General features: G+C 36.2%; 7 protein-coding genes across 11 annotated transcripts; 3 read left to right on the top strand and 4 right to left on the bottom strand.

Annotated features, from left to right (window-relative positions):
- Window positions 1-13,330: 13,330 nt before the first annotated feature.
- PDCD4 (Programmed cell death protein 4) lies at window positions 13,331-20,112 on the bottom strand. Its single transcript, XM_012941182.3, has 9 exons — window positions 19,984-20,112; window positions 19,611-19,952; window positions 19,074-19,511; window positions 18,953-19,038; window positions 18,803-18,916; window positions 17,877-18,101; window positions 16,380-16,922; window positions 15,081-15,331; window positions 13,331-14,466 (listed from the first exon to the last, which is right to left on the bottom strand). The coding sequence occupies exons 3-9, from the start codon at window positions 19,390-19,392 to the stop codon at window positions 14,400-14,402; spliced, it is 1,605 nt and encodes a 534-aa protein (XP_012796636.1). The 5' UTR covers window positions 19,393-19,511; window positions 19,611-19,952; window positions 19,984-20,112; the 3' UTR covers window positions 13,331-14,399.
- Window positions 20,113-29,794: 9,682 nt separating this feature from the next.
- MS3_00006237 (uncharacterized protein) lies at window positions 29,795-47,088 on the top strand. The gene is made up of 9 exons (XM_051214361.1): window positions 29,795-30,658; window positions 32,813-33,056; window positions 33,094-33,238; window positions 33,276-33,298; window positions 36,387-36,785; window positions 38,724-38,859; window positions 41,221-41,390; window positions 43,787-43,861; window positions 46,789-47,088. The coding sequence occupies exons 2-9, from the start codon at window positions 32,883-32,885 to the stop codon at window positions 46,975-46,977; spliced, it is 1,311 nt and encodes a 436-aa protein (XP_051067526.1). The 5' UTR covers window positions 29,795-30,658; window positions 32,813-32,882; the 3' UTR covers window positions 46,978-47,088.
- Window positions 47,089-47,178: 90 nt separating this feature from the next.
- On the bottom strand, window positions 47,179-57,891 carry MRPL18_1 (39S ribosomal protein L18, mitochondrial; the record flags this gene model as incomplete). 3 transcript variants are annotated; one of them, XM_051214360.1, is made up of 8 exons in its annotated part: window positions 53,222-53,541; window positions 53,824-54,060; window positions 54,098-54,215; window positions 54,247-54,360; window positions 54,400-54,477; window positions 54,511-54,620; window positions 54,662-54,741; window positions 57,613-57,891. In XM_051214360.1, 6 exons carry the CDS (start codon window positions 54,609-54,611, stop codon window positions 53,350-53,352), a joined length of 840 nt encoding a protein of 279 aa, XP_051067524.1. In that variant the 3' UTR covers window positions 53,222-53,349. The 3 variants fall into 3 exon arrangements, with proteins under 3 accessions (XP_051067525.1, XP_051067524.1, XP_012796634.2); XM_012941180.3 differs by lacking the exons at window positions 54,662-54,741; window positions 57,613-57,891 and having other exon boundaries at window positions 54,400-54,659; XM_051214359.1 differs by adding an exon at window positions 47,179-47,478 and having other exon boundaries at window positions 53,222-54,215; window positions 54,400-57,891.
- An 8,010-nt stretch (window positions 57,892-65,901) lies between these two features.
- On the top strand, window positions 65,902-109,000 carry BUB3_3 (mitotic spindle checkpoint protein Bub3). The gene is made up of 7 exons (XM_051214358.1): window positions 65,902-65,991; window positions 82,187-82,962; window positions 88,920-88,953; window positions 92,166-93,465; window positions 100,013-100,214; window positions 105,730-106,968; window positions 107,847-109,000. Exons 2-7 carry the CDS (start codon window positions 82,432-82,434, stop codon window positions 108,432-108,434), a joined length of 3,894 nt encoding a protein of 1,297 aa, XP_051067523.1. The 5' UTR covers window positions 65,902-65,991; window positions 82,187-82,431; the 3' UTR covers window positions 108,435-109,000.
- A 4,531-nt stretch (window positions 109,001-113,531) lies between these two features.
- On the bottom strand, window positions 113,532-116,429 carry SCAF11_2 (SR- CTD-associated factor 11). The gene is made up of 2 exons (XM_051214357.1): window positions 115,528-116,429; window positions 113,532-115,489 (listed from the first exon to the last, which is right to left on the bottom strand). Exons 1-2 carry the CDS (start codon window positions 116,400-116,402, stop codon window positions 115,447-115,449), a joined length of 918 nt encoding a protein of 305 aa, XP_051067522.1. The 5' UTR covers window positions 116,403-116,429; the 3' UTR covers window positions 113,532-115,446.
- A 1,274-nt stretch (window positions 116,430-117,703) lies between these two features.
- On the top strand, window positions 117,704-121,138 carry EXOSC7 (Exosome complex component RRP42). Its single transcript, XM_051214356.1, has 10 exons — window positions 117,704-117,867; window positions 118,349-118,445; window positions 118,479-118,580; window positions 118,621-118,715; window positions 118,929-119,091; window positions 119,126-119,196; window positions 119,238-119,349; window positions 120,787-120,845; window positions 120,886-120,982; window positions 121,019-121,138. The coding sequence occupies exons 2-10, from the start codon at window positions 118,389-118,391 to the stop codon at window positions 121,094-121,096; spliced, it is 834 nt and encodes a 277-aa protein (XP_051067521.1). The 5' UTR covers window positions 117,704-117,867; window positions 118,349-118,388; the 3' UTR covers window positions 121,097-121,138.
- A 1,689-nt stretch (window positions 121,139-122,827) lies between these two features.
- On the bottom strand, window positions 122,828-127,156 carry MRPL47_1 (39S ribosomal protein L47, mitochondrial). Of its 3 annotated transcripts, none has more exons than XM_035732717.2 (4): window positions 126,946-127,156; window positions 125,776-125,819; window positions 125,466-125,739; window positions 122,828-123,233 (listed from the first exon to the last, which is right to left on the bottom strand). In XM_035732717.2, the coding sequence occupies exons 2-4, from the start codon at window positions 125,799-125,801 to the stop codon at window positions 122,892-122,894; spliced, it is 642 nt and encodes a 213-aa protein (XP_035585882.1). In that variant the 5' UTR covers window positions 125,802-125,819; window positions 126,946-127,156; the 3' UTR covers window positions 122,828-122,891. The 3 variants fall into 3 exon arrangements, with proteins under 3 accessions (XP_035585882.1, XP_051067520.1, XP_051067519.1); XM_051214355.1 differs by having other exon boundaries at window positions 125,466-125,750; window positions 125,784-125,819; window positions 126,946-126,994; XM_051214354.1 differs by having other exon boundaries at window positions 125,466-125,819.
- Window positions 127,157-144,179: the final 17,023 nt, after the last annotated feature.

The raw sequence follows: 144,179 nt of genomic DNA, 5'->3' as shown, positions 1-144,179 counted from the left end.
TCACATCATCTTGATGATATATCAGAGTAGTAAACGTGGTGACACCATCAGTAGTAACAGAAACCATTGGGCAACAATAGTGTGATTGAAGAAAGGAGGATGAATTTAGGGAACAAAACACGTAAGATAACTTTAAAACCTAAGATCTACGGAACAACATCGTGTAAGTCTATCTGCACCACTGCAGTTGATTCTGAGCCATGTCATATAGTGTTCCTAACAGAACGGACTCCGACTGGGTAGTCTTCATTTATCAACATGGTTTAGTTCAACAGACTTTTACTTCATGAATTAATCCCACGTCTATTATAACATTTTCACTGCTGGCAAATTTAAATTGCCTTTTCTGATCTGATAGCCAACCTAGCACATCTTCACCATTTATAGATTGGCTGATAACTTAGATCTATTTTAAGGTATACCGATCAATGACTGGTTTCCTAAAATTTGCTGGTTTTCTTTAAACTGCCTCTAACCAACATTATGACAACTTCCAAGTCAAATACGTGCTCGTGGTTGTCCATATACACTGATATAAGCTACGTCGGGGTAGACCTCACATCGCCAAGCCATTTGGCTCAGTATTAAAATGAAAACCGTCATGTCAATACTAAATAATACTAATATTAGTATATGTATCGTTTTTATTTTTCACAGATATACATATAATCTTCAGAAAACAGGGCAGTATAAACTAATGTACACAGTCACTAAAGTCCCAATTCCTGTGACTATCAGATCTAAAAACACTGATAAGTTTATTTAGGTTGAAATAAAGCATATGGACGACCTTGAACTATATTTTAACCAGTGAGAAAATAGTGTTTGGTCATAAAATGCTTTAAAATGAAAAATTAATTCATTTATAATAGATAAGGAGTTTTGATATAAAGAACCTTTATAATTGACTTATAAGAGTTTTCATGATAAATTGATATCAGGGGTAAGAAAAACCACCATTTATCTGCGTCCGTTAAACATTAAATATCTAACATTTTTCAGTTCATTTGATGTGTCAGTGATGCACGTAGGTATAATTTTCATTGAAGGCTTCAAATCATTTAAAGCTATATACATAGTTCTTCTGTGAACACAATACTGTAGCGTATGTTTTGAGCAAGTTTCCTTTCACTTTACTGATCTAACATTACACTTAACCTATTCTGTACAACTAACACCCAGTTTTGTGTAACTCATAATTTAAATCTTGACGAATGTTCAGAAAAACGATCGAGCATATTATCTTCTAAGAAAGTATTCTTCATAAAAACTATTAAGTAACCAACATTGCTGGCTGGTTTCATCAATTCAAACAGGCTGGTGTAAATACGTTGGAGCAATTGAAAACTTGCTTTGAAACTCAAATCTACTTTTATAACTCCTAACTGAGAAGAATGTACCTATCATAATAATTAGTCACCAGCCGCCTGACGTCTTTCACACAATAAACGTATTATGATTACTAGATATAACAATCTCTGTTATTTGGAGATAATTTATCCAAAGAGTTAAACTGATATTTTATAATAAAATATACTCATCAATGAGATATACAAATAACTTTGAAGAAATCCATCTATCTCCATTTAGTCAAGACTAATTCCCTTCACTAGTGTAGCTGAGGGCTACCGATTAGCTAATTTTACTCAACTAAAATTGAGGTTCATTTTTAACCAAACTTCCTTCCTTACATACGTACACTCAACAATACATTTAAAAGCTAAATTACTGAATAAAGATGAAGAAAATATACGTAGGTTCTATAGAATAGACAGATTGTGGTTAACAATGGGATCTAAAACTTTCGAGCTGTATGCGTCTGTATCACAGAGCTGACGTACACATGAAAACCAGAACCCATTACCTTTCACTAAAAACACCTAACACGTTATCCACTGAGTTACTAAGTCCAGCGAACGAGCTCTAGATAGGATGAAACACTTATCCTGCATTCCACTGCTAGCTATAACCCAACGATCTCATATAATCTTGTAACCACATGGCTATATCGGTGCATTCAACACAATATGGATTTATGTCGACAAGGAATGATCCAAATTAATTCGAGAATTATAACAACAAAATAATTTAAATTCTCCAATAACGATAGAAATACTTAGCTTTAATGACAAGAAAATAAATCGTTCGAGAGATGTGTAAGCTTTTGTATGAAATCAATAACTACTACTACTATTACTACTAGTGTAGTGGACGAGAGCACCGGTTAAACGATCAAATCAGTTAGACACACAATTACAGAATCAATCAGCATATTCTGAGAACCATGCGGTAAATTCTTCATTTGCAAAATGTCTATCAATTGTCTAAAACTTCATTGTTCCTTCATTTCCATATCAATTACTCTCTGTTATCGTTCCCTTCAATCTTCTCAACCTTTTGCTTCTAGGTATTGCACTTCTGACTGGTGATACATACTAATTATATCTGTCGACATCAGTAGCACACACCACAGTACTACTACTTGTATTACTAGAACCTCATCTAAAATTCTTTAAGTACAATGTTTTACATTTCCAAAAATTGAAGTAATGTTAGAATGAATAAAAATAGCATAAAACATCAAAAAAACTAAAGTACCATTTGAAGATCTAATTACGATGCCATTTAAGCATAATTTATAATTTATAGAAGGAACTATTATTCATCAGGTAAAATAAATACAAACTGATTTAATAATAGTAGCATTAGTAGTAATGGTTATTATTATTGTAATGGTGACAGTGTCAATAGTTGCACAGATACGAAGATATTTGATATAATTAGTCATATTCCTACAGTTATATACATTATTTGATTCCAATTTTTCAGAAAATTTAGAAAATATGGCAGAAAGTAAATCTGGTTAACTGGCAAGTTATTATTAACTAAGAAAAAAAAACTCGAAATAATACACATTTAGGTGAAAGAATTCAAAGAGAAGGTCTTAATAAAAGTTTCATAATGATTGATACTTATCAGAAAGACAAATGACCAATTCTAAAGTAACTGGTTATCGTCTAAGGACTCAAACTATAACCATTCTGTGTACAGAGTAGAGCTGTTATTATTAGGCTATTTTAACCATGAATAACAATCGATTGATATGTTTAAACTAATCGCTCACTGAGTAATAGCTTATATGATATTGATAAATCGTTAGCATCAATTAAATTCTAACGAACAAAGTGCATTACAATATTGATTCATGTAACCCATAAGTGTAAAAAATAAAGTTAACAAAACTTATTTGATTTGATAAAATAATATTATTGTTTTAGGATTTACTGTTTTACAACGGAACGAGCTACCAATTCTAGAAATAAATCAATAGATAGATAAACAGGTAAATAGAATGACAAACAGACAAAATGAAATAAATATTCCTAACAAAAAACTACACTGAAGTGTCTTATCAATGTAGATAGTAACAAAATAAAAATAAACAGGTAAGAAATAAACAAAAAAATGGTTAAAGAAATGAATTTTACTTTTAAAATGCATGATCTTTACCAATATCATTCAATGTTGTTATCAAATAGTCAACCATTGATTTTATAATGATTATTTCTACACAATAATTAAATTGTTATAATAATAAGAGGTTTGTGGAGATTTGTTCAATTTTCAATGTAGCTACTTGTCATACACAGATATCATCAGGAGAATCTATTGAAAACCAGAAATCATTGACACAACTATTGAATCCTACTAAAACTGAATAAAATTATTAAGCACTTACAATTCATCTTTTGCATAATAAACAGTTTATCTTTGATTATATATTTTATGTCTTCTTATAGACATTTATTGGTCAGTTAATAAATCACTAGTTGTTTCATCGTAACTGATATAATAATTTGATTGAAAAAACACTGTAGTCACAATTAGACTGTTACCATTGATTAGTAAATTAGATTTTGAATGCCGGATCAGTGGTTTAGAGGTTAAGCGTTCGTTTGCGAGACTGATAGGCCATGGGTTTGAATCCCGCGGAGCGGGTTGATGGATGCGCACTGCTGAGGAGTCCCATACTAGGACGAAATGGCTGTCCAGTGCTTCCAGGTTTTACATGGTAGTTTAGCTTTAGCTGGCTCATGAATTCAACCATTCAAGAAAATAGTGTATATCTTCATTTATAATGTGTGATTTTAAAAAAAAGATTGGTACTCACGTATTTGACAAATTTTAAAATAGTTTTTGTGACTTTGTATTTTCGAGTTCTCTGTTCTACATTGTCCGATTGTAGAGATTTTATTATCGTACTGGTCAGTAATTTCAGCGTTTACTTCATGAAGAAGTGAACTACTTAGTTATTCCACAAGCCTAATTTGTGATTGAATGTTGTCAAAGGTCTTGTTGTCGCTGAATTTCTTTGTACTGAGTTTAACTGTCTTTTTTCGTTAAACTGTGATCACGTTATTGATTAACTTCTTTTCAAATAACTTGATAGATAGTGTCGATTTTAATGTGATCACTGATCAGAATTTTATGCTTCCAGAAATTCCCTAGCATTCTTTGAATTTCCTCGATCCGGAATTTTTATGTTTGCTCAATCGAATCTATGTTCATAGTTGTCTACATGCATTAATATGAGTTATGACACATAATCTTGTTCCACTGTTAGTTTATGTTCATGTACCTTTCATGGCTACCTGATATCAATTGATGCATCATTGGAAATCAATAATCGCTCGATAGTTCCTTCATCTGGGCATTGAGAATTCTTCTTGACTATTCATTCACGAACATTCAAAGTAGATCAGAGATAATACTTGTAAGGTCTTGTGGTGAACAGAATATCTTCAAACCACTTGGTAAGGATTCTAAGATTCATATTTCTTAATTCATTCAATTTATCGTATAGCATGAAGAATGAAAATAAAGCATCATACTCGCTTCATCCAAACCTTCACAAAGAATTTATCTCAATGGTTGTGTACTTACTAGCGGTAACTGACTTCAAGACAAATTTTGTAATGAGAAATTTTCACCGCTAAATGTTAAATGTGTTCAAAGTGAATGATAGTTGATCAGTGTAGTGCTGATGGATTTCAAAGACGAATGAAATATTTCTCATGTGATCTCTTTTCAGTTTTCAGTGGTTCTTCTATTATTAACAGTTTGAGATGAAACTCAATACACACTCCTATGTGGAGTAACCAATAACCAGTAGCTCATATTTCGAATTTCATTTACTAGTGAATAAATATTCCTTTCGTAAAGGAGCATAGACATCCCACGAGCATTCTGAATCTAACTCTGTCCTGGGCAATCGTTTTGGGTTCTTTCCAGTTACTATTCATCTTTTTTGTGTCTGCTCCGAATTCTCGGAGCAGTGTGTTCTTCAGTCTCCCACTTTTCCGTTTCCCTTCAGGATTCCAAGTAAGTGAATGCCTCGTGATGCAGTTTAGTGATTTCCGAAATGTATACCCAATCCAATGGAAGTGGTTCCATTGTCTTTTTCTAATTACATCCTCAGATGGAACCTAGTTTGTTCTCTCCAATAGTAGGCTGTTGCTGATGGTTTCCGGCAAACGGATATTTAGTATATTGTGTAGACAATTGTTTAAAATACTTGCAATTGTCGATGATAGTTGTAGTAGTTCTCTACGTTTAACCTCCGTACAGTAGGACTGTCCTGACGTTCGTATTGATGATTCTTAGTTTGATATTGGTTGACTGACAGTTGTTTTGAGTTACATATATGCTTCAACTGTAGGACTGCTGTCCTTGATTTCCCAATCCTCGTCTTTACGTCTGCATCAGATACTCCATGTTCATCAACGATGCTTCCCAGGTATATTTCACACCTTCCAGAGCTTTTACGTGCATGTTTATGCCTACTGAGGCGGATGCAGCTGCTACGCTGGCTGTCTCTACATGCATTCTTTGGTGTGTATGGGATAGGAGAGCTAGATCATCTACGAAGTCCAAATCTTCTAATCGATTCCGAGATTTTCATTGTATTACATGTTTCGTCTCAGGTGTCGAGGTCTTCATAGTCCAGTCGACCACTAGAAGAAAGAGAAATGGTGGGAGTAAGCAGCCTTGTCTGACTCCAGTCCTCACTTGGAATACAACTGTCGGTTGTCCTCCATGCACGATTATGCAGTGTAATCCGTCGTATGAATTGCGGATGATGCTAACGATTTTCTCAGGTACACCAGTGTCGAAAGACGTTTTATAAAATCTTTCTATCCACACTGTCGAATGCTTTTTCATAACCAAGGGAGTTGGTATAGGAAGACGATTTCCATTCAATTGGTTGTCCAACGATGATTCGCAGTGTCGCGATTCGGCCAACGCACGATCGACCTTTACGAAATCCAACCTGTTGATCTCGAGGTTGGAGTCAACTGAATCTTCTTCTGGTTGAGCAACACTCTGATGAAAAATTTTCCTGGTACCGATAGTAGTGCTATACCTTTGTACCTCTCACATCTGCTCAGATCTTTATTCTATCGTGTCTTTATGAGGTGTCCTTCTTCCCAGCATGTCTGTGGCAGTTGTTCTTCCTCCCAAACCTTTCTGAATAAAATCTGAAGCATCCTTGCACTCACTCATTTGTATTTCTGACTTCATTGCTACAACTGGTATATTGTCAGGGGCGTCTGCTTTCCCAATCTTGATTTGTCTGTCCTCCAGTTCTTCAGTCTCAGTGATCGGCTTGCCTTCTTATATTTGAATGGTCACACCGCTTTACAATATATCCCCTCTAGTTTCTCTGTTGCATCATATGATTGTCTCATAATTCCATATTTTCCAGCATTTTCGGCTATCATTGCTAGTCCTCACACGTATTTCAGATTTTCGGTTCTGTGTATTCGGTCTATGCTTTGACTTTGTCTATTCTCGTTCGGTTATTGTTAATTGCTGTCTTCTTGTTCTTCCTTTCTTGAAAATTGTCCACGGTTTCAATAGAGATTCATTTCTTGTGATGATGCTTCTTGGGGCATAAAGCCTCCTGATATGTCGAAGTTGGTGTTTCTTTGATCCATTTCCAAATGTCATCCATAATAGTCTCTTCTTCTTTCATTCGGTCATGCAAGGCTCGGAACCTGTTGTTGAGAGCTATCCTGAATTCGTTGACTTTGCCAGTATCTAGAAGGAAGGCTGTATTGAACCTTTGTAATGCTGTCTCTCCAATGGTCCAGTGTTTCTTTAGCTTCAGTTTCATCTTGGCAACCACCAAATGGTGGTTGCCCTTCTGAAATTTTTATTGTTACAAATATGATCTATTTGGTTCTCTTTGGTGTGGTTCGGTGAGACCCATGTAGCTTTGGGTATGTGTTTTTACGAATATAGTTCCACCTATAACCGATTTGTTGAATGCACATAGATTTGAGAATCTCTCTCGATTTTTGTTTCTCCCAGTCAATCCTTGTTGTCACATGATATATTCACACCCGGTGTTGTCCATCCCGACTTTGGCGTTTAGGTCTCCCATCAGGATGATGCGATCCTTTATTGGGGATTCCGCTATGATTGATTGCAACCACTCATAGAACTGATCTTTATCGTTGGCGTTGCTGTCATTGGTGGGTGCATAACCTTGGATAAGATTCATTGTGATTCCCTCCGTCTTTGTTTGGAAGGATGCTTTGATGATTCTGGATCCATGAGATTCCCATTTTATAGGTACTCTTCGTGCTTCTTTAGACAATATCAGTGCAAATCGTTGTATGTGTGGAGCATTTTTTCCTTCATGATCAGAGTAAAATAGATTCTGTCGTGAACCTGATCTTTTCTGTATACCTTAGGTCCAATGGTTTTAACTTATTCCGAGAAACACCAGGTTGTATCTCCTCATTTCCGTAGTTATTTTGTTAGTCTTTCCTGTCTCTTACATTGTCCAGCCATTCCATGTGCCTATATTAACTATTACTATGTTTGTCAGAATTAGCGTCGGCATCATGGCTTCCGAAGAATTTCGGCGTTCACCATCAAAATTCATAATTCTTTTGAATGGAGATACTTCAACTGTCACGGTATAGTTTGAGTGATTTAAATAGTTTTTTGTGGTCAGTTTTTTTTTAGCATGGTTGTTTTCTATGGGATGGGGTTCCTAACACCCAGGGCCTTCGGTCTCGAATCCCGCTTGAGGGATCGTGGATGCGCACTGCTGAGGAGTCCCACAATAGGACGAAACGGCCGTCCAGTGCTTCCAGGTTTTCAATTGTGATGGTCTAACATCAATCGGTTTATGATCTCAATCAGATACTGTTATGTTTTGAATAAAAAAATTCCAAAGGTATCTTTTTTGTATTCTGTTTTTTTTTAATTATCTAGGAATGCTAACTAAATTTATGCTTTTTTTTTAGTGCATACCAACTTAAACTATTCACAAAAAAAATTACATTTTAAAACTTCCCTAGATTTTTTGTTATGTCTTCAGTTATGAACAGAAGTTTTTGTTTGATTGTTTATCTTTCTTAAATAAGTTATAACGTGAATCCTGTTCCTTTTCTATCAGATTCAATAATAAAAACTTAAAAGGCGTTGAAAAAAATCTTGCTATATATAATTAGTAGAACTTGTATTTATGAACAGTATAGGCTAAATAAGGTCAAAAACATGGCGCGTTAAGGTTTACTGGCTAACATTCAAACTCCTTTGTTTTTACATCGCTAACTTTTGCTATTTACAAAATTTATACTTTTCTTGTAATCAACACTAATGTATACAAGTCTTTATGTATAATTCACTCAAATTCAGTCAATAGATCAAATTCATAAAACTTGGTTGATAGGCTGAATAACTTAAGTTATTGATATGATGGGATATTTATTGATTCAAAGATGGTTTTCATCATGAACTGACATCAGTTGTTGAATAAATCAAAACTGAGAGGCTGTAGATGATTTCATTATCTTAAAATAGAAATTCTACAAGTTTAACTACTAATACTTTGAGGAATAAATTTTTATGAACTATTTCCTTTTTTAAAAGTGGACTGTAATCTTATGAACTCAGTTACTTCATGATATAGAGAGGCAATTTATCAGTTTTGTCGGTCTATATTTGTCTGAAAATTAAATGCTCTTGCACTTACAAGTTGTGTTTCCACACTAAAGTTTATCTCTATCAATAGAGTCACTAAATTTACGAAGTTTGCGATCGTTATATTACTAACCAATTTCGAAGCTGAAGCCACTAAACATGTAAGCTTTATAGTCAGATTTTGTTCACGAATCCTGTACATGAAAGAAATAAACGTCATTGATTACCATTTTCTAGTAATATTTGAAACTGACTAATAAGATATCATGAGCCTAGTCTTCCATCGGGAGAAAGCCTCTTTCCACCTTGTGTATGGGGATGATAAGGTTAGAGACCAAGTTCTGCAGTTATGAAAGAAAAATTATATTAACATGCAAAGCACATCTGCTAGGATGGCAGAGGCCGTCTATTTCACTCGGATTTTTAGCAAGCTGTTGAAACAGTTACAAGATTCATATATTTGGATATCTATAAGTTTCTCTGGCTCGGTGAGATCAACCTAGGTATATTGAAATCTGGAACAGGCCAATCTGGGTAACCATAAACGCCGCCATGACAATATTCAGGGTTCAAAATGTTGGATGTATTCAGCATCAGTGAGAGCAGTTGTCCTTTAGGCTCGTACAACCTGGCCTCTCTAAGGTGAGGATACCATAAGTCCCTCAATTCCATCAATCTTTGTCCCGAAAGATAAGTTGTGTTCAGGGACAAAACTGTTGAAGTAATTTCGAAGTCAGGAAAAGTTTGCAGTCATATATGCGGACCATTGGAATGTTTCGGTCAAGAGGTCTGATGTTGTGATTTGAAGCGAGTTCGAATTCATTACAGCATATCATTTCTAAATTGTACATCATGTTGAAAATATTCTTATAACTATACTTTGAACACAAAATAGTTGAAGAGTTTGCTTAAAAAACTTATGCGCCACATTGAGACTCATGTTAGAAGCTTCATAATTCATTGACTGATCTATGACATTCTTTTTCACAGATATTTAATCTACTGAAATCATAATGAACCCTTAAAGGGATTCACCTTCATTCGTAACGGCAAGAATCATAGTTTTCTCTTAGCACTAATTTTGAGGGAATTCGGGAATATTTTACATTAAAAACTAGAATTTTGAGGTGTCTACAAATGATGTATAAAATACCTTTAATTTGGAATGAGATTTAGGAATCCCATTGGCATGTCAAAATTACCTTAGTTTCATTCTATTAAGCAGAAATAAAGTCTTTTAAATTTACGATATAATTTGATCAAATATTCGTTCTATGTTACTTATCTCTTGTCCAACTGGATTGCCGGGTATATCAAAACTCCCCAAAATCATTAAAATAGATAAGATTTCACTTTCCAGGTAATCGATATTCAACAATGCATGATTTCATCTTAATAAAAATTGTCTACGATGTAAAGCCATACATAATAAATTAGGTTAAAAAGAATTGATGTATGAATTAATTAACCTTGACTATCACTGTTTATTTGACCTGGTGAAAAAACTCATGTATAATTTGAAAATATCAACATTTAAATATCTCTAGTCATTCACAAATATCAATAATAATAAAACTGGAAGTAAATAAACTTTACAAGAATTAACCAATGAGATTGTAGTAAGAAACATCACATGACCTATATTGTAATAGCTGTTATTTATTTATTCTGTGACCTTGAAGCTTGCTATTCATAACAAGAGTTCAACTGATATACGTAAAGGTTTCATTTATTCACGTGATGTGTTGTTACATGACAAAAATAAGTACAAATATCGTTTTTTAAATGGTAAAAAAAATATTCCACCAACAAATTTTACAAAAAAAGAGGCTGAAATAATTTCTTAATTAAACAAAATAGGTCGATGTTTCCCTGAACCATAAAGTAAGGACGAAAATTATTTTCAGAGGAGAAAACGACTTTATAAAATATTAAATTTATGTTTCTTTTTTCCCTATTTGTTCACATTACAAAGGAAATAATAAAAAAATAATATCTCGAATGAACATTTCAAGAAGGTGAAAATACAAAATTAATGCTTAGTACATTTCTAACACATTTTAGCCAACTCTTTGTTGACATATTAGAAGTTTGGAATATTTTGTAAGGAGTAAATAGAATGGAGAGGAAGGGTAATATGACCTAAATAAGCTACATGGAATACACATAATCCACTTTAGTAAAAAGGTATTAGGTTACAGAAACTAACTTAAATGGGAACTCACTTATTTGAAGGGATAACACTGAATTATTACGAAAAAATTTTTTGCCACTGTGTACTAACTTGAGAAATTGTAACAGGTGGAATTCAACCTCGTCACCAGTGGAACAGTCATCAACGACGAAGGTGATGAACAGCAGTGTTATGTTGAAGGTTGACTGGAGTTGGAAACATGAAGCACTGTACTGCAACTCAGTGATCCAAAAGTAACGTGTTCACAACAACTAAGACATTGTTATGCTTGCCACTTTTGAAAATTCTTCAACTGGAGCCAAAACAGATATTCAGTGCTCCCTGAGTCTGTAGCTGATATCAGATTATGATGAGGATTTTCTTGCTATTAGCAACTACATGAGTAAACTTATAGTGACTTGAGATTGAATGTTTGCGTGTTCAGGAAACACAAGCTATTTCCCATTTAAACCTCTAAATTAAAGACACTTTGTAAACTAACTTTGTATCGTGGTGAAATTCTGAAGTATAAAGTCACTGTCCACTGATTGTAGCACCAAACATGAGATGATGGGGATTTGTAACTGAGTAGGATTCTGGAGGTACACTATTTATTGAGCTTGATGGTTTAATCATTAAGTCCCGAATGTCTCTATACAAAACCATCGCATACTTCAAAAGGAAGTAGGTTGTGAGAGTCCCTTCACAATCGACCAATAGCTTGTTCGGTTGGTAAGACATCTGAATGGTTGCTGCCTCCAACGCAACGATGGACAGCAATCAATCAATTAACTGTGGGAAAATTGTAGTACTTCACTTCTTTTCGAAGTATTTATAAATGACTAACCTTTTACTATATAAATGTCACCAATGATTTCTGTCTCAATGCCAAGCCTATGAAATTTGTTATGAAATGTCAATGACTGCCTTCTCACGGGAATGTTGTTTACAAAATCCAGAAGACGAAAATCAATTGTTTGGCATGCTAACTGGGTTGATGGACATACAGAATCCGCCTAGGAAAGTTGGGAAACCCTTAGATTGAGAGGACGAAAAGCGAATGTCCGGCGCTTTAACCGGGTTGATGGACATGGAGAGTCCACCTAAGGGAGTTGGGAAACCCTGATTCCAAACTACTGGTGCATATGGGCTCCAGTATCCTGAAGGGACAAATGGCGTTTGAACCAATCGTTGGTCACCGGCTACCATGGGACTGCATCTCCTCACGATACTTCACTGTCTTGCGGATCAGACCTTCAGTTCGAAGGCTCCTAACGTCGCTCCACTGCCCTGTGGACCATACCTTTAGACCAAAGGCTCGTGGAGTGGGCTCCTAAGAAGACTATGTGCTTGGTTTGGACACACTAGCAGTACCCAAACTTACTGATTTATATGGCCCATATATACTTTCGTGCCCCCTAAGTACGTTTTATGTAATTAAATAAAATAACATGATGATACCTCCTAACCCATAGTGAGGTTAAGGCAAGAAGGATCTAAAACGTTTCCCTTAATTCCATTTTACCAGAATACAGATATACTTTATAAGTAACGATTAGGGTCAGAATCCCATCTATACGACTAAGGGTACATGAATAATAACATAGCTGGTTGAAGCTAGTAAGTAGTTTTCTGAATGACCTGTAAAGATAGAAAGAATCAGTGGCTAGAAAGGTTTACCGATATGGTCGTCAACTAATAACTATAAATATGTACTCATTCTACCAAAAGATGAGTATTAGGTTTTTTTAAATAGATTTAACGGCTACTTGCGGCACTGTTTACAACTGAATTTACCAGTTATTTTACAACATTTAATAGGTAGGAAACTACCTTAAATCATTGTACGTTTTCAGGTGCTACATATTGATAAAAAGAGTAAGAATATTTCGATACACTTTGATTAGTAAACGGAATACACCCACGATCATTCCGATTACATTTCATCTCTGTTTCAACATTTTATTTTATCATGCTGAGCCATCCTTTCCCAATGATAATTTCCCTATCTATCTTTTGATGAATACTTAAGCCAATAACAATCAAACGATTATTAAACTTTCCTTGTTTAAAATTTTTTTTATTTTTTAATACCTTTGTTTATTTAACCTCACTGTCACCATGTATAACAAATTTATTATCATCCTGTAAAAATAAGTATATATATTTGCGATTGTACAGCTTTGAAAATGAGTTCGCCGAACTAATCTGTCTTATTTAATTTGATTAGTAACTAGTGAAAGTGAAAAATCTTGGTAATCCTATTATACAGGCACAACTACAATCAGATGGTATTAGTCAGTTAATCATAATCAACGTAAAACCTGGAACATATATGTTGGATGAACTCCCCATACCGTATCGGCACGAAAAGATGAAGTCAGCAAAATGAATAACGAAGTATTTAAAAACCACCTAGTAGCAGCAAACATGATAAAGACTAAGCGTTGGTAATACGGTTCGAAAAGATAGAAAGAGATATATGTGGAGGAATAATGGAATTCAACTTATAAGCCGATAAATATCGTCTGCTGAGGTAGATATTGGTTAAGTATATGTAATACATGTCTTAATCACTTTCATTGATGAGGATATACAATTAGATCAGTTAATTTGTCACCTATGGTGAAAACTCTAAGCCTGACCTTATCATTGCTAAATCAGTGTGTTCCAATTTCATACTAAATAACAAAACGCTTAAAACAACATATATAAGCGAACAATTTTCCTTTTGACTAGATTCTCATCACGCATTACTTTAGTATACAGTAAAATTTATATGCATGTGTGAAATTATTAAACCAAATTTTTTTCAATTATTTTATATTTAGGCACAGAGAGGAAATGTTGACATGATTTGAATGTGAAACATCATTAGGAAAAATGACATGAAAGAATAGAATGAAACAAATAGAACGTAAGCGACACGTTATGCAGAAAAAAATATGTAAGACCGGTTGCCATCACACCAGAAATGAGCCAAAAATAGATTTATTCAGTGTTTACATAAACTAAAATGCATATTCAACAAAAACCTGATAGGAAAAACAAACCACCACTGACAGATATCTTAACACATACTAACATTGATGAAAAATAGACAGAACGAAATGTTTGAAATAATACTAATGAAAAATTCGGCTGCAGACAGTGAAGCTAAATTTAGGATTTAGCAATATGAGCGATCACCGGGCCCCGTTTATTCATGGCCTCTTGAATTAGTCCTTCACCAGGGTTTCGAACTATTAGTTCTATAGATTGAATCAGTCTCTGAGATGAAACGTTTACGAGGTCTGAAAGAAAATGATACATCAGAGTAAAAGATATTTGAAAGACTGATGGGTTGCGACGTATACACAAAATTTATAATGAATACACCCCGATGGTGTTGTACACCATGAATTTCCTCTTGAAAGACGAACACTAAATGGTACCGTGTTTAAGTGACATTTTCTAAGCCATTGAGTGATAGTATGAAGCAACATTTGTGTGGTGATTGAAATCTCCAACTGGCTGATTTGTCAATTTCTAATCATAATTATTTTGGGCTAAATATACATATATGCTTTGGGCTAGTAAATACATCTCAAATATTACCAAATATACCAGACATGGCTTAAAATTATAATACTTCGAGCCTCCAGTAGCTAGGTCTTGATAAGCCATGTTGAGTGAACAATTAGTGGTCAATCTATCTATATACTGATATTTATTGGAGACGGACTGGCCAACAGTTCCCATAAGTCTTGCACTTTCATGGAAAAATAAGTCGTTTAAACAATATATATGGCGATCTAATGTAAGAACCTTAATTTTAAATCCGATAACTGGTTATAATATGTGTCGATTTATAGCACAGGAGAAACGTAATGATTTGAAATGCAGACAAATTAGTGTATGAACTTACTTGGTAGTAAATTCGTTAGCTAACTTTCTTGGTATGAAACCAGCTTTAATGGCTCCGTTCATAAATAATTCCATTAACGTGTAGGCAGCAGGTACATCTATTTGTAGGTCTGGTAATTCAGCATAAACACGTTTGACACCCAGAGTTAACTGGTCTATTGTCAAAACAACTGAAGCACATAATTCCTTCAGTAAACGAATAACACGTTCACGTGCATCCTCTGTGCTTATTTCTATAGCCATTATAATTGACTAAAAAAGATTTAGAAAGGGATTTTGATAATAAGAAGTGATTAAATAAGCTTCAAATATTACAGTGAGACATTACTACATTCACACGTTTTAGTTCCATAAAAGCTAGTACCTGCCCGAAACAACTACAAACTGCTTCTCTTAAGAATAGTTAGGTGAACTAGACTTCATAATTACACGCATTAGACTACTAGCCCTAGTGTTTGTTACACTTGGTTATCAAACACTGATGAGATGAGGGTTAAGGTCGCACCCTTAAGGGTTGAAAGATAGTTTCAAATCAGTAAAAAATTCAAGATGAGCACTGGCAAATAATATAAGGATAGTGCAGAACTGGTCATATTAATCATTTGTTTGAACTGTTAAATTTCAACTATCTAAAACCCAAATCCACTCAAAAATTTGTAAACCAGTGTAAACGTCTGTGGAATGGAATAGCCGCCCAACTTACAGACCAAGTAAAAATCTGAAGAAAATCAGTTAACAATCGTTTAGGTATCGAATTTAACGGGTCATTATTTACCATTGCATACACCTAATATCAAATTGCAGAGGTGATATAAAGTCACAGAAAAAGGTAATATGACCTCCAAGTTGTTTTTGTTAACTAAACGACACCATCACTTTAATTAACAATCAAGCGTGAAATTGTATGATGTAACTTGGATATGTATACTCTGTGTTTGTAACCTTTGCAGTCAAAACCATAACACATATGATATTGAAAAACCTTTTGAATTCTGACTTTTTTTCACGATAGTTGATGTGACTCATTTGCCATCGGATGACAAGTTATTTGTATACTATAAAACGTTACCTCATATGGAGATACGAATGTTCAGTCGGACATATCAATCAGTATTCCACCAATCTTAAAATGCACACTAACTATTTTCAAAGTTATACTTTGTATGGTAAATGGAAAATTAAAAACTCTCCGTAAAAATATAAGATATAATCATGAAATTTACATAAATATATTGATCAGGACTAGCAAAATTTCGTTACAAGAACTGTCAAAGAATTAAGTATATTCTGCTAAACTCACCTGGAAAACAAGCTCATGTCGAAAATGAGGGGCATCTAGTTCTAACAGTGCTGCAGTAGCTTCGTCAATATCATTTGATTCAATGAATGACTTGACTAATCTTTTGATTTTTTTCACTAGCATTTTTGTAGCTTTTGGGCCAGCGGGTACACCCCAAATGTTATCCAATCTAGCATAGGCATGTCTTAGAGTTAGAATACTTTCAGCTCTGTTCAGAGCCTCAAGAGCTAGGTCTGGACGGGACATATTGACGGTTATCAAGCTTGATGCAGAGCCAATACCACTGCTAGCAGAGGTGTCCACAGATACTGAGCCACCAGAACTGCTGTCACTAAAGTTGCGAGTACCAACTCGAATTGTATTTTGTGAGTTGGAATGATTTGATTTAGTAGAGACCGTGATAGCGTTTTCCGATTCGCCTGTCTCAGTTTGGAGAGGGCTGCTACTAGGTGAAACCTGAGATAGAATATTTCTCTGCAGCTCAATAAATTTGGGAGGGAGGATATCATCTGTAACTGCTCTTGCTATAAAACGCCCAATATACTAAGACAGAGAAGATGAAAACATGTCATATTTTAAATGTTTGGCTGAAAATGAAAATATGAACCAAGTTTAAGCAAAACGCTTAACAGTTATGTTTTACTTCACAGTAATGGTAATAAACTGTTGCCTTTTCCAGTCTGTTTAAACAATTGCAATCTATACTCTTAGCTTCCAGATCTATCGAAAAATGCGAGACAATCGTGTATTGGTTTCAAATGATACATCTTTAATTTTATAATGGCGAAAAATAAAGACACAAATAGGATATACGGGTACATACACGAGCTTATTGTTTGACTAAGCGTCGAACGACTGTGTTTTCGAGGTTAGTGTACGTTACATATCACTGAATGTCATATAAAAAAGAAAGGTGGCAGCTAACACATTCCAAATACTCCTCTATGTTCTGAACGCTTGCCATATACCTTGTTCGTTTATTTGGACACAAACAGTGGTATAAGGGGGCACCAAATACATGTGTCACACAATAAGAATGAGGCCATTAGCAGTAACCATTGATTTGCGTAAGGACTGAGATACTGCCCGGGCACCAAAACCTTGAGTAAATAAATGAGGTGTTTGTCAATTAGTTACATAATCTAATTGTTCTGTAAGGTTTTCCTATAATGAAGATGCAGTAATTGCTTTACTCCAAAATTTATATTGGTGACAATGATACCTGGTAGTTCAGGATAAAGTTGAAAAAGATATTTTAGACTCGTTTTGTATGAGAGGCAAAGTAGGACCTTGGAAATATTCAGTAATACTTCTAATCATCACATAACTATGATGAAGAGAATTTAAAAACAATGTGCACTTTAAGGGGAACTTTTAAAAAGTATTTGTGTGAAAAGAGCTTATGTTAAAGTTTAGTATAAATTTTGCTGTGGGGTAAAATATATGGTCTGTTAATAACAGAAACTTTACCATTAAGAAATATGTTCACAAACATACCTCAGGCACTTTGGGGACATCAATGATGAGATCACCAATTTCACTGAAAACAAGTTGGAATCCTTGTTGAATGTGAGCATGATTGAGGACTTTGCCACACATGTCTGACAGCAGTTCTGATGTTAGCTCGCATTGTGTTTGTCGATGTTGAATGGCAAGAGTAATTGCCAAATATGGAAGTCGACGACGTTGATGTCCCGCAAGACTCATATCCGAAAGAACATCCTGAAAGGACACCGAATAAGTTCAATGTAAAGGCTATCTTATCCAAATTTACTGGAAGACAAACAAATCAAAGAAAATATTTTTCCACACTAAGGTCACGAAAATAGTAATTGGTTACGGCTTTCGGACTTATTACGACGGAAACCAGTGGAAATCCTTCCATGACCGTTCATTATACTTTTTATAAGTGGGATGGGTTTTGTTAACTGAAAGTTATTTTGTGACTACCTTCCACTGAGTTATATCTTAGTAAACACTGCTTCTTTCAATTATACTACTCTTCCCTCTTTTACTTCTCTGGAATATTACCTCTTTTTTTCTGTCGCATTCCTGAAGCTCTGTTTTGTCCCAATTCCTGATAATCCAAAAGGATGAAAAACGACTTATTAACTGTAGAACTCTGGTTTCTTTTCGAATGGTACGGATCTACACATTGTAACACCAAAAAATATCAAGCGGACGAATGGGCTGTTTACAAAGGCTTAACATATAAATATTAGGTCGCACATACGATACAACCGCTCTTAAGGTTGAACCAACAAATTTCAAACTAACAATGGTGATGCTGCTTCCCTAACTTACTGAGTAAAACCTAAGTTAGGTGAAAACACTTAGAAATAAACAAAAAAGGTTGAGTAAGTATAATCAGAAGGTAGATTTACTGTAAACAATAACTATAGAACAACAATGGGATGACTTACAATAACCTCCTGAGTTTTGCCGTGTATGAAAAACTCGTTCATCAATGAAATGAAAGTCTTTTCAAATATATCATCAGCCAGAGTTGGCTGAAACTCATCAAACGTAACAGGTGCCTAAACCAATATATGCTGTAAGGATAGGATACTTACATCCACATCAGAATCAAAGTCAGGATCCTCAGGATCCAACTCGATCTCATCCAAAACGTCAGTAGGATCGTCATGCTTTCCACCACCTACAGCAACTGCAAAACTTTTCATACAAACTTACGTTTGCTAGGTAATTTGCGTCCATCTCGTGACTTTTTGCTATTCTTGCCATAAGGCAAACGACTACCAGAGAGCTGGACTTTGTGAAGTGCAGCCGTTAATTTATGCAAGTCAGAAGGAATTCCATCGATTGTAAGACCGTTTGTACCAGAGTGGCTGAACGAGGCTGAGTGGTAGCGTTTCTTCTTTCCATGTGGCACTAATGGACCTTTCTGGGATTTATCAAAAGACGGTGGCGGCCAGATCATTTCCCCTGCTGACTCCTCGCCGCTCGCAGCGCCTCCATCACCAGAGAAAACAGTTTGCCCTCTCTTGGACATTTATGGGGTATTTGCCTCTGCTCCAGATGGTGGGAATGAGTTTGGTGAAATTCACCTAGTTGTTTTTGTCCAGTATTTGATCAGTAATTGTAATAATCCCTGAGACGGCAATCGACGATCTACAATATAGAAGATTGGAGTTTGTAAACTTTAGCGGTCGCCAAGAGAATACACCTGACCAAGGCTGAAAATGTCTCGAGATGAAACTGTATACTTACGTTTGCAATCAAAGTTTATATCGTCTATGGTTTCTGATTATAATTAGCGTCTATGGAGGATGCTTATGTGTAAAAACAGCAATATACAGTATAGGAATTTATACATTTTTAGATAAGACACACCAGTTGTCTTTTAAAACAAGTGTTGGTGAAACATCCCCAGTAACCCTTTAAATTATGCTAAAGTAACATTGCTCGAGCAGTCTTATTGTATCACAAATTTAATTTCGCCTACTTCTAAAGAAAATGCTTAATGATTTCACTTGACCCTATCTACCCCAATCTAATAACAGGTCAGTACATGTGTTAGGTAATTCTTCGGAACGAGGAATATCAGTTAGGCTGTAAAAATAAAGAACGACTACCAACAAACCTTTAATACTACCACTACGTACCCAGACAATTGGAATGGCGCTTGAATATGTATTTTGTATTGCTTAATTTCAACAAATCATTAAGACAAAAACCAAAAGGCAGGACGAATACGTTTCCTTCACCTTCATCATATCCTAATTGATCATCAGTGCGGTTTAATGATAAATAATATGTCTAGATAAAACACTTGGTTTTTGAGCTTATTTTTGTACCAGATAACTAAAATTGTGGAAAAATAAGGAATATATCCCTAGTCTATTAAGTCACAATTATTATGATGGCCTTAGAGATGATCGCTGCTAGAGGTAATGAATAAGTGAGACAAGCAATCTTTAATAAATCCCCGATATGAGTAGCTATGTAAACGTCCCTCATTTATATTATTGATGTTAGTTTCATTCAACATGCCACTAACCAAAGGCGATCGGCCAAACATCCGTACAAGATGACGGCTCTGTACGCCGTATAAAAAACTACTTATGATAAACTGGAAGCTCGGATATAATATGCTACCATACCTCTGGAAAGAATTCTTAGTATCTATAGTGAAACAGCGACCACCAGTATAAAAGTAGAAATTTTGATGGAGGCTCATGAATGCAGAGAAAAATATCACGGCTGATACACTTAACTACTACATGAAGTGAATAGAGTTTCACTCAAAAGACCTTAGTGAACATAATATCAAGAACCTTCAAAGTTCACTGCTTCACATCTACAACCAAGAACCAGCTTAGATTGATCACTTCCCGATATATCGGTAGCATATTTAATATCGAGGACTTCAAAAGCTATTGATTTTGGTGAGTCATCCACCGCTACAATTATGAATGCAGGAGAAACGATATTTGGGGGGGAAACTAACTTTAACGATAACCAGAAATGAATTGAAGCGGACCCAGGAACATGAAGGGTTATAGAGGCATGGTTTGTTCTCGTAGTCATAAACCGTTCAACAGCTCAGTTATTAGGGGTGTAATAGCAAATAAATCTTCAAAATAGATGGTCCTGTAAGTCTTTGACATTGCTGCTGACTTCATTAATTCTACAGGACGCAACCTAGTTGAAGAACCCGGTCACTCATCCACACCAGCTCACGAGTGGGTATACCATGTTACGTACTCCTTAAAAACTCTATCTGGCTTAGATCAAAAGACTCTCAACTTTTCGACAACCCTCCAGATATATTCCCAAACATCCCAAATATCACATGCTTCTGATTTGACTGAGTTAATAACCTTCGATTATAAAGATTACACAGGCACAGGCACTTTCAGACCTTGAATATCTGTGGAACTTTTATAGGATAGATTCACTACAGCCTTCCTTCTAGATACATGCAAACTCAACGAATTCAGGTTAGCTCTCAACAACAGGTTCCAAGAAAGGAAGAACAAGAAGACAGCAGTTAACGATAACCGAACGAGAACAGATTAGGTCAAAGCACAGACCGAATACACAGAAGCGAAAATATGAGAGAAGAGGAGCTTTAGAACAGAAAATCTGAAATACGTGTGAGGACTAGCAATGATAGCCGAAAATGCTGCAAGGGATGAAATTATGAGACAATTACATGATGCAAAAGGGAAAGTAGAATGTATATATTGTGAGACGGTGTGATCATTCAAATATGAAGAAGGCAAGCGGATCACTGATATTGAAGGACTGGAGAACAAACAAATCGAAAGTGGGAAGGCAGACGACGAAATTCTTTGGAAGCCATAATGCCGACGCTAATTCTGACAATCATAGTAATAGTTAATATAGGCACATGGAATGGCTGGACAATGTAAGAGACAGGAAAGACTAACAAAATAACTACGGAAATGAGGAGATACAACCTGGTGTTTCTCGGAATAAGTTAAAACCATTGGACCTAAGGTATACAGAAAAGATCAGGTTCACGACAGAATCTATTTTACTCTGATCATGAAGGAAAAAATGCTCCACACATACAACGATTTGCACTGATATTGTCTAAAGAAGCACGAAGAGTACCTATAAAATGGGAATCTCATGGATCCAGAATCATCAAAGCATCCTTCCAAACAAAGACGGAGGGAATCACAATGAATCTTATCCAAGGTTATGCACCCACCAATGACAGCAACGCCAACGATAAAGATCAGTTCTATGAGTGGTTGCAATCAATCATAGCGGAATCCCCAATAAAGGATCGCATCATCCTGATGGGAGACCTAAACGCCAAAGTCGGGATGGACAACACCGGGTGTGAATATATCATGTGACAACAAGGATTGACTGGGAGAAACAAAAATCGAGAGAGATTCTCAAATCTATGTGCATTCAACAAATCGGTTATAGGTGGAACTATATTCGTAAAAACACATACCCAAAGCTACATGGGTCTCACCGAACCACACCAAAGAGAACCAAATAGATCATATTTGTAACAATAAAAATTTCAGAAGGGCAACCACCATTTGGTGGTTGCCAAGATGAAACTGAAGCTAAAGAAACACTGGACCATTGGAGAGACAGCATTACAAAGGTTCAATACAGCCTTCCTTCTAGATACTGGCAAAGTCAACGAATTCAGGATAGCTCTCAACAACAGGTTCCGAGCCTTGCATGACCGAATGAAAGAAGAAGAGACTATTATGGATGACATTTGGAAATGGATCAAAGAAACACCAACTTCGACATATCAGGAGGCTTTATGCCCCAAGAAGCATCATCACAAGAAATGAATCTCTATTGAAACCGTGGACAATTTTCAAGAAAGGAAGAACAAGAAGACAGCAATTAACAATAACCGAACGAGAATAGACAAAGTCAAAGCATAGACCGAATACACAGAACCGAAAATCTGAAATACGTGTGAGGACTAGCAATGATAGCCGAAAATGCTGGAAAATATGGAATTATGAGACAATCATATGATGCAACAGAGAAACTAGAGGGGATATATTGTAAAGCGGTGTGACCATTCAAATATAAGAAGGCAAGCCGATCACTGAGACTGAAGAACTGGAGGACAGACAAATCAAGATTGGGAAAGCAGACGCCCCTGACAATATACCAGTTGTAGCAATGAAGTCAGAAATACAAATGAGTGAGTGCAAGGATGCTTCAGATTTTATTCAGAAAGGTTTGGGAGGAAGAACAACTGCCACAGACATGCTGGGAAGAAGGACACCTCATAAAGACACGATAGAATAAAGATCTGAGCAGATGTGAGAGGTACAAAGGTATAGCACTACTATCGGTACCAGGAAAATTTTTCATCAGAGTGTTGCTCAACCAGAAGAAGATTCAGTTGACTCCAACCTCGAGATCAACAGGTTGGATTTCGTAAAGGTCGATCGTGCGTTGGCCGAATCGCGACACTGCGAATCATCGTTGGACAACCAATTGAATGGAAATCGTCTTCCTATACCAACTCCCTTGGTTATGAAAAAGCATTCGACAGTGTGGATAGAAAGATTTTATAAAACGTCTTTCGACACTGGTGTACCTGAGAAAATCGTTAGCATCATCCGCAATTCATACGACGGATTACACTGCATAATCGTGCATGGAGGACAACCGACAGTTGTATTCCAAGTGAGGACTGGAGTCAGACAAGGCTGCTTACTCCCACCATTTCTCTTTCTTCTGGTGGTCGACTGGACTACGAAGACCTCAACACCTGAGAGGAACCATATAATACAATGAAAATCTCGGAATCGATTAGAACGTTTGGACTTTGCAGTTGATCTAGCTCTCCTATCCCATACAGGGTACAACCCAGAATCGACTGTTAACCTTTTGACTGTCTGCTTGAGAGAATTCCCGGAATCCCTGTGGATAGATATCTGATCCCGTCTTTTCGGGAATATTCTTATTGATTCTTAGGTATCAAACCCTTTAGTATTAACTGTTTCCTTCATAGTTTAGTGCGCTACTTTGCGTTAGAGAAACTTCTGACTGTATAGCACAGGCTGTACAGTTTGAGGTATCTTGTGCTTTTGATATAATTTGTACTGTTTTCTTAATTAGAACCGTTTATATTGAGCACAGAGTTTTTGTTTTGATATAATATAATACGAGTATCTCAAAAACGCGTTTTGAGCTATACAGAGGAACGTGGTCTGGTCTAATCTAATAAATCTTGGGTTCGTCATTCCGGCGTTCCAACCGAATATTGGTTGTTCGGTCGCTACGCTTTCATTGAAGTAGTACTAATACTGAAGTTGACCACAATTCTATAAATCGTACTAGGATATAACATTACCGAGCCCCCATTGTAGGTTAGCGTTTTCTCGAATGAGGTTTTTGATCGTACAACACACTCCCAAAAGACACTCATGGCTTATATATGTGGTCTTCTTTATGTAATGGACTTCACCTTCCTTGGGAGACGTGAAACACTATCTCATGTATAACTCCGTTAACTTCTTCAACGACTAATTGATATTATCATACTTACAGATTCTTGAGTGCTTGGAACAGAACTTCACCTCTCCCCAAGTCGATAACCGTCGACAAAACTTTCTCGCAAGTTATTTCCCATAATCAAGATTAGAAAAACATTGGGCTAAGGAATCGAAAAGAAGAGCGTTTATACAGATGCTTTGTGACTTAAATATATTTGGACGGAGTGTTTTTCTCGAGTTAGCATTTTTCTATGCATTGCGTTCTCTCTGTTAAGGGTCAGTGTGTAACACTTTGAATAGTTTCTTTTTAAGTCTAACTACTTTTAATTATGAAAAGAGCAAGAACAAAGATTCTAGCAGAATAACATGAATTCATTTTATTTCGTAGGTTCTCGTCAGCTGCTTACAACCTATAGTATTTACAAAGATAATAATTACATAATGGGTTTGAATTGCTTACATGAGAGGGTTTATATTTAAGAAATATTCGTAAAGTATGACATGGGTGTAAATGAAATTAATAGGCTGAATATTGTAAATATATACCTAATGTGAAAGAATATTCTAGAGCATTAATTGTGACAACAGTTCAAAGGGGTAGAAACAATTGATTACATAATGAATAAACATTGATAGGAATATAGTGAGTAGAGTTCAGTTGAAAGACTATTAATTTTTTAAAGATAGTTGAAAAAATAAAATGGATGACGTAATAAATATAAAAGATAAAATTAAAAATAAAAAATTTTTTAAGCTGCAGCGGAAGAATATTTGTCACCAAGGCAGGGAAAGATTAACAATCATCTCCTTCTGAACACATAAATCAGGTTTTTGGCGCCTGATAGCAACTGCTTCAGCAAACTTCAGAAGACTGGAGTTTGGCTGCTTACTAATAACGAATGATTGTAGGGTGTCACATCCTTGTTCACCAACATACCACTTTTTGAAACTATTGACATAATTTGTCAGAATTATGATCTCCTACCTTTACCAGCCCCAGAATTCAAAAAACTACTATTAATGTGCACAACAGACGTCCAATTCCAGTTTAATAACACCATATATCGTCAAATCGATGGCGTAGCAATGGGAAGCCCACTAGGTCCAATTCTGGCAGATATTTTTATGGGGTATCTTGAAAACATGGTGCTTAATCAGGCGGTTAGCGAAACGACGGAATATTCCAGATATGTTGATGACACGTTCATTGTCTGCAACAATAAACAGCATGCAATCCGCCTGCTAGAACGCTTCAATAATGCACATCCTAACATCCAATTTACTATGGAACACGAACAGAATGACATGTTCCACTTTATTGATGTTGCTATAAAACGTAGGAGAGACGGGACAGTCCAACGTTCGCTTTATCGAAAAAGTACTTGGAATGGCCTTTACCTGAATTTCAATAGTTTTTGTCCACTCAGCTACAAGAAGGCACTAGTTAAAACACTATTTTATAGGGCAGAAAAGATTTGTACCACTGATAAGCTGGAAGAAGAATTGATGAACGTACAAAAATGCCTACGAGACAACTATTACCCACAAAAGTTTATTGAAAAATATAAAAAGCGTAAAGAAAATAATACTGAAGTAATTACTGTCAATAAAAAACCAATAACTATAAGTCTAAACTTCAAAGATGACGAGGTTGAAAACACAATCAACAGGAGACTGAATACTGCGCTAGCCAGAACCTATCCGGCGGCCAAACTTCAAATTCTTTATAAAACAACATGTTCATTAACTCAATCAAAGGTTGATAAGCATCCTTTTCATGTTACCGCCAACTGTATTTATAAATTTACATGTACCTGCCAAAGCAGCTACATTGGCCGAACAGAAAGGAGGGCATATCTCAGATTTTTTGAACATGTTCCAAAAAACCTCAGAACAAGAGAAAGACTCTAAGTAGCGCAATCACTAAACATCTGCTTGACACAGGCCACCAGGTTGACACCCTACAATCATTCGTTATTAGTAAGCAGCCAAACTCCAGTCTTCTGAAGTTTGCTGAAGCAGTTGCTATCAGGCGCCAAAAACCTGATTTATGTGTTCAGAAGGAGATGATTGTTAATCTTTCCCTGCCTTGGTGACAAATATTCTTCCGCTGCAGCTTAAAAAATTTTTTATTTTTAATTTTATCTTTTATATTTATTACGTCATCCATTTTATTTTTTCAACTATCTTTAAAAAATTAATAGTCTTTCAACTGAACTCTACTCACTATATTCCTATCAATGTTTATTCATTATGTAATCAATTGTTTCTACCCCTTTGAACTGTTGTCACAATTAATGCTCTAGAATATTCTTTCACATTAGGTATATATTTACAATATTCAGCCTATTAATTTCATTTACACCCATGTCATACTTTACGAATATTTCTTAAATATAAACCCTCTCATGTAAGCAATTCAAACCCATTATGTAATTATTATCTTTGTAAATACTATAGGTTGTAAGCAGCTGACGAGAACCTACGAAATAAAATGAATTCATGTTATTCTGCTAGAATCTTTGTTCTTGCTCTTTTCAAAATGATAAAGGGAACTATGTGTATGAAATTTCTCAAAAATACTTTTAATTACTTATGAACAGTTCTATTTGTTCTCAATAACGCAATAAGTTAACTGCATTGTATCTTCTTTCCTGGTAGCAATAGTTTTGAACGAATTGGTTAGTAAATTATACTACAAAGAGGTGTTTTTGGTGTGTCATGGAAGTGTTTGCAGTTGTTCCAATGTTCTTTAAATGCAGTTTATATTCTTAATGGATTCTAGACATCTGTGGTTACAACCACCCTCTTGAATACTATTAGATTTTGTCGTGACTTCTGTACGCTAGTAGAGACTAATCCTAACCATCCCTGTAGTCTTCACACAAAGGGAACACTGAGACAGCCGTGTATTGTAACAAGAGATATCAAACAAACATCACTGATACATTTACGCGCTTACTTATTATCTACAACATACTATCACCAGAATAAAACCAGGTAAGTCAATAATCAGCTGATAGTCACTCCAAAAGTATAGTAGCTTGCATATAGGTGACCCATAACGTTGACTTATAAGCGAGACTATAATTCATGGACGAATCAGTCAGGTATAAGATAACAGGTCTCGGATTTTGGCGCGAAATTCACCCATCCACTCGGATAAATAGAGTTTTGGAATTATAGTTGATGTCAGTTCGTGATGAAAACCATAAATGTAATCCCTGACCCCAACCAATCATAATCCTAATTCCTCACACTGGTTTATAACACTCATTTGATCCTACTTAATAGATGAAGACTCTGAAGATCACTATAGCGTCGGTCTCTTGACATGATGTCAGTCCCGAATTTTTGTGTTTCAAATCTCACACAAAAGGACTTATTAGAATAGGGTAAGACCAACCAGATAACTCATTATGAACTTAAAACGCGCTTCTACTGTTAACTCACAATTGTTTACTGAGCAACTCAGTAGCAAGCAGTTCGATTTCAACTTTCACTTAACCATCTCTAATGACTCATGCTTGACTACTCCAACTCAGAGTGATCAATTTAAACTCATCATTCCGAAAAAAATTAAAAGAGGAGGTTCACTAAAGGCCGGGTTTCTACCGGATGACGCTTCAGATATTGTGGCTCGTACCGTATATGTCTTACTCAAAAATTGTTCTTCTCCCTTTCATTCTCTATACAGAAACATGGGAGGTAAGATCCCAGGGATCAACTGGCCAGTGAGTGAAAACATCTAAGTATAAGGGCTTCGCATGAACCTGGGCTTATCAATGATGTCAGAGATATGAGAATCTTATCTCAATGACTTTCAGTTATTTTGCTATTACTGTGGGTGGTCGGTAGTTCTTTGAAAGTCCACATCCATTAGGTCCTGAGAAATCTCATCTTTTAGAATACTTCACAAAAATTGCAAGTTGTAACAGTTCCGTCCACTGTGTTACATGCTTTTATGTAATCAATGAAGATGATTACGGTGACGAATTTCGTTAAATTGGTTACTCCACAATTATTCCGATTGTTGGGATTTGTTCTCGCCACATCACCGACCTCCACAAAATCTGGTTTGTTGGATGTCCACTGAATCTCTCATTCAGTTCTCACATAGTGTTGAAATTTTTGCTTTCTGCACAGAAAACTGTGGTTTCCCTGTATTCCCACATTTTCCAAGTCATTGTTTTTTCTATATGTTGATAAAGTATTTGGCGTTTTTGAGCAAAAAATAGATTTTTACATTATTCCGTGCCTGTTATGAACTTTAGGTACAGAAGGTTCAGTTGTGCTCATTGAGTTTTCTCCGATGTGGATCATACATTTGTAGGTGTTGCTAGTTTGCATTTTAATTCGAATATTTCTGAATATCATTGTATCTACTTTTCTTGTCTGTTGGCACGTGTTATTCCTCTTAATTATTTTCCAAGGTAACATGAAAAATCCTTGCGGTTAATTCTATATCTAAATACAGTGCATCAGATGGTATTTTGTCTGGTTTCACTACCTCACAATTCTTGGTTTGTATGGTGGACATTTATGTGCTGTTTCGACATTCAGTAGTTCCAGTAAAGCTGGTCTATTCGAGAGCTCTTCTCTGTATCCCACTCGCCATTTGCACACTTTTCATTCTCAGTGATTGATTCGTATTCATTATTGACGACTGATCGCTCCATTTTACTATATTTCCCAGTTAGCTACTTGATTGTTCCATATATTTCTCTCATATTTCCTTTTGCAGGTTCCTCTGTAGCAGTTTGGAGGGATTTTACATACTTCCATCTATCGGCTTGAATCCTATTCTTCTTTCGCTTTCATGACTTTGCACATCCTCTGTGCCATAATTTTCCATGATCTTCCAATTTTGGTAACTAGTGTCGTACTGTCTTTCTTTCTTGAATCTTCCTTAGGCCGCCTTAAGCGATTCAGTTAAAGACGCCACAAGTATTCGGAGTTTGACAACGCCTTAACCAGTAATACCTTTATATTCAAGGTGTGCCATCACAGTCAAATCAGGAGACAGAAATGGAGGAGTTCGAAGATATATTGAGAAGGCTCTCAGTATGTCGAGGAATATTTTGTTTAGGCTGGCTAACAGTTGAAAGTGATGCGTAATACTGTGTACCCTCTCTGGATCCGGTGCGGAAGCATGACGTTGAGTCGTCAGCAAAGATAATCCAATAAAATAAATGCGGTCAGTTTCAGATGTTGAAGACTTACAGAAGTATTGAGGATTTGTTTACCGCTACACGTTATTTATACTAGTGCTTCTTGTAGCCAAACACCTTGGATTATTTTTACAAATTACTCTCCGCACGTTATATTGTTCTATAAAATTATTTGGAACTATGATGGATTTTCTGAGGCTTCTTTAGCCTGGAAGCCATCAGAATGAAGTTTAAAGTGGTATTTGTTTTAATGCTCTGAGACATGACTACCGAGAGACCTTAAATGCCGAGCTAAACTGAATTCCGTAGTGTGTAACAATTTGGTAAAGTAAGAACGATCTTTGACCTAAAGTTAATGATTTATTGAATGTCTGAATCAATACCACTAAATTTACCGCCTGAGTTATTCGGAAGCTAATTGAGCTAAGGATTTATACACAACTGATCATGGGATCCCAATCGGAGACTTTCGAAGTTTGGGGTAAATTTGAATGATTTTGAGGAAACCGCTGTGACGAACTTCGAGGAAATTTAAGAAAATCGGCACCAAAACTCTAAAATCTCCTCAGAATCTTATTACACTTTGAGGAAATCGGATAACATTTATTAATGGAACCCCAATTTGTTTCACAATTTAGGTGAAATTTCGCGTTTTTCACCAAAATTCCCTCAAACGTGAAAGCTTAGGACATTTGCATATAAAAACAAAAGTCGTTGTCGAGGAAAAAATAAATTCCACCCCTTACTTGAAACATAAGTGGTGTGAAAACGAGTGCATCGCATTCCATTATGTTTGCTAATTAAACGTGTGTGTATACACAAATGTGGGGATGAGTTATCTTTATCTGCAAATTAGAGTCTTGACATGTATCTAAATGGTTGCAAAAACAAATAAAATCAAATGACTGATAAGATTAGCTAATAATCTACCATCATTTTTTTATCGTTCAACATATAGTTGAAAAATGTTTTGAGATTCATTTTAGCACAGCACTGTACAAAGTGTTAAAGAGGTTTATCGAAGCCTCAATCATACAAAAATTCAAATCCTCTTTGTTTACTCAAAAACATTTTGTTCTCACCTCATACCTACTTCGGTAGTATTAGTTTATTCTCCAGAGTGGTAAGTTACACATTGTTTTTCTTATTATTTTCCTCATTGTCTCTGTTTCCTTTTGCCATCCATTTGTTTAGTTGATTTTTATCCCTATGTACGAATGTTTTTAACAAGTATATGTGTGACCAGATTGTTCGAAGTATATCGCGCCATTATATCGCGTGGTTCTTATAATTATCGTCTTCGTAGCGCACTATCCAAATATATCAAAGGAACTAATAGCTTTGAATTGCGTAGGTTTTGAGGGTCTATGAAGCTTCCACTATCAGATTCTAGATTTCATAACAACATAGCCTTAAACACACTATATTGGTAATGTTAGTCGTTCGTATCTGGTTTCAGTATTGGATATAAGTGCACTTTATGTGTTAACCGAGCCGTCGACCTACCTTCATTCTAATTCTGTTCTCCACCGGATTATCTCACATGCGGCTCCTTACTTTCTGCAGGCGCAAAACTTATCGTTAGGCTAGACTCATCTAAAAACTGAAATATATGATGTGTCACAGATTTCTGTCATTAATATGCGTATGTTTCTCAAGCAAACAAGAAAGTAGGCACAAAGATAAACTAGGAGGAAATAAAGTGTAAAACAGTCACGCGCTAATTAAGGATTTAAGGATAAACAGAAAGGCATTTTCGACCTCAAAATAATACGCCAATATAGGTAGTTTTTAGGTATAAACATATTAACTATCAGTAAAGCATGTGATTCTATCATATATTAACATCAACTTTTGAAACGACATGTGCATTCTCAAGTCTAATATAACAACTTGTGAAATAGGCTCAGTTCTACTTCTGCAAAGTAACCTATGTATGAACCGATAATATTTAGCTTGAAACCCTAGTTTGTGTTAGGCCAAAACAGATTCAGATCTACGTACTGAGGACAGAAAGTCGACGACCTATGTTAATACTTTTCTACCGAGATTCACAGTCTGCTCAATGGGGCACCACGGGAATCGACTGATTCCATTGTGGTTTATTCTGTATCTAAACAAGTTGCGCTGGATCTTCAACATTATTTTATTCTGAAGGACACTCTAAATCGGAGGGAAGTAGCATGGGATAGTGGCCCTGACGTCCTTCAAAGCTGACATGAGGCAAGATTAATGTCTATCAATGCAGCTGTGCGTAACACTATGGTTGTTGGATATTCAGTTGTCACTAGCTACAGAATTGGTAGGATATTCTTGGGTCCAATCTTAACTGACAATGACCTATGAGTCATATTAAATGATGACTTAAAGATAATGATCTATTTTCTCTCATTTGTACCTGAAGTATCTGTAACACTAAGTGTTAATACCAGGCATTATGAAATTTGACAAAAATACAATCACATTCATTTGTATAGCTCTACCAATGCTCAAACTATAAAATGTTTTAAGACAGCAACCATCTGTTTGAAAGATAACATCATTATTTAAAATCATTCATTCGCTGTTAGAACAAGAAATACTCTCAATAAAAGCTATCTGTATCCAGTAATAGCTGAAGGAGCATTAGAAGAATAAAGTCTTTTCGGTTAGGATAAATCGATCGCTATCGCTTTGTAAGATTTTGAAAAGGATGATAAAGCGCGCGAAAAATATGTGGCCTTCAACCAAGTTTCACTGATTCAAATTTAATGTCAGAAAAACTTCGAAACGTGCCAGCGACTTGGCTTCAAACTTTAGACGCTTGAAAAGCCTACTGTTAGGTGAATGATTTTAGTTGTAATTATCAAAAATTTCATTCTCAAGACTTAATTTTAATTTTAATGAGTAAGAATGAACCTAGAGTTCATCATTTAAGAGTATATCTATAGCCAAACAACATAAGAGAAATTAATAATAATGAATTTGGAGACAAATAACACGAGATTTTCAGAGCTAGTACTAATAGAGGTTCGAGAACATTTCATGCCTTCTAGTTTTTATGTATTCATCAGATAGAATCTTGTCTTTGTGGAAAAAAAATCAAGCAGTCTTGAATACCAGTATATCCTAATATGCTGAAGTTACTCTGTTTTCAAAAGCACTTACAACCTTAGTTAGTGTTACGTCCCGTTATTTTTGTAACAAGTCGAAGATAAATCTTCTTCTTTGTCATATACATAAGACTCAAGTAGTCTTTGTCTCTTTATCAACTCAAATTTTTTATTTGATAAACTAGTTGACTTCCTAGTTTATTAGCCTGCAGACCAATTGAGTTGCTGAAAAATCTTTGGTGAACTATTACGAACATGGATTTAGAACGTAGAATACCATGTCAAAGAATGAATTTCATCAAAGGATTGATGCCATTAAGCAGACACATTGAATCTCCAATCTCCAAAAAGGTGCTTGCTGTTTTTGATGCGGCTTTACAAAAAGTATTAACTGTTTTATGTTTACAGAACATAAAGGAAAGTGTTGAGGTATGTCATTTCAATATTAGTTTATAAGAGTCCACAGGTTCAAAATGAAGAAAGCCTACTAGACCGTGTGAGTCTTTACATAAATCAAGCAAAAGAATACGACTTAATAAAAGCTAGTAACCTCGACAGTCCCTATTCGCATAAAATTTTGTCTGAGAACTGTAAGATGCTGAAAAATATCAGTAAGTTACATGCTTGTTCACAACAAAACTTTGTTAGAATCAGAAATAAACGATTCTTTGGTGAGTTCAGAAAATGGTTTTCAAAACATGTAAAATAAATTATCGATGGAAATTTAAAAAAGTAAAAGTATGAAACCTCGTATATCTGTTGATCAATTCTAAATAGTAAAATGTATTATAGAGTTTTAAAATACCTATCAATATGAATGCAGATTGAATTGGTTTGAGATAGATATTTATATATTTGATTATGATAATTACTACTTTGGAAGGCTTTACAAAGTTTGTTGTATTTAGTTGTTATCAAACCTTTCAAGATTCTACTTTTGAAACTTCATTGTCTGGTTAAAAATTCCTCATTGCATTACAAATCACATGTGTAATCTCAGATTCTAACAAAGCTAATCTACTCAGTTTTTGTGAGATTTTGATTGCTTTGAAGCCATGGAAATTCACCTACATAACTCTTGATAGCCAAAGTATGTTTTGCGGCTTAGAACTCTAATAGTAACATGGTAATCCATCTTAACAATGAGTTAGCTCTGTGCTCTGGCTCTTTGCTTAAATATAACAAACACAAGTTTACCTTTGGTTCGAAAAGTGGAGTTCTCACCATGTAGCATATTAAGAAATTACTGAATTGCAGATACCCATATGTTTCTTATATGTTACTATAATTCTCTCCTAATAGACTTCTGTGTAATATAAAACACGATTTTCTAAACAAAAAAAGCATTAATGTGGTAGTTTTCTACATTAGAACTAATTATCACTTATTGCTTTAGATCCTAACGTGATAAAAAAGAATATGAAGTGTCTCCAATGTAGAGGGTGACTGTTTTGATTAATTTTGCCGGTACCATTGATCAGTTTTGATTATTAAGGGATTTCTTAAAATAAAAGGGCGTTTTATGTTAGCTAATTATCTGAAGTAATTTAACATTCGGACAAAATTTTGAAGTATTTTTGCATCAGTTATTACTGAAATATAGACCTTTAAAAAAAGTCTTACTTGGAATCGGCTGATATAAATACAGATCAAATGCTTGAATCACATACTGTATGTTTAACTAGCAAAATACGTGCGTTTTATCTTTATTCATTAGTCATATTAGTAGCAACAAGTAAAAACGTTTTGTAAATGTAAACAATGCTCCATGTAGTCCCCTATTACGATCACAGTGTTATTCTAACGTATTGGCCAAAAACGTGCATCACTAAGTGTATTGGCTATTAGTCATTCAAAAATTGTTGCAAAGTTCTTATTACCAAGTTCCAAAGATTTTACAGCTTCAACAAGAGAGTATTTAACAGTTTGTTTACAGTATGAGAATTATTATTTGAATCAAAGTGAAAGCTTTTCATTCATACTGACTTTGTTTGAGTACCTGGTAGTTTTAATGATCTTTCTCCTCTACACACACTTGAAGGGTAAGAAGTAACCGAAGATGGAAATTTTACAACTATCTTGAGCTATAAGTTCAACAAATCCTAGACTGCTGATGTATTAAATCTTATAAGCTATAAAACTTAAAAAATTTGTTGATATTAGAAACAATTTTGCACATCTTACCAACCAGTAGGTACAAAATTTTTGTAATCAAACTTAACCCTTAAAGCCTCTACAAACGTTAAATCATTATAACACCAGACAGATATCATTGATGGTTACTTGAAGGATTTTGGCTAACAATTCTTTAACCGAAAAAATAAGATGTTTTTAAAATCTACCTCTAAATGGATTTTAATTTACAAAGTCTTTGTTTTTCATCTTATCTGCTTCCTCAGTGATAAATAAATTGTAATTCATTTATATCAATAATTAAATGAGACTGAATGATTTATAAATCTTTTTCAAATAAGTAGTTATTCACGACTTCAAAAAAAAAATAATTCTACCACTAACTCAGATGCTTTTAAACTTTATGTAAATAATAAGCTAGAATGAAATCTTCGTAGAAATATTACTAGAACCTGTCAATAAATAGTCTATGTCTAAGTGGAAAGAATAATAATCTATAGGATGAATGAGATTTCGTTAACAACAAAAATTATTAACTTCTTGACATTTTCCTCGTTCCACTCACCAAAATGTCGATAGATAGAATTTTTTCGGAATTAAAATCATCAATGACTTAAGTTTACAGTTCTTTAATAACGAGACTATAATTTATGGACGAACCAATCAAATTTAAGATAGCAGATCTTAGATTTTGGCTCGAGATTCATCTACTCATTTGGCTAAATACAATTTCGGCATTATAGCTGATATCAGTTCATGATAAAAACATTAAATATAATTTATAAACCTAACGTTCAACTGTAAATCCTAATTCTAGTTCGTCGTACTAATTTATAACCCTCATTTAATCTTAGTAAGTAGATGTACATTTTCAAGGTCATATTAAAGTTGCCCAAAGGTCATCCGTAAATTATAGTCTCACTTATATTTTCTGTTTCTATGCTGCAAATGTATTATTTTAATCAACAGATTGGAGATAGTTTAATTATGGGAGAATATTTTAATATTCTTATAGAATACATGCTAAACTATTTTAAAAAAAGATTGTTTTTCAACGAAATAATTATTTTTTACCTTTAAATCTTATGAGTTCCTGTCAAAAAAGATAAGTATATGGAGCTGCTTAGAATCAATCAATATGAGGTTGACACTAACCATTGCATAATTAGTAGTCAATTGATTAATTATATCATAAATTTCCTCAAAACGTTTATTGAAAAGTTACTTATTAGCTAAACATTTTGACAATACCAAAATCAGAAAACCATACTTCAATAACACATAGACGCCAACAAATATGGAAATAGATTAGAAATTCGTATCTTACATTTACAATTTTATTAGTTTGGCATTTCATTGTAATAAATAGTTTGAATGTTAACCTCTCATTATCATATCAAACAGCGTCCTTGAAGTATGTTTCTAAAAGGCATTACTTTTATACACAAGTAGTCATAGTAATACAGTAGATCTTAAGATTGATTAGTCGTTTACCAAGTTGATGTAATTGATTAGTTTCCTCCGTCAATTCAATTGTTTGACAAATGACAAAAATGTTCCCAACTCATTCTATATCTAATTATCAATACTGTACACTAAAACTTATTGTCTTTCACAATATTTCAGGAACATAATATAAATGAAGAGTTCGAGAATAATGTCCGAAATTTTTTACATTTTATGTCATCACAACCTTTAATTAATCAAGTCCTATCTGGATTTCTATTAGATAATAATGAACAATTATCTGATAAATGGAAATTACCAGAAACAATTACCAATCATATAACTAATGTTAAATGGATTCAGATACCACAATTTTCTCAAAATAATAAAACAAAATTAGTAGAATATTTAATACATTTAAGAATATTATTATTAATAAAATTATTAACTACACCAGAAGATAAAAAACGTAAAAAATTATACATAAAAGAACTTGAAACTAGAGATCAAGAATGTCAAACAAAATTAACTGAACTTATTAAAGAATTGGATATACAAATTTGCCAGAATAATACAGAAGTAAGTATAAATGATGATATAAATATAGTTGAATATTTAAGAGTAATAATAGAATATAGTTTTTGTTAAGATACTAAATGATCTTAGTTTTTGATACATACCACATCTCTAAAATAAGATATACTTTATATATATACATATCGTAATTCAATAAAGAGATATATAATCAGGTCTAAACTTGGCAATGTGAGGACAGTCCATGAGTTCTAAGAAACTTGGAAAGAGCCGAAGATTTTCCATCCAATCATCTTTCGGAAGAATATTACAAAATCTTTATGTGTTACTTCCCTATTGAATAAATGCTAAAACCCCCTGTATATGGATAGGATGACTATAATGATGGTTTCGTTTTTACTACAAAACTTTAATTACCTGATAGTTTTGTACCATATTTGACACTGTTTGGAATATCATTTCTTTGACTTGTATTCTGTCTTCTCATTTGCGACTTGGAGAGTTCGAGTGCTAAAGTTGTACATGGTATAATAAGAATCTAAGCTATAGATATAACAGGCAAAAGTGTACATCACTTGAGGTTTTCACTTTTAAAACTAGCGATATGAGATCAGTAATAGTAACAGTACCATTGACAATTGAAGAATAAATATAAAGAAACACATATACATATATATAGAGGTGAAGGAAAAGAGAATGAAATTATTTGCACAATTCCAATTGATTTTAATTCGGGAATTGAGAAAAGAACGTTTATGGTTAAAATCTGTTTTACAATTTTGAAGAATAATGCACTTGATAGAAAGATAATGATAATGTAAATAAAACAATTTAAATTAAATTGATTATAATTAAGTCTGAGAAATGATCAATGGGATAACTTAAGCTACATTGAAACTGTTAAACCTTGATTTAAACGGCTATGTATCGGAGTTCCCAGTTGGTAAATCCTATTTACTAACAATGGAGGATTCATACAATACAAGAACCTTAAATAAAAAATAGGATAAGCTGAGTGTTTGACACACAATTACTCTTGAACTCGAATGATACACAAGTAAATATAATATTGAGAAGTCAGGACTTTCAAGGTAGCTCTTTATTCCTAACAGACGTCTAAAATTGAAACGAAACAACTCTGTCTATTTAGTAACATCCAACTACCTTAAAGAATATAAACTAAACGAACCAGAGGCGATAACAATCAATCAGATAATAGCAAGGTTCGCACTAAAAATATGAATTTAAAAAACGCCATCGAGTTTATATTTTCAAGAATAAACTGAAATGTAGTAACAAAAACTAAATAACCTGAGCTCTCCTTGGCAATAAACTAATTAAATTGAAGCTAGAAAACTTTTATTACAATCACTTATGGTCTAAGGTGGTACTTATTGAAATCACTCACTATCTGTCACATAGAATCTACTAAGCATGCAAAATAGCCCACCTAACCTTAAATTCAAATTATGAGATAAGAAGTTCAATACTGGTAACTCGTAACTATTAGATAATATTAAAGGTCTAAGAAGTACATAGAAAATGTTCCCGTTCAAATTTCTTTATTATCAAGTGGTAGTCAAATAGAAGAAAACAATGTTAGAGAAATTATAAAAGTTGTTTTAGATTTTAACCATAAAATCATACTCATATAATGCAATAGTTATAGCGTATTCATTGTTCTCTAACAATAACTAAGCATTGGTCATCAGTAACTGTTTATAAATGAATCAAAAATCAATAGTCTTTTGTCCTTGCTTATAGATTTGAATAATGCATGACACCAGTTATTTTCTACTTAGAATTTTGCATTAGGTCTGATAATATCTATCAAAATAATCTATCTTGTACCAGAAAAGTATTAATATAATGTAACTACATCACTTACAAAATTGTTCATTTCATATGTTTTCTTATCAAAAAGTGTTTTGTTGCAAAAATCTTAGTATAAACAAAAAACAATTTACATTGTTTCCATTTCAGACTAGGAAAATTGGTTATACTGTTTCAAAACTTAAAAATGAAATTGATAATCTTGAAAAATATTTAACTGAACGAATAAAGCAAATTAACACTGAAGAAACGAAAAAGATAACAGAAATCACAAAACAAAACGATGGTAAGTTAAGTGAACAGTTATTACTTAGGGATCGTTTTCTTAAAATATAATACTTCATTATTATTGAGGATAATGTATGATTGAGACTTGGTTTGAGGTGTTATATCCGAGCGAAGATTAAATGACGAGTAACTTCCGAGACATATTAATTAACTAATATTATCTATGACTTTCAGTAATAGTCATACAACCGTAACAATTACTTCATATTCTTGGAGTAGGAATAGGTTAGAAAACTAGGGACATCCAAACTATGTCATAGATGGCATCAATACATAAAGTAATTGATTATAAGAATGAGCTATGAAGGAAGGTGCAAACTAACTGGTTGAGGTCTATGCAATTATCGTAACCTATGGTTGCAGGCTTTGATTGACATGTCTCAAAACCGTTCGTAATGGCACAGGTGAATTCACTCTTTGTTTACCCTTAGATCTTAAGTTTTTAAATTGCCTTACAGATTCTGTTATTCCATTGATGTGAACTTCCTTATTGAACCATATATTCAATTTTTTTCTCTTTTCTATTACCACTAATGACGTGACTACTTTTAATACTCTGATTTATTTCAAATATTTCATCTTGCTATACTAGTGGGGTGTGGCACATATCACAGGTTCTACCATGGTTTATAACTGACCGGTCACAATCGTTGACTTTGTTAATCTCAACGTGTAGTATGATAACTAGAGATTACGGGCATTTGTGCCAGGTTCTATACTCGTTATGTCCAACTGAATATCGATTTTTATAAATATTATTTGATAGTGTTTTAGATTTTCATTTTATTTCTGACGAATAATAATTTGATCGTCAAAGTCTATGGAGGTTACAAAGATAAATCATTTTTATTCCAATGATATATTGTGTTTAAAAATTTGTAAATTGACTGCACAGTTAAACAAACCAACTCGAAACTACGACTAATATTCATTTAGTTGATATTCTATGATATGTTATGTATGAAAGTACTGCGTAACCATATAGTCGGTTGGTACTTATCACAGTACGATTTTGAATGAGTGAAATAGTTACTTGATATAAATTTGAGATCGTTAACATGAGGTAGAGCAACTTACTAATTAGACTAGTGTATTCTTTCATACATTAGTATATACTTCTTTAAGCTATCAACTTTTAATGAAGTCTAATAGGTAATTAATTGTTAGGTAGATTTCACTGAAATCATGAATCGATATAAATCAGGTCACCAGTCAAAACCTGGAGGCATTGGAAAACTGTTTTGTCCTGGCGTGGGACTTCTCAGCAGTGCGCATCCACGATCTGGCGCGCATGATAATTTCTAAACCGCTGTGCCGACATCTAATTGTGTTAATGTCTAACTTCAATCAACCTACAACATTGTGCGACTATCTTCCATTGTCTCCGGTGAGTACCTCTCTAGTTCCACTAGTCATGGCTTCGTGGTACAACTTCGGGAATTTCCTCTCAAAGCTGGTCACTAGTGAACACAGAGTTTGTGTGAGATGAAGACAGTAGATGGTTAATTTATCCACCTTTCAGCTAATTATGTCACAGTTCCATCAGAAACTTTGTAAAATAAGAAAACCATACATTAAATACGTCATTTGCATATATCCCTTCATTTTTCCTTCACACACTTTATCATTCTTTCGATCCTGTCGTTATTTTTATTGCTCTTCGTTTTCCTTCCTCCTCACTTTGTTTCACTTCTGCTGATTGGTATTTTACCTCCAATTCCTGCTACATACTACTCAATCCTGTCCCCGTAAGTAATGTACACTAAAGTATAACTAATTATCAAAAAACAATTCATAAATTTGTACTTGGTAAATGAATTGACTACGTTAAAGAAATGCTGTAAGTTATCGCTCGTCAATTGCGAAAATGGTTGTTCTTTTGTGATTCGAAATTCGTTCCATACCTGTTACCCATATATTTGGGTTTATTGAATCCTATTAATAAAGGTATTTAAGACTTGATTCTTACTGTAATTTCTCTCAAACGTTTTATTGATGAGCTCACAATCATATTTCACTCCTAATTACGATAGTATTTTAGAAGCAAGAGACTACTTTCAGATGTATCATTTAAACGAATGAATGGAAAAACTCCTACTCGGTTGAGATGAAAACTGTGCCATAAACAATCAAATGACAGTATTTTCCAAAATACATATTTTGGATAGTGATCGTCGCCTTTAAAACTCATCAACTGGATTAAGTTGAGTAATAGGGAGTTGATGTTCACAGTCTGTGTATACAAACAATTTGGTTCACATTGTGAATTTGTTTTAAATAATATGTTCTCATATATTTAAATTCTTATTAGCTACAATACGATAAATATTTCTTACAATTTAATACTTTCTCTACATAGAAAATGAAAACAATTTAAGTAAAGAAATGAAAAGTCAAGAAATACTACTTGAAAAGTTGATTGAGACTAATCGTTCTGAAGAGGAAACAATTCGATCAACCATTTATAAAATGGAAAGTGATATCGAGTCGAAGATTTCTAAATATGATCAAGAAATGACAGTCTTACAGGTATTAATGTTAAACTATGAGTTGTTTTTTGTTGTTGAATGTAATACCATTTTATCGAGCTAGACCTACAACCAAAAAATACATCTGAAGACTCTAATTCTAGGTAAGTTAAAATGTCAGCGATCGAAATTTAAATAATTCTAACGTTTCGTCCAGCAAACTTATCTGGACATCTTCAGGTTAATAATCGAAGTCATGATAGCATTTATCTGACTCACGTTATCCTATTTACTAAAGTCATCATCTAACTATGATTGGATTAGCACAGTATAGATTCGATTTGATTGATAAACGCTATATATTTCTTTGATGATCATGACTTTGATTATTAACCTGAAGATGTCCAGACAAGTTTGCTGGACGAAACGTCAGAATTATTTAAATTTCAATCGCTGAGAATATTTCAAATATAGTTTTTACATTCAATGACTTCTCTATACTCATTTGGTATAGTTAATAGGTGAACATTCTAAGGGTCATCTCTGCGTCGCTCAAAGGTCATACATAAATTATAGTCTCACCGAAATTTCGTCACAGCAACCTTGTGATCAGTAACAATCCAAAGGATAAACTCTAATGACCGATTTCATATGAATTTATGAATTTAAATGTTCATAAGGAACTAGGTATACAAGTCGTTCGATGCGTATTTTATCTAAAGGGACTCAAGAACATTACCAGGTTTATCTGAAAAGAGGCGGAAAAACATCAATAAGAAACTGTATTAACGAACACCTTGTGAACACAGATCATTTAATCAAAACGGATTCAGGGTTCAAAGTCATCTACAAGTTAAGTAGAAAGCTTCCAATGACAGTGAGCTGCTGTCTTAGCATTTGCTATACATTTTGAAAAACCAGAATTATGTGTACAAAAGAAACTGATACAACCTCTTCTTCCATCATGATCTTAATCTCTTGTTTTTTTTCCTATTCTTCTTTCACAGATATCATTTTATCTTACTATTTTGAGCATTTCCTTTACAGTCATAATTCTTTATTTATTTTGAAAATGAATATTCAAGCCCTCAACAACAAAATTGTTAACAGTTTCCTTAAAAAATATAACGTTTTTATGCCTTCATTTATTTTAACGCACCGTTACCATGTTTCGTAAAAATTTTATTATCACCATGATTGCCATTATTATCGTTTGGAAAAATAAGTTTATATTTGAGATTGTACAGCTTTGAAAATGAACTCACCGAAAAGAGAACTCTCCTGTGAACCAATATCTTCCTTATTTTTTTTCATCTCAATAGCAATATTCTGTTTACTTAGGAATATGAATGAATCATAAATAGCTGACTGAAAGTTAATCATAGTTTTCCTAACGGATGATATTTTAATCTCTGATTGTTTAATAATTATAGGCAAAAGTCTGTTTTTACGCATAAACACTATTTTACCACTGATTAGACACTTATTTTGTCTGCATTTATGTTGATTTTGCACTTTCTCGTGTTAAAAGTCTATCAGGAAGAACCTCTGAGTATTTGTTAATTCAGTAAAAGATACCGGGATCAACTGGCTTTTCGTAAAATTATAGTTTAAGTTCCGAACAGATATCACTACTGCCTTTAAGGTACATTCAGACTCAGGTCAAATTACCTCGGAATGAGCATATTCTTTTAGCTTTTCTACATATCTTGTTAATCCTCCCTTAAGTATATTCTCGAGCCATCTATCATTAAAACATGTTACAAGACACTTTGCCGTTTTAATTTTCTGCATTCGGTTAACAACAGACAAACATCTCTTACTGAAGTATGATGAGAGTTTGTATTATGTACCTCAGAACGACTTGATAGTGCTCGTTATAATTTGAATTTCAAACCTTTGACTTCATAAAATAGGAATTTATGGTATCTTTTAACTCCTAATGAAATGTTATAAATACGACAAAGCTTAATTGTTTCATAAAACTAAACAACGTTGAAAGTAACGAAAGTTTCTTCTAGGCTAAATTTGCACTATTAGTCACTTATCGCTAAATTTTACCCATACTTGTTAAATTGGTCAATGTTTTCTAGTATGAGTAAACATAACCTCATAGAAGAGGCCAAATCCTCTTTAGCGTTTGATAATCACTGTCTGACTGTGACAATTTCGTCGGTAATACAGAACTTATAAATATTGATTAATTACGCTCATTTATTAATTCCAAATTTATATTCACAGTTTAGAGTTTAACTTTAGATATGCGAGTAAATAGATACTACTTAAATGCCTGAATCAAACTAAATCCGTGAACTGGGATTCAATTGTGAGACTTAATAGTTTAATATTTAGAACTTTATTCACTAAATCACAGCTCCACCTGTAATACATCACTTTAGGAAAATAGAACTTTTACATCTGTATATTTTGAATGGAAATCAATTTATTGTATTGCAGGATGAATATGATGCCCTGGAAGCGGAGTATACAGAGGAGAAAAGCGCTTACGATGAATTGAATGAACGTTTTCAGGTAAGACAAAATTGTCTACTAGATATGGAATTTAATGTTTTTAAATGATATACATTATAAACAGCACTTTAAAGGACACACAACGAAGTGTGTTAATAAGATTTTGTATTGTTCTATAATATCAGGATTTATAGGCATGTTAGAGATTGAGAAAAGTGTATCTACAAATGAAATACGTTCGCATAGTACTACTTTAACTTAACAATTTAATACGAAGGTAATCTAACAAAAGTGAGAGGAATTTCATTTAATAACCCGATAAAACAAATATTTAATGAGTAACTAATTGTTCCTATATACCTGTACACATAAGAGGCACTGAAATCATATTAATTAGACTAATTTGCCTACATTTGTTATGTGAAGACTTTCAAATTTTTCCATAGATTAGGATGGTTATCAATTTATATCTGAAATCTGCTACTCATGGAAGATTTGAAATCTTCGGTAACCTAACTATCATCGGTAATCGTATACTTTGAATTATAATGAAAACTATATATCAGACAAGTCTTTTTATTGCCTTTCCTGCTTTTAACCAAAGTGGAGAGAATAATATATACTAGCAAGCTGCAGATGAATAGTAGGGAAGCTGCTTCATTAAAAATCAAGTCTGAAAATCAACATCTACGTTAATACTATTCAGATCTCTGGAACTATCTGTACACAAAGATTTGCTAAGCAATATTCATTGAAATACAGAGCTTCCTATGTAGTTCATATTTGGATTAGCTAGTCATTAAGATGTTCGTTTGTAGCTGACTTAAAGTACAAATCAAACCAAACTACTGTACAATTTTGAACAATATGTCCAAATAAGAAATCTCTTACCCATCTCTTAAAATGATAGTTATACTAACAAATATTTACTTCAACGTAGTCTTAGTGAAAAAAGTTTATACACTAACTAATAACTAATAGTTATCGGTGCATTTTTGACCTTGCCCGTTCCACATCATTCTTGAATGTTTACTGATTTTTTTAGTAAATTTGTATTCCGGCAACTTCTACTCTCCATTGAATTCTGACGCAGGTAATATGTTAATTATTTAAGAAGATTCTAAAGTGTTCTAGGTATATATGGAGTTCAGCTATTAAGTTTCTGTAACATTTTTTGTGCAACTAACTGGAAAAAAACGATACATTTTTGATAAGTCTTGTTAATTTGAACGCTTTATTCGGTTCCTAAGCTATTCTGGTCACCCGCAAGATAGAACTACGCAGGGAATTGAACTCGAGAGAAAAAGCGCAACACTTCACTCCAAAAGTTTCTTTTTGTACAGGAAAACACGGGTATTTATAGATGTTAACATTTGTTAAATCAGCATCATATTTTGGCCAATCCGTTAAAAGACATATTGTGCTACTGACCAATAGCAGCACGCCAAGTTGATATTCGAGAAAGCTCCATCATGCTCTGATTGGCTGGGACTCTGGCTTCTTTAGGGCCTCTGGAGGCTCCATTGCAGTTCTCGGAAAGCCGACTCAACACTTTTTTAATAGGACTTTTATGATCATTATTTAATAACTGCCGAAGCTATTCATCCTCGTGAAAGCAGCTGATGCTAATTTTCCCAGGTCCAATAATCAAAGTCCTCGAAGTACTGCTTAGTGGTTGAAAGAGCTCATAATTATATACGATTTAAAACAGAAAGCTTTTTACAGAGAATTTTCTTCATCAAAATCTGATGCCAACACTATATGAATTAATAGCTGGATAGACGTTTATAGCATCCGACGAAATTCTCAGACTATGTTTAGGGTTAAGAACAGCCAAATTAAGTGGCTGACCTGGTAAAAATCGATGACTCGTCTTCGGCATCAGATTTCGTCAGTGTAAACTTGTAGGCAGTCTCGGGATTCCCAGTGAGAAGCCATGGCCAGTGAAGTTTAACGGTGTCGTATGAGACAGTTACTAACCGCAGGCAATGAAAGATGGTCACGCAATCTCGTGAATTGACCGAAGTTAAACATGTAGAACATTAGATGCCTGTTCTAAATAGTCTTAAACGTTAAGCGTTCGCACGCGAGACCAAAGGTCCTGGCTTCGATCCCCAGTAGTAGACTGGTGAATGCTGACTGCTAAGGAGTCCAACGCTAAGAAGAAATAGTTTTCTAGTGTTTTTTAGTCTTCAATAGCTGTCTATCTATGATCAGTTTGTGAGTTAATTATAAAAATCCCACAATATCTACAAACGACATACAAAAATCAATTTCTGTAGTTGGAATATTCGGCTTTCCTGACAACATACCATTTTTTGCATAATCTATGCTATGAACAGTGTTCTTCCATTATTGTTAATGAACTTAAACTGAGAAATGATTACTCAGAATTTGATACAGTTTATTAGTTTGATTATCAGCTTCAACATGAGCGCAGTTTTCTGTGAAACTGATAGATTTTATGTAATGTTAATTAGGAGATTAAAAGTTAGGATTGATAGAATATTTATCTGGAGCAATTTTCCACTTAATGATCTAAAATATTTATAACCTATCACCATAGATCTGCGTTTTAAGTCGGCCTCATCGACGGAGAATTATTGATAATTTACTATTTTGTAATTCATGGATAGTTTACTAATCTTCAGACATTTATCTCATAACTTTGTACAATTCATTCATCTCGCATTTATAAAAGTTTAAGAATTTGACTTGATGAACATTTCCTGAAGTAAAATTCTCCACTTTCAGAATTTAATTGATCTAACAAAATTTAACCACAATAAAATGTAGACTGCAATACACTAATACGAAAAAATCATAGTCCATTAACCATATATAGGCAAGTAACTAGCTATTGTTTATAGTGTGATATCATACATTTCGCCACAAAATGCTTACTACTTGGAAAAATGTCAAGTATCAAAAGATATTTTAAATCATTAATAATAACCATCTAATTAATTAAGGTTCTTTGGATTTAGATTATAAATGAAGAGTATCAAAAGATAATGGAAGAACGTAGGCTAGAGGATGAAAGACGGCAAAGAGAGGAAGAACAAAGACGCCAAATGGAACAAGCCGTTATAACAATACAAGCATTTTGGAGGTCATATAAAACAAGAAAACTGGCACGTGGAAGAAAAGGAGGTAGTAGAAAAGCGAAGAAGTAATTCATAAAACAGAGTCAAAACACTATTCAACTGGGATTAAAAAGGTAAACATGAAAACTTATTTAGAACCTGACTATTTAACACTAAATACATCCATTAAATCACGAGCCCATGAATGAAAAGACTTGTATGTTCTCAATTACATGTTAGTCACGTGATTCGTAAAAATTAAAATGTGTAAAACATCAAATCTTTGATGAACGTATATGGTATTTACCCATATTTAATTAATTAATTACCTTTCATGTTATTCATTAATGTTTATTTTATATAACAGTAATAAACAACATATTGTTGAACATTTGAATACATTTCTTTATTTAAATTTTGTGTAATCGACCCTGAGTCACATCATGTGTATCCATGCTACCGATACTATTGGACAGCCTAGGTCAAAATAGATGTAACTGTTTCGATAATGTCGTTTAAATTCAAATTCGGTAATTTTATGGGTTACTGTAAATCAACATGCAGCTAATATGATATTAAAAATGATAATACCTGTAAAAAGAAACAAAATTATACACGTTCATATTGTAAAGAAATAAAGAAAGGAATGTGAGTAAAATAAAAAAAAGAACAAAAATGGATAGAAATTAGTATATGACAGTGAAAATAATGATAATAATATTGTTCGCAACGGGGACAGTCGAGTTTGAGATGATAGACTGATATTTTTCAAATTAACTATTTACTATATGGTTCTCAGATTTTATTGAGATGCTCTGTAATTTAGTGTCAAATATATACGATTGTCCCCAGTGGTGTTTTGTTCACTAAACTATCAGAAAGGATCGTTCCAGTCAAAGAAGTTCCTCTCACCATTATGAAGCAAAAAAAGTTACAATAGGATTTCCACTGCCGTTATTTTGAGTCGTCTGATAATGTCTCAAGACATTGAGTTGCACTATTTCTAGGACCCCTACCAAGGAAACGTGAAGGACCAACAGATGCCAGTCCTGTACAGCTTTCTTTCATGCCACGACACAATGTCATGCACTGACCACCTCTCCGCTTCTTCCACCCAGTCCCAGAGTCGGCAAATAATGCACGACGTGGAATTCTCTGGAACGACATTCGTAGAACATGTCCGAGCCACCGAAGTCGGTGTTCCAATACAGTGATACGGATTGGATTATCGTCACTGTGCCCGAACACACGATGCCGAACCTCTGCATTACTAACATGGTGTTGCCACTGGATCTCAGCAATCCTTCGGAAACAACGATGATCGAACACAGAGAGTCGTCTAACATCCTCAACTCGGAGAGACCAGGTTTCACAAGCATAGAGTAAAATTGCTCTCACCGACGCGTTGTAGATCCGAACTTTTACAGCCAGACTAACATCATGAAGGCGCCAAAGGTGGCCCAGATTGGCATAAGCCTCTCTGGCTTTCACTATACGTGCATTGATCTCATCACTCACGCCAACACCAGCATTTATGTAGCTACACAGATACACGAACTTCTCGACTACTTCTATCTACTCACTACCCAGGGTGAGTACAGGGTTAGAACCCCTCCAGTCTTGTAGAAGTACTTTGCACTTCGAAGGTGCAAAGCACATGCCATACCTACGGACATTGATTGCCAACCGATTAAGTGCTGATTGTGTGGCTTGGGTATTATTGCACAGTAAGACAATATCATCCGCACACTCAACGTCGAAAAGTCTTTCTCCAGGTAACAGATCCACACCGCTATTACTTACATCCATCAGAGCTGTTCCCAGAATGTCATCGATAGCAAAGTTGAAGAGAAACGGTGAAGTGGAGCAGCCCTGTCGTCTAACCCCACTGCTTCAATGGAACAGTGGAGAGAGGTGGTTATATGTCCTCACTCTGCCTGAGATGTTTGTATATCGGGTTGTTAAGATGTTAGTCAACTTCTCAGGCACACGCTTCCTCAGTAGATAATCCCAGAAAACAGTGCGGCCCAATGAATTAGACGAGACCCTAATGTCAAGAAGCATTACGATTGTTGGCCTGTGATAAGTATGACGGTGTTCTGACATTTGGTGGAGGAAGGAGATATGCTCAATGCATCCTCGACCGGAATGGGAACCACCCTGATCTTTGTGAGTCAATCTTTCCTAGGTTTTGAACAATCTATGAGGTTTGACGAAAGCCAATAGTTTGGACGCAATCATAAGTAGACTTATTCTCCGATAGTTGTTACAGGGACGACGTGAACCCTTTTTAAAGATAGGGACAACTATCGACTCACTCCATGATGTTGGAACACTCTCCAATTGTCATACCTGTGTAAATGAATCAGTTAGTTCCTTAACCAGAGTGAGGGCATATAACCACCTCTCTCCATTGTTCCATTCGGACAGTGGGCCTAGGCAGGGTTGCCCAATCTCACCATTCCTCTTCAACTTTGCCATCGATGACATTCTGGGAACAGCTCTGATGGATGTAAGTAATAGCGGTGTGGATCTGTTACCTGGAGAAAGACTTTTCGACGTTGAGTGTGCGGATGATATTGTCTTACTGTGCAATAATACCCAAGCCACACAATCAGCACTTAATCGGTTGGCAATCAATGTCCGTAGGTATGGCATGTGCTTTGCACCTTCGAAGTGCAAAGTACTTCTACAAGACTGGAGGGGTTCTAACCCTGTACTCACCCTGGGTAGTGAGTAGATAGAAGTAGTCGAGAAGTTCGTGTATCTGTGTAGCTACATAAATGCTGGTGTTGGCGTGAGTGATGAGATCAATGCACGTATAGTGAAAGCCAGAGAGGCTTATGCCAATCTGGGCCACCTTTGGCGCCTTCATGATGTTAGTCTGGCTGTAAAAGTTCGGATCTACAACGCGTCGGTGAGAGCAATTTTACTCTATGCTTGTGAAACCTGGTCTCTCCGAGTTGAGGATGTTAGACGACTCTCTGTGTTCGATCATCGTTGTTTCCGAAGGATTGCTGAGATCCAGTGGCAACACCATGTTAGTAATGCAGAGGTTCGGCATCGTGTGTTCGGGCACAGTGACGATAATCCAATCCGTATCACTGTATTGGAACACCGACTTCGGTGGCTCGGACATGTTCTACGAATGTCGTTCCAGAGAATTCCACGTCGTGCATTATTTGCCGACTCTGGGACTGGGTGGAAGAAGCGGAGAGGTGGTCAGTGCATGACATTGTGTCGTGGCATGAAAGAAAGCCGTAAAGGACTGGCTTCTGTTGGTCCTTCACTACACCCTGGTTGGGGTCCGAGAGATGGTGCAACACAGTGGCTAGAGACGTTTTCAGATATGGCCCAGAATAGAAGCCAGTGGCGATCCTGCTGTAACCTTCTTTTACTTTCTTCATAAAAAGTGGTTGTGTCTCCCTTACCTGAAAGATTTCTTCCCATTGTACCTTTGCGTTCCCTCATTACTTCCACACTACCTTACACCAAACTCTTCGTTATTGTTCTATTTTTTTTCTAGTTCTCTTCGAATTCTCATTGTTTTGTGTGGCGCATATATATTGGCGCTCTCTTGTATCAATATTCATGTGTTCAAATAAATAAATAAATAAATAAACAGCTGGAGCTACTTGCGGACTTCCGCCTCATTTGGTGGATCAGTCGTCACCCGCCATGGTGGGCACGGCAGTCTGATCTATGTAGCCGGGACGGCAGACCAGTTGAACTGCTGCTCGGAAATTTTCCCATCGTCCAAGACGTCGGCAGGTGTTATTGATTGGCATCCCGTTAGCCTCACAGATTGTTTCACGCCAGATATCATACAGCCAGTGACTCTGGTGAATTGAAAGAGCTCTCACTACCAAGGTTTTTGGTCCTTACTCAAGCTTTGCACAATTACATTACGTAACAATTTTCGTTTGTGATCAGACTAGTGGTCAGTTGAACTACACCGACACGCTTCAATAAGCTACAATGAGCCTGTAAAAACCCAATGCTTGTAAGCGAGATTTTTCGCGAAACCGCGAGACTTAACTCGCAAATTTCTTGTCTTCATGCGACTGCAGTCAATGCTCATCTATACCTTTCAGTGGGATGGTAGTTAACCTTGAACCTAGCTCGGTTTGATATTTAGTTGCAACAGAAGCTGCAACCAATTTGATGACGTCGATCCATATAGGACGATAAATTGCTGGCCACTGAAACGTAAAGTAAAATGAGCTCAAACAAGGGCATGATCAGAGTCCAAATAGGTACTCCAAAAGGAGCAGCAGTCTTGTACACATCCACGCCAGCGGTAACTGACCGTGATGTAATCAGTCCAGGCTTGAAATGTAGAGGGAGGACGCCAGATAGCACATCGGCGATTACTGTACCGGTAGTTAGTGCTAGCCAGAAACATGTTGTAATATGCGCAAAGTTGCAGTAAACGGTCACAGTTATCTGACCTGCGAACAACAAGTCCCCATCGGCCGTCTGAACGATTCTTTTCTGTGAGTGCTGCCTCAGCTCTAGCGCTTAGTGAGACACCAACAAAACCAGACGAATTTGCCAGTGTCTTCGGATAAACGCACGTGAAACAAGCCTTCGAAGTGACCGATGGAGAGCGAATTTGTAGTATTTCACTAGTCTTGAATACGGGTATCGGAGAGACATCGATACTAAGGCTTTCGGTTGTCCTCACCTGTGTTCTCCTTCACTACAATACTACCTGGGTGCCCAAACCGAAGCAGGTGGTTTTCTTAGGGGACCATAACCAAAACCTTTGACCTAGAGGTCTAATTCACAAAACGGTGAAGGGACGATAGAAGATGCAGTCCTATGGTAGCCGGTGATCAACAATGGGTTCGTAAGCCATTTGTTCCCTCAGAATGATGGAGTCCATGTCCACCATTGGTTTTAAACCAAGATTTTTCAACTCCCCTAGGTGGATCTTCCGTACCCATTAAGAACAGTTAAAAACAGAGTTTCAAACGTCCAGCGAAAAGTTTAATTTCGAAATATACCGCAATTTCATTACCAATTCGCAATGTTTACTACCCCAGTGGTGTTATCTCACATGTCTATTTTTAACAGCGAAGTTTTTTAGAGAGATGTTTGTGGATGTTGGATTCCCAACAGAATAAGAGATTATTTGACAATTAATAGATTAGGTAAGTGAAACGTTCTCTCATTACATTATCCATGATAGCCATAACAAAAAGAACTTTTACGTGAAATACATGTGTAGTATGAAAATCCATCCATAGTGACCGACAAAATACTCATCGGCACGAGAAAGGTTTCACAAAATATACTGCATTTAATGGTTCAAAAAACCATTAGCTGTGGATCTTTCGTTCATGCTTAGATGATAGATGGATTTTATCCAGCCAAAAGGTGGCCGACGGATCATAATCATGAGCGGCCGGACGTTATTTTTGTGTTATGTAAAATATTATTAACGGTCCAGTCACACATTTTGCAATCTAGACGGAAAAGTCTACATACTTACTTTTGCACTAAATGTATATCATTTATAACATACTAAAGATCCAGTTGACTCATTCAATTATTAGTACGAGATTCCACAATAGTGACATTTAGAATATGCATCTTCTCAGTTATTATGATAAATTTTCGTAGACAAATCAACTCATTAAAAAAAAATGGAAAATTGATATATTTTTATAAAATCACCATACTTGTTGAAAGTAGACTCTTCGTGGCGGGGTTAAAACTGCGTTTCTGATTATTCATAGAACGAAAGAAGTGATGAGTAGGTAGTAACATTAAATCGAACAAACTTCACGCCCTTAGAAATTCCATTCATCTGTATTAATATGCTCAATTACTGAAGTAAATAATTTTCCATATGTAATGATGGCCTACTATGCATGTGATTCTATCACTCGTCACTTTGTGAATTATATATAAACCCATTAAAAGATTCACGCTTCGAGTAGGCTGATAACTATCATCCCAAATTCGTTAATTTGATTTATATTTACGGTTTGTCTGCTCATATACCAATACCTGAAATAAATTCTCACAATAGATCTCATATTTGACATTTCGCTACCACCATTGCACAATGGGGTTAACTCAAGTATGATATACGTAACTAAATGGGGAATTATATTTCAATATCGTCTTCATCAAGGAGCTACATAGGAAAACTGAAACCGTCAAATGGAGAAACGTAAGTTAAGATTCCAAGATATTACCAATGAAGAAAGATGAAAGTTATTAACCCGCTTCACAAACTTCAGTACTGAATGAATAACTGAATATCCAGACTGCAAAGTGTCAGGAGGACACCACAACTAAAAAGTAAAGATAAATAACTTACGATAATGTAGAATGAGACATGTTAAATCCCCGTCTGTGTAGAGAAAACAATGAAAACCTTGTATCAGTAAAATCATTTTATGTACATTATAGTATGTATACAACTTAAGTTGTATTAGTTGAACTGTTTTACATTAACTGCCACTTAGATGGAACAATTGTTTTAACTGGTTCTTCACTCTCGTTTAAGTCTCCCAAAGACTCAAGTTTCTTCTTTTGCAACTCTTCATAGTCGTGCTGCCAATAAGCTTTGTTTTGTGGATGCACCATTCTCAAGTAATATGGATCCCATACCATACCTTGACGGATTTTTGAAAGAATCTGTAACAAAGGAATGAAAATCATCAGTAAGACATGTCATTAAATATAGTACTAATATCGAAGTCGAAAAGATTATAAAACCTACTTAATGCATGTGATAACGGCAAACAAATGTGAATTTGGATCCTGTTATGTTAACAATCGTACAAATAAACTGCTCACGCACATATTTTTAGGCGAGTTTCGCCAATTTTACACAAAACAAAACATAAGCATTACAACGATTTAAAAAAATAAATGAGGAAAAAATATACAGTGTTAGTAAAATAAAATTAAACTTACTTGATAACGACTTTTTAGTTTATATGAACCTGCTCTAGGTCTAAGTGAATACGGATAAGGGATGCTATCCCAGTCGGGTGTAGTACGAAGTGTTTCAATAAGGCTCGGATACATAGCACGTTTTTCTTCATCTGACATACTGTCATAATCTATCCCAATGGCATCCAACTCTTCAATAGGTGGTGTCTCCTTCAGTTGTATACCACCATTCAACAAGGACTCGTAGAAAGCTCTAGTCTATTTTTATCTAAAATATGAACGACAGAGAACATACGCTTTCGTTTTCTTTATATATCTCGCTCGTTTCTGAAAATAACTCCGTGAAACCACATTGGTGACATCTTAAGGCCAACACTCTTCCAACATTTTCTGCAGCTGAAACATCAATACAACTAAAAGATGTAGCATTTTCAAAAATAATACCTATATAAATGTTTTCTGATGCTAACTTCTTTAGTTGAAGCAGAGATCAGCACTTTTGAAGAAGCATGAACAACAAGACCTGTTGTATTATGAGGTTCTCTATTTAAGACTACTCTGGATTAATATAAAGTAAAATATATCAATAAAAATTACTTATTCCAGAAGTCTTTTCGTGGAGCTTGAAATTCCCAACCTTTCATTTTCGGTGCTAGACCAAGAAGTTCAAGATTTCTATAACTATGCCTTCCGTAAAAGTTTTCTAACCTTGGGTTTTTGTTACGATACACCAAAGTAGACATCGTTTTTAAGGAAAATCTTTTTGGGACATTTGAAAAAGCACAGGAATTTAACAGATCATTTAGCATAATTTGTCCCTTCCAAATAATGAAGACTTTTAAAAATCTGAGGAACATACCACTAATCTCAACACAGCAGGACTATAAGGAAAACTTCACGTTATTGCAATTGACTATAAAAATTTTTAAACATATAGACCTAAAATGGAATTAACATGGCATTCAATTAGTTAATCATGGGTAGTTCATCATAGCCTACAAGTATTAATTGACACCCAACCTAACAATCATGAAACATTATTACGTTATTTCAGGGACCCGTAACCAAATAAATAAAGCGAGTACTCAATGTCGGACATCTGAGTGATGATTTCAGAAAAAGATTACAGACAAACCCCCCATATACTTACCATCAATAACCGAAAAATTTTCTGTCTGTGGCTTGAAACTGTTTCAATTCAAAGAGGAAACACTGATAGCCTGTTTTTAGTCCGAGTTTATGCACTTAAGTCTAGGAGGTAAAGAAGAGGTATTAACCAATGAGATCACCGACTTTCAGTTTGAGCTGTCAGCAAGTTCGAAAATCCTACCTAGAACCTGTAAGATAACTGCAATCTTGGGATGCGCTATGTAGCCTAAAATCAGTGGACGTGGTGCTGTCGCTTTATTCTCTATCTTGCCTTAGATTTTAAATATCCCATTGTTCCTAAACTGCCATTTTTTATCTGGATTTGTTACTTTCGAACTGCTTTTTACGCTACATACTTCCCTTTCTACCTTAAACTCGCCAATCTATCATCCTTCTATTATGAACGATATTTTGCTCAAAATCTTCACACCTCTGCTGCAAAAAAGTAGTAAGTTGACATATATCATCTATCTTATCGACAGTTAAATCACAATCGTTAATCTGTACAATAAAACGGACATCAAGAATAGAATTTATTCCCAAAATGTATCTTTACAAAAGTTTCGAGTTGTTTTTTTAATTAATTGGAACAACTATGTGTGGTTTACAAGTGGGACAAGATAATCAAAGTGCTATCGTGAAAATATGGTGAGTCGAAAACTGAGAGAATAAAAAAATGAAGCTTCACGCAGGAATGTATTGAGTTCATAGTTTACAACAGCGCAGAAGGGAAAACGAGCCGAAATAAAGTATTTGAACTGATAAGAATACATATCGGAAGCAACAAACCAATAAGTAGTAAAATGATTATGGTTTGGAACGTATGGTGCTAAATATCAAGTCAATCACAATACCTAGCAGCTATTTTAAAGAATTATAATGACAAAAAAAGTTAACAATTTGTGGGACCAAATGAGTAGAGAAGAAGCTAAGATTGAATTACTCATTTCACACAATGTTCAACAAGAAATAAATCATGACTGTGTACGAACGGTACAATTTTCGATTGAGTTAAAAACAAGTCGTGTTCATTTCTTCCTATACATCATTTGCACTTGTAGTAATAAGATTAACAGGGTTAGAAGTCTCACTACTACTTCGCTTCTTCAATAGGTTGGAATGTACAAGTAAGCTCTCTATTTTTTCTTTTCGCTCTTCAATGATGTCATAAGTACTCTCTGTTATCTGTCGATTAACCCAGTAGTGTCCAGTTGACTTATTTCTTTGCCCAACTCCTCGTTGATTAATAACATTTGGCTGCTTAAACCAAGCTTTCTTATCTCCATAGGAGTGCCCAAACTCTTCCGGTCACAATGTGTCTTCTGCTTGTGTTGGGTTTTTCCTAGGTTCTCTCAGACCCAGCCATGATTGTATATAATATCACTTCTTAACGGAACCACCATTTCGAACACAATAAGATTATCCCACTGACTTGCCACGGCTGTATCACTGAGAAGACATATGTCTTTTCCCAGCCACAGTGTAGTGAATATCCTGCTGACTCCTGTTTGCTACTTTAGTATACTCACAAACGAGGGTGTAGTAGGGTATCCCATGCCACCACCTCCGCCTCGATAAAGGTTTGGGTAGTGTTTTTGAAGCATAATCCTCACATCAATATACTTTTAAAATTAGATCACTGATCAAAATGCAGTTGCCCGGGTGCTCCCCATACGGTAATCTAGCTGTCAAACAATGATTTTGCTACCGTACGAGCATTGATTCTACCAAGTGGGATGGCTTCGCACCATTTCGTGAAATGATCTGCCATAATCAATATGTATATGCTTTCTTGTTATATCTCCCAGTAGTCCGACTGTATCAACTCCCAGGGACCAAACCTCCATATCAATTAACAGCACTCGCTGTCTTCCAGCCGCGTTTATCACGTTCCAGCAAACCTGAAAACCATTCAGAAAACCCTAAATGTCCCGCGGCCACCAGTATCTTATTTCAATTCCCTGATCCATCTTGTCATTTCCAGAGTGCCAATTATTGGCATGAACTTTATCCAACACTGCTGTAGCGATAGGTTGTGGCACTATTAGTAGTACCGATTGAACACAGGATAACTTACGCCAATACTAACTGGTCCCACAACACCCACAAACACTTTGTCTTCCGACTTTTCCCTTTAATTTCCGTGTTAGGTGGCCTTTGTCAATTGCCGCGGACAGCTCGATACAGTAGTAGTGCCTCACCATCTATTTCTTGTATATGTGCCCACTGTATTATCAAGTCTTGCTTAAGAGACGGGATGAATGTTGATTATACTAAAATAGGGACAGTCTCAGTGTGACACAACAGGCTGTTGTGATAAGAAATCTGAAACTTTATGTTGGCGTCCCAGTCGATGGATACGCTCGAAACCAAAGTTTTGCAGTCTTGCCAATACGTCGTTTTCTCTCCCAAAATTCTGTGGCCATTGGGGAGCTTCATAGTAAGTACTCAGTATGAAATTTATGCCAAGAAGGTACGGTCTGTACTTCCGTACGAATTTCACGACAGCTAGTATTTCTTTTCGTGTAACAATAACTTTTTCAGACCGATTTAACGCTTGATTTCCAAACCTAATAAAAAGCTCTTTGTAACTGTGTCCGATTTGGTAAAACGCCGATTTAATTCCTACTTCACTTGTGTCTGTACCTAAGCTGTACATACCTGGACTATTTGTATTCTGAAGCGGAAACGATTTAGTGTATCGTCTAATTTTGAAGGTTACTGAGATCCTGTAGGTCAAAGTTTCGTAAAACGATTAATGCTTCATCTCGATAATTAATAGGGTTCCACAGGAGCGGTCAAATCGAGACAGTCTTCAACGTGGTTGAATTCAACCACAGTGTCTCATAATGTCCATTCTTCAAGTAACGAAACTGATTCCGTCGTAATGACGCATGATGCAGGACAAGTATTTGATGATAAGTTATCGCGACGACTCACCTTTCGGGGCGATTTTGAGACCTACTCGAATGAAGTACATAAGGTAATATTACTTCTACGATTGATAATTTTTTGTAAAGTATGAGTACACTAAATATGTCATGTCAGTCTGTAAAAAGAACAAAGATAACCCTACTCTAAGGTATTTTTTTCGTCAGATGTGTTTGTACTTGTGAACAGAAACAGTGCATCGGAATCAGATGCTTGTCTTCAGAATTTAGATGATGATGGTGATAAACATTCCTCCGAGGAGCATGCATCCTCTAGCTCATCACGACAACTCAGACAAAGATGACATCAGTCATCTACATATGATTCATTCCAAACGACCTTATCCTTCAGCTTTAAATAATGACGCTGCTTATCTGGATTTTGGATCCGTGCAGTGATGTGTAAGTTGAAGGTCACCTTCACTAACATTCTGCACAACCATCCCTGTACAGGATATATTTCTGTAGATCCTTTGAGACCCGAAATAACTGCAGAACTCAACTGCTTCTAAGACAAGGGCATAATATATGTTGTTGATGCTTCACGTGCAAGACGTGCTTATGGACGTCCCAGTGAATACATGTTGCCGTGTGCACACGCCAAAGATCTAATTCGTGTATGTTTTTGTCTCTATAAGCACAGAAGTCGGTGAACAAGTAACTACATGACCGACTTGATTCTGATTTATTTTCCAGTCTATCGATACCTGGAACTCCTCCTGGAGCCCCTCTGGGGCCAATGCCGATCCCAATACTGGATGAAGGAGTAGGGTTGGGCAGAGGGTTTAGAGACCCCATCCAGTGGAAATCTAACTCGCTAAAAACACGCTAACCAGGAAAACAATTCGATACCTCAACCTAATTACTTACGCCTGCTACTCCTCGTCGTAGAGTATATGCCGCCCATCAAAATTCTATATCCAACTCTGCCCTGAGCAATCTTTTCCGGTTGCTTCCAGTTGCTATTCATTCTTTTCATGTCTGCCTCCTATTCCCTACGCAGTGTATTTATTATTAATATCATTATTCACGAACATCTTATGGGTACATGGTCATCCGCTTTTCCGTTTCCTTCCGGGATTCCAGGTTGACGCTCGCTTCGTTATGCAATTTAATGATTTCCGAAATGTACCTTTCACGTACCGCTTCCAACATCTTTTCTTATTTCCTCACCAGATGGAACCTGGTTTGTCATCGCCCACACTGTCAAAATCGATTTTTCTCAATGACCATGGCTATGTTTCTTGATAACCAGACGTCTGTTATTGTAACTTTTTTTACTTTTACATAAGTTCACTTATACGGCCATCAACTTATTCTTACAGTGTCACGGCAGGGAGCGTGTACCCTAAAGTCTTATATAATAGTCTGACTACGGAATACAAGGACGTCGGTTCGCGTTGGTATGTAGCGATTTTCAAGTTAGTGCCTGCGTGATTGGTGGTCCGGACCGTTTACCAAATACTTCAACCCTGAACTTAGTAAATTAAACAACTAAGTTAAATTCGGTACTACTGTACTACTAAGAAATCACATAACAGTTGCTTTTTGCCTCGGTATACATCGGTAAAACTGAGTGACTGACATCAATTTGCTTTATTATTAGATAAAGCATCGACTCATGGTTTTAACCAGTGCTCTTTCGTCAATGATCAGAGTCTCTATCATGAAAGTATCTCATCTGTTCCTCGTTCTAGGTGGTTTTTCATTCGCAACCTAGCAGCCCTTTCTTCACTTCTGCAGGTATGTTCATGTAATGAGTTCGGAATGATTTTTCTTCTCTTGAAAACTTAATAGGACTCAGACACTTGTCACCTATACCTATAGTCATTACCGCAGATATTTACGAGCTATTTGATTCTAACGCATTTATTCATCGAACGATAAATAGGGGTGAGTGGTCAAAGTTGTTCATGAGATATTCATGTTACAGCATGTATGTAGTACAGGTATGTTCGTATTCGGAACCAGTTACGTCACTGACTATCCCGTCACTTAGTTACTCAAAAAATACTGAAACACATGTAAGATCTAATTCATTGTATTGAAAATCATTTAAAACAATATGATTTTAAACTTTCTAATGGGCATGCATGGCAGGTGAAATGTCTCCGAGACTTAGCCGAATACTCCAGTTTTTGGGTCGCTGAATGTCGAACAATTTATCGATCCCCAACAAGGTCAAGGAAAACCAGCACACGCCATGAATTGGCTGATGCAGTGGCGGTCATACCTTTGCTTGTACTTACTTTAACTAATATATTTCCGTAACAACGTTCTTTGTGCTGTTCAGTCTTCAAAGCATCCGTAGTACCTTGATACGATGAAGGAGTAATTCACGTTAGGTCCTGACTGCGAGGCGTAACTTCGACGTTAGCTGTTGGTCACACCATCCTTGTCTAACTCCAGTAGGCCCTTAATTATTCAACATAGATTATCTTCTTTGATGATCTACAAATGTGCAGACGCTGGATATCTATTCACGTTTTATGAGGACATTACAATTATTTTTGCTCCATTAATAAAGGGAAATTCTCCAAACTGGCAAATGTCTGTTAAAAAAATAAATAAATGGTTATTAAACTGGTACAATGAACATATTCATAAAACTGGACGAATGTATGTTAAGGTACGGAATTCTTGTTGCTGTGACTGATTTATACTTTGTGACTCCTTGTATTATAGAGAAGTCGGTGTTCGAAAGTCAAATTTATGATTGTAAAATCTCGCGGATTCCAAAGATTAGGCAGCTACCTTGATTTGATATGGATTATTTCAAACAACTGCCACCTGCCTTCGATGTTCATGAGACTGAAGTCTCATCCCATACTTCCTCTTCATTTCTCACAAGTGTCACTCAAGCAACCAATTAAGGCTAAATAAAGCGGACGACAAAGTAAATAATAGGAAAAGTCGATTTTTGCCCCCTTACATCGTGTATTTGCGGGAAATTTGCAGACAAATATATGTAAAGTACCTCGTTTGAATATGCAGCCTCCTGTACTAACTTACCCATAAACATTTACAAACCAGTGAATTGTGTTATAACAAACGAGAACAACCATCAATAATGCATGTCTAAATATACAGACACAATGAATTTCGTGAGATCTATGGACCCAAAGTTTGTTGTTTTTGTTTAACCAGGCTGTTTGCATATACTTGGTGACAATCATACATAGCTTACGACGTGCATGTAAATAGCTTGCTCTCTGTGTTTGTGTTCATTGTCACTAATTACCTCGTTCGTCCTATAAGAAGTATTCAGTAAACGTCCGTGAGAGTGTTCATAGTCGTGAGGGCAACAATGGGCCTATCAATTTCACCCGCTTGTCATAGGTCGACATATAACCGTAGGTGGAATAAAGTGCGAAGGATGCTCCAGAAAAAACACGACTTCCTTTCGTGTAGTTAACTTGCAAATGAAAGCATGATCAACGGTAATTGGATTTACCAGTGATTTATGTTGCCGTTTATGCAGTCACCACTGAATTTCATTGTGATGAGAATCTATCAACAGTGATAGCATCTGGTAGCCACAATAACGAAAGGTGACTGGATGATAACGGCACGAAAAGGAATTGGATCCGTTTATCCGTTTCCTGTAGGATGTAATGAAGTTTGCTCGTGTTCACAAGCGTACCTAAACCAGAAAGAACAGATTAACATGGCACTTATGAGTTTGATGACAAACGGCTGTCAAACCGTCAAAGATGCTGATCGCACTCTGAACGCTTTTCGAAATCTTGTCCCCGACTTACCAAGCAGCATCAATTTCCAACCCACGTTCGTCAGCAGTGAAGTTTACTAACATCTCGGATTAAGAACCAACCTGCCAAGATATGTCCAACTTTGATTGTGTACTTGTGATATTAATATGATTGATTTGCATATTAGTGTAAATGAACTTTCTAGTTCGAGGAGCTCTAGTCATCAGTTATGATCTATATCAGGACGCATCGTTGCCCCTAGGTTTAATGTCATGTTCATGATAGGTATCTACGGAATTCAATGGAATATCTGCGGATACCATTTCGGAACTAAAAGAACTGAGGGACGTTTGTCTGCTTGGTGTTATGTCCACCAAACTGGTAGCTGTAGTACGTGACTCACCTGCTCGTTTAGATGTTAGGTGCACTGTTGATTACAATGGGAATGCAGATTGTAATAAGTGTGTTGCGGTGGGTTGGTGCATTGGCGGAAAGATGACCATTCGAAAGGGTGAATATACATTGGGAATTGGTGATAGTTTTCGTCAACAGATTCAATCCTTTTGCCATCAAGGCCATTCAAACTTCGAAACGCTTAGCATTGATATGATTCTAACTTTCACTTTAGGTCAAGTGCACATGATATGCTTAAGTTTGATAAAGAAACTAATCAGACCATGGATAAAGTTGTCCAACAAAAGACTATGTAACGTGGACAAATATGTGGTTTGAGATATAACTAAATTAATATCAAGTTGTATACCAAGTACTCCTTCTAACTTTCAGCGTAAATGTTGAATATTAGACTTTATTTCAGTATGGAAAGCGACAGAGTGTCTACTGTTCCTTCTATATTTAGGTTCCGTGATTCTTCAAAAATGTTTACCACAAACCTTTTACGATACTTTTAAGAGTTTAGTATTAGCGATGTATTCGTTAGCGCATCCAAGATTACATAAAAGCGCAACGGAATCAGTCATAACTTATTTACTCAATTTTCTCAAGGGATATGGTCAGGAGAACTTATTTTATAATGTGCATTTATTAAAGCACCTACCTGACGACGTTAGTTCACAATGAGCTTTGGATTACTGTTCCGACATCCCACTAGAGTCTCATATGAGGCAGATTAAGAAGCAGTGATATTTCAGTGTCCATGCACTTGATGATTTTAGTCGAAAAATCATACATTTCAGCGAGTTTTCTAAATCGCCTTAAAATAGTACTCAGCTCTTCTACTAGCTATCTTCTCAGCCTAAACACATGTTATCCGTACAAGAAGCAGTAACGCTGAGATTTTGGTTTGGTCCCTGGTGAAAGCTACATATAACTGTACATTTTGCCCATGAGACTTATTTATTTCCTGAAATATAATGGTTTTGTGGCTTATACATCTAACCAGAGAAGGTAATGTTAACAGCTAAGCGGGGCGTTTTATCGCCCAAAGCGGATGCATAACAATGGAAACCCTAAAGAAAGCTAATATTACCAATATTTTTCTACTAATTGCATGGAAGTAGATTCTCATAATCTAATGTATGTGATATTTATGTCTTCTGTCCGCTGATGCCATTACGAAGTTTTTATGCATTCCACGTGCTTGCTCAACTATTAGCAATGGATCACCGCAGTCTGGGATTGGGAACCTAGGGATGTGTGGAAATAGAAATGAAAATACTGGTAAGTTATGGTGAGATACTATCTTGAGTCCATAAGAGTATGCCACGTTTTCCCCTAAAGGGCTTCTTAGTAGTTGCTTGGAGCACATCAACCAGCAGTGAATTCCAGAACCTGACTACTCATAAGGTGTAAAATTTGTGCCTACGGTCGATCCCGCCATGTTGTATCCTCAAATTTTGCGTGTCACTCCTAAGGTTTCTGCTGCAATTGAGTTTAAGTAGGTATTTGATGGGCTGTCCAGAAGTGATGCCATAAGACACTGAAAGGTCACCTCTGAGATACCTGTACTATAACGGGAAAAGACTCGATTATTTGAGCCGCTATTCACAAGGTTTGAATTTGGGTCCTCGAAATGATTTCGTGGCTCGCCGTTGGATAGGTCAAAGTGTATTCTTGTACTTTTGAAATGAGGTGAAGAACACTGTACTCCCATTTTCTGAATAGGGTCGAATGAAACTGCTCATTGTCATACTGGCGAAAAATTCTTCAACGTTATCGATGGAAGGTTCGCTCGAAAGACGTTCTTGCCGCAGTTGACTTGGGACTTTTATTCATAGAGTACCAGAACTCCTTGATCATTCTCTACTTGAGATACTTCCAGAGCAGAATAACAAAAGTCGTATGTGTACTCTGCAACATGTCTCAGGTGAATAACTTTACACTCTAAAGTATTGGAATAAAGTCAGTCTTAATCCGCCTATTTTTTAAGTCGAGTTAAATCCTCCTCACTTGCCAGCTCATCTTCTTGGTTAAAAACGTCTCCCCAAACTTTCAAATCCTCAGAAAAAATAATAAATCGGATGACGCTCTCTGAGATAGGTTATTCATATGGCTACAAGGAGCAGAGTTCCTAGTACTGAACACTAAGTGATCCCAAAAGAAACAGATAGATATTGTCGCAGGTTTCAATTATGCTGGCCAGATATTCAATGTCTGCTGCCGTGTCAGATCCGTGAAACCATCAAGTTGTGGATGATCTGAATGGCGCAAGTTCACCCTGGTATTTGTGACAGACGTAGAGGCGAAGCAGACGAGAAAAGGCAATACATAACATCTCGTCATATTACCTGCAAAATCCATTTTGGGTGTTTAGTATATGAAAATCTCTCCACGTACATACTAGTTTATTCTTCTTGATTTCTTCAGACGTATATATTGGTTGTCTTTTTGATTGGATATGAGGTAGTGCTACTTGTATTTTATTGTTGCTCTTGTTTTCCTAACTGTTTTACTGAAATTCCATGTTTTCCTGAACAGAACGTACGTTGTTTTAGTTCACGCTTGGATATGGCGGCAGCTATATTGATTAACTTCCTTTTTTAGACTGCATTGCTTAAATTGGCTGGAAATGTGGATTGAAGGACTCTTCCAGAATCTGTAGCAGTCTGTGTTCTACCGAAATTAAATATTATCTTTTGTGCAGACTGTGCGTGAACTTTTCAGGAAGAATTGAATAACAATTAACTATTGTTCTGTTTAATTCTCTTACAACCTTTACCAACTTACACAAGGACGTAAAAATAAGATGTATATGTGTTCCGAAGTTCAAGAATTCCTATAAGAAGAAAAGAGTTATTATGAAGGCAAAAACGACCCAGTAGTCAAATGATATTCGAGTTATTTAGGTTCGTTTCAAAGATAGGATGAATCATGTGTGTATAATTCCTAGGTATTGATGACCTTTTATAAAAACCTAATCTCAATTTCAGCACAAGCCTCGGTAAAGACTAAGGGAGTCTAGTTGAATTTCGAGGGGTACTTAAGGAAAAACCTGGAGTGTTTTTAAAGATTCGTTATGATATCTTATTATAGTTTATTATTTAGCTTGTTCAAAGTAGCTAGGTCTCTGCCTGGACGTACTAGTGTCTTACCCTTTCTGTTCTATAAGTTTTCGACATTGGATGCTGACCTCATTAGTCTTAATGGACTCCACGCAGTTGGAGCCGCTCGGCCATGCATCCGCACCAGATCACGAGTGCGAACACCGTGCTCAACATCCCCTGCAATCGCTATCCAGAATAGGTCAGACGACCCTCGATATATTGAAAGCCTATCAAATATATCTTCGAACCTCTTCGCTTCTGTCTTTTGATTTCAATTGGTGGGTACGATTCAGATTAGGAGTTACTGGTTAGAGCGTTGTCAAGCTCCGAATACCTGTGGCATTTTCAAGCGCATCCATTAACTTGACCTTTATCCATTAAAGTATTGGCGTCTTAGAGGTGACATTCTGATGGCTCACAGCATCCTTAACACTTCTGGACATCCTTTTAAACACCTACTTAAGCTTAGTCCCAATACCAACCTAAGGGGCAACACCCAGAAATTGAAGACACACACATAGCAGAAAGGACTGTAGACACAACTCCTACTCATTAAGAGTTGTCGAATGCTGGACTTCTCTGCCGTCCAAGCTAATCCAAGCGAATTCTCAGAAGTCCTTCAAGAGGCAACTTGATCTATTCTTAAGGTCTAAGGATAGTATCATACTATGATTTACTAATTTCTTTTTTCTATTCTGTCGTTAACATATCTAGGTTCCTGCCTATAGTTATTCGTGATCCCCTGCTACTAGACACGGAAGTCTGTTAAACGTAAGCTTCTTCTATTCCGTCTACAACCATTTGAACCATTTACATTGACAATGTTTTAAATGCACTGACTTCAGGTTGTCTGTCGACCTTGGTGCTGGTAGACAATTTTAATGACTTTCCTTGAGTGTGAGTTACTTATATCCGTCTTTTTAAGAAAGCTTCTTGATAGATCTTATTCTTCATCGTATTTTGACAATTTTTATGTGAATTTTTTACGGCAATTAGTTCGCTTGAAATGTCCGAGTACTGTTGACTCATAAGTTAATTATTTGTTTCATTATGCTTCAGAAAACTCTGGAATTTCGAGTGATCTCCAAGACATTTCCAGGTCATAGAACAATTGTAATAAGGTCCTCAAGTGTTTGCTACCAAATCTTTTAACGTTCGGCAAATAAACTCAAACTGCACAATCAGGGTTATCTGTGAGGTTAAATATTTATCTTCGAATTTCTGTTGTCCACAGCACATTGTCCCCAAGTTCCGTTAATTGTATGATGATTTAAGAATGTCCTAGTTTCCCAGCTGTCTTCATAACGACTCCAACGATTGATACATTTCCTTCTAAATGCTTTGTTCGAGACAGTTTTTAATTCTCGAACAATGCTTTATCCATTCATCTCAGAAAACCTATTTACAGCGTGTTTAAATAACGAGAAATTAAGAAGTTTCACCCTGATGTATTTCTGCCGAAACTTTCATTCTCGTCATAAGTTTAACTTTTATGGCAATTTATGACCTATATTGGCGAATAAGTAGTTAGTTCTATACGAAAAATCGTAATGTTTTTATAATAAACCTTCACTTTGTTTGCGAATCATTCATGATTCTTTCAGTGTAAAAGAATTGTTTGGTCAAATGTAGTGACGTTCGTTATTAGGAAAGCCTTTGCTAAGCTGATAAAACGTACCAACCTGTATGAATTACTCGAAAAGGTACGTGATGCTCCTGAAATTAGTTGATTTGTTTATGTCTTTCCAAATACCTTATTCCAAACACTTAAGTCTAGAGAATGCTCACGGACGGAATTTATAAGCGTGGTGTTTAAATCCGAAATTAATCGCCTAATAAATACAAAGATGGTCGCACAAAGCAGTTGTATGGTATTAAGTCTCTTATACAATCAGTACACATAAACAAAACGTTAATGCTTTGTCATAGTCAAACTGTGATGCGGTAAGTTTCCAATGAAGATTACGCTATGTAGCGTAATCTTAACTTGTTTAACGGGAGAAGTAATGCATAAATTTCATTCGTCACTCATCCACAATATGAAAACTATACTTTTAGCATAAATCCTGGTATGTCATAGAAAATTATGGAATACTAATATAATGATCTCACAGGCCAACTCTAAAGGAGGACTTCCCGTTTTATTTTGGTTTTTCAAACATTCCGTCTGAAACTGATGTCCATAGTAAAAAAAAACTTTTAGAATCAACCTACTTCGCCGCTTTGGTCCATAGTGATAATCGCCAAAAATACAACTTCAATCCTATGTCATTTTCTTAGTGTCATTTCACTATCTGTATTTAAAGCTCGAGGTATCCACAAATCGACTCCTTATCTCCACATGTTTACAATGTCTTCGAATAAATGTACTAACCTCGTTAATTTGAGCTGATGGAATTAAATTCTTGTTTCTCATCAAAAGCACTATGAAATCCTTAGCTCTTTAGTATAGAATGAAGCTTGGCAGTAGAAAAATGCACAGTCGCTCATAAAAGTACCCCAACATAACAGCATAAAAGCATTTAATTAAAAAGTAAAATAAAGTATAATAGGTATGGGTTGCACGGAGGAAAAAGACAAACAGTATTTAGATGCTCAGTACTCAAAAGAACCTGAGCTTTGAACGTAACTACATGACGACTTATTAATTAAAACATTAAGCTTCCAGCTGACATTTTACAAGTTCGAACTCCCTCAACTTCTTACGGTCCGGGTACCTGATCAATTTCGCTAACTTTCACATATACTAGTCAATCAGTAACAACGTAAAACTTCGTACGTACGTACATCAGTTCAAGCTGCCATACCACATTAGCACAGAGATGCAGTTGTCGATTCAAAGCCCGTAGTGGTAGAGGTAGTACGATTATAAGCAGTAATCGGAAAGATTAGGGTTTGTAGATGTTATTTAAAGAACACAATCCACTGAAATAAATTTGGGAAGAGAAAAAAGAGACGGAGGAATCAGGTTTCTTCTGGTTCCTTACAACTCATTGAAGCCCGTCGGTCTACTCCGGGTGATCGTGAGTTTGACAACAAACGAAGGTTGTTACGTCATGAAATTGGGCAAAGCTTGCGTAAGGATCGAAAAACCTTGTGGTCGGAGAGTGCTAATGAGCTGGAAGCAGCAGCTGCATCTGGTAATTACCGGAAGCTATTCCAACTCATCCGAACCACTGGCAGCAAGAAGTCTGGTGTGAATGAAACAATCTGCGAGGATGACGGAACGTCAATCACTAACATCCATCGACGTGTTGGACGATGGGCAGAATTTTTCGAAGGACAGTTCAACTGGCCTGCTGCTCCGTCAACATCGGTCAGACTGTCCTGCCGTCCATGGCGGGTGACGACTGATCCACCAAATGAGGCGGAAGTCCGCAAGTAGCTCCAACTGTTGAAGCTCTACAAATCACCAGACCCTGATGACTCAACTCCGTCCAATATAGAGATGGCGGCGACTTTCTGGTTAAGGAACTAACTGATTCATTTACACAGGTATGACAATTGGAGAGTGTTCCAACATCATGGAGTGAGTCGATAGTTGTCCCTATCTTTAAAAAGGGTTCACGTCGTCCCTGTAACAACTATCGGAGAATAAGTCTACTTATGATTGCGTCCAAACTATTGGCTTTCGTCAAACCTCATAGATTGTTCAAAACCTAGGAAAGATTGACTCACAAAGATCAGGGTGGTTCCCATTCCGGTCGAGGATGCATTGAGCATATCTCCTTCCTCCACCAAATGTCAGAACACCGTCATACTTATCACAGGCCAACAATCGTAATGCTTCTTGACATTAGGGTCTCGTCTAATTCATTGGGCCGCACTGTTTTCTGGGATTATCTACTGAGGAAGCGTGTGCCTGAGAAGTTGACTAACATCTTAACAACCCGATATACAAACATCTCAGGCAGAGTGAGGACATATAACCACCTCTCTCCACTGTTCCATTGAAGCAGTGGGGTTAGACGACAGGGCTGCTCCACTTCACCGTTTCTCTTCAACTTTGCTATCGATGACATTCTGGGAACAGCTCTGATGGATGTAAGTAATAGCGGTGTGGATCTGTTACCTGGAGAAAGACTTTTCGACGTTGAGTGTGCGGATGATATTGTCTTACTGTGCAATAATACCCAAGCCACACAATCAGCACTTAATCGGTTGGCAATCAATGTCCGTAGGTATGGCATGTGCTTTGCACCTTCGAAGTGCAAAGTACTTCTACAAGACTGGAGGGGTTCTAACCCTGTACTCACCCTGGGTAGTGAGTAGATAGAAGTAGTCGAGAAGTTCGTGTATCTGTGTAGCTACATAAATGCTGGTGTTGGCGTGAGTGATGAGATCAATGCACGTATAGTGAAAGCCAGAGAGGCTTATGCCAATCTGGGCCACCTTTGGCGCCTTCATGATGTTAGTCTGGCTGTAAAAGTTCGGATCTACAACGCGTCGGTGAGAGCAATTTTACTCTATGCTTGTGAAACCTGGTCTCTCCGAGTTGAGGATGTTAGACGACTCTCTGTGTTCGATCATCGTTGTTTCCGAAGGATTGCTGAGATCCAGTGGCAACACCATGTTAGTAATGCAGAGGTTCGGCATCGTGTGTTCGGGCACAGTGACGATAATCCAATCCGTATCACTGTATTGGAACACCGACTTCGGTGGCTCGGACATGTTCTACGAATGTCGTTCCAGAGAATTCCACGTCGTGCATTATTTGCCGACTCTGGGACTGGGTGGAAGAAGCGGAGAGGTGGTCAGTGCATGACATTGTGTCGTGGCATGAAAGAAAGCTGTAAAGGACTGGCTTCTGTTGGTCCTTCACTACTCCCTGGTTGGGGTCCGAGAGATGGTGCAACACAGTGGCTAGAGACGTTTTCAGATATGGCCCAGAATAGAAGCCAGTGGCGATCCTGCTGTAACCTTCTTTTACTTCATAAAAAAATGGTTGCATCTTCCTTAACTGAAAGATTTCTTCTGGTTGTAACTTTCCGTTACCCCATTATTACCACTATTATCATTACACTACCTTACACCAATCTCTTCCTCATTGTTCTTTTTTTTACCGTTCTTACCTTTTTCCTCTTTCCTTCTCTTTAAATTCTCATTGTTTTGTGTGGTGCATATATATTTGGCGCACTGTTGTACCAATATGTATGTGTTCAAATAAATAAATAAATAAAAATAAAAGATAGCTTTTCATGATATCCTTAGTTAACACGCAGATGTTAAAATATTTCACATTCAATATGTGAATTTATACATGAAAAACCGTAAAATTGAGTGTCTTCACAAGTTTCTAGATAACGGTCTATTATTATTTCGTTTTATACTGAATTCAAATTAAATATATCATTATTAATTTCATTCACGGAGTCAAAATATTTTGTGGTTAAAATACTAACAGCTGGCAACACAAACAAATTCATGTTTGTATTCACATGCCTTAGGATAGTCTTAGTCGTGAATGCTCAATCACGTGACAATTGACCTTGTATGGAGTGATTATTGCCAAATGGATTTTTTGTCTGGCACCAAGCCAAATGCACATGTGACATACTATGTTTTATTCAGAGAACTGTTTATAGTAGCTTATTTATAGGTCATCAAATTTTTTACATGTGTAAGTGTATTGGAATTGTTCCACTCTGTTGAATAATTCTACTTGTTATTTTCATATTGGTTTTCATGATTCTGCATTACATACATGGAGATCCTTGTATGCAGTGAACATACTTCATCTTTTCAGACTACCGACTAACTCTATAACCAGGGATCAATAGATAAGGTCATGTTGACAAATTAGACCAATAAGAGGTTGTCAAATATTACGTGATTAGCAGAAAAATGGCTTTCATTTGCAAGGGATAAAACAAACTAAAGGTGAGCTTAATTTCTTAAGGGACAGATATACATGTAAATGAGTGCAAACTAAATGACCGGTCTAATCAAATAAACTTCCTCCTTCACTCTGTATTTTCCTCGAATAGCAGAGTTCGTGCATAAAAAGTGTGTATTGGTACCAGCTTCCTGACAATACACATCACTACACCGTACAGGTGTTTCATACAAATTTGATTACTTGTGAAATACCAAACAAAAAACTCGTTATCTGTATTGCGGTGTATGCTACTTATGTCGACAGATATAAGTAGTATTTAGCCACAATTGGAAGTGGAATACCTGGCAACAGAAGATTGAAACGAAGAGAATAGGAAAGAATGGAGACGTAGTGCTGTGGAGTCCCGTACCAGGACGAAACGGCCGTCCAGTGCTTTCAGGTTTAGCTTTAATTGACTCATGAATTCAACTATGGAGTTGGTTTTCTTCACCTGAGTTCTCGTTCATGACAGTATTTAAACATAAAGTGTTACTGCATAAATTTTAAAGTAATCTAAACAAATTATCATTGATAAAATGTTTTAAAAAACATACTGTGGATCCGCAGCAAACATTTTATTGAATGGTTCATGTAATCTGATATAAAATCAGAAAATCCCTAATTAGGTTCATGAGGAAATTAAATATTTATTCAAATAAATTCATTATATAATGATGTCTTTTAAGCTCACAACTTACATAACTTTAGAAATTATTAATTCGAATATTTTTGTTTGGATTAATGACTGGAAACAGTTCAACATACCATAACTGTAGATTTTGGGTTCTAATTTGTTCTGTATTTATTCATGTCACCAACATTTAGTTGATGTCCTTCTAATGGATCTTCCTATGTTCTACTAGTAAATAATCATATAATCTTAATTTTGATTTGTTTAAAAAGTCCCAAACCCAATAAATCAGTATTCATTTCAATTATAAAATGACTTAATTTAAGTGATGTACATATACCCCTTCTCATCATAATTCCTTGTGCTAAGCTTATCTTATTCTAGTATTATTATTAGTAGTATTAGTGACAGTATTATTATTACGATTATTATTATTATTGTTGTTTACATGTCTTTGTCGTATCATTATAATTAATCTGGCAGAAATATGAAGAATTTGATTAGTGTTCATATAATTTTACGATTTACTGAATTTATATCACTTCATAGTTTTTAATTGATTTCACAAGTTGAAATCATGAGCCAGTTGAAGCTAGACCACCATGGGAAACCTGAAAGCACTGGACGGCCGTTTCGTCCTAGCATGGGACTCCTCAGCAGTGCGCATCCACGAACCCGCCCCCGCGGGATTCGAACCCAGGACCTACTGGCTTCGCGCGCGAGCACTTAACCACTAGACCACTGAGCCGGCATCCAACGGTGTTAATGTCTAACTTCAACCAACCCACGAAATTGAGCGACACATCTACCATTGTCTTCAGTGAGTTACTATCTCACAACAGACCTGGTTGAACTCCACTGGTAACGGCTTCTCACTAGAACTCCAGGAAATGCCTCTTGAAGTCAGTCACTAGTGAGCAGATTATTATTATCAGAAGGGGTTTTATGGAGCGGAGCGGGATCGTGGATGCGCACTGCTGAAGAGTCCCATACTAGGACGAAACGGCCGCCCAGTGCTTCCAGCTAATTTCATGGTGGTCTAGCTTCAATTGACTCATGATTTCAACTATTGAAATAAAATCAGTCTACTGATAGTTCTATATTTGCATTCTGACATTTTTAATGATATATTCCCTCTTAACATGGTTATTCTTCTAGATGACTTAAGAACCTGATAAGAATTTATTGAAAAATAAACTCCTAGTTTCCTATTCAAAATTCAAACTAAGTATTTCTCTAAATTTCTACATATATATTATAAAATATTCAATTTCTTGTAGTTGAGTATCGTTTCCAAAATATGATTTTTGCATAGTTTTTTTGTTCATATCAATTTCCTTCAGTATTTGTCTAAACGATCGTCTAGCCGAGCGCATATACGTAAACCATCATACCTATTCTAAATTTTCACTTTTTCTTACTCTAATTATTAAAAAAAATCACTTTTGAAACTGAAGAAATGGGAATATTTCTGTAAACATGACATTAAAACAACTTATTACAAAATTAGAATCATGGTAGAGATAGCCACCTGGCACGCTGCTTTTGTGCTCGTAGCTTTGGTTTTTAAAATGAGAAAAGCTAAAGTGCCTACAATGTAATTATGTTTAGGCGTAAACTTATCTAAATGATTGACTAGGTCTTCCAAATCATATCCAAGGTTGAATCTGCTACATATTGCGGAATAGGAAAGATAATTTATCTGTACTATCCCTTGCTAAGCCATATTATGCAATGTTCTCGAAAGACCTATGTACGTGGTCTTCCAGAAATAAATAGGCTGGCATATTCAAGCCATCCTTAATGTGACTGTACACGAGTGGGTGTCTATGATACGTTACATAAAAATTTACTTGATTAAACTTCATGTGAGTTGATCTTCAGAGAATTTCGAACGATATCAGTAATTTGTTCTGGATTTTTACTACTTTAGTAAACCGAAACACAACATCCATGAACTAATTTCATGATATTGTGGACTGTATAATAAGTAGTATCAGTGAAATTAACACTTAATGATTTATTTCTAAATACTTCATACTGTACAAGATTCAATCTTTGTGAATATTTTCGATATAGTCACACTGTATTTTTAAACTGACTTCTTTTGACAACTAGCGCAGAATTTTTCAACTGGTATATTTTAATATGAATAATAAGATCTCTTCATTCATGATAACTCAAAAGTAAACTATTTTTACATGTACATTTAACAGATCATATACCAGTTAATTTTTTAATTTTACTCCTGAGTATTTAAAGATAGATGTATAGTAATTGATTTTTGAGTGGTTGAAATACTTAATTTCAAACTATTTGAATTGCTTTATCGACTCCACATTTCACATGTACTTCAGTTTGATCAGTCGGATAGTATAACTCTCTATCAAACAAGTGTAGTATATAAACTTGTACTTTACTTCTGAATCTCATCAGTTAAATTTATATTCACTAATAGACTTTTCGATGAAGTCAAAAAAAGATGTAATATAGGTTAATCATTTTATTAATTTTCGTTGCTAGGGTTTATCAATAGTCTTTATTTATTTATTTGAACACATAAATACTGGCACAAAGGGGGTACCAGATACATATGCGCCACACAAATCTCATTCGGTTTGTGTGGGGGCTGGGATACTGCCCGGGTGCCCAAACCGAAGCAGGGGGTTTTCTTAGGAGGTGTCACACCCGGAGCCTTCGACCTCAAGGTCTAATCCACAAGGCAGTGAAGCAACGTTAGATGATGCAGTCTCATGGTAGCCGGTGACTAACAATAGGTTAGTAAGCCGTTTGTTCCATCAGAATCATAGAGCCCACGCCAACCATTCGTTTGTAATCAGGGTTTCCCAACTCCCCTAGGTGGATCCTTCCTATCCACCAAACCAGTTAAAGCGCGAGACATTTGCTTTTTGTCCTCGCAATTTCGTAAATGATACTCCTGCCTCGAGAAGGCAGTGAATAAGACTTCCATGGAAGTGTCTATATTCGTGTAGCCATGTGAGAGCATTTCGAGAGAGAGCTGGTGGCTATCAATAGTTTAGATGGTTTCTAATCGACTTATAGATCAGAATAATTTTTTAGATAATCAAAATTATTTATTCAACCTAATCGTGACTGGTCATTTCCTGTATATATATATATATATAGGATGATACATATTTCATAGTTCTTAATACAAGCAACCAATGATTATATTGTTAATCCAATCAATCTTAAGCGATTTAGAACATGGCTTATGAATGCATCAGTTCAAGTTGCCACACCACATCAACACAGTGGTGTGAAATTATCAGGGCAGATCTGACTAGTTGATCTAGTAACAGTGAGCAAACACAATATAATTCGAGGGGAATGAAATCAAGATCTAATGAAAAACAAAGAGTAAGTGTATCTATGGTACTTCGACCTGTTCTGAGCCACGTCATCCAAAGCTTCCAACAATTGGTTATGACAATCGCGACGACTCTTTCCTAGTAATCCGCACCTACCAACATTGCTTAATCCAGCCGTCATCAACTTCATGAACTGATGTAACCCTTTGGTTTAGCCACACCCAGCTTTATAAAAAGCCTCACATACTACAGCTCATCTACTTTGTTAGAATATTCTTATTCCCTCTTTCATTGCAAACATACTAATAGTTTGTGACAACTGTCTTGAAATTGTTCTCTTTCCATGTAATTTCCTAGTGTTATTGTCATGCGCGTTGTGTGTGAGTATAATTAATAATATTTGGCGCCAAACAGACAAAATAATTTTAAAACTTTCAAGAATCAAGTCCAAAATAAAACAAACAAAAATAGTCTATCTCTCAACTTCCCATCATATCTAACCTTAATCTCTCTCCCAATTTCATACTTATTTCTATCATATGACTTTCCTTTATATATACTGTTTTCTAAAGTCATTTTCTTCCTCATTTGAATGCACACTTTTCATGTACATGTGAAGATACATTCCTTTTTTTCTGATATGCCATATATATATGTCTCCCATACTTTTAGTGAAATTGGCAAATTGCCAAAAGTACATTGATTTTAATGTTACGGATTTTTATCTGTCAGGTTCATCGATTAACATTGATTTAAAAAACAAGTCAGTCCTTAGCTTAATTTTGGCGAAAGATAAATAAATGTTCAGTTTAATACGGGGATAAGTCGAAATTAGATAATATATTATCAATGTCGTAACCGAGCAAATGTTAGTATAATTTAGTTTAATAAAAAGAATTTGACTCTCTTCAAATGGCTTTTGAATGAATATAAAATTGGCGGATGGGGATTTTTTGTATAATGTATAATTACTACCATAATGAAAATGTCACTGAATTGTTAACGTGTTGCAGAGTGCTGATGACAGCTACTAAAGTGTCTGTCGTGAACTTATTGAAGTTACTATGAAAATGGTTGTGGACAGACAATTAAAATCTTACGAACTCCTGGTAAGTGTTATCATATACTAACCACTCAATTCACAACTTTCTCTTTGGATCTTACGGCAGAGCGATATACTTATGTATTAGTATCCGTGATTCCAAGCTCTACAATTCCTTATCTGGCAAGTATATTGTGCGACGAACAGGTTGTAAGTGTTGACTTAGTTAAAAACATGTACTCTTAAACGTGCTGTTGATTAAAGGTCGTATATATTATTATCTTAAACAGATTTTATTTAATCCCAAGTAGTTTATTTACTTTTTTTCATGTATATATCTATGCGGTTATCAACTTTTTTTGTTTCTGTATGGAAAACTTGTTGGGATATTGTGTGCTGAGAATTCTATATTGCACTTAACATAAAATATTAAATAGAGCTATTATTAATAATTATAAGAATAGAGGTTTTCCGTCTCTTATTCATAAAAAGAAATTAGATAAAGCGTAATATTTCCTAGAACAGGTGGATTGTGGTTGACAGTGGAATCCAGAATGCTTGTTTCGTCCTATTCGTGACTCGTCAGTTGGATGTATCTGCATGTTGGAGTTGGTATTCACCATGATATTGGAACCCACTGTCGTTCGCACCAAACATCATCGCGTTATCTACTTAGCTATCTGTCATAATGGCTATATCGAAGCAATCCCCATATGATGCACATATGCCAATCAAGGTTGATCATATTTCAGTCAAAAATATCAACAACGGGATAATGCAGACTATTTTAAATTGCACATTATTTTAAGTCGTTGAAACATTTGTAAAGCTTAGTCGGCTTTTCTATTTCAATGACTTTGAGCTGTTAGGTCACTTACTCGTAGTAGTGTTATTTTGAAGATTATTGATTCAGTCATTCAGTTAAACCCTCGGAGCACTTCGTTATAACACTAATACCTTAATGATCCAAACTCTAAGCTTTCAACCATTAGATCAATGATTTGATCTCTGTTCCACCGACTTTAGCTTGAACATCCGGTTAATAATTGCAGAACTTAAACAGTGATGCCGAAGATTGAGTGCTTTAACATGTCTTAAATGTTTACTAATCCTTCCATCAGGTACTTGGCTATGAGCCAATCTATGAATGTAAGGGCTAATGATACTATGTGGTTGCACAAACTGAAATAGGTGGAGCGGAGTTCCAACCTAAGGCTCGGTGGCAGAAAGTCGAACGCCTGAGCTACTAGGCCATCTCTCCACTTACCTGTACTCTATAAACGTTATATAACTCTCATCGTTAATTTTTTCACCTGAACTATTAGTTGGTTACTTTATACAACTCAATTGCTTGACTACAACTTCATATACCCAACTTCAGTCTGCACTTTTCTGGTGCAAAATTTAATGACATTTAATATATTAATGACCAAACCAAAGTAGGTTGTATTGGGTTTGAACATACAATGTACTTATTAACTGGATAAAACACTCGTACTTTAATACATTTTCTTTCTATACACAAACTAGTATTTTAGAAATATAAACCCATCTTGGTATAAATACACATAATAGTGTACTGTCAAGTTGACTTCAGTAATTTTGAAATTGGCCTATAAAGTCTAACTACTATCGCTTCCAGAAAATTGGTTACTCTTCAATGACTAACTATGTTCCCGTTCAGTTCTACTCTGAATCAGTCTATTCATAGAAAATCAGTGACAATTTATCTTCACTGTAGTGTTAATTGATGCAGATTTGACTTGTGTTAGCCATTTGTGTACATATGTCCCATTTTATAAGCCCTCTCATTTCCTATCCTCACTTTCCAACTTGTAATTTATGTATATCTCTTTCACCATAGAGTTCTCAACATTACCCTAAACATTTACCTTACATTGTTATTGATTTGCCTTATGATTTGGTTGTTTTCTACTCCTCACAAATGAAATGGACGCTACTAAATTTAGTCTTTTACGTTCTGACTGTATGCATAGAGTTCTTGTTCTTTAGTTGCTTATTTCGCCCCTTTTTGTTTGCTTTGACCATTCATTAGCTATTATTCCAGCCTCTGAATAATCTTCGATCACTCAGGTTCAACAAATTTCCCTAGTAAAAGGCGCTATCAGTGAAAGCTTTTAATTTATCATCCTAGTTCTACTTGTTTCTATAGAACAACACTTGATATTTTGGTAACGCCGGTAGTATTGAGGTATTTTTATCTGGATTCATTTGATGAATAAATATCGAGTTTGTTAGAAGTGTTGTATTCTCTGAGTTGGATTGTTATGATGTGTGGCTTTCTTTGTCTCTCTGGACAACGTCATTAGGACATACTTAGAAGAGAAACCCCTTTTAAAGTACACGGATATTTGTAGTTTAACTGACTGTGAGAATGGCCAGTGATTAACTTTTTTGATTGATTAATCAATAACTAAATATATGGTTAAACTCCACTAGCCATGGCTTTTCACTAGAACTCCAAGATCTACCTCTCGAACCTAGTCAATTTGCTAAGTAAAGGCTACTGGCTCTTTGTCTTTTGTAATTAAGTATCTTATTTTTTCAGTCATTGAAAAAGTTTTCAAACGTTAACCTAACAAAACACATTACTACTCAAATGCGAGTAGTATGAGATAATATATTAAATGGATTTACAATTTTCAGTTTATACATTAAAAAAACCAATATTTTATACCAAATCTATAGATGCTACGATTATTTCATTTTGTCTTTAAATTGTGACATGTTTTTATTGTTGCCTTCAAGATGAGGATTGGTTATCTTCGTAAACACACGAACTCCATGTCTGAAGAATACTATGGTATTTTTGTGAATTTTAATTGAACCAACATTACAACTTTGTAACCGATTTTATTACTCAATTCTAAAGATTGCACATTATTATTAAGTGGTTTCAGCGCAATAACCATGTGATATTGCATTGAACAGGGTTATATTTGACGAGCTGAGAATCTTCTTAATAACAGTGACTTAGTGGCTGTTGTTCGAGTTTCAGCCCTGGGTTCGAACCCCGCCCCACCTACGTCAAGTTAGACTCACATTTAGAATGTGGCTCACATCCAAATATATAGACAATGAGTTAATTTATTATCATTAATTTTGAGAAAACTATTAATAAGTAAACCTTTCTTAAGTTCATTTTCGTTGTTCCCTATTAAATGGAAATGGTTTCACCGTACCAATGTAACCACATATACAGATCTATATACTTAATACTAGTATTACCAGGGTATACATATATTACGTACTCCGCTAAACTGAAATTACGGGTCATAGTATCTTTTACGCAAATTGTGTGATCATATGAATTCTTCGTTATAAATGACAAAAGCAGAAATTTGAAGAGATGTCTCATCAATAAACCATTTAGTCGGAATGTAATTGTTTGCATTTCCAACTTCAATTTAATATGACGGGAAGAAAAGTCATATCACAATCATTTCACGATATAGCATGACCATCATTAAACATCACCGATACGTGGTGTCTCACTCTCGACACAGCTGAACTTCACTGATTACAATTTGTCGTTTAAACCTCGGTTGTCTTTTTCTAAATTAGTCACCAGTAAAAACTCAAGTATTACTTAGTTGAATGGATTGTAGAGAATAGTTGAAATTAGGAATATTTTTCATTGCTCATTCATCTGAAGTTTGTCCGTGATGGAATCATTCATCACGTTAAACTAATACCGACGGTAACAGTATACTACACTAATGAACTGATCACATGATGATCTCTGGATTTTTAAGCGATACTCAAAATTCAATGACAGATCCTCTGTATCTTATTGGCAGCTAAATAAGAATTAAGTAGGAATAATCAATATTTATCTACTAAAGTGTTTAAAGTTAATAAACATAGTAAAATCAAAGAGTAGAGATAAACTTGGACAACTCTTGAGATGAAGCTTAGATGGTTATCAGTTTGTCATGGAAAATATTGAAAAATAAATCAAATCTATATATATATATATATATATATATATATATATATATATATATATATATATATATAGCATTTAAAATCAAAGAATCATCTCCACAGCCTTTCGTCATCGGAAGACTACAAAACATTCTCTTATTTTTCACGACAATGCTCAAACTTATCTAGGTTTTTATATAATAACTCATTTGTTTATAACACTTGAATCTCAGTTGCCCTTACCTCACCAAGATCATTTCAGAAATCGCTGAAGGTCGTTACTGTAAAATAGAATGTGCCATCTTTTAACAATTTTGTTTTTTCTATATATACATACTACACTATGTAGTATTTCATTAACGAAAAAACATCAATTAATCTCTATCGTCTTAATGAGTTCATTTGAGATATGCGAAAGGCAAGCATTGCTGTTTACACAAAATCATGTGTTCTTTTCTTAAAAAGTTTTTTCTTCATCAACTTGTAAATAATAATCTACGTAATATGAAACGAATGGTTAGATTTAACATTTTTAATTTGTATTAGAAAATAGTCAAATAAATCTTTGGCACTGAGCCAAAAATATGTCATATATATATATATATATATATATATATATATATATATATATATATATATATATATATATATATATATATATATATATATATATATATATATATATATATATATATGCAGTCTTTTCTCTCTACACCAAATAAATACACGCCAACATATGTCAACTTATTTGTTTCATGACCTGATGCTTCAGTTGAACAATATTCTGTCTTTATGTTTTGCGTTTAATTGTACACATATTTCAATGGTAGTAAATGAATAGCATGTTAGTTTGGCTCACTCCACATACGTATACCAAGTTTTTATTGGTCAGTTAAAAGTGTATGCGATGTTGTGAGGACTTTAAAAAAAATAGAAACCAATTAATTTTAAATGACAGTGTTTATTAGTAGTGAACAATTAATTATAAGAAATCTAATCCAAATAGATAATAAAACCTATAATGTTGAAAAAGATTAAATAATCAATATATTCGTACCATTATCACATTTTGATTCTTATTACTTAACGTCTGTAACCATGACTTACAACTGTATCATTGATACTAACCAAGCATTTTTCACTTATCGATACCATTCAATCCAACTATCAGTAATTTAATGAATATATATCATGTCTCTGTTTGGCCGTTCCTAACATTTTTCCAACCCATCCCTACCCCGATCCGTATTGAACACAAAGGTAGGTGTTAGCTGAACATCCATATTGCATCTTAGTTGATAAATTCCCATAGCCCCACCAACCTATCGAGCGTATGCAACTGAAACCTCAAGCCTAACGTTACCAATACTCACTTGATGGTTTAACTTTACTACAGCACCTACTTTAATGATTTGTGATTGGATACTGGTAACATACATATGTCCTCTATCTTTATCTATCATTTGTTTACAGTCGTTAAGTAATACAAAGAAAGATTTCGAAGTATACTCATCCGTTAATTGAAAAACAGAAATTTCATCTGCCCGACAGATGACGTGTGGTGTTTAAAACAAGTCTTGGTTATTGTATCAGTTTCGAAATTACATCAACTATTAAGGCATGAGGCCCGATGAAACTCCAACACATAAATGCTGTAGTCAACCTGTTTAACTCAATCCCTGTGATTAGACTATTCACTTATAAAGAGTTTCTTTTTGTTTTTTTGAAAAAAAATTATTTTAATTGTATCTTATTATGTAAACTGAATAAGTTGGCAAATGAATTTCTTTTTCCTATAAAATAGACTAAATTATAGTCGCATAAAATACCAAACACCTTTTCTTTTGACCTTGAATGTGATTATTTATTTTCAGTACTCATGTGATAGCCTTATATCATAACTACATATTTCTCAAGTATGTACACATGCACATATATATATATATATATATATATATATATATTATGTTTGACTTTTACGTAAATGTGCTGGAACTTACATTCAGTTATAACTATAATTACATCGTATGCTTTTTTGAAGTTATCAGCTAATAAAATTATAATCTAACCATTATTAAAACCGTTAGTATTTTAGAACTTGTTCTGTTTCTTATCATGTGATAAAAACTATGCTGGCATATATATATAAAGGTAAATAATGACGTGAAATATTATAACTGACTTCTCTCTCACCTTCATTATTTGAAATTATGCCAATATTTCTAAATTTATTCCGGATGTTTTGTTAAATTGTATTTCAGTCTATTTAGTACTGTATGATTTTGCGTATGGTGAATTCAAATTCAAACGTTATCATTTAAAATATACATTGGATTCAAGTCTAAATAATTGGAAAATCTAAACTTCCTTTTCCATCTGAAATTTGTTCAGATTGGTTAAATTAAAAAGTCTTGGAATTAATTTTTATTACAAGATGGTGAAAATTATTTGGTTAACTTAAACTTTCTTTGATAAAAAAAAGATAAAACTTAACTGAATATTTACTATGACAAGTAGTGAATGTAAAAGTAGAATTAACAGTACAGTTGAATGTCCTGTAACATTTGGGAATAATAATAATCAAAAACAAATAAGTATTGGCCGTCCACCAAGTTCAATAAGTCTAATAACTGATCAATTAAAATTATCCAGTTTAAATGAACGTGATCCATGTATGACAATGCGAATGATGAAAATGACAGTTGGAGTAATGCCAACAATAACAACAACTAGTAAATCAATGAATACAGGACAACATAATATCAATTGTGAATATTATGGTTTGAAGACAATAAATGAAACAAGAAATGCTTCTTCAATGCCTATACACTCTGTTATTGGTTTACAAATGAAACGTAATATCACTAGTAATGATAATGATAGTACAATTATTAACAATACAGATTGGAGAAGTGGATCAAAAGATTATCATCATTCGCGTACTGTACACTTTCATGATGTATTTACGCCAAGCTCTAGTGTTTGTTCTTCTCTCAAGTCTACTATATCAGAATTTGAAGATGGAAGTGAAATAATTGTAAGTGTATTTCTTTTTCCATGAAGTTTAATAGTTGTTTGACATAACAGTTTAATATATTCATATTTTTCTCGTAGAAATATCGTTCTAAAGCTATATATATGACGCGAGAGGGAAGTCTAGTGATAACTATATGGCGCAGAAGATAGTTTTCAATCCGTAACCTAATTGAGTAATATTAATTTACCTATTGGCCAAAGTTAGTAATGTAAATTATTGCATGTTAACTCAATAGTCTGAGCTCTTTCGGCTTAGCGCTTTTCACATGCCCTGAAGAACCTGCGTTCTATTCCAAGTGAATTCATGGATGCTCATCACTGACAAGTTCCATAGTGGAACGGAACGTCTACCCAATGCTCTCTGGTTTTTGTTCGTTGTTTAAAGTGAGTATCGAAAACAGTGGTTAAGGATTTTGGGCCACATTGTTTTAAATCGTTCGCGATGGTGCAGCTTCATTCACTCTTCACTTTCTCTAGGATCCTAAGTATCTAAATTACCTTGTAGGTTTTTTTAGTTTACCAAATTATATTTTGTAGAACCGTATCTTCTATGACTAATCTTCTTTATTACCACGAATACTGTAATTACATCTACTGTTCTGGGATTTGACCTGACAATTTCATCTTACTGTACTAATGGATTATGACAACTGGAACTGATGTACGTATGAGCCAGGTTCTACTTTTCATATGACTAACTGACTGGAAGTGATCGAAGGCTACAACAGCCTCGTACAGTATGTGGTAGTTATCTGCGCTTGGTGGGGCAATTAGGTTATAAAGTGTCTTTCCGAGAATCGACGTTCACTGGGTATGTAACGTAACGTCAGCTGATTCAAATTTACTCGCTTTAGATTGGTTCGGTCAGCTACAGCTAGCTGACGTCCCGCTAATTACCATATGCAATCTGGAAGACAACCCCCTGAACCGGAAGCATATACAACGAAGTTAATTACACAGTTCTTAATCATCTTCCAGCTTGTTTTGGATTGGTGCTCTTCTATGAAAACAACCGTTCGGTTGAAGCCACGGGCTAAACCTGTTTTCCGCCCGAATAGACCAGTGCCATATGCGGCATTATCAAAAGTTAATGAAGAACTCGGTCGTCTACAACTACAAGAGGTTATCACACCTGTTTCTGATTCTTCTTGGACAGCACCAACTGTGGCTATCAAGAAGACATATGGCACAACACGTATATGCGCCGATTTCTCTACAGGCCATAACGCAGTCCTTGAACAACATCATTACCCGCTGCCAACTCCCTCAGATTTACTCATTATGCTAAACGGTGAGAAGTTCTTCGTAAAGTTGGACCTCAATTATACTTATTTACAAATGGAAGTGGATGAAGAATCGCGAGAACTACTGGCCACTAATGCCCATCGTGGTTTGTTCCAGTATAACCGTCTACCATTTAGAGTTAATACTGCCCCATCTTGATACTCATGGGACGAAGGCTGAGGACGATCCAAAACCTGATGCTATCGAGAACCACAACACTACCATCACAAACTATGTCTTAGGAGTTACCAAAGTACGAGGTTGGATGTTCGGTGTTCTCTCGGGACTACAGACCAAACATGATCCCTGGACTGAAGTGTGTGTGGTCGGAAGGTTAGATCAAGTCATGCATGAAGTAGAGGTGAGAAGAGACAGATGGAGATGACACCGGAGCCAGCTACGGAAACAGTTAGCCCCAGATCGCCTATCAAGAAACAGATATATCTCACTCGAAGTTCGGTTAGATAGCTTCAACTTACCCTCAGTCCCGACGGAAAAAGTCCAGAAGGTGACTACTTCGACAACGGCGGCAAACAGTCAATAATCAGGTGAACCCCAAGAACAAACGCTGTTAAAAAACAGAGGTATTGAGGATGCCAGATCCCCAGAAATCACTTGGTAAACGTCTCATTTTTGTAATTTTATTATTGGAATCCGAATTTCTCATTTTCGCACCAAAAGTGGCCATTTCACCTTCAGTTTGTATATCTCACTTGGAAAGACCTCAAATGTCATTGTTTCGTTTCCCCTTTTAATACTCTGTTTGTGGTGTTTTCCGAGGACATTTTTTGTTTTGTATATATACACATGAGTTGTGTTCTTGTTCGTTCGTGCTCCTGCGCTGCTTGTGGAAGATGCATTTTTCTGTCTGAATCTGGTCTTCTCTCTCTAGTTAGCAGGGCTGGGTTGCAGTGGAATAGCTGAGAGTATCCTGTTGTTGTTTTGCTGACTTTCGTTCCGTTCACCGGTTCTAGGTGATATCGTTAGCTCTTCAAGCGTAGCAGTTTCTTGTCGTACAACACGAATAAGCATAATTATGTGGATTGGATCAATCCCAGAATCACCTCTGAATAAGGCATAAGATCAATAAATCAAGTTATTGACGGGTTTAAATGATCCATGGTAAACAGAAATTAAATTGTTGGCTTATGATCTGTAAGACAATCGTAATTAATGGCTGAAGACTTAAAGTAACATATTTACAAATTTACCGCAGCTTTTTGATTACATTCTCGATTTTCTTCCATCTTTTTTTCCTTATTTTACGTACTTTTCATTCCCTTTAACCTCATTTGCTCATTTGTTTTGAAAATATCTTTTACTTGTACACTTTTTCACTATCACTGATCGACACTATTTGTTTCTATTAGTTTGGTGTCATAATCTTGTTAGTTTTCTTCTAATTGTACTGCTGTAAAATTTGATACTTGCTATATTCTTGTGCTAATTTGTGATTGATTAACTGTAGTTTTGTGAAATACATATACAACTACAAACAATCTACAAGTACTGTGAACAATCGAATTACAAATAAAAAATTAACATTTTATTTACCATTGTTTAATCAAGAACTTCTCTTAGACCTCTATTGGAAGCCTCAAGGTATTGAACATGTTTCGTTTTAGTATAAGACCATTTAGAAATGCTTATTCATTTCTCTGCATCCGGAAGTCGAACCCAGGACCTTCGGTCTCGCGCGCAAACGTGCAAATGTCAAGCCAATGTTTTCAGGTTTTCATTACTGGTTTAACTATGGTCAGCTCTTGACTTAAGCACTATAAAAATCACACTATCTCCATAAATCCTTCTGAAATAACGTTTCACTTAGTCGATAGAATAGTAATGAAATCTTCAAAAAATGTGACATGCCAGCACAAATTTAAAAGCTAGTCTAGCAACTTCTAATTGAACGTTATCAATATTAAATTTTTAATTTTAAAATTTATTGTAAATTTCGATCGTTTTCAGACGATGAGAAGCCTTGATTTGTAGTGTGACTTCATTTGTATTTTTGCAAGTCTTATTGCCCGTTATTTATAATTCACTATTGCTTTCAAATCTTTACCAGCCTGTTGTTTAAGCTTGAAACATTCTTCAATTTCAATGTGGAACAAGAACAATAAATTCTGATTCATTTCTAGTGGTTGTTTGAATCTTCCCATTGATGTTTAGGGTTGCGATTGAACAGTCTTATGGACATATGAACTCGCCAGTTGAATGTATCCGCATTCTAGTGTTGATGCTCATACCAGAACTCGAACCTAGTACATTTCCATTAAAAAAACCGGTGCGTTATCTACTTGGATACTGAGTCCAGTGAGCCGCTGGCTCGTGGGACTGATTAAATTTCAATTTATTTTAAATCTAATTCGCCTCGTTGACGTTATAGACTGTTCTCGGTGTTTGAAGTGAAATGTGCTGTGTTCGAGTTCAGATGTTAACATCAACACTGGGTTGTAGAAACATCCGACTGACGAGTCCCAGATAAGACGAAACGTACGTCTTATATTTCATCACTAGCCACTATCGAAATAAGTTTCAATGCTGTTAGCTTACAGCAAGCGATGAAACTTCATTGTAGTAGGATAGATAAATGGACTATTTCAGAGGAAATAACCATCCATAACTTCATAGTCAGCCTTCCGTCATTTTATAATTGTATTCAATATTCAATAGACATTATTTTCGGACATGCAATCATACCATCCCCATTTCATTTTCCCCCTGTTTATCTACTTAAAACTTAAATTCTTAATCTAAACAAATAATATTTATAGATGAAAATAGATCCTAACAATTATCTTATTTTATAATTACCCTATTATTGATATATGCTGTATAAGCCCCTTCTTATTCCGAATGATATACACAACTGTAATACATCGTTAATTAAATAATGTAATTTAAAAAATCCTTTCTTTTTTTAAAGAAAAAGGAATATTTTACAGAAGAAATAAAAAGTTACTTTTTTCTTTCAGAATAGAAAACAAACAAACAGAGAATTGAGTAACGTTTTCATATTAGCTGATATTGTTTTCAAGCAGTTTTAAGTTGAATAAAAAGTAATTTCATTCGATTCATAACACATACACACACACACACTGGGTAGTATGAATATTATCGAGATTATTTTGTCAGTGGTTGTAGTACACAATACACTTTTAATGGATTAATAAAGCTAGCAGCCGATTTTGAATCATGTACTCTTTACTGTATACATGTATATGTGTGTTGATTATGTTTTAAAAAATAATTCTATTTGATAATATTTCTATGGTTATAAGTAATATTTTCTAGAATCCCTTTGATTTACAAAATATAGATTCATGTACTCTTATTCAAATCATGCTGTTTAATGACTAATTATACTTACTACCTGGTTATCAAAGTGAACTAGTAAGTTTTTATAACTGGAAAATGACTCCGTCAACACTGTTTGAACTGTTTGGTTGACTGAGTTATATTCGTTTTGCCATTGTTGTATCCAGATAGTCAACTTTTATATCTTAGCGGTTATGACGTTTCGGCTCTGTTGAGCCCCACAGTCTTACTTCTTTTCACTTAACCCATTAGGAACCAATGTAATTCCTTTATTCTACTGCTTCTACCAGGAGAAGGAAACCTCTACAATTCACACGATGCGAAGTAAGAACATGAAAGAATGGTGCAACGAAGTTTTATTTACACCTCAAAAACACGTTTCCAAACAAATCCCAAAATCATATCGTCGTTGATCAAAATACAATCATTTGTATTCTAATTTTTACATATAAAAATCATCACATAGGGAAGGAGAATACATAAAGTTACTATCGAAACGCACACTCAATATAGTTCACCTGAATCGATACAGGGAATATAGTTGCAATGAAATAATTTCACTCGTTACACTATCTCATCTTTTTCTCCAGACAAATATAATAATTTCTATTTTTAATGATATAATGAATAGCTCGTAGAAATGGTTCCCTTCATTAACTTAAAGAGACTAAGAATAAACATTTGATCAGGTTAATATGAATTCATTTTATTTTGTTAAACTTATCAGTTATACCTACAAGTTACAATATATTAAAATTAAACTTATGCGCATAAGTCAACTGAAATTGATTCGAAATAAACGTATATATGTCATCATGGTAGAGCAATTTTTTGACAGAAGTTAATAAAATAGAAAAAACAAAAAAATTTTTCATTTGCTCGTCTGATTACCATGATCAATTAACTAATACATTGAATGAGACCAATGATTAGCTTATGTAAATGACTCAGATTTATTCAACATTGGAATTGATTGGATTATACTACTTAATAAATTATTCATCATTGGGATGAAAATTATAAAATCTTAATATCTCACTCTAGTCAATCACAATAGAGATTCAGTGCACTTCACATCAGTGTTTCTGTTAGCTAGTAATAGATTTGACTCTGAACAAGATGTCAATGAATTGCACGGTTAGTTGACTAATGAAAAATTACTTATGCGACTTTTATATCTAATTCCGACATTTTAAGCACCTTCATTTATTTAAATTAGTATTATGAGTGATGTTTATTGTCTTATGCTCGTCTGAAACTATTAAACCATATATTCGTATGTACTTATTACATAATCTACCATGCTTTTACTGACAGACTTTATTATTCGTCTTTTTTTATATCTATTAATAGAATCTTGAGCCGAATTCGTCTTCTCTCCATCTCTGTAAGTTGGATTTCCGTTTTTCTCTCTGTTTTAGAATTGATTTATGTATGCATTAGTGATAAAAATTATGATCTTATGCACTGTTAATTATCACGTGATAAGATAGCCAATAAGAATGCCGACTCGCATGACCTTGGCACTGTGCCAGACCAATGACGCGTTAGCCAGTACGAGCAACCTAGAGTCAGTTCTAAGTCCTTATTGGTTCTTCTCGCCTAGCTCTGTTCGTTTGTATCCAGAACACAATCTCAACTTCCACTATAGGAATCATATATTTCAGATATACTTGACCTATATACAAGCGAATCAGACCACATCATACTATAAAGTAGAAAATAACAATTTTACAAGATCACGCCAAAAAGTGGTTGTGAGTGTGAGAGACTGTAACTAATAGATTGTGGATAAATTAATAATATTAAATCGTATAATAGTGGTCAATAGGTCAAATGGAAGCTTATAATAAAAGGAATATAAATATACATATAATATATTCACTTAGTAGTTATCCAATAGGAATATATGTAATAACAATCCGCAAATAATTCCTAGCAGTTACCATTCATTTATTCTTCGTTAGGATGTAACAACAATGATTATGGTAATCAATATTTTCACGTGTTATGCAAATTGCCAATCTATCTGTGGTTAATTCGTGGTGTAAACAAACCTCCTACTCCGGAAATGATAATGTGCTCACTAATAGTTAATTTCGAGAGGTGATACCCGAGATTCTAATGACATGTGACCAGTGGAGTGCGACCATGACTGGTCTAAGGAAGCTACCCACCAGTTGCATTAAAAGATGTTTTCATAATATCGCGAACCAATCACAATTATATACATAAACTATTTTGATGCCAACTCAGTGATATGAACGTTAAGCGTTCATATCATGACCTAAAGGCCCTAAATTCAGTTCGCAATAGGGTCTTGAATGCTCATTGTTGAGGATTCTCATACTGGGAGTAAACAATTGTCCAATGTTTCCTGGTTTTCAGTGGTTATTGTACTTAGGTCATTTTGTAATATAAACTGTGAAGCCCAAAAATTTCCAAAAACCATTGACAGTATAATAACTTATTGATGAATTCCGTATTTCACACTCCTTGAAATAATAAAATAAAATGTATTGAGGCCCTAATTCTACATATGATTAAAATTGTAAATCTTCCGCAGTATTCTAAATTGGCTGTTAATAGAAAACTACCGCTACTTACGCATATTTTACGAATAATTCTAAGAACATAATAGGAAACTTTTAATCAGAGATGGCAATATCGAGACGATTCTCACAGGATACATATGTGCCAATATGAGACCGATCAATTGCAGTAACTCATTATAAAATTGAGTTGGGTCATTCGCTTTTTCCTCTGCGCGTCCATTCGTTTCGTTCCGCCTCGCTTCCTTTATTCCTTCTCTCTGATTGTCTGTTCAAACCAACGATTGTATGAAATATACATATTCAAACTTCATTTTCGTATTTATTTAATTTACACGTTAAATAAGGATGACAACATTCTCTATTATGCAACTAAAATTATTACTTTTAACCATTCATTTTTGTTAACTTATGTAATTGAATAAAAAATAATAGTAAAATATTCTTTCATCAAGAGAAATAACAAACAATATTCATACGTGTTATATTGTAGACCTTAAAACTCTGCAATAACACCAATCAATCATCAGTTATGATTGTTATTTGTAACAATAATGAATAATGTTAAACACCATTAAAAAAAATAACTAATTATTAGAAAGAAGAAAAAAAGTATGTTTAAAATTCCACACTAACTACATTCAGTTGTAACATTGTTTTAATCGACATTGGATTATCTTATCTCTAATCTTTCAACTTTCTACTACCCTATCTGTTAATGTTTCACTATTTTGAACACACCATTTATGTTACGTAATGATGATGGTGATTTTTTGTTTGGAGATTGTTAAATACTTCAGATGTGATTTTTCCTTATGGGATAACATCATTCGAAATCGTGAAATATCATCCATTTGTTTCATCCTCATTTAGGATGTCTCAGAATTGTGCCATACATCTACGCAACCTTAATAAGTATCCAATCAAAGAATTGTAGCTCTTGTGACGAACACAATTTCTTTGGACTGCTAAAATCAGGGATTCAGTGATCATCAGTTTAATATAAAGAGTTCAATATCATCAATCAATTATTACTCTCTGATATTGCTGCCTAGTACCTGAATGCTAATCTCTAACTCCTAAACGCTTACTAGTTCCCAAGAGATTTCCTACACTTGAATCCTAAACACAAGACAAAGAACGAAAATTATGGACAGAGAGTTCTAAGCTTTTTCTGCATATAAAAATAACCATATTTCTAAGTTTGTTTGTGACCATGATATTCTAGAAGCTTACAGAAACCCACTAAAATTATTAGTTACCCAGTTAAAGTATGATACATAAATTATCGTATTTATAAGGTCGACCTAATGACTTATGATCGCATTTTATCCCCTTAATGGAAATGAGTCATGGATAGTTCATATAAGCCACTAAAACTCATATATTTGTGTTGGTAACAAATTTATTGATCGTTTGTTTGAATAGTTTGACACAATTTTAATCAGAATTATGAATTAATCATGGTAGTGATAAACTGACAATGTTGCCGAGACTATAATTTACGAACTAACCAATCAGATTTAGGATAACAGGTCTTGGATTTTGGAACCAAATTCATTCATTCATTTGGTTAAATAGAGTTTTGGCTGGTTAAAGGTAAATACAGTGGGTTTAAAATGTCATGAGATATAGGTCAGAAAACATGGTGTAAAGTGTACCAGTGAAATGAACGAAATCTTTCTGAGATTTTGTTTTTTTTTAATGCCAAATCTTTATATTTTATATTTCTTATTTTCAACATTACTATTTGAATTCTCTACCTGATTCTTTTTTTCTTTTTACATTATACCTTCATAATATTCTCCTTTTCTTTTTCATAATGTATCTTTCAGTGCCTTTCCTTAGGACTAGATATACTATTCAGTTGTTATACATTAGTAAATTGTTGGTTGAATTTCCCTATTCTATTTGACTTTAGGCAGGTTAGACAAACGGGTAATATCAGTTTATATTTAATTGTTAAGTTACATTATGTCTACTATTTTATCAAAATTATATTTATAAAAGTATATTTATCCTTTCTTCTTTCGTTATTTTTGTTTAGTATCTGCAAGTGCTCCAGCTACAAATTATTCATTAAACTCTATGTCAAATGTATCAAAATTCAACGAAATACAATCTTGTCATCAACATTATCACCATATAGATCATCCCTATCATCCTCATCTCCATCATCATCATCGTCATCACCACCATCATCATCAAATTAATAATAATAACAATACTGCTACATCTTCAACATGTACATTCAACTTTTCATCAGCTTCATTTCCTTGTTCTGTAGATGATAAAGTTGACCATATAAATGTACTAATTAATCAATTTAATGTACCATGTAAAACAGTATGTTCGTCTCCGTTTTCTTCCTCTTCTTCATCAACATCATGTTACTTTTGTTCAGTTTGTTGTTCTTGTTGTCTATTTGAAGTAAATAATTCTTCATATTCACATATTCAACACTTACATGACCGTTTACCACCAGCAAAACGTGTTTGTCGTTCAACAAGTTCAAGTTCTGATATACATTCACAGACATCATCATATGGTTATTCTTGTCGTCCGTTTCCATTTATAATATCATCTTGTTTATGTTCTTCATCTTCTCACATACCACCACCGCCGTCATCAGTCTCATCTTATCGTCATTGTGATAAATGTAATAATAACAATAATGGCAATAATAATAACAATCAACATAGTTCTTCAGCCATGTTGAAAACAATGCAGTCATATATGAGGACTCTTCCACGACCAATTGCAGTACGATTAGATTCAAAAATGGCATATAATGAAAGGTCAAAAAGTTGCACTAATATGGATAACGTCAAATTATTAAATTCTAATGACAATAATGCTAATAATGGTGGTGGTACCTTACGAAATAATAATAATACTCCTAATAATCATGGTGTTATTCTACGTCCAAAACCATCGGATTTAATCTCTTCTAATAAAATGAATAATGGATCACGTATTAGTTGGCATCATCCATTGTTTAACTTTGGTTCTGGAGCCGCTCAAACTAAGTGTAATAATAATAATGGTAATAATTTATCTTCACAAGCTGAAGTTAATGAAGTCACTATGCAACATAATAACTCTCCTACAGACTTTCCACAAACACATTCAGATAATTTACAAAAATCTATTCGTCTACGTAATCGAACTACATATAGTAATAGCAGCGGTGGCAGCAGTATTAATAATAATAATAATAATAATAATAATAATAATAATAATAATAGTAATAATAAAAGTCAGTTCGATCGTGTTCATCATCGTCCAAGTCATATAGAAATTAAAGATTCACACGACTCTTCATTGTCAATTCATGCATTGCCTAGGTATGTCATTACATAACTGATTTGATTTCTCTCTTAAATTTTAATTTGTTTTCTGTCTAATAAGATATTTGGTTATTTAAATGGTTTTATGCTAATGTTTATTTTATATAAAAGTGATTTTCATCACCAGTTGATATAAAGAATTCAACAATTGTTTCATTACAGTTTGCGATTCTGTTTGAGTTCACATCAATAATCGATCTGTTTACGAGATAAAAACCTAGTTTGTTTTTGCCTCGAAGCCAGCAAGACAGGTTTTTAACCACTGAGTTGGAACCGACATTTTTTAAATTCAGTCACTTGGTAATATATAATGATTATCATTTAATTTAGTTGTCGAGATATTGTTTCTCTACTAACTTTTTTGGCTCTACTGGTTACAGCATACTTACTTACGCTTGTTACCCCTCGTGTAACATACATCCGCTTACTAAGAATTTTCAAACATCTCTGCCTGAGCTCTCCTTCCCAGTTGTTGTCAAGTTTCATTCATTCTTTTGATGTATGTCTCCAGTTCCCAGTTCAATGTTTACTTTGGTCTGTCTCTTTCATTTTTAGCTTGAGGATTTCAGGTTAGGGTTTGTATGACGATATAGTTTGATGGTTTCCTGAATGTTTGTTCTATCCATCTCCGACATCTTTTTTTAATTCCCTGTTCAATTGATCGTATTGCACCATCTCAAAGTCTTTATCGATCAATTGATTTAACTATCTCTTCGTTCCAGTACTAGATTAACTGAAATATTGTACGAAGATCTCTACTACTTCTCAATTTCACTACTTTCTGTTCACAACTTAGATATGGTCAAGTCCTACATAACACTTCAGTCTTAATGTTCATTTGGTTAGGCCTTAAAATGATGATTTGTTAGCCACTGATTAAAATCATCTTGCCATATTCAACATGATCATCTGAAAATTCAAGTTTTTCACGTTTATAATTGTTTATGTATCATTTAACTATTTTTATTCTATAAGTCATAATGAATAATTTAGTGTATGCAAATAAAAACAATAAAAAAATCTATTTTATGTAAACAGTAATAATAATAATAATAATAATAATAATAATAATAATAATAATAATAATAATAATAGAATAATTTCGTCTGTATTTCGGCAAGACAACAAATATTTACCTATCTAGTTTATTGTCTTCATATTTAAACAAACTTTTCAACTATATGTAATTATTTGGTATTGTTAGTTCTTTCGTAAATCTAAGTATAATTTATTTCTGTGCCACATCTATCCAGAAATTTTTAATTTTTCTATCGCACATTTTTGAGTTGTTTTTTTTGTATGTAATTGATCACGTCAACCTAAAACACATCAGCCACTACACCTTCTAACCATCTTAATCTATACTTGTGTTTATTCATTACTGAAAAATATAGTGTCTTGTAATCTTCTTACGTGCGTAAGGTGCTGATTAAATTGGATTTTCATGATTTAGTCTTGATAATATATGTAAAGCGTCATTGTGAAGTGGTCTACATTCTTGAACAGACTTTAATATAACCTAATGGTTTAAAAGCAAAGATGGATCATGGCTAGCAGTGGAATCCAAGACGCGCGTTTCGTCCTATAAAAGCTTGTGAATTAAGGCAATATCGAGGCATACGCACAGTATGCACGTATGCCAATAACAGACTGATCAATCGCAGTCTTAAACCTCAATGGGAAGATACATGCAAAACAATACCAGGTGAATCTAATGGTTTAATGTTGAACAACCTAACCTATATAATCCAGTAGTTTCTTGATTTGTTACAGTCAGTTATTCATGTTGATTTTAAAGAGGACCAACTTCCAGTTGTCTCTCAAACCTTTTAAAGATAGTGTTCGATTTGTAGTTTGAATCGCGGATTGATTTTAACTGGATGATCATTGGAAACTAGAGAGTACTAACCATTTGTTTCATTCGAGGTTGGTATTTCCCATCATTAAATACCCACAATCTTATCGTCGATCGAGCAGAGAAAATGCAAGTTATCGGATGGCTGCTCAGTCGTCTAAAAATAATGTACTCGTCATGAGGCCTGAAGATCGTGGATTAGACTCCTGTCTTTAACCTTGGGTTTACACGGCTATGGGGTCCCATACTAGGAAAAAATAGTTATTCAATGCTTCTTTATTTTCAATGGTTTTCTGTCTCAAGTCAACCTGTTACAGAAACGGACAAACTTTCCTTTATTTTTTTAAGTGTATATTATTCGGTCTCTGTTAGCAATAAATCTTCTGACTGAACGTTTGAATCGGTTACCTGAGCTCTTCTAATAATACAGGACCAAATCTACACGACAACTTGAACACGAGAGAAAAGGCCCGAAATATATATGGAAAGAACGCCTTACTTCAAGGTTCGTTTATATACAGAAAATTGAGAGTATTTATAGCATTTCAAATGGCCACTGGCTTCTGGAAAGTTCTGAAGCCCTTCTAGACATAGTAGCAGGATAGGCAAATATCCAATCAGAAATGTGGCACGCGACTCCACTTTCTAGATGTTTCTGAGAAACTTCTATTGAGTGCTGATTGGATAAGATGTTCTCCAGCGTTTTCAGGGCTGCTTTGGGTTCTTTTCGATGAATTTTCTGGGTCTCCCCAACAGTTAGGTCTTATTCACTTTTTTTTTTACTTACCCTTCAGTAGTGTTTTGTTCATGAATAATCAAATTATCTACGTTAATTTTATAATTTTATGATTATAATCGTGATGCATGCAAAAACTGTGAACTTGAACGGTGTATACTGTTATTTACTAAACACGGTGTTTAATAATCGTCCTTTCACTCAACACGCCTATATCCCAAAAGTTCGAAATCGGATCCACTTAATTTAATTCAAACTACCAGTTATTTATATATAGTCATCATACAAAAGGTGTAACTTAAACCCGAGTATATAAACCCTATACTTGGTAAACGAGTTGCAAATTTCCCATTGTAATGATACCTTTGTTGTGTGTAGTGATCATTTGTAGCTCTTAAGTAAAGTGTACTAATTGTATACTATTCAGTTGTTAATCGGTGTTTATGCAATATTGATAAAAAACAGTGACGTAATATATAAGCTCATAAAACTGATTGTAAATTAAGGTAACTTCTTGATCATTGATTTGTTTTTTTATTATGATTAAACTAAAATTGTTTGTATTATTGTCAATCTTGAAATAGACAAATACTTTTATTAAGTCTTATTTTAAAAAAGGTCTTACCAACTATCACTTTTTGTTACTCTGGTGTGATGTATATTTGTCTATCAAAGAGCAAGTATAGTGTTCTCCATTTCGCTTTGTATTGCTTCATAGTTCTGAATTATGAACTATAGAGTATTATTTGCATATTATGGAACTACCAAGTGAATAGTGTTGTCAACAGAAGTAAGTCTGGTAATGGGGCTGTAAATCTACATCGATTAAAGTGACTGTACTATGAGTTATATATTCCCGCCCACTCGTCATAATTACCTGTGCAGAATTGAAGTAGAAACGCTACAGATGGATATGAACAATGTTTACAGCTACAAATGCTACATCAAATATTCGGTACAACACAGTGCTAATTGCTTCACTACTCACTTTGAAGTAAGACGGATAATATGAAAAAGTCGCATCCATCCTTAATATGAATATAAATAATAGTGTAATCGAGTGTAAGGTTTTCAATCTAAAGCAACCCGTTTTCACCAGTTGTATGAAATTGCATTTTTTTGATCGAATAATGTATAAAGTGCTGACATTTTTCAGTCCCTGCCTGCCACCGTACTTCATTATATAACTCTATTGAATGAATTATTAAATAAAGCTTGATAATTATTAGTATGAGATTGTGGAGATTGTTAAATTTTATTTAAACTGCAAACGGATCTAAGTTAAACAACAACTGAAAACTCTGGACGGCTGTTTCGTCTTAGTACAGGACTCCTCTGGAATACTCACCCCAGAATCAAACCGAGGACCGGTCTCGTGTGCGAACCCCCTATCTATAGACTAATATGCTGGGATCCGATGGTGTACAATATATGTATGGAATTATTTTCACTGAAGTCAGTCCTTACTGAGCTATGATATTTATTGCCAACACGTAAGGAATAGAACATTTGCTTTCGATCGCATTTTAATTGGTTAAAATAACTACTAGTGTTTCCTTTCTTCATCTAAGTTTCTCTAGCCTATTATGCTTGGCGTATTATTGATTATTTTTTGGCTAATCTCTCGTATTGACCAAAAATCCCGACTAACTTTAACCTGGCTATCAGACATGTAAGTAGAGGGAGAGAAAATAGCTTTGGCTTAGGCCGTCATTCTTGTTATACCCCTTTTTTAGTAATTTGGATATACAAAAATGTTGGCTGGTTGCCAAACGTGTGCGTGTGTTTAATCATGTTATAAAAGAGAGAAAAATACACGAGCATATAAAATCCAGAAATAATGTTTAGAAAGCATTCCATATATATATAAAATAGGTGAAAGGTATTTCTACGTTTTTGTGTATCTGTTTATTCATTTTGTGTGTATGTGTGTCCACATATTCTATTGGTATACAATATAATAAATTACTAGTCTAGTCACTAGTCTATAGTATCCACTATGAGTGAATATTGTTGTAAACGTGTTTCGATTACTATTACTAATTATAAATTAGTGATCAATTGATAGCATGAATGAGAAAATATATTCAATTAGTATTTTTGTTTGCTTCATTTTCTAACACTTGTAAGATCGACGTACATAAAATAGTTTATATCTTTATAAATTAAACAAACCCTTAGATAAATGGATACATTTTAAGTCAATTAATGTTATATTTATACGAATATTCGTCAAGATTAGAATGAATAGTTTGGGCGCCGAGTATAGAGAAGTCATTATATGTGAAAATTGTATTTGAAATAATCTCAGTGACTGAAATTTAAATAATTCCAATGTTTCGTCCAGATCGTACTTCTAGAGATCAGTCCTGTATTACGTATCACCAAGACGTCAAACAAACTTGACCCTGGCCAACCAACCGCTATGATAATCAGTGCAGCCTGGTCCTGAGAGTGAAGCGGGTGTGACTGCCCGTCTGACTAGCTTCTCACGAAGTCTGCTCGTGCTAACCCTGAAGAAGTCCAGACAAGTTAGCTAGACGAGACGTTGGAATTATTTAAATTTCAATCACTGAGATTGTTTCAAATATAATTTTTACATATAATGAATTAATGTTATACGTATTCAATATTCAATTGTCACCTGTTAATCTTCAGTTATTTGACGATTATTCAGCTTTTATTTTTCGAACAACAATCTCATATCTCATTTATAGTCACATAGAATTATACGCTTTTCCGTACAAACAAGTGATAGATTATTGTTCAAATGTTATAAATTCTCAGTGATCAGAATTGTATCATTTAATAAATCTACATTATTCTTGCTGAATATGTTGTTGCTACAGTTCACAGTGTGAATGTTATGATAATCATGAGAAATATTATTTGTGCTAAACAATTCTTGATTTGTAATTAGTTAGACTACTGATATAAATTCTTTGGATTGTGTCAGTTACTTTGTTTTTCTAGGTTACTTTATGTGACATCTTAAGGAATTGTGAATCCCAAGAAACCGATTAACATACAGTTATAGAGGGATTTTACATTAAGCATTTGTATTAACCTTCTATTAAACTTCAGCTGTATAAAAATCACTCACAACTAGTCTACTCATACCGATCAACTGAGGTCGTTAGGGCATATGTTACGTAGGTCTGATGACCACTTATTTCGATGCACTATTTTCCTGTTGGAAGAAAGCCAATAGTGACCATTCAAGCATGTGGCATCAGTCCATAAAGTCACTGACTGTTGAACTGAGGCATATTAGTAATTGCAAACTACCAATTAGGGTTCTCGCTATTATCATGATCAATGGCTGTATGCGTTATGTGACATGGCTCAGAGTCGATTGTAATGACTCAGGTGCATTCACTTGTTGTCTTCTCTTAGGTCTTGATTTTCATTTAAAAATCATATTGTATTTTTGATTTTGCAAATTCTTTCTTACTTCTCGTATTATATTGTTTATCCCTAATGTATTCTATCATCACTAATACTACTTTAATATTCATCTTGATAATTTGATGTAACGACTTGAGACGATACACAAGTGCTCCTGGCTCTATGTTACCTAACTCTGACTGAGATGTTACTAAGCAGATTAAAATAGTTGAGTGTGCTATGAAGAAATTTAGAGGTTGAGAGTTGTATAAAGAAATAAAAGTAACCGCATAAAGTATGACACAACTATGTATTAGTTAATTGGTATTCCTTGGAGATGACTGGATTTTATGTTCATAGATTTAAAAAAACCTCTTCATTGCATACAGTTTTCTGCTTTCATAAATAGTTTTTAACAAAAAGTTAGCCATATTTGAGTAGTGTTGCATAGTTCAGTCGTTCACATTTAATTGTAAACTGCCATAAATGTAAATCAATTCAACGTCTAATTAGTCACGTCAAACTAATTTACAATATTCTTTCATTCTACTTGTTTTTCTCTCTAGTCCTTCATCAGCATTCACTCCAACCAGGGCATCATTTGGTAGTTTCCCAATGGATGTTAACTTTTCCGAATTTTCACTTTCTCCTACTACTGAGTCAATATCTTCTTCAATTCAAATAACTACTCGAACTCCTTCATCTGGATTTTATGAAGCCTCATTTTTCGGCTTGTCTGAAGCATCTAGTTTACCAGATTGTTCGAGAGTAAGTGATTTAAATGGAATAGATAAGGCCATTTTCATTTGTTGCAATTTGTTTTTTTTGTTCATATTGACTCCTATAATTTCTGTTCCCTAAATTTTAATACGAACTACTTATATATCGAAATTTCATGTTTTTAAGCTTGAATTTATTCAAGAATATTAATTTTTATCTACATTTAGGTAAATGGTCCAGCAACTGTTTTTATAATTGTTTATAAACGAGTTTTCCCCATCTATTTTCATCTGTCACTTTGATTTTTACCACAATTCTGTTAACTCCTTTAATTATCGTATGTGTGTACTAATACACAATGGACCTTTAAAAGTACTGAACTTAACCTTATTTAACTACTGAGATTTATTTAAGTAGCTAGTGCTGTCGAGTAAATTATAGATTTCCCGATATTTGGCGCTCATCACAGTCTGCGGCTGCTCCACTAAGTTTTTCGTACCGCTATTTATCTTCTGTAGGACTGAGCTGCGAAAATTCGTTCAATCAGACTCACACATACTTTTACATTAACATTCCAAATTACACCAAATACGTAATATAATGTGCTTACTCCCATTCAGAACATTGATGCTTTTATGCCACATCTTTGTTCATCAAAAAGATAACAGAGAAATTTGTTTTTTAAAAGAAATATACGACTCGGCGTGATAAGTAAGCGTTGAATTGAAATGACAGATTGTGCATTGAAATTATATATATATATATATATATAGACTTCTACCCTGTTAATTATCACGTGACAAAAAATCATTAATTAGAACACCGACTTATATAACCTTGGCACTGTGCCAAACCAGTGACGCGTTAGCCAGTACGAGCAACCTAGAATCAATTCTAAGTCCTTATTGGTTCTTCTCGCCTAGCTCTGTTCGTTTGTATCCAGAACACAATCTCAACTTCCACTATAGGAATCATATATTTCAGATATACTTGACCTATATACAAGCGAATCAGACCACATCATACTATAAAGTAGAAAATAACAATTTTACAAGATCACGCCAAAAAGTGGTTGTGAGTGTGAGAGACTGTAACTAATAGATTGTGGATAAATTAATAATATTAAATCGTATAATAGTGGTCAATAGGTCAAATGGAAGCTTATAATAAAAGGATTATGGATATACATATGATGGTTACTTAGTAGTTATATAGTAAGAATATATATAATGCAAAACTAGACTTCTTGTGCAGAAAAGTTATACGAATAATCCCAGAATTTGTCTAGATAAATATGATGGTTGCCACATACCTATGTGGACGATGTACTCTTTTTCCTGATCTTGTTCTAGTTTGTGCTGTTGCTGAAATTTGTCGTAGAGTACTGTTTATTGCAGATAGTTTGTTTGGTGATTGCTCGGCTGTGAATTTAGACGATTTCATCGTTGTCTACTTTTCAGTGCTCTCTAAAACGCTGGTTTCACTCTATCGACGCTAAAAGGGTCATGTTTGCCTGCTGTTTTTACCGTGAATGTTTTGCTGTCTTCCCTGTTGATTTTGAAAAGACCGTTGTAAGGAGTCTTTGACGGCTGTTGTACTTTATCATTTCTGACGAATACATGTGAACATTTGTCTGATTCAATGGATACGAGTGATCTTGCTTTCCAGGTTAGTGGTTCGATGGTTCTAATGGATTTCATCTGCTGTTTAAATTGCCGTGCGTAGTTGGTTATGCTTGCTGGAATATCTGCTGCACAGTCAAAAATTTCACCAGAAAAACGTAACGTTGTTTCCTAAACCGACTCAGCAGCACAAAAGCCGATGTCTTGTTTGATAGTTGAGAGGATGGTTAGTGATACTAAAGGAAGCTTGGCATCCCATTTGTAATCTCCCCCAGTGGCTGTCAATGGGTTTTTTTTAGCTGTCGATGAAACCTTTCGGCCATCCCGTTAGCAGTCGGACGATAAGCTGTGGTCCTAATCCTTTTTATACCGAAATTGTCTGTAAGTTGCTGGAACAGCTTGCTTCCAAACTGGGCTCAGCGGTCGGTCGTAATTTTTGTTGGGACACTAAAGTTTATAATTCAGTGTTTTACCAATTTCTTCGCTACAGTTGATGCTGTCGTGTCTTTTAGCGGGACAGCTGTGGGCCATCTCGTGAATCTGTCTGTACCCGTTAGTAAATTCGTATAGCCATTGGAAATTGGTTATAGTCCAACGATGTTGATATGAACGTGATTGAATCTAGCGCTAGCGGTACGAAAAACTCTTGTAGAAGATATCATTTGTCTACAAACTTTCGACTTCTGACATTTGATGCATTCTCGCGCCCATTTTCGTAAATCTTTATTCATGTTTGACCACAAAAACTTATTTGTATTTTGTGGGAATGCAGAGAATCAACACCAATTATGGGAACTATGACGTCAGCTACGATGAAGCTAGCTACCTTTTACCATATGTCTTGGTCTCTGGTTTGAATGGAGCTTGCAGTTGTAGTTTAGGGTCAGGTATGTTTTTCACAGGTTTAGTAGATGGTACTACACTAACCACTGCCCCAGTGTTGACTAAGAACTGTGTTTCAGTCTTCTTATCTGTAAAGTTTAACACAAACGACTACCTTAGAAATTGTGGCCGGCAACCGTACTTGTTGCTCATCGTCGGTCTTGACGTTTACCTGTCGTGCGTTCGCAAAGTTACAGGTCAAGGTACACTTCGTCGCTTGATTGGCGTAAATTTTGTGTTACCAGCATATTTATATCGGCCAGTGCTTGGACTACGACATGTACGGCTTCTAGGTCTCCGTCTACACATGCAGTGGGGCATATTGCGAAAGCGAAGCGAAGCTAACTGATTGATGAGAACGTTGACTGTTGTCGCAACTCAGTGATTTCGTCAGTTGAGTTTGTGTGTATATGTGATTCAGAGTATCTCTTAGTTCTTATATTTTGTCGGCTATGTTTGATGGTCCATCAAAATTGACATCTTTATCTCCAATCTCTAATATTTGTTGAATGTTCTGAGAAAGTCGTCTAAGCCATAACTATTATAACAAGCTTTTATCCACAAGATGATCACTCAATATATTTATTATCTGGTCTTTTAACTATTATAGTGTGCTATCATCTAACTGTACATTAGCTAAAAGTAGGTTCATTGTCTGCCGATCAGTCAGAGATGCGTCGCGAATTGCCTCTCTTTTTAAAATATCATATGGTGTTTCTGGATCTGGTTTGAAAATGGCATCACTCACTTGTTCTACAAAGTGATCTGGTAACAACGAGTTTGCATAACTAAAATTCGTGCCCTGACTTGTAATTCTGTAAGCAACAAAAAAGTTTTCCAACCGTGAAAACCACAATTCAACATTTCTGCGGTTAAAAACTAGTAAAGGTACAAAATTGTCACCCACGAGAGCAGACTTAGTTAAGAGTGTTATAGAATTATCAAGTGACATGATACAGAGGAATAATAGTAACAGCAATAATGATAAGTCAAAGATTGGAATATACAAAATAAGGCAATAAGAAATAACAGCATGAAATGTATATAAAGAAAGACTCACCGAAATAATAGCCATTTATTTGTACGAATATAATACAATAATTCCGAAGAAATAATCTTATGTCACTTATGGCGAAGGCGAGATATCCTTTTATTAATAAAAGGACTAGTATACTGCGCGGCAGTTCGTTCTGTTCTACTTCACGGCTGCGAAATGTAGCCATTAAGAGTTGAAGATACTCGTAAGCTACCAGTATTTGACCACAGATGTCTCAGAAATATTGCTCGCATCCGCTGGGATCACCGGGTAAGTAATAGTGGGGTTAGACGCAGGGTATTAGGGAGCGATGGTAAATCAGTTGATGAGATTGCGAATCTTCATCGACTGAGATTGTTGGGCCACTTGTTACGTATGACTGAACACCGATTACCACGACGCGCAATGCTGACTAGTGTTGGAGATGGTTGGAAGAAAGTTAGGGGCGGCCAAACCAAAACGTGGCATCAGTGCTTGAAGTCACTAACTCCTAGTCTTGGCCATGTTGGTAGGTGCAGACTACTTGGTTGGGGTTTGCATGACTGTCGTATTCAATGGTTGGAGTCTGTGGGTGACATAGCTCAGACTAGATCACAATGGTGTAGGTGTGTACACTCTTTGTCTTTCCTTAAACTGTGAGATTAAAATTGTTTTATATCTTTCTTTCTACAAACTAATTCTTTCTTTCTGTACTATATCCTTATATGCAATCTTTCATATATTACCACCATTGAATTAACCACTTCTATGAATCCGGTGTTCATCTTGCTGTGCTAATGCAGTATGTCAACCTGAACCGATGCATTTATGTGCCTGGTCCTATTTTGTGACTGACTGACTGATTGACTTATTAGGGTTGTCAATAAATTATTGATAATTATGATAATAAAGCCAATAAGAAATTCTTTACTATATAATTGAAGAATATTTTGACAGGCCTTTTTGAGAAAGAATACATATTCTAACTGTGGTTCACTAAATATTCAGTTTTGCCACACTGAATCTTTAAAAATCTTACTTTTAATCTCAACAATAGGTTTCATACAGTCTTGTACGAAAAAACATACAGAGTTCTAATGTTTAGTTTAAACATTAAACAGCCTATACATTATTTGTTATATTTCAATAGTTTTAAATGCATTACATTGTGTACACCACAATTTTATGTTACTTTTTATCTATATAAATTCACTATGTATTTTCATGGTATATATATACACAATGTATTTTTGGGATTTTGAGGGTATAAGATGTAATGGATTTATTGAAATGTTTCATTGATATTATATGTGAGATTTTTTGTTTTGGTAAGTTTCAGAGAAGATATCCCTATCCTAAATAAATTTAGATATTTGCCTTCGTGTGAATCAACTCTGCATATATGCAAATAACCAACTACTCTTAATTTTAAAACTACACTTTTGCTGAACAAATTGTCTTTATAATATTGAGATAAATTCCATTGATCAGTATTTAGAAACTAAACATTTATAAATATATCATCACTGCTATTAACAACCAGATGTACCGACGTTTCACAAATCATGGTTTAGCATGAAGACATCATAAGGAACTAATATACTTTGTAAAATTTAGTTATCTATTTTATGTGAATTATTACTTGTTTATGGTTACAATTAGAAATCTTGCGTTGAGTAGATTAGATGGATTGTGGTTAGCAATAGAATGTAAGAAGAGCTTCTCATTTTATTTGAGAATTGTTAGTTGATGTTCATATTAAAACTTGAGTTATTACCTTTTGTTTCAAATACCACAGCATTGTTCATTGAACTATCAAGTCAAAATAGACACTAACCTTTTCAACAAGTATTATATTGATATAATTACCAATAAGAGTTTACATTATTTCATTGTTAATATTCAGGATTGAATTTCAATCAACTTTTCAGTTTAGTCTTAAAAAAAGACAGAGTAAAGAGAATGATTTATTTTCAAGCTTTACCTCCTATTAAAGATGTTCATAAATGTTTTACTGTTCTCTTTTATTCTGTCTTTATTATAGTTTGGTGTATCTTCAGATTCTGGGCCAAGTTCTAATCATCATTGTAATTGTGATTGTCATCAACGTCGTCAACATTATCATCACCATCATAGACGAAATCAAACAAACACATCAATCGATATTAAGTCATTAAATCAATCTGGTGATACGTCAAGTAAACTGACAGATTTAGAACCATGCTTTAAGTTAGAAGATAGTGAGCCTAATATTAATGATAATCATCAGAGTAGAAATGTTAGTAGTAGCAGTAGCAGTAATAGTGATAGTAGTAGTTATTGTTGTAGTTATTCTTTACCATCAGTGAAATGTATGCTTCGATGTTGTTCACAACCTAATGATGATACAATTTATGATATTAATTATCGACATTCACCTCATTGCTCTAGAACCGGGAAGCATATACATCAGTCACCTACTACTACCATTACTAATACTAACACGTCTACATTTTTCACTACTATTTCTACGACTGCAATGATGATGACGACGAAGACATCAACAACAACTTCCAGTACTATTACCATCGCTAACACAGCAGCTGGATTAAAACGTAGACGTGGACCAAGTGGTGAATGTAGTAACCAATATTATAGGGATACTGATTTTCACAATGAATCCAATAATTATCATCATCACATTCATGAGGAGGAGAGGAAGCAATTATTGCCACATGAGGAATTACCACCTTGTAATTGTTGTATGTTTAAAAGAACAGTAGACCAATTAAAAAACAATTATGATGGTAAATCATTGTCTGACATTGAACATCTAAATTATATATCTACAATTTTATCAAATAGTAGATTAGATGATAACTTAGACTGTCACCATCGGCATCACTATCATCAACATCATCAGTATGCTTTTCCGTGTCATGATGTACAGCGGCATTCAATATTTCCGTCCACTGATCAACAATCATCAGTGATTCCTTCGTATTCTTGTTTTTCTTCTTTTGCCGCCTCGAAATGCTTGTCCATGTTTGATGCAAATAAATATCAAGATAATGCCACTTTAATTGAATCTGATGTAAATGATGAGCATTATCACTGTTTGTCTTCTACTGCATCATCAATAAAGCACTGTGCACAGTCTAATTTGAAAAATACTACATTGATGACAGATAATAATGAAAATGGTGAAATTACTGAAACTTTAGACGATAATTCATGTTCTGTCGCCAGCTCTGTAGGAAATCCATGCTACATAACGTCATATGCGGATAAAAATAAATACAGTGTAAGTTCTATATATTACGTCTCGTTTTGTTTGTTTTCTTTTCTGAAAAATGACAATGTTTAAAATCATTTCCTTACTATGAAAACTATTACTAGTATTACAGTACTAGTGGTAGTTTTTTTTCGATTTCAGTAACTAGTGTCAAGCCATAGTGAATACCACATATACATGAAACTAAACTCTATAAACTCTTCTAGAAAACAATAGACATTTGCTCACTAGTGATTTACTTCGTGAATGCATACTGTCGAAGAGTCCCAAGTTAGGATGAAACACCTGTTTGGTATTTTAAAAATCAGATTTTATTAGTATGTAGAATGTATTTTACACATTATAAGTGTGTAATGTTTTGATAAATGAAGAAGAGATATTAATTGATGCTTTCAGATTTCAAGGGACTCATCTCGTCTCTGATAGCCTGTCAGTTAGATATCCAAACTTTATTTTAGAGAAATTGACCTGCATTCATAGCCCTACATTCGTCCACTCTCTATTTTGTTTATTCATAACATTCCTAAAATTCGGGTTCTCCAACTGCCTCATTGTTTTATCCACTATCGTCCCAGATCTGCTCTTCGCATAATCATTTTGCATTCTGATGAATATAGTGACAGTGATCTTCTACCATGGTGATTGAATCATTCTAGTTTTCAAATAAAATTTTTATGACCTCAGTCCAGACATTTATTGATGATACCGTGGAAATCATATATTTAATTCATTAGTAGTAATTGAATTAAAGCAGAGAATTTAAGATAGGATTAACTAAATATGATAAGCGTCCAAGTAAAATGTTATTGATCGTTTCTCTATCTAAGTCCATAACTCACCTTCAGTATATATATAATCGAAAATGTTCATTTTATAATTTTGTTTAGGCTTATAATATCAACTGTGGACAGGAATATGAACATTGTTCTAGTGTTTTTTCTGAAGAAAACTTTATACATCGTTACATGCACAATGAATTAGGAAAACTTTATGAAATGACTGAAGATGAAAAGGAACATGAAACACCTGAAACAATGATTGATGAAAATAATAGTAATAATGGTAGAATATCTGAGACAAATTATCATCATCCTATAATTTCACTGTCATCGTCATCAATTCATGAAATTGCATTTACCCCAATTCATCCATCAACAAATATTGAATGGGATAATTCAGATGATAGAAGTAGTGATAGTTGTAGAATACCGGCATACAATCATCCAGATGTGTTGTTAAACGAATCAGTTGATACAACTTTACAAGATGATAGTACTGGTAGACAAGTGTTACTTTTTACACCATCAACGAGTTCAAACTCTGATAGAGAATCAGATGACATGAAAAGTATTCTTTCTCCACAAACACCTAATCGCCAACGTATCTCTTCAGACATTCTACAAAAAAAATCAAATAACAGCAAACAAACATTGTCTTTCACGGATCTGGACCTGGAATTGATCGAGAATGACTAAATTACGTGATGATATGTGTTTCCTCTCCAGATTCTCTTCATATTAATTTGTCATTTTCATTGGTAAAACAATTAATTCACTGAGTGAAATCAGTTAAATTAGATATTACTTTCATAGTATGTATTATAAATTTTGATATTTATAATATATTTTTTGACCGTATTCATCTTATGAACTGCCTATGGCTTTTTTTTGTAAATTTGTACATATCAGAAAATATACTACCCTCAGATCCAACTCATAAATGTCCCATCATTATTTTACTTCTTAAATTCTTTTATCATAATTATAATATTTACCTCACAAGCGAAAGATTTCAGAAAACTTAAGATAGTTTAGAATGTGTGAATATTAGATGGTATCGGTGTAAATATACACCACAGACAATTAGAATCAAGAAAGCGATGTCTAGTTTTTCGGCCATGTAGGTGAGGTGAAGTGCCTGTTAAAATTCACAATCTGAAAGCCTGACATCGATTTTGTGTTTACCATTACCGTGCTTGTTTTTATTACAAACCAGGTTCTGTTACTGGAGTTGCACTGTCATTAATGGTCTAACTGACTCTACAAGAGACCTAGGTCCAAGGACATTGGGCATCTACTTTTGACTACTTAGCAAGAAAGCATATTGCACAAGGTAGATTCTTAAATACTAAACTCTGGATTTCAGCAACAGCCAATTACAATCAGTCCAATGAAAACCGTTTTTTGCATATAAATCCAAATTTCTCGCTAGCATTTGACTGGATAAATTGCGAAGCACTATAACTCAAAAGTGTTGACATAGGTGGGTACTTTTTCAGTGTGAGAAAAATAGGAATAATATTTCATCGATAGTCGTTTCTGATACACCTAGTTTATCCATCTTCGCTGGTTTTGATGTAGCTTAAAATAAGAAGACTAGATTACTACGCTATACACCAGAACGAGTTTAGAGAGTGGAGTCAAGAAAGTGCATAAACTAAAGCGTAGATCTGACTCACTTTGCTTTCAGTAGCTGAAACCACATCTTATGCACATCATGACTACAAGGAGAGGATGACTGTGATGTCAAATATATATTTCACAGTTCTTGTGCTTAGGAACGCCACCCATTTTTGTTTAGATCAACATCACTGCAGATACCGACCTCGTACTGCATATGAGGAAATCTAACTCGGAAATGCATTTAACTGCTTTTGCAGTATAACCCGACCGTAGCTGCTACCTTAACGCGGTGATTGGGCTTGCCTATCGTGATGACCCAACCGAGCTATATTGGCTGGAACATATGTTCCTGTAGGTTCTACCACGCAAAGCAGGTCGGTTGGAGAACGGTAAGACTAACAGCAGCAACTCAAGGTCTGAGGGCGGAGTCGTACTGCTGACTGTAGAGGGGTGTGACAGCAGTAAGGTGTTTCCCTCGGACAACCAGCATGACAGCGATGCTGCATTCTCACAAGGAGGGGTGAGGTTAGAAAAGTTCGACCCTAAAAATGCCGCACCTCACCTTACCTCACGGATTTCCGTCTCCGGCGGTAAGGCCCTTTGAAAAACGGAGCTAACACGACAAAAACCTCCCACAAAAAGGCCGTGTGCGACCGGCCTCAAGCAGTTGTCCCCTGGGCTCTGCGGTCACTCTCTCAAGCCGTTAAGGTCGACATTAATCCGAATTCCTTTTCAGGTTCCTCAAGAAATACCCTTCCGCGGAGTGGGCAGCCGGGAAGTGACACCAGCCCTCATACCCGTAACAACACACGAGACCAAGTTGGTCACATTCAAATCCTTCCTACACCTCTTAATACCACTCTTATCTCCCCGACTAATCCTTCTCACGTCCCTTTATCACCTCGCACCGCTAGGGCGAACGTTTCGCGTACGCGGAACTTTATTCCGGGTCTCCTGAAACCATGCTCTAAAATACATGTAGGAGCTTTTAACGTCCGAACACTATGCCAAATAGGACAACTGGCTTCCTTAGCTAGGACTTTAGAATCTCGAGCCATCGATGTGTACTGCGTTTCCGAAACGCGCATACAGGATCCGAGTAGCTTCATTCACTTGACATCATTATGTCAAAACAAAGAACCAACTCGATTCACACTTCGTGTATCTGGAAGCCCTGATGCCGCTTCTCGTGGATTGGCCGGCGTAGGTTTAGCATTGAGTCCTAGGACAGAACTAGCTCTCTTAGAGTGGATCCCATTAGACAGTCGTTTGTGCGCTGTCCGACTGAACGGAACAGTAAGGATCCAAAAAGATAGAGACACTCGTCATTGCCTCTTCGTCGTCTCTGCCTATTCTCCCACTGACTGTAGCTCAGATGATGTGAAAGATGAGTTTTACAGAAAGCTCTCCGACCTCCTCTGAAAAGCTAGGCGCTCTGATGTAGTAATAGTGGTCGGTGACTTTAATGCTCAAGTAGGTAAACTAAGCGATAGGAAAAGACACCTGGGTGGATCTTATAGCATCGTGACTCAAAGAACAGATAGTGGCCACCGTCTGTTGCAGCTATGCTCAGATAACCACCTGTTCCTTGCACATACTAACTTTAAGCATAAGAAAAAACATCTTTTAACATGGCAACCCCCTAATTCGTCCCAACGTTGGACCCAAATAGATCACATCGCTATCAGCCACCGATGGAGGGGCTCGATAGAAGACTGTCGCTCATTCTGGAGCACATGATTAGATTCAGGTCATGCTCTAGTACGAGCGCGTATCTGTCTGCGTTTTACTGGACGTAGGAAAGACGCTGCAAGGAAACCTCTTAGGGTCCTACTTAGTGATAGTCAAACTAAGAGTACATTTCAGGAACAACTGGAAAAACAGGCAGCACTGTATGTGATGCCCATCTTGAGTCAACGTGAAATGACATCCTAAAAGCTGTGGAAACAGCAGTGATATCTGCTAGTAAGGTAAACCATAAGGTTAAGGTGAAACACTGGATCTCAGCAGCATCTATCGCACTGATAGATGCTCGAAAGCTCACTCCATCTGGATCTGAACATGACGAAGAGCGGAGTTAGCTTAAGCGCGAGGTGACAAGAAGCCTATGAAATGATCACGAAGTGGTGGGTAGCGAAAGCACGAGAGGTGGAAAAGGCAGTGGCAATAGGTAACATCAGGCAACTGTTCAGACTTGTTAAGGAAACCGATATTAGGAACCCGACTGTTAGCGAAACTATCTCAGAAAAAGATGGAAATATTATAAATTTTCAATCCAGAAGATTGGATCGATGGGCAGAACACTAGAGGGATCAGTTCGACTGGCCTCCAGCCACACTTCGGTTTCGCACGATCTCCAGTCAACTTGAATGGCAAGTTAATATAAGTACTCCAACTCTTTACGAAGTTGAAAAAGCCATAGGAAATCTGAAACGAGGGAGAGCAGCAGGCTCTGACAAGTTTACCTCTGAGATTGTGCTAGTCTATAAAAAAGGCCGAAAGTCCTCTTGTGACAATCACAGAGGAATCAATTTGACTAATATAGTGTCTAAAATATTAGCTTCAATAATACTTCGACGCCTAATCAAAGCTCGTGAAGAGCAGATTAGAGAAAACCAGGCTGGTTTTCGACCTGAACATGGTTTAATAGACCAGATATTCACACTACGTCAGGTTCTAGAACACAGACACACATTCAGACGCCTCACAATGGTAGTATTTCTTGACCTTAATGCAGCATTCGACTCTGTTGATCGTGAGGTTCTATGGCAGAGTTTGTCACTGAAAGGAGTACCTAAGAATTACACTAACCTTATAAAGGCTCTCTACTCGAGCACAACTGGTAGAGTGAGAGCATATGGGGAACTGTCATCAGAATTGATAACCTCGAGTGGTGTTCGTCAGGGCTGACCACTCTCTACATTCTTGTTTAACTTTGTCGTTGACGTGCTTTTAGAGGTGACACATTCCTCATCTAAATTTCCAGGGGTTGAACTTCTACCGCAAGATTCACTTTTTGACTTAGAATATGCCGATGACATAGTTCTATTTGGTGAAGATGTTGACAAAATGCAGAGTCTTCTGACCACTCTAAGCAACAATGCAAGCATGTTCGGGATACGATTCTCCCCCTCGAAATGCAAAATGTTGCTTCAGGATTGGGTTGCATCGACACCCGAACTAGTGATAGAGAGTGAAGTAGTTGGACATGTCGACCATCTGTAATTATGTCGTAATTTAGCTATTGGGTTTGAACTTTCCAATGACTTCATCATCAAATGTAGTGATAATACAGTCAGAAGTCTAGTTGTTGGCTGTGAGAACTGAAATATGGGATAAATATAGGGACTAGCTGATTACTTGGAACGATCGCTCCACTTATCTTGGAAGTCTCACCAGCCCTTGTGGTCTGGTGTGTGACGAAATCTCAGCACGGATACAAAAGGTTCGACTAGCTCTTGCCAACTTGAGTCATTTTTGGCGTAGGCGAAATATCCGTCTATCAACCAAAGGACGAGTTTACTGTGCAGCAGTATGTTCCGTCCTACTTTATGGCAGTGAAACATGACCGGTAAGAGCAGGGGATATTCGTAGCTTACTAGTATTCGATCATAGATGTCTTCGAAGCATTGATCGTATATACTGGGACCGTCGAGTAAGTAACTCAGTTGTTAGGAGACGGGTACTAGGTAAGGATGGCAAATCAATTGATGAGGTAGCGAAACTCCATCAGTTGAGATGGCCGGGACACTTGTTACGTATGCCCAACGACCGACTGCCTTGACGTGCGATGTTCAGTGGTGTAGGAGTAGGCTGGAAGACAGCTAGGGGCGGCCAGATCAAAACATGTCACAATTCCATGAAGTCACTGACAAGTGGACTGAGTCATGTTGGTAGGTGTAAACTACCTGGTTGGGATCCGCGAGATGATAGAGAGATGATAGATGATAGAGACCCTTAATTATATGGCTCAAAATCGTTTGCCATGGCGCAGGTGCATCGACTCCCCAAGTTCTAATCTCTTGAATTCTCCTTGTTTCACGCACTAGAATTGTTGACCATGGTGACACTTGAGGAGGAATTCGAAGAAAGAAGTTTGGAGTTAGTAGTCAAGGTAGGAGGAATAATAGGAACCGAAGAGGGAAGTTGATTATGAATCGAATGGTCTTAAGTGCTGTTAGAGGTATGAGGGCAGTTATAACTTCCCGGTTGTCCACACCGTGGAGAGGTCCTTCTAGAGGTACCTGAAAAGGAAATTGGGTTAGAGTTGGTCTTAGTGACCCGAGAGCGTGACCGCAGTGCCCAAGTGGTAACCGCTTGAGGCCGGTCACAATAGGAGATAGACTGAACTTCAACATCGTAGGTCAGTAGAAACAAACATTAATCACTGCACTACATCTCATTTCCCCATCATCCTTTTCGTCAAGATAAGCATTGAGTGCTCGATCCACTTCCTACTGATGCGCCTGGAAAACATTATGGTAATATAACAAAGACCTGCAGCTCAATATGGTGCTTTATTCTCAGAACTAAATGGTTTAGTGGAAGCTTCGCAATCGAACCGAGAGAACATCACATCATAGTAATGTTGGAAAGAGCCCGGGTTCTGAGTTCTTACGTGGGACACAGATGAGAGTGTACCACCGACAACCGATTATGAATAAATCGGTGTATCAGGGTTAGTCATAGTGCATTGAAAACTCAACATTAACAACATAAATTTTGACACGACTTAGAACACAAATGGTAAACTTCAATGATTACCACCGTTCCTTAATCGGGCTAACCAACTGCGACTGAATTCCTTACTAGTCTCAGTCAAAGCCAACTAATGAAACTGTTATCAGGCAAATGGAGAGAGACATTTAGCCATCAGTTTCTAAACACTAATTTCATCAAACAGCTCGTGCCTAAACTTTCTGCTCTACATTGACACCATTAACTTAAGGGTTATAGTACGAACCAATCTTAAGGAAACCTAAGACGACTTTTGAGTAACAGATGTCACGCAACCATAGAGAGCATAAACTTGGGGATATGCAACCATACACATTTGGAAATCCAACTCTTAACCATCTAGAGAACATGAGTTTATGGCTGGAATGGAATCTAGAACACGTGTGTGAAAGCCAACACTGATTGGATCGGGAGGTAGTGATTTTAGGGCCAGTCTCGGCCAATATCCACTGTTCATTGTGGTAGTCGGATTTTCATCTCTCTGCATAGGCAAATATACATATGTACTGAGATTCTTGTTGCCTAAAGCGCTACTGCAGCCCGAATCCACTTCAAAAGTTGTAAAAACAAGAACATGTAACAGTTTTTGGGACTTTACTTTAGTGGAAACTAAGGACTCAATCGGACTTGTCAAAATGAGAGTTGCACACTAAAAACAAGATATAAATTAGGGCAAAAAGTTCAATTAGTTTGAGAGAGTATACTAAACCGTTTCTAACAGACTTATCATTGATGATGTACTTATGAGGATAGCTGAGTGAATCATACGCCTAATCAATTATTTTGGTCTTTAGAATACAAATGTAGGTAGGTACAGCTATAAAATAATCAAGGTTACATACTTCTAGGACAGAAATTGGAGATGAAGCACCGTTGGAAGAAAGCCTCATGAATAACTGTATTTGTATTAGTTACACCAAAAATGTAGTGACATATCGACACCCTATGATGTATATAATAACTAAAAACTCATCTTTTTCGAACCATATTCTTCATGTTTAGTTCTAGTCACTGACACTAATACTACATGACTTCGACTTATTTGGTATTTTTGTTAATTTCAACTCGCCGTCCTGAAGTGACATGGCAACTTGGGCTAACACACATTTATTCTAGGCTGTATGTTAATTATGACAAACTATATAAAACACCTATAAATAGAGAAGATGCGGTTTCTAACATGAGCTGAAAAACATAACCTTCTGGTATATATTAAATAATCTATATTATATACAATTTACAATGAAATTAAAATAACACGTTCACTGTACAGTTGCCTTCGCAGTTGCCTGAGCTTTTATTTTATGCATACGGTGATACTTCTCAATATACAGCTTTACAAATGTGCTTATTTTTTCGGTATTGATTGAAGAAGTACCACTTCGCGAAATCTACAATGAACTAGTATACATTTACTGATACCTCTTACCTTAGTAACAGCCTTTTCATGATTTCTTTGTAATCTTCTTTATTTATACGTCGTAGAGAGTATGCAGGTTTTAAAACTGATTTTACTTCCAAGGCGATACGTTCTTGCCACTCACGACGTGAAGAGAAGTCGTATCTTTTCCGCTTTGCTAGTACTTCCTCAATCTTCATGTCTCCAAAAGGTTTCTTACTTTCCGTTTTAGTTTCTCCACATGCACCATTAGGCAACACTTTGTTACCGATTTCGTTGTTAGAAAACGGATTAATTACTGCTGGGAGTGGAGGAGGTACGAATGAATGTGACAGAGTAGAAGTGGTTGGCGGCAGCTCATTATGTTGTTGGAATGGTAACGGTGGTGGAGGAGGAGGTGGCAATGGATCAGAAGAGGAAGTGTCTACATCCGTTCTTTGGCTACCTGCAAGTTGGTTTAAAAGAGAACTTGCAGCTGAGCTTAACAGTTTGTTGATTTGTTTCATGGGAGAGCTCTCACGAACAGAATCAGGTTTGTCATTTGGTTTATTATTTAGATTTAAATCGCTTAGTGTATTACAAGGTAGACCTGCCCTGCTCATTAAGGTTTCTAAGAGATTAGAAGTTGGAGCCTGCATCTGTTGCGCAAATGTAGGGGGTGGCGGTGGTGGGGGTGGAGGAGGTGGAGGCAGAGCAGTAGTTTGGAAACCAGGACCTGACATTACCATAGGCAAGCTTGGCACTGATTGCATGCACTGACCGGGAAAAACTGAATCGGTCCTTGGTAAGCAGATCGCTGAATTAATTATGTCTAGGATGCGCCGAGCTAATGGTGTGCTCCGATGGTTTACGCGTGATTGTCGGGTTTCCTGATCTGCTCTGAGCGATTGGACAGTGCAATGCATTGTTGTTATGCGTTAGTTTCAAAGAGAGTTGTATTTGAATCATATGCAAACCGTCCCGTTATTGTCCCTATTTCGATACTAAGACTACAAGTCCGAGCACCTGAGTAGTGGGCTTTTTTGAAGCCATCTTTGGAATATGGAATTCGGGCTATAAGTCCTTGTTTTGCATATGAAGCAGGTATGCTAAAATAAGTTTAACGGCGAGGGACCAAAATGGAAAAAGGTCTCGTTACCCCATTTTATGAATGCATACTCAGGCGCTTCAACATGTTCCTGTAACTTTATCTCGGTTTACGGAGTGACTTAGCGCTCTCTTACCATAAACTGGACGATGATTTTGGTAGTAATATGTCTTATCCTTTCTTTCCATTCAGGAATGATTATGTGAGAACTCACCCCAAAAGAGTTCAAAAACCAAAATCAAGTTGCTTACATCTTTTGATACACCCGAAAAGGGACTGGATCTTCACATTATCACAAATTTACTAATATAGGTCAATTGATATCCGATCCCTACTACTAGACACTGGTTTCCCTATCTCTCATCAGCCTCGGACAGCCTAAACATAATAGTATTATTCGCTGAAATTAGCTTACACACTTTGTAACATAATATTGGAAAAGTGTTGGTTAGTGAAGAATAATGACAAGAGAAATAAGTCGTAAGCAGCTGGTGAGAATAATAATGAGTTTGTAGTACTCTTCAACATTATTTTTGGCTCAAATCAAATTCATAAATGTTAAAAATCGTATGAAATATAATAAAGACCTATAAAACTTTATCTCCCACAATTGCTGTGTGACGAAAATGTTATAACACCTGTCCAAATAGAAAGCTTATATTCTTGAACACAGCACTGATTTACAACAGAATGGATTCGGATTTACCAATAAATATTACATTTTACTGGGAACATAAGATGATTAATGATAAACTAACTTTGAAAACCTAGAGGCACTGGACGGCCGTTTTATACTAGTATGGGCTCCTCAGCAGTGCGCAACCATTATGTGATTTCATTACTTATTTCACGTCCCAGGACAGAGTGGGTTGGAGAACGCTGGTTGGCGGCTTATGGTCCATTGGGAGTAACAGGCGTAAGTAAGTAACTTATTCCACCCACATATTTGTGCAGATGATGTGTTTATTTCGTGAAAAAGGAAGAGATAAACAAACTTTTTAGCATATCATATGCCTATAGGCATAGAATTTTATAAAATTCTACGTTGTCCCCAGCGTACGAAACTGAATATAACTACTATCAATAAATTTGTCGTGTTTAAGACTTCATTACCAGGAAAAACACAAAATAAAGTATGTCTTTGCATTAGGAAGAACGCTCTCCCACCGAACAACTGAAGTTTTCAATAGGCAAATTTTAGAGGATGGTTTGAAGTTTGAAAAGTGCAACCTTATGGCACTCGTGCTTTCAAAATTGGGCGTTACTGCACATGTGAGTCTCGCGTAAGTACTTTCTTTCGTCTGTGCATGTTATCGAGTCTTCCTTATTTCTCCAGGATTAAAGGCCAAAAAATAGGTTTCGAGATTCACTGCGCATACTGAATGTACTTGTCATCCCTGTTGATGCGTTTTTAACGATTAGTTGATCAAATTGATATCAAAGCTTACAATTTATTTTTAATAGTCTGAAGGAAACTCCTATTTGTCTAGACACTTACTCACTATTGAGAATACTGTTCTGTGCATATTCGAACTGGAATTTTGGAGTACTTTATGAAATTGGTGGAGGACTTAAATGTTCTCTGGTCCCTTATATATCATTAAAAACACCTGATGTCCCATACCTCATTTTCAGGGCTAGTTGCATTTGAAAGTTTTATAATATGCACAGGTCAAATATTTTAAAAATACGAATACAAAGTTTGTAAATACCAGTCGTTAAACTTTTTTTGTACTATTGCATGAATTTTATTTTCATATACAGGTATATCGAAATAAAGTGCTTGGTTTGATATTGAATTACTATGGACACAATCCTATTGAGTGATCTTGAACGTTTCTACTTAGTACAAGGAGTTGAAGTAAGCTTATTTGCTAAACTAAACTAAACTTAGGTGGGATGTAGAATGGATGGTCGTGAACCAAGTGAATATCGACCTTTGGAAATTGAAACCAATATTTTAAGTCACGCGACTGGTTCAGCTAGTATTCGTATTGTAAGTACATCATATCCACATTGGATTTCATCATTTATAGGGTGAAACATTCATTGTTTGCTGTGTTAAAATGGAGGTTGGCAAACCTTCTTTAACTAACACTGGTGAAGGTCGTATTGAAATAAATGTTGAATGGTGAGTGTTACTAAAGTTTATAAAGTACTCTCACGTATTTCGTTGGTTCAAAAATAAGAGGTATTCACCTTCAAATAATATATCACTTTGAAGCGTATTTTTAATGTTTTGTGTCATTATATGCTTTCAATATCGCATGTGTCTCATTAACTGTAACATTAAGTGCATTTTTGGTTATAAAACCGGCGGTTTGTACAGAATTTTCCTTTTCAGTTATCCTACAGCAACTCACCGGTGTAGTGAGAAGGCAGCGTCCGAGCTGGAGGAACGTTTGAAGACAACATTACAATCAACCTATCAATCGAAGTTTATAGATCTAAGCCCTCTGTGTATCCAACGAGGTCGACAGTGCTGGGTCATCTATATCGATCTGCTTGTTAGTTTTCTTCGTATATAATTGTTTTTCCCAGATCTTAGAAGGTGCTGGAAACTTACTTGATGCTTCCTCCCTGGTAGTCAAAGCTGCTCTACTAAACGCTACGTATGTCACTGTTGCTTTAAAATCTTAAGAAATCTTTTTAGACAGTCAAATTCTTTATTATTGTCTGTTTTTCAAAACAACCCAAAGTCTGTTGAGGCAGAAGTTCATCAGTTTCGTGGAGATTTGTTGCCGTTATTTGTCACAATACATAAGGTAGGTACACTTGTAAATCAGTTTTAGAATGTCTAATTATTAAACTACTGGTTATAATTAACGTTATATTCGTCATAGTGTTGATGTATTTGATGCATACCTCTAATTCACTAGACCTTCCATTAACAGTTGACTCAGAACACTGCATACTCGTAAAAGTAAATCCGAAAATAAATGTATGTTTTCACATGCTGCTTATTTCATTTCCTGTATAAGAGCTTCAACATTGTATTATGCATTTAGTGACACTTGTTCATGCTGTGTCTAGTCATCTTATATAAACGTTTAATTTGAATCGGGTAATTTAGTTACATTTTACTACCACCATAAAAAACTACAAGCATTTATAAACAATTGTTTACGCACGATACTCAATGTCCGTTGATCGCATGCCATCAGCAACAGCCTACTATGGGAGAGAATAAACCAGCTTCTATCTGAAGCGGAAATTAAGAAATGATGGCGGTGGACAAGACACACATTTCAGGAATCATCAAACTGCACCACGAAGAATGCGCCTACTTGGAATGCTGAAGAGACGGAAAAGAGGAATTCCAGAGAATACACTGCGTCGAGAACTGGAAGCATACATCAAAAGGATGAATAGCAAGTCCATGAAGTCACTAACAAGTGGACTGAGCCATGTTGGTAGGTGTAGACTACCTGGTTGGGAACCGCGAGATGACAGCAACCGATGGTTAGAGACCCTGAATGATATGGCTCAAAATCGTTTGCAATGCGCAAGTGCATCCACTCTTTGTGTTCTCCCGAATTCTAATTTCCTGAATCCTCCTTGCCTCTCGTTCCAAATTTATTTCACTGAATTATACTCCTTGAGTAACATCTCCAAGCCCTAATGTTTCCGGTTACTGCTTATACTCTTACTACCTCTACCACTACGGAATTTGAGTCGACAACTGCATCTCCGTGTTAATGTGGTGTGGCAACCCGAACTGATGTATGTACGTACGAAGTTCTACGTTGTTACTGACTGACGAATAGCAACTGGGAAAGAGTACCCCAGACAGAGTTGGATGGATAATGTTGGTGAGCGGCCTGTGCTGCTCCACGAGGGGTAACAGCGTAAGTCAGTCAGTCAGCTACAACGTAGGACCAGGCACATGTGTGCATCGGTCCAGGTTGCCATACCGCATCAGCACAACAAGATGGACATCGGATTCATAGCAGCGTAAGTAGTTTAGTTATGTTATTCATCATAACCATATCGACTCACCCGTTAGCCGAACTTCTTGTCCAATCAGCTACAGATTAGTTTACCGGACTATTGGTTGAGCATGTTCCTTGAATGTAAACGATACTAATTAGATAAATGGCTTACCCTTGCTTTTAGAATTGAAAACCAAGCCATTAAAAACAACCTGTTTTAATCGTTACTTCAAAAAGCTTAAGGCAATGTGCTTTCACTTGATTTTCTAGATTGGAAAAACATATATCATAGATGCAAGTAAGGAGGAAGAAGCCTGTTCATTATCCAGGTCAGATTTGCAATAAATTGTTCTTAACAAGTAGTTTTAGGTTATCTCTTGTTATCTATCCAGACGGTTCAATTGGTTCTTTAGAACAAGATGGATGTTGTAGTTGTCAATTAGAATCAATTGTTGAAATGTCACAGGTAACAACAATCTTGACTAACACGCTTTATTTTTAGTTAGCAACAAGTGTCGGCAAGAAGTTGAATCACGCCTTAGTAAAGACACTAGAATTGGAAAAGCAGTTACGTTCCTAGTCAATGTGAAATGTGTTTTTACTAATAAATATATGTACATATGTGTAACACTAATGTCTCTTAGATGTTGAGATTATTACTTTTATCATTGTTCATATTCACCTCAGAGGTCAATAGTTAACTACACATAATTATGATCACCGTAGCTATTTCACTAGAAATATTTTGACTGATTATTATCGGTTGTTTAAGTTTAAGGACATCTAGGCGTTTACAAGGAATAACTAGCAACTTCAATATCAATATGGTGAATGGGACTACTGCTACTCTATTCTTCCCTACTTCGCTAACTACAGTAAGAAGCCCAGTTTCGTAACAGAAGTTTTGTTAATGATGAACCCAGTATAATTAAAAGCATGTTTAAGTTGATCGGTTATACATCGATTATAATCTGTGTACTGAGTAATTATCACTAAATACAAATCATAGTGGAAATACATTAATAGTCTAGAAAGTAATGTAGTGAAAACTTGGTGTAGATTAGCTTTCTTCGTAAATTGCATTAAGGGACTCTATTCGTAATATAAGGATATCGTGGCGTTTAGAAGGAACCTCTACCAGTCCCCTTCCTAGATATACCCTTTCGAAAGATACTAATATTTTGGGTCTCCCAATATAATACCAAAGGTTTCTAGATCCTAGTTATTCTGTTACTACCAGCCAGTTCTTTTATTATGAAATTAGTTTCCAATTTTTTCAGCGAATACTATTCTATTTAAGAATCAAAGTCAAATAATGATTTGTATCAGAAGGGGTTTCTTGTGGATATTATATTAATTCTAATAGTTAAGATCATGAGTCATTTGAACCTAGGCCAACATTGAGAACCTATTGTGGGACCCCTCAGTGACTTGAATGTACTCTACCCAGACTAGTGTATTCCTTAGCATGTTAGTCTTCTACTACGTAATAACTGGAATCCACATTTTGCTGGAGTCAGAGTAGGAGTGTCATATACTACGTCAGGAACTAAACTTCCTACTCACTATTTTTTACCATACTCTAGCGTGCCGGGGGCAAAAACAGAACCAGGTAACGCGCTAAAAAATACGCCTCGTCCCAGCATGGGACTCCTCAGTGGTGTTCATCTACGATTCCGCATGCGGGACTCGGACCCAGGATCTTTGGTCTTGCACACAAGCGCTTAGCCCCCAGACTACTAAGAGGGGTATCCACCGATGCTTATGTTTAACTTCAACCGATCCATGGTTTCTCACAACCGTTCCTCTTCAGACAATCGATGATGGGTTGCGCAAGATCATGGATAGATTGAAGCCAGACATGGATGCCCTTCTCAGTAGTCTGGAGGTTAAGCGCTTGTGTGCAAGACCAAAGATCGTGGATCCGGCTGTATTTCTGGACCTGAAAGTGACATCAGACCATACTAAGAATGTACGCTTGATAAGTGACACGAGATCTGTTGGAAACTGGTTTATTGTGGCATTTTACCTAGTGTTAATCTAGGCTTTTATTATTTATTGGCTCACGAAACCCTAAGAAAACCATTACTTTCAGTATACGGGATTTCCTGGGGATTGTTGGATTTCGTAGTTTACATTACAGGCTGGACAAACTAGATAACCAATAGAACTGCTTAGCTACAGTCAATGTGAACTACATTGTCTAACATTTATTGCCGCAACATGTCGGTTTGTGATTTAAATTCAAAAAATGTTCGGAACTGTTATAAGCCATAGAATATTTCCTTATAGTCGGCTAAACTAACACATGTAGATATTAAAGTACTTATTTACAATATATACACTAAGATAATATAAGTTTATGCCAATTGGCTTCAAATCGAATCTTCGTTGAGATAGTCACTTTTGTTCCAGTGTTTAAGCCTGTCGGAATAACGCTGTCTTCGTTGCTCTTCGCGCCTTCTGATAATTCGCTTCTCGCGCTCCAACCGCAACAAGTTCACCGTTTTTTCACTCCACATGCACTCATCTGATTGTGCATGACTTGGTATAACTTTAGGAGAAAGATGTTCACTGGTCAGTGTCTGAACTGCTCGACCCAACGGGTCTACTGACTCCACAACCTTTGGACCAACCCATTCACCTTTTTCCAATTCATCTTCTGCACGGTTACGTTCTTCTACGACCATTAAAAGATTCTCCATACTCTCCTCAACCTATTTTAAAAACAGATGTAATGTAACTTAAATTGTGAAGTAAGCTCGTTCTAAACAGATAGCATGGGTTAACATACTTGTATTAAACAAACTATTAAAAATGATGCTCGTTAATCCACATAGAATTAGTCATTACTTACACAATCTATAAATAATAAGCCTCACAAACGATCATTTTACATCTATTTTCCCTAACCTAACTCTACCATCTTCAATCTCGATCAGAGCTTTTTGTAAACGTGAAATATCTACATCCTTTTTCAAACACTAGTCTACAACTGTTGTTGCTTCAATGAAACATTTAATGGGGAAGGATCCTAGGTAACGTAGTTCGGCGTCACAGTTGACAAGTCTGACCACTTCGTCAAAATAACGGCTACAGTGCGGGTTGATGGTGTTTGACTACAGATGTCTTTGAGGTAGTTTATCTGTATGAAGACCATTAAGGGATCCAAGATTATTCACAGTTTTAGTTAGATTATGAACCAATTAATGGTGCTATGGACTTCTATTGGCTAAGATGCCTGCTGCATGGGTGGAGTACTTTCAGACGCCATCTCTCCTCAAATCCAATGGCGGCTAGCATAGAAGTAGCTAATAAGAATGCTACAGTTGGCACCAGTTCTTTAAAGGGATTGACTATTAGACTGATTTATGTTCAGAAGTACAAACTTCTCAGTTAGAGTCTGTACAACAACCGTAGAGATCTAAATTGACTTAGGTCATACGTCCTATCCCTTAATTTCATTAATTCGTTGTGAACTATGTTCTATTCAGTTTTCCCATGTTATTAATGCTACCTTGACTCCTATGATATTCACTTTGTAAACTTACTCTACGTGTTTTCTGGACATCAACATGAGCCAATCCAAGTTTGTGCCAAGACCCACACTTTATGTTTAAATGACCTACTGTTGTTTCCATACCAAACTACATCTTTACTGTGATCGTTTGCATGTTTTGTCAACGATCTAACCAATTTCCTCTTTAAAAACAGCCTTACTATCAAACCAAACACACACACTTTCCAAATGTACGTTTCTTGTGCATATTTAGACAAAGGCACATGCAAACACGTAATAACACATGCTGGAGTCCAAGTGATGTTCTTCTGATAAACCTCTTTAGTTATGATCGATAATGATACCATTTCCCTGTATATCCCTGGGTCAATCTCACCAACCGCTACGTCAAGACAAAGTGAATCCGGAATTCATATAGTCATTGTAGTTAGTCATGGTCAAAATGGGACCTGGGATAAACGTAATCCAGTTAGATGTACCACACCATATCAGTGCGGAGAGACGAAATTACTAGGAGGAACACCAAAATCTGAAATAACAGCGGTATCAGTTATATTGGAAAAGATAAAACATTGGTGAATACCGTTCGAAAGGAAATGAATTCGATGGATTAAGAGTACAAGGTAATATTAAGGCTTAAGACATAGGGAAAGACTAAGAATTAATACACCTACCCCACTGGTCGGTCGTGAGATATCTCAACAGTCTCCAAGCCCTGGTCACTGTTATACCTCGGACCCCTACTAAATGAAATGCACCCATCAACCTTCAGGTTCTCCACTAGCACAACTGTATTTGTTACCTTGGTTTCTATGAGTAAGATCAACAGATGTCGGCAAAATCATCAGTGATAGCGCCTGAATAGCAGATAATGAGCAAATAAGACTAATATTTCGCTTCTCTATCAAAAGTAAGCTTTCAAAGTGCTTCTGTATGCGCATTATTAATAGCCGCTTTATTTAATAAATGTTTGGTTACACTAAAGAATTCCCAGCACAAAACGTAGAATATTGTAACGACATGAAAAGGCAGCACCATTTGATCAGTATTTACTTTATTCGTTTTTGGTAAATTCAGTTTTCTTAGTGTTTATAAGCGTAATAAAACAACACACTTCGTCTCAACACTCAAATATAATACGATTTAGAGGTAATTTGACTTGACTCGCCAAGTACAAATTCGTTTTTCTAGCTTTAAGTCACAGCTAGCATACTACCCAGCTGCCCAAACCGAAGTAAACGGAGCGTGACTCGAACATGCGACCCAATGGTTGGAAGTCGAATGTCGTAACTCTTAAGCCACAGCCATAATTTACAAGTAGCCAGTATCATTTCAGTAAAGCTAACTTTATAACTTCAAACTAATTATGGTGACAAACATCTAAAGTAAGCGCGATAACTTTATCCAATATGTATACACATTGACCTACCTTCTCAAAGCGCTCAGGATTAGGCATTTGCTCCAAACAACGGAAATGCTCTTCTTCCATAGTCATCAGCATGTTACGCTCCTTCAGAAGCACGTACCACAGTTTATGTAGATCAACATTACTCTTCAGTCGAAGCTCTTCTTTGCGCCATGGTCTTCCACTATATACAGTCGGTTCTCCCCAGTTTTTCTTATCATCAAAAAATTCACTTAAGTCTAAAAGCTTAGCAGTTGTGGAGAATTTGTGATATTGAAGAGAATTCGTCTTTAAGGATCTAAAATGGGGCTATAACAGTAGCAATAATCAAAACCTGTGTACCAATAATCTTCGAAGCATTGAAGGCCTGTGTTTAACCTATTTAAAACGGAATTCCAACATGAGACCAGCTTATGACAAGGTAAATTTAACCAAATATATTCGTTTAAAATCAATTCAAGACTACATCCCGAAAATATGAACTAATTTTCACTGCGTTTTACCAAATAAGAACGTTGTACTAACTCGAAGTTGTTACTCCGATGTACATAAAAGTGTAATTACAGACGTCATTCACCATTCCTTTTTCAGGATATTTAGATATGATTTCTGTAATACAGATGATAACCAAAATGGTGGAGACAAGTTAATTATTTAGTTGTTCACTTTGATCATGTAGATATGCCTGATTAGTCAGGGTACATGAAACTCAATCAACAGGTCACAGAAACTAAGGAAACTTATTAAATTGTAGTCATGTAACATAAATAAACCAAAAAGGGTGTGATTTACAGTCTGGTAAGTGGAAAATATTTGGGTTTTGTTTGTAGACGGTTAGAGACAGATGAAGCGAGAGTTATTCAGTAGTATCATAAATAACGTATTTTGATGAGAGCTCTCTCATTTATAGCAGTTTGTTCGGTCAACCTGAGTAATTTTTCCCTAAAGCTAGCATGTCTATGGCTGTTTTGACCAGCTTAACTTCAAGCTTTTGATATGATAATTTTAAGTAAATATATACCAGCAATGAAAACATGAGACAGGCCTACCAATGTTTCTCCTAGCTTCAATGTTAGACTGAGATGATACTACATTTTAGAAAGTTAAACACACGCTGGTTGGATTAATACTGATTTATTTAATCTGATTCAAACTATGCTGAATGTTTATTTAGATACCAATGCTTCGGCAACTGACTCAAATGGTACATTTCCGCCTCTGCTGGCCAAAAGTGCACTCCATGCCATTTGTCAATAAAGTGGAAATCTGTAGACTAACACGATTATTCAAACCTACTGACAAATATATATAACTCAAATCATGGTAGTGTAGTGAACGACTCGATCAGTTTGATGGGATTGTCATTGGAGTAAATCCCCAATGAGATGCGTACAAATTTTCAGCTCAATTAGCTTCTAACTAACTTAAGCTGCCAAAAATAATGGCATCGATCCACACAGTCAATCAATCGATAATTCTAAGTCAGGGAACGTTTTTATCTTACCGTGTTACACTGTTAACATATACCTTCGCGCCTCGTAAACTGATAAAGTACCACAAAGTTCAATAGTAGCTACACGTTGAGACGGAAGAAATTCATGTTACGTGGTGGATAGGCATTCGAAGATTACAACCCCTTAATGTCCTTGTCGTGAAAAACAGCGGAGACATCGCATAAATGTAATAACAAACAGGGCATGTGTTACTAATCCTCGCTGGATGTTTCCCTGAGTTTCAGGTGTTATCGTGGTATCTGTCAAAACCGTATGAAATAAGCAGTTGTGTTACGTTACTGAATACAACTTCACTTTTTACAGACAACACGCCAGTCAAAATCATTTTCTTGACAAATCACGACTAAATTGTGATATAACATTATCGGAATGACGATCTTTTGATGAATAATAGCTGAGATATGGTTTTTGTGATGAAATATTTTATTTCGAAGTTTCGTGGCAGATGTGGGCCGAACTGCATCATCTGTGTTAACCGAAGTTATCATCAATTTCAGACAGGAACACGATTACATTTAAATGTGCTACAAGTATTTGGAGTTTAACAACACCTGATGATATATTTGACAGAATATCGATATATTGGGAAGTACAAAACAGGCTACAGGTCGTAGGAGATGTGAAGCAGGGCGTACCCACTCGTGATCTGGTGTGGATGAGTAATCGAGCGCCCTCAGCTAGGTGAGTCCATTTAAGCCAATGCAGCTGGCACCAAATGTTGAAGACTTGCAGAGATACTGATTTTGAGGATCTATTTACCACTACAAATACTCACAGTATGGTACTTGTAGGAAGTCGGGTTTATAATCAATCTCGTCAACCTCGACAACACGGCTAGTTAACAGTATTCCGTTAAATATTATCATCATATCTCACAACAAATAATGCAAGATACCGCTTTTAATTAGTGTTTATGCCGGTGTACCGTCCGTATGTGGTGATTACAAATTGCATCTGCATTAGTAGGTCAACTAAAGGAACAGAAGTATAACTAATATTCCAGGTCGTTTGTCAAGTTTATTATGGTTTAGTTGGTTGCAGGGAGATTTTCCTCTATTTAATTATTATTTAACCGTGATAGGATTTAATAAAACTACTAATGCATTTGAACGAATATCAAAAATTATTTTGCGTGGAAGTGCAGACTATGTGAATTTTGGACAGACAGCTGACAATAAATAGTTAAATATGAATGGGTCCATTAGACACATGTTCTGAACTAAGTGATTTCGTGTACAGCAAGCCGGTTATTTATATCCATATTTACTGGCTGAAGGTGCATACATGTCAGTTGCGAGTATGGGGTTTAGCATAAGGCAGGAAACGACTTATGTGAAATATAGTGATTAAAAAACTACTGAAATCTGCAAAGTCTGTGTGCCGCAATGCTTCCGGCTAAATAAATTTTACAAGATGATAAAGAGTGAGTGACGCCCACGTGCTTACCAGGGAGAGCATAAGCTACAACCAAGGGGAGTATGACTCCCAACTCATGTCTACGATAATGGTATGGAGCTTTGTCATTAATGGGGTAAATTCGAAAGTGATGTAGTATGTTGTCGTGTATAGATATTGAATATATCTTACGGCACAAACGTTTTGGGAGTAGTTCGTATGAGATATATACGGCTAATATAAGTGAAAATACACATATTTCAAGTACAAGAACAGCAAATCATCCAGCAAAGTTTATACTGTCCGATGGATTCGACGCACACAAAACCAGTTGCGACAAATGGTGAAGACCAAAAAGGAACCAAGTTAAGCATTCAGTAGGGTAACTAATTCCAGGGCGCTTGAAGCTGTTGACATTTTGTCACTTGATTGATTCAACACAAATCCAAGAGTCCACATAATTATGTGGTTGTTAATGCATAAACCATCTGAAATGAAGTAAAGATTGCAGAAATTTCATAGCTTAGTCTCACCATAAGTTTCTCGAATATTGGCTTCGTCGTTCCTCAATGGAACTCGAAAAGTGGAAATTAGTCGAAATGAAAGATGTTACGGGATAGCGAACAATTTTAAATAAAGGGAAATACTAATTGAAGGAACAAGGTGAAGAATAAGATCCTTGCATACATTACTAGCCGGTGTTTATTTATCGGAGGCCTTATTTGCTAGTTCTTGATGTTCTAACAAACCTATTTCACTGAAGCGTTTAAATGCTATTGAAGCTTGTTAATGAACTATCATAGCCAAACATAAATATAGTTAATCACTTTTTTGCATCGATCGCGGTAATTAGCCGCGGACTAATCAATATTACAATATGATAGTACGTGTGAGCATTAATCAAAGTACTGATAGAACAACGGGTTAATGATTGGGCAGTAATGAGTGGGAAATAAGTATTTTTGTTTTGGCTGTGGTTCTAACTAGGACGAACTCTATTTAAGGCAACTAATGTGACAGCCAAATTCGTACAAACAGATGCCTGTGACAAAATGACCATGGTTGGGCTAGCGTAAAGTAAATTCAAAGGGCATCAAAGCAACGTAATATAACGTATGTATATGCTAGGTCAACGTGCTATCTGACACTGGATAAAAAGACCTGAAAAACGCAACCACAATATTTAAATTTTGATATATGCCTTATGGCACTACAGTTAAGAACATAATGGAGATAATACAGACCCTTTGTAAGAGGTTGATGTAGTTATCTTAGTGACATTTGTAAATATGTTGCAGCGATAGTCAGAACTAAGAAGCATCAGATTAATGTGCAGTCAGATATGTTTTGCTTGAGAACAACGCACTTTATCTTGGTAGTATGTTATCTTACGTATAGATTAAATACATGTTGTACAAATATATATATACGGCTCCTTATGGTCTAGTGGAATGTCACGAACCAATGGTATTGATGCTGATTTATTATGCAAAATACCTCATTAAATCGTGTTAAGAACGCTGAATTGGTTTCACTTCCTACTGAGTAATCCTATTGCAAGCAAACTAGATAGTTCGCTAAAAACGATGGCTGCTCAAAACCCCATAAAATCTGCAAAAATGGGCTCGAATAGCTTGGACAGGAAAGGGCGGCAGTCACCTGTGTATCAGAATACTGTTTTCACCACTATATTTTATAACTACACATAATCCCATACTGAGTAGTCATACCTTAACTATTCTTTCATGAACGTTGTCTGCTCTGCTTCTCGTCTTTTCTTTTTCTTGCATCCTTTTTTAGCCCCCTTCAGATATGCCACTGAAAACAGATATGAAACGGGTGACTTCGTCCTGCACCATCATCAAAGCCTTAGGCATTCTAAAGAGATATAAGGTTGCGAATTTATAAAAGCCCCCAACTTGACATGCATCTATTCTTGACCATCAAGCCTTCATAAAGCGCGCCAACTGTGATGTTGAAAATACAATTCTCACTAAAACCATCTTCATTCACATCTTATAAAATATTAGCCCAGCTGAGTAATTTACTACAGTAAAAATAATGTCTTTTGTAACAATTTGATCTTGCCTGTAAACTGGCATTCCTCATGTAACAAGCTGATATTTGAGAATAAATTATTATTATTAATTATCACTCGATGATCCCTCCTTCCCACGTATATACGTACTCAAATCCTATTATTAATCCTTGCTTAACCTTACTGCACGCTTATGCTATTTGACTATAAGTTTGCCTATGTAATTATTCTCATATATTTATTCGCCCCTCCGATTCAACTACGTTCAATGTGCCTACAGCTTTGAGACCTGCACCGTCCTCTAGTAAACTGTAGTCGTCGCTTCTCTTTTAGTTTTGATTTCAAAAACCGTTGAGATTTATATTATAACTGTCATCCGTGTGATTTATTAACGAAGCAAAGACACTACAGAATTGGTAACCCAACGTACGAACATGGAATACTTTTCAACGATATAATCTGATTTCGAAAACTCAACGCGCTCTGTCTGAATTCGGATTATCATTTGGATTATAATCATGGTTGTAGATATATTATATCACTCTTTTAATAACAAGTATATTACCTCACAAACATTATTAAACCTAGCGATAATACTCATGATAAATAACGATTTTTCACGAACGATTTATACATTGGTCCAATTTATTAAGTCTGTTCTATGTTGTAAATTGTACCATTTCTTATTATAATTGTTTTTGTGGGTCCATTTCCATTAGTGAAATTTACACTATATACTAAATTTTATAAATATGTCTTCAAATAACGATACGATGGACCCTCCACAAACGCCGCCCGTGAGGTCTATTATTGTCTTTTACAGTCAGTGACCCTCAACTTTGAATTATTAAACTTGAATATTATTTTGTAACCAACCGTATTCACTCACAGAGAGCTCACTACTTCTGGACGAAGAAGCAGACAATGTGCGAGAGGTCTTAGCTAAGCTGGACACAGAAAACCCATAAAAGATCTTAAAGCAGGCAGTGATAAGTGCTGTCTCGTTAAACGGCTGGCAATCCGTTGAGCAGTTGCTCAGTCAAGTGCGAACCGGACATGGGACTTCATTACAGTTAAAAATCATATTAGCCGCATAATCGGATACAGAAAGGTAGATAGGAACATATTTTATCGGTTGTGGCTGCGACGACTCCCACTGAGTGAGCAACAGGTTCTTGCAGTTAGAAATAGCAATGCAAACATAGACAACATCGCTAAAATAGCTGACAGGATATATGAGAGAACAATACACACGAGTCCATAAAGGCATAGTACCAGAACAGATGAAAGAATCGATGCGTTACAAAAAGATAATGTTTTATGCCGCAAACTAACGAACTTTAGTCAGAACGAAAGACAAAGAAGATGGTCGCGAATTAGATCAAGATACAGAAATTGATGATGCCCCAGGAGACGCTCATTCTTTTACATTATGATGGTACCACCAAACGTACGATAATAGAGCTCAAAAATGTAGATCACCATGTAAATTCAAACGATTCTATCAGTTGTAGATAACGGCTGAGATAACTAGCACTGCTCCTAAAAACAATCGTTTATTTTATGTCCAGGAAAGAGTAATGGGCGCTTAATTCTTAGTTAATACGAGGGCGAAAATCAGCGTAGTACCGCCGATAAGCGAAGGGAGAAAAAACGTTAATACATTAGTGCTAAGAGCGGCAAACAAATCGAATATTAAGACATTGCAAACGAAAGTTGTTCCTAGATTTCTGACGAAGAGCTTCGTACCGCCGAGACTTTATCATAGCTGATGTGTCAGTTCCCATAATAGGCATCAATTTCCTACGTAACTTTGATCCACTCGTAGACTCACAGCGTCACAGACTTATAAACGGTGGTCACACCACAGCGATAAGGGAAACACTTACGGAATCCGTTTCCATGAACCTAGTAATAAATAAAAGCCGCGATGATTCATGTAAATCGTTGTTAAAGGAGGTTCTTGAACTCACGAACGTAACGTACAGTAAAACAGATCTCAAACACTCCATTCAACATCATATAACAAACGGACCACCAATTAACGCAAGGCCGTGATAAGACCAGAGAAGATTAAAAACCGCGAAACAAGGATCTGGCAAGCTTATGAGACTAGGAATTGTAAGGTCTTTGAGCAGCCCATGAGAATCCCCATCACACATGGCTCCGAAGGAGGATAGCGGAGTTAGACTGTGTGGAGACTATCGACCACAAACAAATAGTAACCGACAGATATCGTATATCGCACATTGACGATTTTACCAGCAGTGCGAAAGGCGCTACTGTCTTCTGGAAGATCGACCTGGTTAGAGCATATTTTTATATTCCTGTCACTCCACAAACTCCGCCTGGAGTCCTTCCGGGGGCTACTGCCTGTCCCAAGCCCGGATAAAGGAGATTTGGGTATGGGGTTAGCGACCTCATCCCGTAGAAAACCAACTCGCTAAAAAATGCTAACCAGAAAAAATTATTCAAACCTTTCTTAACCTCTGCCCTGGGAGTCAGAAGGTCTTCATTTAGAAGAACTATGATGCCTCATGATGAAATTCGAGTTCCTTCTGAAATCACGAAGCCGATGCCCCTTCTGACAACCAGAGCAACCATTTGTTTAGGTACACGGAATACTCGTTCAATGTGGGAGACCGGTAGAGTCTTCGAAATTGCTGCAGAAATGAGTAGATACGACCTAGAGGTGCTTAGGATCAGTGAAACACATTGAACGAAGGTTGGACAACAAGGACTAGCTTCAGGGGAGCTTCTGCTATACTCCGGCCATGATGAAGAAGACGCCTCACATACACAAGGAGTTGCATTGATGCTGTCCAAACAAGCACAAAAGCACTTGTAGGACGGGAATCTCATGGACCAAGCATCATCAAAGCCTCCTTCAAAACAAAGAAACAAGGCATTACAATGAATGTCATCCAATGCTATGCGCCTACCAACGACTAAGATGAAGACGCTAAAGATCAATTCTTCGATAGGCTGCAGTCAATCGTCAAGAAGTGCCCAACAAAGGACCTGACCATTCTGAGGGGCGACTTAAATGCCAAGGTTGGAATGGAAAACACTGAATATGAAGACATCATGGGACGACACGAACTGGGAGAGAGAGAAGAAAATGGTGAGGGATTTGCAAACCTATGTGCCTTCAATAAACTGGTCATAGGCGGCACCATATTCCCACATAAACGCATACACAAAACCACATGGACTTCACCGGATCACACCACGCAAAACCAAATCGACCATATTTGCATCAACAAAAAGTTCAGGAGGACGATGGAAGACGTGAGAACCAAGAGAGGAGCTGATATATCATCAGATCATCACTTGCTGGTCGCCAAGATGAAGTTGAAACTCAAGAAACACTGGACAATGGGGCGGACAACATCACAAAAGTTCAATACGGCCTTTCTTCAGGATACTAACAAACTCAACAAATTCAAGATAGTCCTCAGCAATAAGTTCCAGGCCTTTCATGATCTACTCAATGGAGAAGGAACTACTATGGATAGCAACTGGAAGGGGGTCAAAGAGGCAATCACTTCAACATGTCATGAAGTCCTGGATCACAAGAAGCACCACCATAAGGAATGGATCACTGTTGATACACTGGATAAGATTCAAGAAAGAAGGAACAAGAAGGCAGCAATCAATACCAGTCGAACAAGAGCAGAAAAAACCAAGGCACAAGCTGAATACACAGAAGTAAACAAACAAGTGAAGAGGAGCATGAGAACCGACAAACGTAAATATGTGGAAGATCTAACATTGACGGAAAAGGCTGCAAGAGAAGGAAACATGAGACAACTGTATGACACGACAAAGAAACTCTCTGGAAATTGCCGCAAAGTAGAACGACCAGTGAAAAGCAAGGAAGGTGAGGTAATCACCAACATTGAAGAACAACGAAACAGGTGGGTAGAACACTTCAAAGAACTCTTGAATCGACCAGCCCTACTGAACTCACCAAATATAGAAGCGGCACCCACGGACCTCCTAATCAATGTTGGCCCACCAACAATTGAAGAGATCAACATGGCCGTCAGACAAATCGAGAGTGGCAAAGCAGCAGAACCAGACAACATTCCAGCAGAGGCACTAAAAGCAGACGTAGCGGCAACTGCAAGGATACTCCACATTCTCTACAATAAGATTTGGGATGAGGAACAAGTACCAACAGACTGGAAAGAAAGACTTCTGATCAAAATACCACAGAAAGGCGATCTCAGCAAGTGTGATAACTACACGGGCATCACTCTTCTCTCAATACCGGGAAAAGTCTTCAACAGGGTATTGTTAAACAGGATGAAGGACTGCGTAGACGCACAACTTCGTGACCAACAGGCAGGATTCCGTAAGGATAGATCGTGTACAGACCAAATCGCAACTCTACGGATCATTGTGGAACAATCAATTGAATGGAATTCATCACTCTACATCAACTTCATTAACTACGAAAAGGCATTTGATAGCGTAGACAGAACAACACTATGGAAACTTCTTAGACACTACGGCGTGCCTCAGAAGATAGTCACTATCATACAGAATTCATATGATGGATTACACTGCAAAATCGTGCATGGAGGACAGTTGACAAAGTCGTTCGAGGTAAAGACCGGTGTCAGGCAAGGTTGCTTACTCTCACCCTTTCTCTTTCTTCTGGTAATCGACTGCATCATGAAGACGTCAACATCTGAAGGGAAGCACGGGATACAATGGACATGTAGGATGCAGTTGGACGATCTAGACTTCGCAGATGATCTGGCCCTTCTATCCCAAACGCCACAGCAAATGCAGGAGAAGACGAACAGTGTGGCAGCAGCCTCAGCAGCAGTAGGTCTAAATATACACAAAGGGAAAAGCAAGATTCTCCGATACAACACAGCATGCACCAATCTAATCACAATTGACGGAGAAGATCTGGAAGATGTAAAAACCTTTACATATTTGGGCAGCATCATTGATGAACAGGGTGGATCTGATGCAGATGTGAAGGCGCGGATTGGCAAAGCGAAAGCAGCATATTTACAACTGAGGAACATCTGGAACTCAAAACAATTGTCAACCAACACCAAGGTCAGGATTTTCAATACAAATGTCGAGATAGTTCTACTATATGGGGCAGAAACCTGGAGAACTACGAAAGCCATCATCCAGAAGATACAAGTGTTTATTAGCAGTTTTCTACACAAAATACTTCGCGTCCGTCGGTAGGATACCATCATCAACAACCTACTGTGGGAGAGAACAATCCGAATTCCAGCGGAGGAAGAAATCGGGAAGAGGCGCTGGAAGTGGATAGGACACACATTGGGGAAAGCACCCATCTGCGTCACAAGACAAGCCCTCACATGGAATCCTCAAGGCCAAAGGAAAAGAGGAAGACCAAAGAACACATTAAGTCGGGAAATGGAGATAGATATGAGAAAAATGAACAAGAATTAGATGAAATCAGAAAGGAAGGCCCATGACAGAATGGGTTGGAGAATGCTGTTCGGCGGCCTATGCTCCATTAGGAGTAACAGGCGTAAGTAAATAAAGTAAGTCATCCCACAGAAAACGCCTGAGGCAGCGGTAACGACCTCATTCGAAGTGTACGAATTTCTGCGCACGCTTTCCGGATTGACTAACACAGTGTGAACATTTCGACGATTTATTGATCAGGTCATCTGAAGTTTACCTGTGGTATATGAGCACATCGACGGTTTGCTAGTAGGTAGCGCCACTATGGAAGAGCATCTACAGCGACTACGACAACTATTCATGCAATTACGAGAACGTGGCATCTACATAAACGTCGAGACGTGTGAGTTCGGAAAGGGATCCTTGCAGTTCCTAGGTCACATAGTAACTTCTCAAGGTATTACGCCGATCTCAACAGAAGTCGATGCCATCAGAGATTATCCGTTACCCAACTCACGGAAGAAGTGACGACAGTTTCTCGGGATAATATCTTGTTACAGACGCTTTATTCTTAATTGTGCAACAATAATTCAACCGTTAACTGATGTGTTACGATGTCTTACCCGGACATTCCATTTGTCAGCATAGGCGATTCAAGCATTCGAGAACGCCAAGAAGGCACTAAACAGTGAAACAACACTAGCTGGACGACAGACCGTAACATCATTAGCTACCATGACCGATGCATCGAATGTGGCGCTAGAAGTCGTTCCAAAACAGTTAGTTAATGGCTTATGGGAACCGCTTTTATTTTTCTCGAAGAGATTGAATGCCACACATACGAGATATAACACTTTCAGAAGAGAATCACTAGCAATTTACTTGCCAATAAAGCATTTTCGACATATGGTAGAAGGTATGAATTCTACCGTGCACACTGACCACAAACCGCTCACGACAGCACTAAACGCAAAGCAAGATAATTATTCTCCGAGGGAAATCCGACAGTCAGAATTTATTTCCTAGTTCACGTCCAATAAACGATATATTAAGGGTCGAGAAAATGAGGTAGCTAACGCACTATCAAGAACAATAATAAACGCGCTTATACCAAGTGGAATCGACTATCACGGTCTGGCAAAGTTGCATGAGACAGACATTGGATTAAATAAACTAAGATACGATGATACGACATCTAAGTATTCAAAGATGCTCAGTTCAGTAGCGCAAAAGTGATATGTGATATGTCGGCAGGCCGACAGCGGACGTCCATCCCGAAACCACTGCAAAACTTTGCACAACATTTCGCATCCGGAAATAAAAACCACAGTGACGCTAATCAGCGAACGCTTCATATGGCCAAACATGAATCGCGATGTGCGAAATTAGACATAGGTATGCATGAAGTTTCAAGTCAAAGTTCATCGCCATACTAGCTACGCAATAGGTTCAGTTTCTCACTCAGACACTAGATTCGAACACATACATATCAATACCGTGGGACCACTGCCAGTTTCGAATAGACATAACTATATTTTTACATGTATCGATAGATTTACACGATCGCCTATAGCGGTACCGATAAAAGACACTTCAGCCGAGTCTATAGCCAAATCCCTAGCCGAAAATTGGATTTCTTACTATGGCGTACCAGCGATTATCACAACCGGTAGAGGAGCCTTATTCGAAAGTTGACTCTTCCATTAGCTTGCAGAACTCTTCGGAATTAAGCGCATTCGGACTACATCCTACCATCTAATGGCAAACGGAATGGCTGACCGCCTGCATAGGCAGTTAAAGGCGTTCCCAACATCCGTTATTGTTAACAATGACTGGGCTAATAAGCTTCTTCTATTCATGCTTACAATTAGACAGGATATAGTTAGACAGGATATAGGATGTTTTCCAGTAAAGTTGATATATGAAACTACTCTACGTTTACCCGGAGAATTTTTCACTTCAGGTAAAAGTGTCCCGACTGATATAGCCTAATTCGTCCAACGCCTGAGGAAGCACATGAACTTTTTTCAGAATACAACAACGACGAGCGTTCATAATTCAGGAACTACATAATAAAACTCACGTATTCATTATAACAGGTGATGAACAACCATTTATGCAGCCGAGTTACGACGGTCCGTTTAACGTGATTACGATGACAGACAATACAGCTACCGTAGAAAAACCTGGAAAGACAGATGTGATAAGCATCGATAGAGCGAGACTAGCTTTCATCAACAAATATTTGTAATCGATAACTACACGCCCCTCGAAGACAATCACACCAACAAAACACGAGTCTCAAAAATCATAGATGCTAACGCAGAAAAAAGAGGAGACCGCGGTAACGTCAATATCTGGTCGCAATGCTATGTCGCTACAATTCCGTATTAATGAGTTTCCACTATTTTGATTATTAGCTATGATTCTTCATCTTGATTGTGCATAACTGACGATTCAGTACCTGACAATATCGAACCTTTTTCTGCTGAACTATATGCGTCTTACCCACAAGTAATACTATCATTACCTGATTCTCCATATTACAACCCCTCTATCTCTCGTGAAGTATGCCAACGGTAAGACTAGTTAACATTCAAGCCACAATACCCACGTGCATCGAAAATTCAGCACAGTCTACCAGATAGCATGTTTAAACAAGGCCTAAATCCAAAATTTCAAAAACTAAAGTGTCTAATATTTCATCTCATACACACCAAAATACTGATGGATATAGTACTGACATCTGTCAGCTACAAAACTCTTTAGCCGAAATTAACGGCAGACTTAACCAACTGGTACTCCCCACACATATATGGGGCCTTGATACTGACATAATTCTTGAGCAACTCACTAAAGCTCAGTGTATGTTGGAGTTTGTGGCTAAAGAAGTTACGAAAAGAGTGATGTCCTATTTCAGTGCAATTGAGTAAAATCTTCCCGGCCGCACACACCATCTAAGTTAAGGGATAGTTGCCTTAGAGTGTGCAGTATGCTGAGCGTTAACTGCAAAGTCATCTGCCCTGGAAAAAAGTCCGAGAGATCAACATGCTCCCTCCTGTTTAAGTTTGGCTGTTGTAATGATGCTAAACAGTTTATTGATTCGAGCAAAATATTAGCTCATTAACTCCATACAAAAACATAGAAGTCACTACAGACCTTAAGCCCTGCCAACGTCGTGTGAGAAGACGTGAAGCGATAGGATTGCATGGTAGTGTTACAGTAAATAACCAGCTAGGGAGAGTTTACAACACAGTAAATAGATTAGACACAAATACCAGTAAGGAGGTCTCTGTCTCGGTGTTATGGCAATCCAACGTGTTAGACCTTGTATTCTGTTAATAAATCTTGTTAAATTAGGTAGGTAAACTTTTTCCTTGAAGCACATCTTGTTCAGCCAGAATTTGAACCTCCAGTTGACTGTAGAGAAAATATTGTACTTTATCCCTGTTACGGGAGAACTGAAGACTTTTGACGGATTAAAACCTTTTATTGTACATTAATAATTTACTGCGTTTTTTGGATGTAATTGTTTTACTTAACTTTTGAACTTGTTTGTTTATATCATTATTTCGGACATTTTGGTTTGTCTTTGGTTTGGTATTTTGGTGCTCTCTTTGTCTTTGGTTTGATATTTGGGAGTTTTGCTCCGGGAACCTACAAAATTGAAGGTTTGTTTTGTAATTGTTATAATTATTGTTGTTAGAACGACATTTGGTCGACTATTTGTAAATTACGAATAAATTTGGTATCTAAATTGGAACTTGGTTTTGTTGTTAATTTGGGTTCGTAATTTGCAAGTAGATCGATAGTCCGTACTTCAATAACTGGAACGAGCAAAACTTGGACGTAACAATCCCCCCTTAGTATCGAAAGAAAGATATCCAGAATAAAAATGGCTATCACATCGCAACTACCTATCATAATCAGTTTTCAAACCAATCGTAGGCACATGCATAAGTTCTTGACATTGAGCATTATGACCTGAGTGCTTCAAGATCTTTTGTAAAAACCAAGTCCCAAATATGTCTTTTACATTGCGTTCTCTCTAGAATCTTTATCAGTCAGTGGGTACATTGGGATAGCTTATGCTTAGCCGACCATAAAATGAAGGAATTTGTCAGTTCTTGAAATGTAGTTTGATGGCGGTTGCCCTGGTAACACGAGCGCCGACAATGAAGCATGTGTCAGTGTAGTACATACTGCTGTCTAACCCGTTGAACACCTGACTGTGATTGACGGAAAAGTGAAATATCCGTTAATATTAACGAGGAGTGAAGTGCCGCTTGACACTGATATTGGTAATCAAACACCTTTAGTGGAAATTGAAGACCCGGATAAAACTGTCACCGTCTCAAATAGTCCCGGTGTGGCTGTCCTGAGTAATGATAAATGGACTTCAGTAAGGAGAAAAAGAAATGAGAAGAAAAACACTGTAGGCAAAAGGCGGCTGGTTAGCAAGTCATTGGAAGAGACGGTATCAGAAACAAAAATTTCACTGCGTGTCAAGACAGACCTCTCTGAGAGGTCAGTCATTTTTCACAAGTTAGGAGAATCTTCCGAAAAGGAACCAAAGGTCAGATTTAAATACGACCTCAGTCAAATTAAGTCCTTAATAAGCAAACTACTCCCAGATGCAGATTTAAGAGTTGGCATTTGTAAGTTTTATAAAATGGGACAAAAAAGGATTCTGAAAGTCCTTAGAAAAACTACCTCTTGAAGGTCACATTTGCCACGGTTGAAGAAGGGAACCTGATTCTAGGTAACTCAAGTAAACTGATTGGATCCGGAATATATGTCCGTGAGGATCTCAGCCTAGCTGATCGTATTAAGAGACGAGCTGCAGAGGCGGAAATAAACGAGCGTCACTGAAACGGTAAAAGAAACCTAGTTCTTAAGGGTTTTCAAATTGTAAAAGTTCGGGGCAAAACGATCCCCAAGCCACTCTGGGTGGCAAGGGAAAACTCTCCACAGACTTAAAAGTGTGCTACACAAATGCTCGCAGCCTATTAAATAAAATGGCGGAGCTCAAGTCAGTAGTGGATAAAGAAAAACCGGACGTTATTGCTGTCTCGGAAACTTGGTTAACGTCAGAAGTATTAGATAGCGAAATCCAGTTGACTGGTTTTTTAACCAGTAGGGCTGAGAGATTAAACCGAAGGGGAGGCGGGGTTGTTATGTACACGAAAAGTACCCTAACCATAAGATTAGCCGAGACAGTAGCACATGTTTCAGGGACATGTGAACTGGTGAGATGTAAGTTGAAATGCCGAAGGCAAGATATTGAATTAGTTGTAGTTTATCGCAGTCCAGAATATGTAGCAGATGATTTTCTCCTTAGTAAACTTAAGTCCTGGTGTAACAACGGTAAAAGCCTTGTAGTAGGCGACTTTAATGCACCATATGTAGACTGGGTTAACTTAGAAGTAGGGTCATCCATATCGTCGTTCGAATGCAAACTGTTAGAAACCTCGATTGGACTAGCATTATTCCAACACATTAGAGATCCCACAAGATACGACTTAAAAAACTCCTCTTCTCTTTTAGATTTAGTCTTCACACACGGTGATGACGTTGGTCAAATGGCTTTGCTCCCACCACTTGGGAGAAGTGACCATGCAGTCATCTTATTCAAATTCATGGCTGAGATTGCTTGTCAAACAGTTGAGCCGGCCCGTCCTAACATATGGAAGGCAGATATGCAGGCAATTAACTCCGCAGCATCGGCTGAGAACTGGGAAATTGACTCAAAGGCATCAGTACAAGAGGCATGGACTCTATTCAGGCAGTTATACAATCGGGTAACTCAACCATACATACCCTGGACTGTCCCAAAGAAAAAGAAGCACGGACATCCCTGGATAGGACGGGATATTCGACGCTTACTAAGACAAAAGAAGAAATGCTGGGACGTTGCCATCCGCCTTGGCACAGCAGGTACTATGGAACGCTACAGATCGATAAGAAACGAGTGTATAATAAAAATTTGGGGAGCTCAAAGAAAATATGAAATGCAGCTGGCACAACCTGCACTCAAGCAGCCCAAGAGAATATTCTCGTACATAAACTACAGAACAAGGATGCATCATTGGATTCGCAACTTAATTAAGGTAGGAAGTGAATCCAAAACGATAGAGGAAGATCAGGAAAAAGCAGAGGTTATGGCTGACTATTTTGGGGCAGTTTTCACTCAGGAACCTCCTCTAGAGAAAGAACCAGACCCAAATACAGAGTCAACAAACCAGCTGCTCACCGTGGACTTCGACCAAAAAGATGTGCTTAAGGCTCTTAGCACCCTAAACATGGAGAAGTCAACAGGACAAGATGAACTACACACCAAAATCTTGAGACATATTGCCCAATATATCGCGGCCCCACTGACTGTGATATTCAATATGTCACTACACCAAGGTGTGTAACCTATGGACTGGAAGGACACAATCTTCACTTCCATACATAGAACAGTACCAAGACAACTTCCATCGAACTATAGACCTGTAAGCCACACCAGTGTTGTAGTTAAAATATTGGAAAGAATAGTCAAACGGACCATAATGGCATTTATGGAAGCCAATAACGTGATAAACATAGAACAACATGGTTTTAGGAAGGGTCTATTTTGTACGACGAACCTCCTTATAGCAAGGGATTTTTGGATAAATGCGCTAGACAACGAAAACTCAGTGGATGTTGTCTACATAGATTTTAGTAAGGCTTTTGACAAGGTAACTCCGCCTGTAGCTTTTATAGGGTTGCTGCCGGTCCCAAGCCCGGGTAAAGGAGGAGGGTTGGGCATGGGGTTAGCGTCCCCATCCCGTAGAAAACTAACTCGCTAAAAAAACGCTTACCAGAAAAAATAATCCAAACCATTTTAACTCTGCCCTGGGAGTTAGAAGGTCTTCATTTAGAAGAATTATGACGCTTCATGGTGAAAGCCGAGTTCCTTCGGAAGCCACGAGGCCGATGCCCCTTCTAACAACCAGAGCAAAAATTTTTATAGGTACATGGAACGTTCGAACAATGTGGGAAACCGGGAAGACCAGTCAAATATCAATGGAAATGAGGAGATACAACTTAGCAGTACTGGGAATCAGCGAAACCCACTGGACCCAAGCTGGACAGAAAAGGCTAGCTAGAAGGAGGGGATCTTAATGAATATTATCCAATGTTATGCACCCACCAATGGTAGCAACGACGAAATTAAAGATCAATTCTACGAGCGGCTGCAGTCACTCATTGAGAAATGCCCAAGAAAGGACCTAACTATTCTGATGGGAGATCTAAATGCCAAAGTCGGAATAGACAACACTGGATATGAAGATATCATGGGATGACATGGACTGGGAGAGAGAAACGAAAATGGGAAAAGATTTGCAAATCTGTGTGCATTCAACAAATTGGTCATAGGAGGCACAATATTTCCACACAAGCGTATACACAAGGCTACATGGATCTCACCGGACCACACTACAGAGAACCAGATAGATCATATTTGCATCAACAAAAAATTCCGAAGGACAATGGAAGATGTGAGAACCAGGAGAGGTGCTGACATAGGTTCAGATCACCACCTAGTTGTAGCCAATTTGAAACTGAAGCTAAAAAAGAACTGGACAAGTGGACAAACAGCAATACAAAGGTTCAATACAGCCTTCCTTCGAGATACTGTCAAACTCAATGAATTCAAGATAGCTCTCAACAACAGGTTCCAAGCCTTACAAGATCTACTGAAAGAAGAAGAAACTACTATAGAGGACAACTGGAAAAGCATCAAAGAAGCATTAACTTCAACGTGTCAAGAGGTTCTCGGTCTAAAGAAATACCATCATAAGGAATGGATCTCTATAGAAACTCTGGACAAGATCAAAGAAAGGAAGAACAAGAAGGCAGCAATAAACAACAGCCGAACACGAGCAGAGAAAGTCCAAGCACAAGCTGAATACAAAGAAGCAAACAAACAAGTGAAGAGGAGCATTAGAGCAGACAAGGAGAAATACGTGGAAGAACTAGCAACGACGGCAGAAAAAGCTGCTAGAGAAGGAAATATGAAACAGCTTCACGATACAACGAAGAAACTAGCAGGGAAATACAGTAAACCAGAGAGGCCGGTCAAAGACAAAGAAGGCAGGAAAATCACCGAAATTCAACAACAGCGTAACAGATGGGTAGAATACTTCGAGGAACTCCTGAATAGGCCGGCTCCAATGAATCCACCGGACATCGAAGCAGCACACGTAGATCTTCCTATAGATGCCAATCCACCAACTACGGAAGAAATTAGAATGGCCGTCAGACAAACCAAGAACGGGAAAGCAACAGGACCCGACAACATACCAGCTGAAGCACTGAAATCAGACGTCGAAGTAACTACAAACATGCTTC

This window comes from Schistosoma haematobium, chromosome 2 (assembly GCF_000699445.3).
Source record: "Schistosoma haematobium chromosome 2, whole genome shotgun sequence".
Taxonomy (NCBI): domain Eukaryota; kingdom Metazoa; phylum Platyhelminthes; class Trematoda; order Strigeidida; family Schistosomatidae; genus Schistosoma; species Schistosoma haematobium.
Note: the sequence above shows the minus strand (reverse complement) of the source record. Positions and strands in the feature narration are given on the sequence as shown.

Bases quoted from the DNA above. Each gene is read 5' to 3' on its own strand.
- PDCD4 (XM_012941182.3), bottom strand. From the start codon at position 19,392: ATGTCCAAGAGAGGGCAAACTGTTTTCTCTGGTGATGGAGGCGCTGCG. The intron at 18,102-18,802 runs GTAAGTCATCCC...GTGTCCTTTCAG, and splicing joins GCAAAACTCAGGAGGTTATT to GATGTTCTTTCGGATATGAG. The intron at 16,923-17,876 runs GTATGTTTGTGA...TCTCTGTCTTAG, and splicing joins ATGTCCCCAAAGTGCCTGAG to TATATTGGGCGTTTTATAGC.
- MS3_00006237 (XM_051214361.1), top strand. From the start codon at position 32,883: ATGGATTTAGAACGTAGAATACCATGTCAAAGAATGAATTTCATCAAA. The intron at 38,860-41,220 runs GTAAGTTAAGTG...TTCTCTACATAG, and splicing joins AATCACAAAACAAAACGATG to AAAATGAAAACAATTTAAGT. The intron at 43,862-46,788 runs GTAAGACAAAAT...CTTTGGATTTAG, and splicing joins AATTGAATGAACGTTTTCAG to ATTATAAATGAAGAGTATCA.
- BUB3_3 (XM_051214358.1), top strand. From the start codon at position 82,432: ATGACAAGTAGTGAATGTAAAAGTAGAATTAACAGTACAGTTGAATGT. The intron at 82,963-88,919 runs GTAAGTGTATTT...ATCTATTAATAG, and splicing joins AAGATGGAAGTGAAATAATT to AATCTTGAGCCGAATTCGTC. The intron at 106,969-107,846 runs GTAAGTTCTATA...AATTTTGTTTAG, and splicing joins CGGATAAAAATAAATACAGT to GCTTATAATATCAACTGTGG.
- SCAF11_2 (XM_051214357.1), bottom strand. From the start codon at position 116,402: ATGCATTGCACTGTCCAATCGCTCAGAGCAGATCAGGAAACCCGACAA. The intron at 115,490-115,527 runs GTAAGAGGTATC...AGTTCATTGTAG, and splicing joins ATGAAAAGGCTGTTACTAAG to ATTTCGCGAAGTGGTACTTC.
- EXOSC7 (XM_051214356.1), top strand. From the start codon at position 118,389: ATGGACACAATCCTATTGAGTGATCTTGAACGTTTCTACTTAGTACAA. The intron at 118,446-118,478 runs GTAAGCTTATTT...AACTAAACTTAG, and splicing joins ACTTAGTACAAGGAGTTGAA to GTGGGATGTAGAATGGATGG. The intron at 120,846-120,885 runs GTCAGATTTGCA...AAGTAGTTTTAG, and splicing joins GAAGCCTGTTCATTATCCAG to GTTATCTCTTGTTATCTATC.
- MRPL47_1 (XM_051214355.1), bottom strand. The intron at 123,234-125,465 runs GTAGGTCAATGT...TTTTTAAAATAG, and splicing joins ATCCTGAGCGCTTTGAGAAG to GTTGAGGAGAGTATGGAGAA.